This window comes from Vombatus ursinus, unplaced genomic scaffold (genome assembly GCF_900497805.2).
Source record: "Vombatus ursinus unplaced genomic scaffold, bare-nosed wombat genome assembly UNPS02014798.1, whole genome shotgun sequence".
Classification (NCBI taxonomy): Eukaryota; Metazoa; Chordata; class Mammalia; order Diprotodontia; family Vombatidae; genus Vombatus; species Vombatus ursinus.
The window spans coordinates 11,317,677-11,437,238 of record NW_020954576.1 but is presented as its reverse complement, the minus strand read 5'-3'; the positions used below and the strand labels follow the sequence as shown (position 1 = coordinate 11,437,238).

The 119,562-nt window shown below is 38.3% G+C and overlaps 2 protein-coding genes across 4 annotated transcripts in view; both read right to left on the bottom strand.

Moving 5' to 3' along the window:
• The window catches only part of LOC114050166 (galectin-8-like), a 20,634-nt gene extending 16,929 nt beyond the window's left edge, over positions 1–3,705 (bottom strand). The window contains exons 1-2 of one of the 3 annotated variants that reach the window (XM_027871787.1): positions 3,575–3,705; positions 796–897 (exon numbers count right to left, since the gene is read on the bottom strand). In XM_027871787.1, coding sequence (XP_027727588.1) covers positions 796–837 — 42 coding nt within the window. In that variant the 5' untranslated portion in view covers positions 838–897; positions 3,575–3,705. The remainder of the gene's footprint in view (positions 1–795; positions 898–3,574) is intronic. The other 2 variants (XM_027871785.1, XM_027871786.1) reach the window with 2 other exon arrangements.
• A 30,560-nt stretch (positions 3,706–34,265) lies between these two features.
• Positions 34,266–118,685, bottom strand: LOC114049504 (ectodysplasin-A receptor-associated adapter protein-like). The gene is given in 7 exon segments (XM_027870745.1): positions 34,266–34,897; positions 44,528–44,573; positions 82,894–82,952; positions 88,517–88,556; positions 99,682–99,740; positions 118,368–118,484; positions 118,487–118,685. Coding segments are annotated over 7 exon segments (810 nt in total). The 5' UTR covers positions 118,596–118,685; the 3' UTR covers positions 34,266–34,517.
• Positions 118,686–119,562: the final 877 nt, after the last annotated feature.

Genomic DNA, 119,562 nt, shown 5'->3' with positions numbered 1-119,562 from the left:
TCTATCTATCTATCTATCTATCTATCTATCTATCTATCTATCTATCTATCTATCTATCTATCTATGATGCAGCCAATCCCCAATGATTTAGGGGACAATTAAACCTACTGTGGCTTGGGAAGACCCTTTATTTATATCCTCTCGTCCCAAAACCTTCCATTTCATTGTGGTACAGTGATGTGACTGTTGTATTTGGAGGGAGGTCCTGAACTCAAATCTTGACTCAACCATTTATTATATGTGTGACCTTGGGAAAGTCACTTAATTTCTTTCTTTCTTTCTTTCTTTTTTTTAAGGCAAATGGGGTTAAGTGACTTGCCCAGGGTCACAGAGCTAGTAAGTGTCAAGTGTTTGGTCTGAGGCTGGATTTGAACTCAGGTCCCCCTGACTTCAGGGCTGGTGCTCTATCCACTGCACCACCTAGCTGCCCTAAAGTCACTTAGTTTCAATGGGCCTCAGTTCTCTCCTCTGTAAAATGAGGAGATCAGACTAGCCAATTTCTGATGCTCTAGATAGAGCTATAATCCTATGATTAGATCCCTCCCAGCTCTAAGTTTATTAACCATACACTTCCACAGAGGAAGGAGAGAGGAGCTGATACCATTGTTAATTTTGCTCTTTACTAAATGTCTGAGGAAAAACATGAGGGAAGAAGTTATATCTCTTGGATAAAGTGAGATTTTTGGCATTAGATAATTCCTGATTTCATTCACAACCTCATAAATAAATTAAACATAGCCATATCAAGTAGTACTCTCTCCATAAATAAAAACTAATTTCATGGAAGTCAGTTACCGGATTGTGGATGACATTTTGTAGATTATTTGAGAGCATCATGTTGTCTTTCCAAATGATTGTTGATTTGGGTCTCTCTTCTGTCACTGACCTATGGAAAAACTTGGGGAATTCCCCCAGTATAAAATGAAAATTTAAAAAACTCAAATGGAGATGAAAACATTTAATCAAACAATCATTCAACAAATATTTATCAAGCCCTTGATATGCCAAACACTATACTAAGCACTGGAGAGACAAATACTAAGAAAGAAACAATCTCTACTCTCATGGAGCTTACATTCTAATGAATGTAATTCACCACTTTCCTCCATCTATAACTATTTTTCATGCAAGCTTCTTGTTATTAATCATACTTATATAACACAGTGAAATTTAGGTCTCAGAACAATTAAAGAATTGTTCCAAACCTTTATCTGGTTTATTTACAAATGAAATTCCTTTAATTTAAGTGGTAGAAACCAGTACACACCATACAACACAGAGTTTAATAAACTCTCTTGAAAAACATAGAAATGTAATATCAAACAACACTTAAGCCACAGCCCCTAATTACCTGGAACATTTAGCAGAAGCGGTAATTGGGTAGGTGAGAAAAAAAAAAAGCAAGCCAATCAGGTAAAGCTTTGGGTGTTTTGGTTGGTTTGGTTGGTTTTTCTATCTCTTTACCAATAAAAACAAGTTCTTTGGCAAGGGAAGTGCAAGGTCCAGATAAGATGCATGAGACCCAGGCAGGGCTTTCAAGAGAAAACCAGCCACTTGAACTTCACGCACAGCACTGCTTAATTACTGACCACCAGCAGAAAAATAAACTAAAGCTCCCATGAGTCTATTTTCAGAAACTTTGCTTTTTCTTTCTTTTTTTTTTCCTGTATGTCTCCACACACCAACCAAAACCATAGCTTGGTCTCTCTCAGCTAAAAACTGCAAATCTTCCTTTGCTCCACACCTCAACTTAATAGACAAAATCAAAACCAAAACCAAATCAGTTCCCTCCTCCTTCCCCCCATGTCCTTCCAGGAAGAATGCTTTGGATCTCTGCAAAATTCAGAAAGCTTTCAGGAACAGAAGACAATATTCAACAAGAAGTCAGTGAGCTATATGTCCACATTCACAACTGAAAGAAACTGCTAAGAATGCAGTGAGCTACTTAAAGGCACATTCCATTAACATTTCTTTTGGTGAAAAGTTTATTTTAAGTGGATCAGCCAGGGAGGACCCAAGCACAGCCATTACTCCCACTTCATTCCTTCAATAGGATGAGAGCTGTAAGTAGGGTTTCAGACAAGTCAGGAGAGGGAAACTCTGCTTCCCTGTGTATTGTTTCTAATCTTTTATTATTATTATTTTAATTAACCACAAGGTGACTCAGCAGCTGAGGTCAAGTGCTTTTGAAAAGAAAAGCAATTAACAGGAAGCCTGGAAAGTTGCCATGAAACTAGCTGTAAGGGAGTACTGTAACATCCCTGCAAACACTGGCTTTACTACAGAAGTTAGGAACAGTGGGAAAAAACACCAGCACAAGAGTTGGGTTCAAATCTTGCCTCTTGTTTCATTGCTTGTGTGACCTTGAGCAAGTCCCCTAACTTCAGTTTCCTATCTGTATAAAGGGGGTGGGGGGATTGGACTAAATGACTTCTGAGTTCTTTCCAGATCTGTGGCCCCTTCACCACACATGGACTGGGGGCAAGGAACCCTGGTCCCATAGAAGAATGGAGGGAGGAAAGAACCAGATGGTGGGGAATTTGGGGAGTGGTTTTACATGTAATGATATTTCAGTGCAAACCAAGTTGAGAAGGATTAAAAATGAAGAGGTTTGGGGAGAAGTGAGGGGTGCTGGGATCCCAAGAATGCCAAAGCAGAGTCGTCTGGAATGAATCACACACTCAAGCCATCTTTCGATCAAGAGACAGTTTATGGCAGGTGAAGTCCCTTTGGGAAACTTGCACTTCAATCGAAGCGAATTTATATAGAAAAGGGGCACGGGAAAGGAATGCCAGGGATGCCAAATATGTGATCTAAGGGTCCAGGTATCTTTGGGAGTTATGTATGGGAAAGTGGAGGAAGTATACCAGACACTGAAGGAGTTGTCAGAGGCATGGACCTTGGGGATCTGCAGAGAGGAGGAGTCCTTGGGCCAGCCAGGGACAAAAACCCTTGGGCTAGTAGCCTGTCTTTGTCCTGATAAGGGAATTACAGAGTCAGACCTTCAACAAGGGAAAATTTCCTCATGGGGTGGGGGTGGGGGAGCTGGGTTACTTGCAGAGATATGGTCTTAGGGCTTTTTGGGGTCCAGGTCCCCATTACCCCATCAAAAGCAGCCTAAGCAGATCTTTACTCTTCTAGGACAATTCTTTCCCAACATCTCTCCATCCCCACTACTCTCTTTGATAACAGAATTTTTCCTTAAAAGGTAAAACCTCCTTCCTAAACAAACCCACTTCCTGATAGGTAGAGGGAGGTTGTGCAATTGTGCTGGAAAGGTTGCCTCCTAACAGGCGAGAAGAAATTCGCGGAGAACTGCATTCCAAGTTACCCGTTGCAAAGTAATTTGTTACCGGACCGGGCACAGGGAAATCTCTCCAGCAGTGGCAGCCAGACCCAAACAAATAAATCGTGAGTTTAGGTAACAGCCTCTTTCTAACGCTTTTCATAATCCTGCCTTGACAGTGTCAGAGGGCACTGTCCACGGGTCTGGTCCTGTACAAATTCCACCACCTCTCCTATAGCTACAGCACAGTCATCACGGCTGAGGAAGATACATTTCTTTCCTACTTACCCAGGGCCCTCCAGAAGATCCCAGCAGAAGCCTGTTTGTCCAGCAAGTCTCTTGTCTTCTGAAGGTATAACTTAGCTGTGCACGGGTGGCTAAGGAGAGCAAAAATGAGTCGGCTTCCAGTTCCTGGTTCACGCGTCCCTCCTCAGTGACGTCATGGTCTTGAAGCAGAGCCAAGGGAGTCTGGTCTGCTGACTTTCCTACTTTCGCCCACAACCTGGTGAGCCAGGGACCTGTTACTAACCCGAGCTTCCTGGAAGTCTGGCCGGTTGTAGTCTCAAAATGAGCAAAGGTATATCAAAAGAGAAGCAGAAACGTGTTATTAAAAATCATCATCATGATAATAAACAAATCTTACTGTACAAGTCTGTTTTCTAACTAGAGGCAGGCGGGGTGGAAGGGAGATTAGACTAAAAAGAGCGTAAGCAGATCGCGGCTTCTTCCCCAGCATCCTGGCACCAGCTCACCCTCTTCCCCCAGTCCCAGGACAGTACACAGCTCGGTGCCAGCGGCCCCTTGATCAGGGCAGCACCAGCGGCCAACCCTGGTCGTATTCTCTTTGCTTAGCCATCTCAACCTGTCGGGGCCAGTGGTCTGACACCTTAGCAATGAGTGGTCTGTCTGTCCATCTGTCTGTCTTTATAGTTTGGGTTTTTGTTGTTGTTGTTGTTTTTATTGAAGTGACCCTCGGGACTCTTTGTCATTAGAGCAGAAACAAGAAATCATAATTCATAAATTTTAAAGTGTTATATCCCTCCATGATTTGACACTGTGTTAACTGCTCTTACACTCCAGTATTGTAAGATCAGATTTTAAAAAAGCTTCCAAAAGGAAAATATACTTATAATCAGGTAAACAGAGGCTAATTATTTTGCTTAAAAGGAATCTAGCCCAAGATAGTTGCTTTGAGAGGCAGCACTGCATACTGGGAAAAACATTGGATTGAAATTGGAACTCTCAACTCATTTCTTAGTTCCTCACAATCTGGCTGTCTACTGTTCTCTCCAGGTTCATCAATGAACTTTTAATCGCTACTTTTGAAGAATTTCCTAATTCCTATATAACTTTTTTTTGTTGTTGTTTTGCCTTTCTTTGTATCCCAATCGCTTAGCACAGTGCCTGGCACATAGGACCTAAATAAATGTCAGTTCACTGACTGATTGCTACATCCAAATGCAGTCACTGGTCTTGCTATAATCTTCACCAGCCCAGAACTGCATCGGAATCTTAACCATCACTTTTGACCAGGAGGCCAGCACAAAAATACAAGCTAGTAGAAAAAAAGCATGAAAATGAGATACAGTGGATTCCAGGACACCAGTGGAAAGAGACCTCAGAAAAGTGCAAAGTCACTGCTGGGAATGCCACAGCCAGGGGAGGGAGCAGGGAGAGGGGAAGCCAGGCAAAGAGCTCATCTGGCATGGAGGGGGGAGGCTGAAAGAAGAGCACCCTCTGCTATCACAAAGATAGCTATGACAAAGACTATTCTCAAGGAGCTTAAGATGGGGAGGTAGGGTAGTTAAATACACAATGACTGATATTTTGAGAAGGAAAAATTCATGCCTATATCAGATTGTGTGCCATCTTGGGGAGAGTGGTGGGGAGGAAGGGGGAGAAAAATTTTAAACTCAAAAGCATATGGAAGTGATTATTGATAAGTCAAAAAAATTAATTAAAAAAAAGAAAATTTTAAAAAAAGAAAAAAAATTCAGATAAAAGAGCAAAGAGGAACAGATTATTTTCACCTGGGTAGCTGGGGAAGGGAAATCTTTCTGGAGAAGATGGTGGCTTAAAAGGAGAACCTTGAGGGGAGCAGTGTTGTCTAGTGGATAGTGCCAAACTTGGAGTCAGAGAGATCTGGATTCAAATCCAGCCCCAGATATTTACTAGCGGATGTGATGTTGGGCCAGATGTCATTTAATCTCTCTGGGCCTCATTTTCCTCACGTGTGAAATGAAGGGGTTAAGCTTAAAGTCTTTTCCAGTTCAGGATCTATGATTTTAGGACTTCAGAGGAGGGAACACAGGATTGAATCAAGTGATGAGGCAGGCAAGCTAGCCCCTGAATTTGTCCTTCCTGAGAACATGTGCTACAAAATATCCCTCATTAGCACACCTGGCTCCCCGCTGGGCCCTGGCCCTTGCTTTATTCTCTCATTCTCCTTTCAAACTGCAAATATTTATTGATTACCCCTTATGTGCTAGGTGCTCTAAGGCTCCAGGGAGAGGCAAGGCCTATGTTCTAGGGGCACCTAGCCTTTAGATGGGAAACAAGGCACCAACATGTGACTATCAAATGATGATGAAAGATTTGAATAATTCAGACAACAGAAGAGATGTTGTAAGGCTGTATGTGACTAACTGTCAAATGAATTTCACTGAAAATAACTCACAAGAGTTTAGAAGAAGGAAACATTACCACAGGCTAGTATTGCTTTCTTCCTTTTCTTTCTCTCTTTCCTCCTCCTCTCTCTCTTCTCTCTTTCTATCTCTGTCTCTCTGTCTCTTCTTTCCTTGGTCCAGTTTACTTGCTAAACCACAACCTTTAACATTTCTTATCTCTTTGCTCCTTTCTTGGAAATTTCACTGGTCTTACTTGCTTCTCTTGATTAATCCTCTCCAATCTGGCCAGACTCAATCTTTTTCATTCTATCCATCTTTCCTAGGTCAAGTTCAACACACCCTATCTTCTCTACAAGTCTGATGCCACTGGGAAAGAATCCTCAAGAAGAGATTTCTCCAAACTTTCTTGTTCTTCACTCTGTCCCTCTTGGGCTTTGGTGTGCAGAAAACATACCATATATGTTCCCCTTGAGTCCTATAGTGGCATTCAAGATACAAAGTTCTAGAACCTTGGGCTGCATGTCATAAAATCAGAGAATCTCAGGGCTGGATAAGAATCTTGAGAGCTACCTACATTAGACAATGTCAGAGAAATGGAGATATGTCCTTGAGAGCATGATGCAATTAAAAAATGAAAAACAAAAATGTTTGCCTTAGAGTTAGGCCTAGAAGTCAGGCTGACTCTGACCAGCTGTGTATCCCTGGTAGTCACCTCATCTTTCTTGCTGTGCCTCAGTTTCCTCATCTTTAAAATGGGAGCAATAATACTTGTACTACCTACCTCACTGGAAAACACTATTTTATAAATGTCAAAGTATTAAATAAAGCATAGGAACATATATATTTAGATTTGGATCTCAGAAAGAATCTCTAGGTTGGCCTCAGGGTAATGACTTTTTCAGCTACAGCCATTCTTTAAGACTGTCAAAAAAGAAAGTCACAGAATCTCACTTTTAGAAGGGTCCCCAGAGCCATCAAACCCAGACCATATATGAACAGGAATCTCCTCAGTCTATACAGCATACCCAAGGCTTCATTTAAAGACTCCCCCAACTAGCCTAGTCTCATTTTTGGAGAACTCTGCTTGTTAGGCAGTTTTAATTAACACATCCTCCGTCTAACCCTTGCAACTCCCACTGCTAGAAAGGTTGAGGTTTGCATAAGAAGAGGAATACTGATTGATTCATTACTATTTTATTAGAGCACAAGCTTCATGAGGTAGTGGCTACTACTAACTCCACAACAATCCTCTGCCGACACAGCAGACACTTAGTAACTGCTTGATTTAACAAATATTTAAATACCTACCATGTGCAAGACACTGTGGATACAAAGGAAAAACAATAAACTCTTTTCTCTCCAAGAGCTTAAACACTTGTTCTGATGCGGTACCAGATAGGAGATAGCGGCTATAGTTGGTATGTCACTGGTGTGGAGAACTCCATTTACCCATGCAAATAGACACCTTCTCTGAAATTTATAGTCTTAGAGAGCTATCTAGAGCACTTGGACATTAAATGACTTGGTCAGTGTCACACAACTAGTATAGGGTCAGAGGAGAGAGCTGAAGAGTCTTCATGGCTGCCTGGTCAGTCCTCTATCCCGTACACCAGTGGGTCAAACTCAAATAGACACAGATCTCTGTTGGTCACATATTGACTTAGAAAACCTCAAATTAACATTATTTTATGTATATGTAATTATATTAACATTATCTAAGTTACATATATATATTTAACATTATCTTATGTTTGTTTATATAGACATATAAAACATGTTATGCATAAAAATAAATATTATGTTATATTTTTATTTATTTTGATAAACAATTCCCAATTATATTTTTTTGACTAGGTAATCAGGGTTAAGTGACTTTCCCAGGGCCACACAGCTAGCAAGTATCAAGTGTCTGAGGCTGGATTTGAACTCAGGTCCTCCTGACTCTAAGGTCAGTGCTCTGTCCACTGTGCCACATAGCTGCTCCCCCAATTACATTTTAATTTGGTTCAGCTAGGCATGCCATGATTTTCACATCCCTGCCCTATACCACACTTTGAAATTAATACAAGATATATACAAAGAAAACAAAGTAATTTTGAGGAGAGGGAAAAGTTTGAAAAGATGGGGGCATCACTAAAGGTACATGTGAAAGGTAGCATTTGAATTGAGCCTTGAAGGGGGCTAGGGATTCCAAGAAGTGGAGGAAAGCTCATTCAATGGCACAGCAGAGATGAAATGTGTATGGATGGGAAGAAGTCAGTAGGGGAGTTTGGTTGGAATGTATAGTTGGTAAGGGAGAGTAGTAATATGAAATTAATATGGAAAGATAGACTGCAACTAAACTGTAAAGGACTTTAAATGTCAAACACAGGAGTTTGTATTTTAACAACTGACAATGACAATAACGATAACTAGCATTTATAGAGAGCTTTGAGGTTAGCAAGGCACTTTATTTAATGGTGTTTCATTTGATCCTAGAGGCAACTGAAGTTTCTGAGCAGGGAAGTGTTATGGCCATTGATGGGTTGATATGTTCCACTTGGAAGTGCCCAAGTATCACCTGGAAGTCTACCCTCATACGTCTTCCCTCTCCTTCCCGAAGTTACTCATGGGACAAGAAGAAAAGAAAAACGACTATGATTCAGTAGGGTCCACTATTGTTTCCAGGTTTCCTCAACAGTAGAAGATACTTTGCAAATCCTGACTGCAGCCTGTGACCTTAATTCTTGTACTAAATCAGGAAGTGGGGGGGGAGGGAGGGAAGGGGGAAAGGGAGAATAGAAAGAAGGGATGAGTCCAATACTCTCTTCAGCATTCCAGTATCTCCTATCACTGACTGGCTGTCAGTCAGCATCAGGCTAATCTATCAGCTATAGTAATCAATTAAAATCATCTCAGGTCCATCCAATGCTGAACTAATGCAACGACATTAGTGGCAACAAGGAGAGGGAGGGGTCTTCTCTTTGGTAAATTCCATATATTTTGCTTCCATTTTTATGTACTCCATAACCCTTTTTTTCTTTCTTGCTTTCCTTCCTTCCTTCCTTCTTTCTTTCCTTCCTTCCTTCCTTCCTTTTTCTTTCTTCCTTCTTTTTTCTTCCTTCCCTCCTTCCTTTCTTTCTTTCCCTGAAGTCTCAGGTATAAACTTACTACATACAACCCCAACGAAAACCAACAAACTTCAGTAATAAAAGGTACAGTAATCCAGCATATAGAAATGTGATAATATCTGTTTTATAGGGGATGCTAGTAAATACAGGGTGTCCCAAAAGTCTTAGTGTAGTTTTAAGGCTTAATAGTTTAAAACTGTACTAAGACTTATGAACATCCTATAAACATTTGTGTTCATAAAAGGCAGTTATTACAAGTTCCTATAAATGGACTGTGAGTTATGAGCAGAAAAATAGTCATTAATCTTAGAAAGGTATTTTAAAAATCTCTTACTGAGTATAATGTTTGCATGGGTGTGTTTGTAGCACCCCATGCTACTCCCAAATTCAGTGTGGTTGTTTGGGGTAAACAGACTAGTGAACACATGCCAAGCCCCCATGCAATGCAAAGTTTCTCTTTCTTGCTATATCATAGGACAATATTTGCATCCAATTAAGGATAGTGAGTCCACAAGTATTTATTAAGCATTTTGTAGTTGTTGTTTAGTAATTTTTCAGTCATGTCCAATTCTCTGTGACCCCATTTGAGGTTTTCTTGGCAAAGATACTGGAGTGGTTTGCCATTTCTTTCTCCAGCTCATTTTGTAGATGAGGAAACTGAGGCAAACAGGGTTTTATTAGGTCCTTAACTAAGACATGAAAAAGGGCAAACAATGAAGGGAAAATGTTTTCTGCACTATCCTATGTGTCCAGGGGATTTTCAATCTAATTCTTTAATTCCTGATTCCCTAGCATAATGGGAGGACAGTCACTTCATCATCATCATCATCACTAATATTTATTTGGTATTTTAAGGTTTGCAAAGTGCTTTACATTTTTTATCTCATTTGATCTCATAGCTTCAGTGGTAAATGTTCAGAGTATAATGTCATCAGCATGAGGCAGCTAGGTAAATAGGAGGGAGAGTACCTGGAGTTAGGAAGACCTGAATTCACATCCAACCTCAGATACTTACTAGTGGGGCTTAATCTGTTTGCCTCAATTTCCTCAACTGTAAAATGGGGATAATAGCAGCACCCACCTTCCAGCATTGTTGTGAAGATCAAATGAGGTAATATTTGTAAAGCACCTAGCACATACTAGGTGCTATATAAATGCTTATCTCCATCCCCTCCTTTCCAGCCATTTCTTGCAGCAGACTGGAAAATTGGCTGAAAATTTTTGTCTCAGCTCTGGAATATGATGGTCTAGCTATAACTACTATTTCCAGAGCCACGATGGTTATACTGTTTCACAATGGTCTCTGCTGGCTTGTCTCTCCAGGACTATTCCCTCCACCCCTGATCTGGGAGCATACTTCCCAGCTCTCCACCTAGTGATGTCATCACACAGGCACATAAACAGCCCTCTGGGAAATACATTCCAGAGAATCCCAACCAATGATTGATGCTCTTTTAGCTCCAGGTATTGTGGGAAATGAAGTTTCATGGTGACATTTCTGCTATATAGAAAGATTGAACCCTATTGACTATTACCTCTGTGTACAATTTAGCTTAATCTTTTTTATTCTAGGGTTTATTCATTGATTATATCACATGAGATTACAGGGATGAATGTCTCTTTCTAAACATCAGCAGGTAGTAAAGATAATGAATAATTCTCCACCCATATTTGCAAGGGAAAATTTCTTGTTCTCTCTTTGGGGAGCAAATCATTCTCCTGCCCCTGCTCACAGGAATACCGATTCCAGCATTATTAGGCAAGGCTAGAAAAATGATGCACCGGAGAAAAGGAGAGTGGAATGTGACATGCTCTCAGAACCCTAGTTAGTTTCATTCACAAGTCTGGTCTGGTTCTGCCCAGGTTCAAAAAGGCAGCGTTCTGGCTAATGGCTTACCCCAGCAGCGTTCGCTTATGGCCACTCCCACTGGCAATCATTCCAGGGATCTCAGGAAGAGGGTAATATCTGGTTGGGTTGAGTGAAAGGTGTGGCCAGCACCACTTTCTGGCGTTAAGTTCACAAGTTCAGTCAATTAGAGTGTGTGAAGAAATTTCTGAGTTTCTCGGTTTAAAAGGAAGCATAGGAAGAGGCTGGGAGTCAAGAAACTTAGGTTCTAATTAAGACAGATCTTCTAGAGCCAAGAAATAATATACACACTGTATATTGTATCCTGTGTACGACAAAGTAAGTGGAAAGAACGATATTTAAAAAAATCAAAAGTGAATCTTGCAAAATTATAAAGAACAAGCATGACTTAAAAGAAGAAATAGGAGAAGATATTCCCATCACACATACCTCTTTGAGGAGGTAGGAGGTCCATAAGTGTTACACTTCGCACATATTTTCAGATATTTTTCCAATGCTTTGCTCAGTTATGCTGATTTTTGTCCTTTTCCTTTTCTTTTTCTGTCTTTAAAAATACTATTTGTTATATGGAATAGTTCTCAGGGAGGGGAAGAAGGATATTGGGAGAAATTATGGAAATGGAAAAAACCGAAATACATCAATAAAAACTTTTTTTAAAAGAAGTTTTATCTGCTAGATCACTATATAAACTTTGGGAAGTCACTTCATTTTTCTGGCCCTCATTTCCCCATTTTGTAAAATGAATTGGTTGGATTAAGTGATCTCTGAGATTCCCTCAAGGTCTAAATCTATGATCTTATAAACCTGTGTATCTATAGAGAGAATAAAAATGTTACTGATTTAGACTATTTAAAAACAAGGCTTATCTGAAGTAGTGAAATTATGTAATGTTCTTTAAAGAAAGGTAGTCTTTACTTTTCATTACATTTTTAAAATAACAGGCTAGGCTGATGAACTGTGAAGAGGCAGAGTAGAATGATGGAATTCAGATTTGGAGAAATTCAGTTCAAATTCAGCTCTGCCACTTACTGTGTGACCTGGGTGTGTTACCTAACCTCTCTGGGCCTCCAATTCTTCATGGGTAAAAAGGAGCAGGTTGGACTAGATGATCTAGTAATAATTCTATGATTCTATGATTTATTAGCATAACACAGGCTTGACCCTGTCCACAGGAGCATTGACATGAAACTTTGGGGGACTCAGGTGTTCAGTTTGGGCATTCTTCAAGTTGTATCGGCCTTGACCTTGAGTTTGGATGGATTTCTTCTTTTTAACATTTTAATTTAATATCAATTTATTTTTAAACATTCTTTTCTTTTTAAATTTTGAGTTCCAAACACCCTCTCCCTCAATGACTGTTACTGGCCCCATTAATCAAGTCTGCAGTCTGGATGACCCTTTCCTCACTCACAAGCGCCTCTTTGGTTTTAGATTGGGAAAGGTACTGCTTTCATGAAAACAGATATGATTTGCTTAAATGTAGAAAAAAGGAAAATGTTTAAAAAAAACCAGTTAATTCTAACATTGTTTTTATTAACCAGAAAATCTACGAGTTCAAACAATGGTGTTACTGGTTATAACGTGGGTCATAAAACCTTTGCTGGAGTTGAGAAAGGAAAGAGTAGCACAGGGGATAGAATGATGGACTTGACATCAGAAAACACTGAATTTGACTCAGATATTTATTACTGCTGTGATTATGGACAAATCTCTTAATTGCTCTGAGCCTTAACTTCTTCATCTGTAAAATGGGGATAATACCTTTAGCTTTAGAATCTTCCTCAGGGCTGTTGGAGGCTTAAAGGAAATAATGTATGCACAGTACTTTGCAAACTTTCAAGTGCTATATGAATGTCAGCTGTTTTACCATGCATGTTCAAATACAATGGCAAAAGTATAATTTTCTGGGGCAGTCATGTTCTGGAAGGGTAACTAAGGGGCAAAGAAAATAACAATGAATGGGGCAGAGGCCAAGAAGGAATGAATGGTGGAAAAACAACAAGGACAACAACGAAAACTGCCTACCTACCTTCTTATTTCAGCTTATTTCCAGTGGAAAAGCTCTCAAAAGTACAGGATGAGAACAGAAATAAGGGTTGGTTTGACAACTCATTCCCATAACCTCACCATTCCAAACGTGCCTGTAGCTAAACTCAGACTCAGCAATATTGAGGGTTAGGATAAGTTTAAAGGGTACATGATCAATTTCAGCATGGTCTAAGAATGAAGTTCAGCAATGGAGAGCTAGTTATGAAACAGTCAATAATACAGCTGTCTTGGTTAAAGATATATATGAGTTTCCCCTTAGGCCTGTCCCAGAGGCTTCCTTTGAACCTTGTAAGGTTGTAATGATAAATAAATTTAATTGGATATTTTCTTTGGCTCAAGAGAGATGGCTCAATTGAGATTTACTAATGATGAAGTCTTGGCAAAGTCACGACGATCCTAATGCTCAGATCTCCCAGATTTATGATTTTAGCTGATGGATATTTAGGGAATATTGTGTTCAGAAGAATATCACATTGATCCTATCCACTTGAGGAGTTACTATTCAAATTAATGGGTAGTTCATATATACACGTTTATATGTAAGTATATATTTATATGTGTGTATATACATACATATACATACATACATACATACATATGCATATATACACACATACAGATGTAGGGCAGCTAGGTGGTGTAGTGGATTTGCCTGGGCCTGGAGTCAAGAAGACTCACCTTCTTGGGTTGAAATTTGGCCTCAGACATTTACTAGTTGTGTGACCCTGAGCAAGTCACTTAACCCTGGTTGCTTCAGTTTCCTCATCTATAAAATGAGCTGGAGAAGGAAATGGCAAACCATTCCAGTATCTTTGCCCAAGAAAACCTCAAATGGGGTCACAAAGAGTCGGACATGACTGAAAAATGACTGAACAACAGATAATATTTATATATGTAATAAATATATTTATATATACACATACATATCTGTGTATATGTACACATACATATATATACATACAACATACATACCCATAACTAGGTGGCCCAGTAAATAGAGTAGACCCAGAGTCAGGAAGACCTGAGTTCAAATCTAGCCACAGTTAATTACTAGCTATGTGATTCTGAACAAATCACTTAATTCTATTTATAGGTTTCCTCCTTCATAAAATGGGGATAATAACACCTATCTAACAGGTTTGTTTTAAAGACCAGATGAGATAATATATGAAGCACTTTGCAAACCTTAAATCACTAGTATAAATACTATGGGTTTATCTGCCTATAACTGACATTTATATGGTGCTTTAAAGTCTGCCATATGCCATTCCCTTCGAACCTCCCAACGACTCCATTAGGTTGGTGCTAGAGGAGTTATGATCTCTATGTTATGAACCAGGAAACAGGATGAGAAAGATTAAGCAATTTGCTCACAGTCTCAGAGTCTGTAAGTATCTCTGGTCTTCCTGACTCTAGGTCTACACTCTATTTACTATTCAGCATTGTGCTGCCGGCCGCCATATATGCCTGTATACACATATGTAGGCATGTATGCTTATATATACACCTATGTGTATGTGGTACGCAGGGCATTCACTTCTCTCATGTGAGGCCCCTAGAATAGTTACCCCAGATTCAGGATGCTCTGTGTGCCTGAATCCACTAAAATTTAGAGTTCACAAGCCCCAAATAATGTTTTTGTTTATTTTTTAGTCACCCAGATCACAAAATAATTTCAAAGGAAAGCCATTTAATGAAACAGCATAGTAAGAAGAGTCCCAGTAGAACATTTCTCCTATAAACCTACTGCATACGCTCCCATAAATACACATACCATCTGTGGGGAGAGTTGGCATAGAGATCACATAAGGAGCATATACATAAGGAACAAAGCATGTACATAGAGGAACAACTCTTGCCTCTGATGCTATAGGACCACTGATGATATGTTTGGATGAGAACAGCATCAAGATGCTCTCCGTGGGCCTAATCCCACTATTTGCATCTGCACAGGACAGTTGATTCCACTGGTCTCTGACGGTCTCATGGTCATCGCTAGGCAGAGAGTATAAACTGAAAGATGTTCCACTGTCTTCTAGTGGCTACTGAGTATAGTAGGCAATATGGAGGATTGATCTACTGGTCTTGGACAGGTGTTGCTCCCTGTTACCAGCTTCCAGGCTTATCTCTTTCAGACCACTAGCTGGCCAATATAGCTCCAGTCTGCTATACCAGAGGTGTCAAAAACATTGCCAGCACTGCCAACTCTGCCAAGTGCTTCCCAAATCAGATTAAGATATAATTGGAAATATTTTTAAAAATAAATAAAAATATAATATAACATAGATAATGTTAATATTTGGTTTTCTAAGTCAATATGCCATCATCAGGGATCTTTAGGTAAGGGTTTGTTGTTGTTCAGTCGTTTTCAGTTGTATCCAACTCTTCGTGACCCCATTTGGGGTTTTCTTGGCAAAGATACTGGAGCTGTTTGCCATTTTCTTCTCCAGCTCAATTTACAGATGAGAAAGCTGAGACAAACAGGGCTAAGTGACTTGCCCAGGGTCTTCCTGATTCTAGGCCTGACACTTCATCCACCGTTCCACCTGGCTGCCCCTTAGGTAGGGTTTAGTGGTCCCTCTTTCTCTTTGAATTTGAGACCACTGGGCTACAATATGTGAATAGAACCTGTTCTTGATAAATCTAGGCTAACAGTTTTTTTGTCATAGCCAAAATACTTAGCTAACAAAAGTCAGGCAGAATAGCCACAGGCTAAGATGAAATCTTTTCTATCTCTACGTCTAAGAGGAGAGCAAAATCCTTTGTTACAGATAATTCTCTAATTTAGGTTAGACAATCCTGAAATTCTCTCTGGTTTAGCACAGAAATGAATGTGATTTAAAACAAAGGCTGAGGGGCAGTTAAGTGGTGCAGTGAATAGAGCACCGGCCCTGGAGTCAAGAGGACTTAAGTTCAAATCTGGCCTCAGACACATAACACTCACTAGCTGTGTGACTCTGGGCAAGTCACTTAACCCAAATTGCCTCACCAAAAAAAAGTGAACTAAGGAGGTCATAATTTTCTACTCAAGAAGCTCAGATTCCTGACTTTATTATAAATTTTTATCAATAGCAAAATCCTACTATAATAGTGCAGTATTTTGACTAGTGGAAAATCTTGTTTCCTCCCAACATATACATATATGTACACACATATAAATGCATATACATATGTGGAAAATTGATCTTGCCAGGGAAATAGATAGGATTAGGAGAAATATGTTCTCGTATGTATAAGGTAACTCTGAAGATCAATGTTTTTATATGTCTTATGTTATTTTTTTGTAATTCTTCTTATTTTAAACTTAAATACAAAATGAGAAAAGAAAAAAAAACATTGCTATGTACACAGCAGAGCATAAGAGAGGATTTAATGTAAAACAATAAATTCCATTTCAAGAAAACCTATATAATAAATATTATACATTGTTTTCAAAGCTTCCTAGCTTTGCCTTCTTGTTGGTTTTCTTTTGTTGTCAGCTATGCACTTTTTACTTTATTTTTTTTCACTTCCCTCCCCCCACCATACTAAAGAAGGCTACAGTTAAGCATGGAGATATACATGTATGTGTGTATATATACACACATATACATGGATGTCCATAAACATACATACATATATACTCACATATATGTAAGATCATACTATGCTTATTTCCTCATATCATACGTTTCTTTGAATGTGGATAGCATCTTCCTTTATAAATCCAAGTCTTTCCATGTTTTTCTAAATCAATCAGCTCATCATTTCCTCATCAATATTCCAACCCAATCACATCCTTTCTGAGAGATTGTCTATGAAAGTTTTTTCTCCTGATTTTCTGCATTCCTTCTATTCTTGGCTACATAGGCTTTATTTATAAAAGAATAATTTAATTTAAAATAATCAAAATTATCCTTTTTATACTTCAACAATGCTCTCACCTTATAATATAGTTTAAGGTCTGATACTGATGAATCTACTTCCTTTACATCTTTTTTCCCTGGTTTCTTTAAAGTTCCTGACCTTTTGTTATTCCAAATGAACTTTGTTATTATTTTTTCCAACTCTGTAAAATAACTTTTTAGTAATTTAATTGGGATGACATTGAATAAATAGTTAGGTAAAATTGTCATTTTAAAAATTACATTGGCTTTACCTACCCATGAATAATAAATATTACTTCAGTTATTTAGATCTGAGTTCATTTGTATAAAAAGTTGTGTTTATGTTTATATAGTTCCTGTATCTGTTTTGGCAGATATACACTCAGGTATTTTATAAGAACTAAAACAATATTGAATAATATTGTGACATATAGTGTAGTTTCTCTGTTTTTCACTTTTGATGAAATTTATTGTAACTTCAACTTTATCTGAGATCATGGTTACTATTCCTGCTTTTTTTTTACATACTAAATTCTACTCCTGCCCTTTATTTTACCTTTGTATGTATCTCTAATTTATGTCTTGTATTATTGGATAAAAGTGGGTAGACCCTCCTTACAGCTATCAAAGTTACTTTGTTGAATAGCTAGATAAAAAGAGAGGCTGAAATCTTACTCACAGTCAGTCCTGTAGGTTCCAATATTCCAAATGAACAGTGACCTGATCTATATGGGTAATCCTGCCTACAATGCAGATAGCAATCCATTTATGCCTTCTCAACCTGGATGACTCTCATCTATGTCCTTCCACAGGTCTATCACAGGGGGACCAACCAATATACTTGGGGGCCTTTCTAGCAATGGAGCACAAAGGCTATCCATCAGTTATCCTTTGCTATGGATAGATTATGGTCAAGCCAAACAGGAAGATTAGAACACCTGAATCTTGTGGATAGAGCACTGGCCCTGAAGTCAGGAGGACCTGAGTTCCAATCCAGCCTCAGACCAAACCCTTGACATTTACTAGCTGTGTGACCCTGGGCAAGTCACTTAACCCCAATTGCTTAAAAAAAAAAAGAAAGAAAGAAGACCTGAATCTTTTGCATTTGTTTTTCAATTCTTCTGATTTCCAGGAAAGGAAATGTGATTGAGAACATATACATATACAGAAAAATAAATTAACTAGGGCTTGAGATTAAACATTCTACCTCCATTGCTTAGCACTGTGCCAGGCACAGGTGCTTTCTAAATGTTCATTGCCTGACTGACTACTTCATAAGGTTGTTGGGAATAAACTATTTTGTAAAGTTTTAAGTGCTCTATAAATGTGAATTATTATTATTTATTATTGACACCATGTTTGGCCATGTCTCTCATTCACTCATCAATTCATTCATTCATTCATTCATTCAATAAGCCTTATTAAGTACTTTGTATCACATGAACTAGGATAAGCCATAGTGGCCGAGTTCCTTATGTTGGAACAATTTATAGGCTTTCTGAACTATTCCATTTGAGGAGGAAAGGATGGGATTAAAAGAGGCACAGATTAATTGTGGTCTATAGCTGATGAGAGCAAGGATAGGTGAACAATCATAGAACAACCACTTAAGGAGTAGAGCCATTAAATGGAAAAATGCAGGTGGATGTGTTCATCTCTCTTGGGCACTGAAAGGGGCCAGAATATTTCATTTATAAACTTCAGTTTCCACAAAGTGGCCTCCATCTCTTAAAATTGTAATTTGTTTCTCCCGTGACTTATAGTATCTGTCATTGAACTATAAACAGAGAGTACCCAAAGAGACAAATCCCAACCAGTCCATATCTATCATCCCAGAAAAAGAGTTGGAGTTAAAATGGTCTATTTTTCTACTGGAAAATCTGAAATTTTTTCCCCAAGGGAGATACACTCAGAGAAACAGAAAGTACTTGTCAATTGTTCCTTGGAGTTAGGTGAAAGGGTACAAAGGAACCATGACCCATGCGGCTTTACAACTCAAAGCCAGTGCTCACTCAGGTCTCAAATCTACAGTTTTCCCTTGGGGCACAGAAAAGAAATATAACTATTTTCAAGTAAATGAGGCAAGAGAAGAGAAGAGAAGAGAAGAGAAGAGAAAGAAAAAAACAACAACTGGGAATCAAAGGGGTAATTCTCTCTGAACAATATTCCTGAGAGGCAAAAAAAGATAATGGTATGTCTTTGGTAAACATCTTAGTAGCTAATTATAGCTATTCTGAGCAGTGTTGTTAGGATCAAGGCAACTCATTGTCACTAGGCTTCAGATTTTTATTAGTTCTTTTCATAATGAACCATTGTTTTTATAATAATATAAGAATAAAAGCATTTCATTTGTCTAATAATAATAGCTGACATCTATGTACTGTACCATATATAGTTCACAAAGTACTCTTACTTCATTACATTTGATTTCCACAATAAATGTCAGGGAAAGAAAATAGGTATTGTTTCCCTCATTTTATAGATGAGAAAACTGAGGAATAAAGAGATTATGCAATTTGCACCAGGGAGTGAGTGGTAGCTCAAAGCTATGAGCTGAGGCCAGAGAGAGCAGAATTGGAAAGGCATCTGCCAATCCTGGTTTAAGGGTATCTTTTCTTTCTGAAAGAGCACTGAAGAGACAGTTGCAGCTGAGCTTTGTCCTGGGATATGCAAGTCTAATTAAGCCATCCATTCAGCAGAGGCATCATGCCCTCTGAGGAGCTGTATTTCTGAACCATCTATCTAGCTGATATACTCTGCCCTGTGAGGAGCAAGTGCATCGACTCATCCATCATAGAAGTTACGTCTGGTAGTGAATTTTATGAAGACTTTGTGAAGACAGAAAGGACATTGAGGCCTTACAATTCTGAACAATGAACATTAAGAAAACAGAACTCCTCCATCAGCCAGCACCGCACCATCCATATGTGGAACCATTGGTTACAACAAATGGGGAAGTTTTCAATGCTGTGGATAAGTTCACTTACTTTGGCAGTATACTTTCCTGGCATGTCCACATAGATGATGAGGCTGATGCATGCATTGCCAGAGCTCGCTCAGTATTTGGGAGACTCTGAAGAAAAACCTGGACAGTCTACCAGTGCTATGCCAGGAGAATGAATTGCTTCCATTTGAATCTTGAAGATCACCTGACAAGATAAGGGACCAGATACTGAGGTCCTTTCTCTACCTAAACCGCCAATTACTCAAATTCTACTGCTGAGAGCACAACTCTGATGGGCTGACCGTTTGGTTCCAATGCCAAACACACATTCGCCTAAAAGATTATCTTATGGAGAACTCACACAAGGCAAGTGCTCACACAGAGGTCAAAAGTGATACAAGGATACTCTCAAGGTGTCTCTGAAGAACTTTTCTGGTATCAATTGTTAGACATGGTTGATGCTGGCACAGGACTGCCCAGCATGGCATGCCCACATCAAAAAAGGCACTGCACTCTCTGAGCAAAGCAGAATTGCAGCAGCTCAAAAGAAACATGAGATGTACAAATTTAGAGACCTTTAGACATTTAGAGATGTTTAGAGACATCCATGTTCACATGGGCTATTCATGCCTGACCTGTGGTAGAACCTTGTGAACCCCTATTGGTATTATCAGCCACAGCTAGACACACTGTACATTGACCCCAAAATAGTGATGTCATTTTGGTCTTCTTCAAATATGAAGGACAACCACCACCATCACCAACTGCTATAATACATAGACATTGTGGCAAGCAAGATTAAGCTCTGAATATGTACACAGAGTCACTGATTTATTTACACAGTCTCGCATTGGAGTGCTAAGCAAATACAAGTAAAACTGAGGGAGGTACATATGTATTTTTTTATTCTGGTGGGCCCATGCTCAGTGATTTGTGGGGAATAGGGGAAGGCTTATAGCTTTGCAACTGGAAGGATCCTTAGTAGTCATCTAGACCAAGTCAAAAGTAAGAAATGTTGGAAGGAAGAGAGCGTGTCCAAATATTTAAGATCTTTCAGTTCTTTAGTTCTTCATTTCTTGGCATTATTAACTGAGCACCTTGCCAAAGATACATTGAAAGCCGAGCAAAATGATTGGCTTCATTCCAGACATCAATATAGAAGTTTGGTTGGCACTGCCCTCCATACCTCCAAAGGAACCATATTCCCTTTCCTCTTCTTCCAGCTCTTTTGCCTATGCCAACCTTAAAATGCCCTGGTTTCCCATCACTACACTACCTGCTTGGAGTGCCTCAGGATTTTAAGTCTTGCTTTTTGTCTGGATCATGGACCTTCTCTGTTCCCCCTAACCCTTTTCCTGAGTTGTGTTTACTCAACTGGGTTATTTGGCAAAGTTCCACTGATGTAGAGACCAGTATATTCTGTTGCAATTGACCACATCATTGGATACCCAATTTATCATTTTACCTATGTGGAATGGGGGAGCCTTTAGCAATTTCTCACTTTGGATTGTAGCTGGGGCATTTCAAGAAGTCACTTTTTGTATTCACATGGAAAATCCGGTGTCTGATCTGGGTAACCTGGGAAGGTGTTATAAGATCACTGAGAGTTTTTGTTTTTATTATTTTTAAAGTACATCCTGATTGGTGCAGTTGTGCAATAGTACAAATATTTTGGAAAGCAATTTGGAATTATGCCAACTAAGTGACTAAAATATCCATAACCTTTGAACCAGAAACTCCATTTGTGGGCTTATACCCCAAAGAAGCTATCAATAAGAAGAAAGTCCCCATAAACAACAAAATATTTACAGCAGCACTTTTTGTGAGGCTAAAAACTGGAAACAAAGTAGATGCTCATTAATTGGGGAACAACTAAACAAATTGTGGTACATGAATGTAATGAAATGTTATCATGCTGTAAGTAGAATCTGACTGCCACTTAGGCAGAAGGTCAGAAGCATAGCCGGGGGTACATCTACTTGGGCATCTTCACTCACAATGGAACATCTCCAAAGTCCTCCTTTGATGGCTCATCATGGTGTGAAGATGACCCTGAGCACTTAAGAGTGATGCCAGCAAAGCACAAACCTTGGCAGGTTCTGCCATATTGGAAAGGCTTCAAGTAGAAGCCTGCTTGCCTGCATCATGTCTGTCATTTGAGGACCAGTCTAGCTAAGTTCAGAGACTCATTATCAAGTTGGCTGCAGGATAATGAATTTTTCAGCCACAGTAACTCTGCAAAAAGACTATTCACAGGGGCAGCTAGGTGGTGCATTGGATAGAGCACTGGCCCTAGAGTCAGGAGACCTGTTCAGCCTCAGACGCTTGACACTTAGTAGTTATGTGACCCTGGGCAAGTCACTTAACTCCATTGCTTAGCCAAACGAAAAAAAAAAAAAGACTGTCCACTTAAGTAGAGAAATTGCTGCCTGATTCCCTTCGAAATCTCGGATCCTTGTCATATTATATAAGTATTATTATATAATTATGTTATATAATTATATAATAATTTGTTATTATATTATATAATACATGTCATATTATAGTGAAAATAATCAATTAGTCAACAAGTATTTATTAAACCTCTATTCTATGTCAGGCATTGTGATAGCTTCTGGGGATAGAAAAACAAAACTGAAGCAGTTTCTGCCCTCAATGGACTTACATTCTGACAGGGAGAGAACACATACATGTATAGGCAAATAATAGTAATAATATTAATAGCCAACATTTATATAAAATGCTTTGTGATTTACAAAGAACTTATTTTATATTTGATCATATAAAATATTTTCTATTCAGTAAATTTAGTGGTTCTTAAATGTCTCCTAACTGTGACCCTTGCATAACCCCACACATCTTTAGAAAAATGTTTTTATGTTTTCTGAGTTGATGGAGGCAACAACAACAACAAAATCATCACCTGATGGCCAACCTTTTAAAGAACTTCTTTGCACTGATTTGCTGTTGTTGTTGAGTCATTTTTGAGTCGTGTCCAACTCTTTGTGACCTCATCTGGGGTTTTCTTGGCAAAGATAATGTAGTGGTTTGCCATTTCCTTCTCCAGCTCATTTTACAGATGAGAAAACTGAGGCAAATGGGGTAAGTAACTTGCCCAGGGTCATATAGCTAATAAGTATCTGAGGCCAGACTTGCACTCGGGAAGATGAGTCTTCCTGACTCAAGGCCCAACATTCTAACCACCATGCCACCTAATAGTCCTTTGCTCTGAGTTCGCCTGGTTATAAGAGCCACATTGCACATTAAAAAGAAAATAAACTATTGTCACTGACCTCCGCAAAAATCTTGGTAAGAGTCCAGAAGTACCTTATATCAAGGAGCAGAGGACATTGGAATTAGAAGAAAGAAGACATCAAGTTTGGGGCCTTACATTTATTAGCTGAATGATGCTAAGACAAACCATTTAACCTTTCTGAGTCTCAGTTTACTCTTTTTATAAAATAGGAAAAGTATTATTTGAACTATCTGTTTCAAAGGTTTGCTGTGAGTTAGGAGACCTGGGCTCAAATCATAAGATTCTTATTAGTAGTGTGATCATGGGAAGGACATTTAATTCCTCAGACACTCGATTTCCTCATCTTTTCCTCATCTGTAAAAATGGGGCTAATAATGCTTGTACCACCCACCCCACAGGACTGTTATGAGGAAAGTACCCCATAAACCGTAAAGCATTACATACGTCATCCGTGATTAGCCTAGGGTATGAGAGGAAGACTGGAATCAATTTCTATCCCATTCACTCAGGCTAGCAGCAGCTTGTATGGCATTAATAGACGGAGTATGATGGGACTAGAAGACAAAACAAAGAGCTGCTGTGGATGATAAGTTGGCAGCTTGTGGTTGGGGGTAGCTGGTGGAAGGAGAGGAATAAGGGAGTAGTGGGTAAGACTGGTCTCCAAGCCCTTGGCAACTTCCCAGTGAAACCCCAGTTTAGGGAAACAAATAGAATTTCAAATGTTAGCTTGGAGCAAAACACAGCCCCTCTTCTTGGTTACCAACTTGTCTAAAGCTTCCTTTATTGTTCTTGCCAACACCACTAAGCCACTGTCCATTATGTAGTTTTCTGTTGGATATGGTGTAAAAGGATTTTTTGTTTCCATGAAAGGAAGTAAAAATAGATTCTTCAAAGATCTGAACAGATTCTTGCTTCTGGCCACAGGTGTTTTGTTTGACTTGGATGGAGTTTGGGAAATGCAGTTAGGCTCCAGCGACAATTATGGGCTACAATTTATGACTTGAATGAAAACATGAAATGTGCTTCCAAGTCCACTCTCCCCCAACACTCCCCACCACCACCACCATCAATTCTCCTTCAACAAGAGATGCAGCTCAGGTTTTAGCTCACTGATACAGGATGGGTCTAAAATGGCAACCCATATTTAATCCAAGGAAGAAGTACCTTAAAACAGTAGGTAGTACCACCATTCCCTTTAGATATATTAAGACATCTTCTCTTTTCTCTCATTTAAAACATAACCCTAAATTCTTTTTCCTCCTCCAAGAATCTTGCCCTGGGCACGGAGAGTAATAGTTATTATAGCTAGCACTGATGTAGTGCTTAAAGTTTTGCAAAGTGATTTACATAGGTTATCTTATTTGATTTCACAACAATCCCAATAATGGTTCCTTATGTTTTGAGAGGCAGTGTGGAATAATGGCTAGAGAACTAACTTGGGTTTTTATTCCTGTCTCAGATACTTATGAGCTGTGTGACCTAAGGTGAGTCTTAACTGCTCTGAGCCTCAGTTTCTTATCTGTAAAATGGGTGAAGAAGGTGGTGAAGATTAAGCACCTTGAAAACCTTAAAGGGCTCTTTAATAGCTCCTTAGTTGTGAAATGCTGTTATTATTATCTTACAAACCAATCAACCATTAACATCACCACCCACCTATTTGTCAATGAGCCATGCTGGTCAAGAAACCCATCAAAAATATTTATAGGTGGCTTCCTTTTGCTATCTATGACAGTACTGGGTACTTCCCCTCACCATCCTGATGGTGCAAATTCAGAGGATATAAGCAATATCAATATTAGTCTCAACCAGCGGTGTGTTGGAACCAGCTTGTACCAGCTGGAGAAAGCTGATTGTTAAATTTTCAGTGACAGCATTCACACCTTGGAAATCTGCAAACTCTATAAGCCAAGGCTTGATTCATTACTTTTTTGATTGTTTAGATTTAATAAAAATGATGGGGGAAATGTTAGTGATGCAGATTAAACTTTAAAAAGTGCATCACGTGTATATTTTTTCATAAAGCCAGTTGTTAAAAATTTACCTGCACACCCCTAGCCTCCGCACAATATAATTTGAAAGCTGAAATTTCTGCTTTGTATAATTCATCCAATGCATTCCTAAGCCAGTTCTTTTACACTTTGCACTAACTGACTAGGCACATCACTTAACTTACCTGAGCCTCAATTTTCTCATCAGTAAAATGAGATGATATCTGTATGGAAAATCTCACAGTTTTTTGTGGAGCTTAATGAGATAATGTATATGAAAGTTATTTGCAAATGGTAAAGGGCCAGACAAATGTGAGTTACTTTTGTTATTTCCATCTCTTCTTGATCTTTGTGTTCTACTTTATTTGGTAAAACTGGCTTCTATATTGCATTACCCTGTATTACCCTGCTCGATTTCCAGTGTTTTTTCTTATCTAAATTTTCTTCTTCCTAAGGGGTATAATACTCTATCCAATTTCTTTTGGAGTCTGCATTAAAGATAATATATCAGAAAAAAATGACATCATTGGAGAAGCACTCTCTAGTCTTCTTATGTAATAATATTTTAAAAATAGACAATATGGATAATTTCTTTATTATTTGTTTCTTTAGACCTAAGAGCATTTAAGAACAATGCAATCCAGGTGAGGTGAACTGCCTGATGATAACTTCTCAAATCCCAACTTTTTCAATGAAAAACTCCTTATTTATTTGAACACAGTTTATATTTTCCAATCATTTATAACCCCCCTTTTTTTTTGGAGTGGGGGATAAGACTTCCTAGGCCCTTCAGGATTTCCTGCAATTCACAATAGTCCAGTTACCACAACCATTACCCTTGTTCCCTCTCCCCACCCCCATTCTAACTTTCATTTCAGCTCCTTCTCTTTAGCTTGTCCTATTCTTACTTTTCATACAGGAAAGTGAAGAGTTGTGAACCTTGGGCAGCCATAGAAGGCTACAGGAGTCATTGCATAGAAATACTATACAACAGCTAGGAAATAGGGCTGTCTTTAGCTAAGGAAAACATTTTACTTGATGTCAACAGGAGTTGGGAAGAATAGGGCCAAAGAGGGACTCTATGACATTTTAGTCTCTGAACTGCCCCTGTAAAAATGACATGGAAGTCAGATTGTATATTTGGGATAAACTAGTGGCCAAATCTGTCCCAAAGAAGCCCTGCTCATCTCCATTCTTTTCTGAAGGTGGACATCCCCTTTCCAAAGCCTAAGGGTAGCAGAAAATGATGGATTTGGAATCAAATGAGTCCCTTTTCTCTACTACTACCATAGTTCAGCTATAGTTCAATCTCTTGTCAGTTATCAGGATTATTAAAATAGTTACTTGAAAGGAAGGGGTCCCAACCACACTACTCCACTGTTTCCTTGCTATCTTAACTAGGTGAGAACATACCTCAATCAATCAAACATGCATGGGCCTTAAACTAAGGCTTTTGACTTTGCACAAGAATCATGTTTGGATTGTTGGTGTTGAGTCATTTTTCAGCCATGTCTGACTCTTTGTGATGCCATTTGGGGTTTACTTGGCAAAGAAAATAGAATGATTTGCCATTTCCTTTCTCTAGCTCATTTTATGGATGAGGAAACTGAAGCAAACAGGGTTAAGTAACTTGTCCGGGGTCACATAACTAGTGTCTAAGGCTAGATTTGAACTCACGAAGATGAATCTTCCTGATTCCAGGAAAAATTCACTGTGCCACCAATGTTTAGATAGGCTTAGGAAACTTGCCCCAGGGATTATTTATAAATTATCAAGCAAGTTGAGAAGTGATTGAATTCCAGAAATTGGAGCATGCCTGGCATTCTGGCTAAACCTCCTATATCTCCTACGCCCTCCCAGGAACTGGGTGGAGGGGAAGGGTGGGTATAGAGAGCCTTGGCTTCAGTCTTGGCTGTATCTCCTTTTCTCTCTTCCTCTCTGACCAGAGGAGACACTTGAAAGCTTTTGGGCTTCTCATCTTCTCATCGGTGTCCTAGCAATGTTCCTGGATCAGCTGGTGTCTATATCAGGAGCCATGGACAGATGGATGTAGATTCACCATGCTTTATGGAAAACTTACTGCGTACCAGGAGCAAGAGAAAAGAAGCTCTAGCAAGTAGCAGTTACTGCCCCCCCCCCCATCATTTTTGCTTCCCCCAGGTTCTGTATGTTTCTATGGGAGAATGTATCACAGACTTTAGTGGAGATATTTTGTATCCACTGTTTTTATTGTACCACCTTGGTACACATATTTTTCTAAAAGCTACTTTAAGGTTGGCTAATGAAATGATTCTCAACTGACAATTTGGTGGGGGAATCGAGATGATGGCATTAGAGAATCACCCTGACCTCTCAGGGGTACCCCTAAATTCCTGAGGGGGAAGATGTAGCTAGTCAAGCTCTGGGGCCCCGACTTGTCATTGGGAGTAGGAATTGGGATAAGAGGTTTTACATAGGCTACCCACCTGGTTGATCTCCCAACATCCAGTCTTTTACTTCTAACCGTCCTCTGCACAACTATCAAACAGATATTCCTTAAGAACAGATCTTACCATGGCATTCCTCTGCTCAGAAAACTTCAGTTGTTTCCCATTGCCTTCAGCACAAAATACAAAACTTCTGTTTGACATTTACTGCCTAGGATCCAGTCCATCTTTTCAGGTTGACTGCACAGTGACTCCCCCTTATAAACTCTACATTCCAGCAAACTGGCCTACTTGCTTAGTCCGTGGAATTCCATTCCCTACCCTCATGCCTTTACATATGCTGACCCCGATCTTTTGAAGACTTTTCTTCTTCACCTCTCTCTCTTAGAACCCCCAGCTCCCTTCAAGGTTCGTCTCAACTGCCTCCTTCTTTAATAGATCTCTCCTGATTTCCCCTAGTTGTTAGTTCCTCCCTCCTCCCTCCTCATCACTTTGTATTTATTTTGCATATAGACTACATTGTGACCATGAAGTTTACCCCCGGAAGAGGATAAGCTCCTTAAGGGCAAGGACTCTCAGGTTTTCTTTTCTTAAGTAGCCCAGTGCCTGACACAATAAATAGTTGGTTGACTGACTGCTACCTGCGTGACTAATAAATGTTAGTTAATTAACTGCTACCTTGGGCTAGTGCCAATCCCCCTTGGACTCAGTTTCTTATTGTCTAAAATGAGAAATGACTTGGATGCTCTTTGGGCTTCCCACCAGATATAAATCCTGTGATCCTCCAAAGCAGCTCCCTCTGCAGAGGTAGGAGGGCAAATGCAGAGGAAGCAGGAGCTTTGACAAGTGAAGTTCCCTCACTGTTAGTCACATTTCACCCTTCTGTGCCCTGGAAAGTGTAATGGAAAAGTTTCCCTGTATGCAGGTGGGGGGGAAACCACAGTTCTATTGGGTGCTGCTGACCTTTACTTAAGCTATGATAGCATCTATCACCATGTAGATTGATTTTTTAAAAAGTCTTTATTTGCAAGAAAAATACAAAATAACAAAGGAGATCCATGATAAAGCTTCACATACAACACAAATTAAAAAGTACAGTACCAAGACCCGCAATAGGAGAATGCCACAAAGAGTGCTCATGGTTTAGAAGCTGAAATCTTCCTTAATCACTGGAGAAATATCCTCCATGGAGTCTCAGAGGGTACTTGTCAAGTTAAAACAAATAAACCATTTTTCATCAGTTGCAATATTTTTTTTACAAGATGATACAAGAAAGAAAATCTAGCTTAGCTTAGGAAGTTGAGACAGATAGCCCCCTTTCAAATCACTAAAATAGTTGGTAAAAACTCTGGTCTTTGATTGTACGATGTGCATTTCCACATCTAGATTCAATTTTCTTGGATCCAACTAAGGCTGGTAGGGCAGAAATCATGAACAATAGTGAAAGGGTCTATTAGCTTTTGCCATGTGCACACAAGAAAGTAGAAAATATGAATCTGTCCTGCTGGGGCTGATTTCATCACCAGAGCCATTCAGATCCAGCCAGAAACACTCAGAGCAGCCTAAGGACATCCAATACAAAATCTGGCAACATCACTCTAAACATAGGAATATAGCAGGAATGAGAGGTACCCATACCCAGTTTGCCACTGGCGGCATGTGGTTTAAAAGGTGGAGTCACAGACAGAATTAACTAAGCTGGCATCCATGGAATATACTTGAAAGGTGGTTTCTAGGATTTTGATACGTGTGTGTATGTGTGTTCTGATTACAAAAATGGGTAAAAATTTATGATGTTATCAAGCCATATGACCATTTATTAAATATGACCCTTTGTTAAATGAAAAGTTCAACAAATCCTATCTGCATTCATAAGTTCAGCAAATAGACAATAAAACACCACCAAGGAAGGAGGCTGTAGTGCATATATAAAAGATATTGATGCTTAAAACCAGAGAAAAATTTCAAGTGCATATCACCAAGATCAGTGAGAAGAAGAACTAAGGAGAGGGAGAGTGGAGGAAGAAGAAAGTAGCCTTGCAGATGTGAAATATTCTTTTCAACAGAGATGGTAGATTTTAGTCAAAACTGAATAAAAGTATGCCTTACTCCCCTAGAAGGAAGGGTGAGCAGAAGAGTTGGCTATGTGTAAGCTATTAACAGCATATATAAATGTAAAAAAATAAATCACATTTTTGCATTACATCCTAAAGACAAGTCAGAGAGGTTACTGCTACTGATCCACACTTATTACCTTTTAAAATGAAAAGTTACCCTTGGCCTTTGCACCATTTAATTGCGTGGGTTGTATCAAAATAAGTTTCATTTACCCGAAAGAAGAAATGTCAAAGACAGCAAGCCCAGGATCTACACGGGAGAAACTTTAATGAAATAAGCCCCAGAACGAAGGTCCTATTATCAGTGGCCATTGGGTACTTTGACTTCCAGCTCAACCTCTATTAGAGCAGATGAGTGACATGTTGATACTAAGAAAGGCAGGGTGACCTACTGATACTAGACATACTCCTCACATACGGGGGACCAGAACTTAGCCACTGACTCATTACGAGATGCTCAACAAAGCACTTAAACTCTGTATTGCTCCATTTGTAAAATGTGGATATTTGGCTTCTTTTTATCTTATGGGGGCATTACAGAGGTATTCTAGGAGTTCTTTGGGTGGTACCTGTAAGAATTAGAGAAGGCAGTCAAGTACATAAGACAAGGTGGCTGTTGGTGGTAGCCTCATGGATAAGTTACTAAAGCTGTACGGGTAAGTTACCCTTTCTGTAAATTAAGGGAGTTGGGCCACATGATCTCTAAGGCCTCTTCCAGCTCTAAATCTATGATCACTATAGAGCTTAATTAGCAGCATTTCAGAAACAACGCTTCCAATTCCATAGCTTTTAAATTCCAGGAGAGGGCAGTATGACATCAAAATTCATTACTATCTTAACATTAAAAAAGCTTCACCATCAGCTGTTCATTGCTGCCTTCAACTCACCATTTCTATTTGTTCACATGAGATATACCAATCTAATGTTCTTCTGTAAAACAAGTTGGGGGGAGAGGGAGTTTGTATACCATAAAATGTACAGTCTTATAGTGCACTTCACCATAATCTCCCTCCTTTTTTAGGGAGAGAAGGGGAACAATACTAAGGCAATTTAGTTGATAAAATGGTCGTCCTTCATGGACCCTGAGGACAGCATTAGAATGAAGCTATCGGTCTTGTACTAGACTTTTAAAAATGAGAAATAATTTGATTAATTTACTATGAAGTTATTTCCTACCTTCCCATCCTCTTCTTTACTGCACTTTCTCTTTGCCTGAGTTTCTCCTAGTCCATAGAACCTCCCCGAGCATATTTATAATACTGTAGTGATTACCTAACGTAAAGAATTATTATTAAGTAGTTTTGGATTAGCATACATACCTGACTTGCCTACACTTATTTTCAGGCTCAAACTACTTTTTTGATCTCATGGATCTATATATGCAAAACTCACCCTACATTTAATTGCCCTGTGGCAATAAATTTTTAATAAGTGCATGTGTTTAATTTCTGTCTTTAGCTAATACAGTCAACATTGTCTCAAAAGGATCAGACTATGCCAGATTTTAGAATAAATGGGCAGAAAAAAAATTAATATAGTGGTAAATAGATGTCAACTTCTATATTTGCTATGGGCAGGAAAACACCAAGAACTTTAAAATTTTATAACCATGCTGGTAAAATAAGGAAATGGAAGATGTAATAGTGAAAGTTGTTAGTGGCAAGTATCTACCTACTTTGGAAAAAATGATGCAAATGAGTGGGTTGTGTACTGTGGTTCATATCTCACTTAGGTTTCAGTGGGATTCTCTTTAATTCCTAAATGAAAAGATAAAGACAACTTTTGGTCTACATCCTGTTTAACTCAGTTAAGATTTCTGGCCTAACTTAAGAAAGGAAAGGTAATCTAGATCATTTCATGAGGTGTCTATAAAATGACTTAATACAGGCCATACCCAACTAATAAAAGGGCTGTGTATGTTACAAAAATTCATTTGTAAGTGGATTGTTTGGGGCTGAATACATTTTCCCAGGGAATTGATGTCCCATATGGTGGATTCCCATGTTAGTTCACAATTACCTATAATATACCTAAAGAAGAGTATTATACTAATACTACTGTACTATTTGTATCACACCTAACAATGCACTGGCAGTATTTCTATGGAAAAAATGTACCACACAGACTCCCCTTATTTCCACTTAACGCCCTAACAAGACAACAGAGATTCAACCTCTTTACATCTGCTGGATATTAGGGTCTGGGGCTCCCACAGAACCCAGTCTATGATGGTGGCTCCAGCAAGGTTGGATTTAGGGAAGGCTGAGGAATGGAAATATGGGTTTTGGAATGTCAGTGGCTGAGAAGGTAGGATAGGGACCATGATGAATAAATTCATATGCTACAGATCCGGCCACCAGGACAAAGTGAAAACCTGGAAATGGGGTTGACTAAATGTGAGTCTAAGGCAGCACGGAGTCTACAGTAGTGAGGAAAAATGTGAAGGAAATCTCCTGGAATAGTGGAGAGGGAAGGGAAATTCCTGTGCCCATGCAGCAGAGAAGGGCATTTTACAAAGGGGTTGGAAGTATGTTGAAGAGAGTCTATATTCTAAAAACCTAATACCTTAAGAAGGCTAAAGGGACATCAGAGGCAATGAGAATCTAGCTTGTGAGTAAGGTCCATACCTGGATCTATGTTACTCTTTATGCACCATTGACTTTTTAGTTTCATATACTTACAAGGTCTATAATGAATACCAATTACAATTACATTTTCCTTCAATAAACTGTAGGAAGAAGTATGAGAAAATCATATTTAGGTTAAACAGGCACCCAGAGGGGAACCTTCACTTAAATGCTCAGCATAGAGCCTATTCCATTATCACCATTCAATAAAAATTCAACAAATAGTTTATCGGTTCTGTTTAACAACTTATTAAGCATCTATCTTTTAAAATTACATTACATTGTAAATTGTTTCAATCACATCTTATAGTAACTCTAACCAGGGAAAAAAGTGAGTTGGGAATAATAAAGAATGGATCAGAAATTTTAGGGATTGTCTCTTCTATTTTAAAGTTAAAGTTCATCTTGCCATGGTGGAGTTGATTAAATTAGCAATATTAGGCTCTAAATGAAAACTATCATAAGGCATTGTTATAAAGAGTGTTGGTAGCTTAGCAAACTTTATTGATGTTGAAAGGCACTGTACTTCAAAAAAAGAAAAAGAAAAAAGTGTTAGTCTCAGGGCTTTGGGTACCTAATTTTGACTCTTGGCCTTTATTTTTACATATATATATTATATATGTATATTTATAATATACATATATATATAAAATTTGGACTGAGCTGAATATCAGATATCAGATTGAACTGCCCTAATATGTATTAAGCCCAGAACTAAATCTAAATATTTATACTTCAAAAAATGAACTAGTTTTTGTTTTTCCCTAAAAAACACATTACTACTGCCTAATTAATCAGTCCTGCTCAGATGATAATTTGGTATACTGGGAAAAGCACTGGACTGGGAGTCAGAGCATTTAGGGTCTAATACACTCTGTGATCCTGGGCAAATGATCTAATCTTTTGGGGCCTCAATTTCCTAATTTGTAAAATGAAGGGCTAGGAGGCAGCATGGTACAATGGAAAGAGTCAGAGGAAGTGGGTTTGACGTCCTATTGTGCTTGTGTTCCCCATGGGCAACACAGGAACTTAACTAGATCTTTGTCTAAAGTTCTTTGTCTAAAATAAGGGGTTAGAACTAGGCTACCTCTCAGGTTCCTTTTAGCTCTTAAGGCTAGATGACATTCTTGATTCTTTCTAGCTCTATTGTTCTGTGATTCTGTGAGAGGTGATGCCATCTATTCCCTCTAAGGAATAAAGAAAAGATGATAGTTTGAGGAACTGGGCAGCCTTTCCATAGCATCTATATAGACTCAGTGTAGCTTCTATGTTTTTTTCTAAGCCATCAAGCCAGAATACTGAAAAAGTCTCTGAGCTAAGCCATTAATTAACTTGGTTGGATTCCTGGATTCTCTTTCTCACTGGTGGAGGTTTTTACTTCTTAGCTAAGTGCTTTTATAGTGTTGCTAGGGCGTGTCTTAGCTGGTACAAGAGATGCTAGAGATAGCTATGTTTTTATGAGAGGTCAATGGATCCATATTGACCTCTTAATGGAGTCTTAAAACTTTTCACTAGCAAAACACTCCGTCTCAGTCTCATGTGGAAGATGCAAAAATGAGTATTATAATAATTTAAAATAATTCATAGCTAAAATTAGAGCATTTTGAAAGCCACTGATGGAAAACTCTCCTTCTAGAGTGCAAATACCTAGAACTAGGTTCTTGCTCTAGGGCTTTGCTCTGACCTCTACAGTATTTATTTGTATTTTTAAAAAAATTTCTTTCTTTGAAAAGGTGAGCAAATAACATCTATATTTAGATCCCTGAAAGGGCACAATGGTATTAAATGATACTAGATGGGCATATCAACTGAAGGCAACCTCAAGATGATAGTAATATCCCGGTAAATGGACCTTATAGCACCTTACAGTGGATGAGCAACAATGATATGAAAATAAAATGGAGCAATCGTTTAATGGTGTTTGGCCTCCAAGCAATGGAAATCAGGGCTTTTGATGGCAGACACTGTATGTGATTCCTTTGGGGTCATCAACAGCTTTGGGGCCTGGGAATTGTTATTATAGTCTATATCATTAAAGGCAATGGATAATCTGATTTTATGACGAAACAAAAGCATTTTGCTTATAGGGATTGGCTACTACATGAGCTTGCCTACCACTTTATTTTATCCTCCTGAAGTTCTGGATTCAAACATTAAATCAAAATACAGATGTGCAAACACACATACAATAACAACAACAAAAACCAAACCATAAACTGCATAGAGGGAGACAAATGTCATCTTTTTTGAAGTAAACACTTAAAAAAAAGCGAGAATGTCCTGTACTCCCTCCATCCCAAGCTACAGTGGTTTTTTAATGTCCAAAGAACCAATGGAATAATGGAAGAAAGTGTTTAAAAGTGATTATGGTAGGCTCCATGCCCTCTCTTTGGCCATTCCTCTTCCACCCACCTCCGCAAGACTTTTTCCACATCGACTCTATGATAGAGCCTACACAGCTCAATCAGTTGATCCACAGTTTTGTGACTATTCCGGAGCAGGAACTCCAAGGTAGGACTCCGTTGTTTCTGTTCCAGAAAACACAATTCATCATAGTGCATTCCCCATTTGCTTGCAAAATTTCTCCAGTTTTTTACTGTTGGGTGACACGGATCCAGCTTTATTCTGATCACATCTAACAAGTCCTCGTCGTTGAGCAAGTCACTGATGTTGGGGGCCTGGGGTGAGCATAAGGAACATGTGCAATTTTCTTGGCAAGTGCTGTTCTTTATATCTGTAGGGGAGAAATAGTAAGTTCCAGTAAGTCAACAAGAAAACCACACACAGGTGGGTTTTTTGCTTCCTTTTTTGAGACTGGTTTTCCCCATCTCACTCAGGCTGGAATGGCTGCAAGAGCTACTGATGGGCCTACTCCCACGTGGATCAACCAGAGAGCTTTGATCTGCTCCATTTCCAATCTAGAATGGTTTGCCCCTTCTTGGGCAGCCTGGTGGCCCCCCACTCCTGGGAGCTCACCATATTGGCAGTGGACTTAGTATGGATGCTCTACTGGCTTAGCTCGCTGCAGCTAAGAATTTCTGAGCTCAAGAGATCCATTAGCCTTAGTCTCTCTCTGATATCAGAAGTTATAGGTGTGCCTCAACACGCCTGGCTATCTCTTCTAGCTTTAATTCCACTATACTCTGAGTTGTCAGTGGCATTCAAATAAACATGACATGCGATAGTCAAGGAAAATGAATATTTCCAGCATTTTTTTTTACTAGATCTATGATTTCCTCAATGTGGGGGAACTCCAGGGAGGAACTTCCTCTACAGCCAGAACAAACCATCATTCACTTCAGCCCCCTCATTTTATAGAGAAGGAAAGGGAGACCTGGAGAAATTAAAGGTCATATTGTCAGTATGTATCAGAAATGAGACTTGAACCCAGGTCTTCTCTATTCCAAGTCCAGCTCGTTATTTATCACACCATGCTGCCACTGTTTTCTGCACATGTATATAATGGAGATGCATATTATAAATAATGGCTATATAATGGAAATATATATATATACACCTATTTGGCTATTATGGATATATATGCACATATATTATATGTATCCATAATATCCAATACATATGTGTATATGTGTATGTATCTCCTTTTACATACCCAGGAATTTGCATTCCTCTACAATGAGGTTGCCAAACTATAACCACCTGTTTTTGTATTGCATGAGAGCTGAAAACAGTTTTTACTTTAAATAATATTTCATCATATTTAAATATGTAAAAACAATTTTTAGCTCTCAGGCAGTACAAATGCAGGCAAATGGCCCTCTAGCCAGAGGTGACTCCATGAGGATCAGCTGCTGTCCCAATAATGAGGAAGGGTTTGCCCTTAACTAGCCACAATCCCCTTCCTTCTTCCCCCCCACTTTTTTTTGTGTGAGGCAATCGGGGTTAAGTGACTTGCCCAAGGTCACACAGCTAGTATGTGTCAAGTGTTTGGTCTGAGGCTGGATTTGAATTCAGGTCCTCCTGACTTCAGGGCCAGTGCTTTATCCACCGCACCACCTAACTGCCCCTAAACCACTTCCTTCTTAAGAACTTCAAGGATCATACTCCCTTCCTTGACAGAGATGGCCAATCCTCTATGAGTCAACAGATAGATGGTCATTGGGAGTTGCTGTGGCCAAAAACCTTCATCCCTTTGTGGCCGCCCTGGCAATGAGTTTCTTTGAACTTAGCTAGGCTGGTCCTCAGATGACAGAAGTATGGTTGGTTTGCTGCTGGGTCTGTATGTAAAGCCTTTTTTTCCTTGGTAAGATGTGCCTGTCAGATCTTGTATGCTGCTGGCACAGCCTTCCAAGTTCAGGAGTAACTTCCATGGCACAATTAGGCATCAGAGGAGGACTCTGGCAGAAGAACCCCTTTCCTGGTCCTTTTATAACTTTTTCAGAGTAACTAGTAACATGCATTTGTGAGATAGTTGGACTGAGTTAGGAATTCCCAAAAGGGTTTTCTCTGAACTAAGATAAATTGCCCATCTGTATATCAAAGTTACCCTCATTAGCACCATGCTCTACCCCATCTGAACTAACCAGCCCAGGCATGTACATAGCCCCACTCCTCCCTGCCCCATCCCCCTTCCAATTTTAAAGTCAAGCCTGACAGCTTTTAAATGCCAAACACGGTACTTTAGGGTGTAAATGACTGAAAAACCCTTAAACAGTTTTTTAAAAACATACACACAAACTTGAAAATCCACCCTGTACACATATTTGAAAATGAGTGATAATTGACAATGTCAAAATACTGATTTTAAAAAAATTATGGCCAATTTATCATTCTTCTGTTTTTTCTTCACCCATGGGGCTCTCTTTGAAGCCGAGCCAAAACTTTAGCTATGTACATGGGATGAGAATCAGGCTGAAAAAAAAGAGAAAAAAGAAACCCAACAGCTGTAGATTCTTCTCCCATATAAAAACACAATTCTTCTGCAGCTTGAGTTTTCTGATTCAATGCAAGACAGTATTCACATATGGGATGCTTTTTACGTTGAAGGTACATTTAAGTATCTTACTGAGAGGATGAAGGAAAATGGAGCTAGTTGGTGATCGTGGTTGGCAAGCAATTCACACCTGCTAACTTTAGTTATCTCTACATAACCAGGGCAAAGAAGCTAACTCTGCCACAATACTCTGAAACATCTAAAAGATTCCACTTGGGTCAGGTTAAAATTGTGATCGACTATTAAGGCATTAGCTCCTGTCCATGTGAGTAGAGGCCACAAGGACCCTTAGTGAATATCACATCTCGTTCTGGCCTCTCTAACTGGAAGAAATAGGTATCTCAGAGTGACATATTTTATGATTCCTCTCTGAAGCCATGCTAGACCCTTCCAAGTTACTAATGCCTCCCTTCTACTCACAAAAGCACTTTGCCTTCTCATGTAGTGGCAGGGATAAGGCCTGGATCTATGATTCCACTGGAACAGGAAACTCCCTCTACCAATGAAGGTCAGCACCTTCTTTGCCTGGGATGTACTGAAAAGTTTTTGGTTCACAGCCTGTATGCTTTGGTCTTCCTGGTTCTGAGGTCACCCTCCCCACTCTATTCATGATGCCACATTATCTCTCTTATCATTATCATGTGTTACTTTACACTACTGTTACTTGATAATATGTACTTTATATATATTTGTTGTACTTTGATTTGGCTGTAATCTCCCCAGGGACAGAGACCATGTTTAAAATGTGTACCTCCTCCACCATTTTGCAAAGAGGGGCACTTTGCATAATGGTCAATGTTCTGGGAAGACTGGATATCTGTAAAAGTAATTCTAGTTTGAATAGTGCTTGGGCCCCTAGGGAAGAGTTTTGTTAAGAGAGAATTGATAAATGGTGCTGTGGCACTTGATATATGATATATTCATATATATATATATATATATATTTGTTAATCAGAATGGACTAAAAGATTGGAAAATAACAACACTGAGGAACACCAACATCCAAAGATTAAGTAGCTTAAAGAGAGAAATCTTCTTCAAGTAAATGAAATAAATACACAGAAAATCACCCTTATCTTCATGAGTGGCAGAGAAAGGAGACACAGACTTCAGCTGTAATGTAAGAGATTTAGGTTAGATGTAGGACAGAACTTCCCAACAATGAGAGTTACATAAGATCAGAATGAACTAATAAGGGGTATTATCAAATTTATTCTAGAAGCCTTTAAAAGTAGTATTGATGCCCATCACTGCAAGATTATGTATAATGTTGTGTGAATATGGTGTAAAAGTTTTAAATAATCTCTTCTGGCTATGTACTTGTATGATTCTATGCTACCTTTGTTTTTATATTCAAGAAAAAGAAATAAGAAAGGAAAAGAATAATCCAGTTATTAATGTGTTAGTAGAAGTACTTTAAATCTTCATTTTGTAAGATAATTTTATTTCTTTAAGTCACTGGTGAGAGCATGCACTAGTTTCGGTTTAAAAAGGCATGATGAGCCAAAAGAGTGATTGCCTTTGTGGGTTTTGTTTTGTTCTTTGTACTTCAATCACTAAATTGACAAACCAGTTAGTATATTGGAATTCACTTGAGCTGGCAACATCAGTGAATTTAAAGCAGCTCGTAAGAGTCATAGACTATAATTAGCCCCTCTGAGGGGTGTGGGAGGTGGAACATGTTTTATCTACCAGATACATTTTGTCCTGCCATACTTAAAAAACCCATCATGTAAAGTCACACATGAAAGGATAGAGTGGGTAATGCCAAAAGGAAAAAATAATAATGGGGGAGGGGCGATTTGGAAATCACAAAATCCAAGTCAATCGACAATTTTAATGAATGTTAATATGTTGGATAATTGTCTAAAGTCATGCAAAATTTTATTAGCAGGTAGAAAAGGCACTCATTAATTGTTCATTGATTATGATTTCTATTTTCCTCAAGTAATAGGACAAATTCATTATTATTGCTTAAAGAGATGTTAGAACCTAAAGGAAAAATGATGATGAGAGAAAAGGTGTTAGTGCTTAATAATACATAAACAGAGGTATTTTTGGAAAACAGCAGAGAATTCATTGAAGGGGTAGATTTAGATTCAAAGGGGTAGGTGCTCTTTGAATTTTTTTAAAGTTGATATTAAAGGAATGAGGCTACTAATGGTCAAAACTCATCTGGATTCTATAATAACAATCACCTAAACAGGGTCTCCTCCCCATTATCTAGTTTTGCTATGGCCTGGTGCCCCCCCCCATTTTGAACTTTGAAGCTGAAAGCAAGAATAATTCCCACCATTCACATATTAGGCAGAGAATTAATTAACCCTTATTAAGTACAGAAGATACGATGGACATTTCTTATAATAAGCCAAAACTCTGAGAAGATTTGATACCTATGACACTAGTTTGAATACTATTTGGGAATATAAAGAAGGATTAGAAAGAGAATATTGAGAATAGTATTGTGGTAATCTATGATAGGGCAGTTAAGTGACACAAGTGAATGAAGTTCTGAGCCTGGAGTCCAGAAGATTCATCTTGAGTTCAAATATGGCCTTAGACACTTACTAGCTGTGTGACTTTAGGCAAGTCATTTAACCTTGTTTGCCTCAGTTTCCTCATCTGTAAAATGAGCTGGAGAAGGAAATGGCAAATCACTCCAGTATCTTTGCCAAGAAAACCCCAAATGGAATCACAAAGAGTTGGACGTGACCGAAAAGCGACTGAACAAAGAAAACAACAAATCTATCATAAGGAGAGAGATTTACAGAAATTCTCTAACCTATGGTTGAGTGACTTGCCACAGTACAGTTAGGTAGGTAAACCATAAGGGCTATTATATGCTTGTTATTTAGATGAGAGAGAAATGTCTTACATTTTCTACATTTGGAAAGTCTGCCTATGCCATCTGTCTATCTAAATCCAGCTCAAATGGATTTTTATAAGATTTTACATCAAGATCAAATTGTCCCCTATGGATATATACACCCAAGTATGGTAGAAATCTTTATAAAATTAAAAACTGGAAATATCATGCATATCCACTGCGGAGTAGGGTGGAGTAGGGTATTAAGCATCGGACTTAAGAGTCAATTAGAGCTGACTTTGAATCCTATCTCAGATACTTACTAGCTGTATGGTCCTGGGAAAGTTATTGAACTTCTTGGGTCTTATTTTCCTCATATCTGAAATAAGGGCGGAGGTGAACATGATGAACTCAGAGGTCCTCGACAGCACTTACAATTATGATCCTGACTTCCAATCTTTGTCTTTTTTGGAAGCGAGGTAAACTACAGGGTGCTTAAACTAGCTTAAAATGGAACTAAGACTTTTGGGACACCCTGCACTGCATTATAGGGGTAGAAAGAGAATACTGACAAATTCTAAATTTCATTGTAATTGCCAGAGATAAAAGACCTTGTTAAATCTTTTCTCCCTTTGCTACCCATTATATTGTAACCTGCTTCAGGTAAGGAACTATCTTGCTAGTTTTTATTTGTATCATCAACGCTTAGCACAGTACCTGACACATTTCAAACATTTAAGTTTCCCTCTGTCTCTGTCTCTCTCTCTCCTCTCCCTTTTTCTCTCTCTCTCCTCTCCCCCTTTCAATCTTTTGCTCTCTCATTCCATTTTAGAAAACACACGATGAGAATCCATTTTCATGGGGTATAGAGTTTTAAATGAAAGGCACAATGAACATATATAAAGAGAGGAACAGGACCTGTGATTTCACTGGCATAGGGAACTCCCAGGTGAGGAAACTCTCTCTACCAATGCAAGTGGACACCTTCACTTCAGTTGACAGTCTTGGAAAATTACCTAGATTATGGAGAGGTTAAAAAATAACTTGTCCATGGTCACATAGCTAGTATGTGTCAGGGGTGATCCTTGATACCAGGTCATTCTGACTCTGAGGCCAGCTTTCTATCCCTAAATCACACTTCCTGTCAATGTACTATAGCATCACAGAGTATACAGCATGTAAATGTCATTTTTTAAAGGACAGACACAGGAGAAGAACAAAAAGGATGAAATAATAAAGTTGCTGGTCTCTGGTCAATATCGCAAAAAGTTCTCTCCAACAAATCTTGACTAGAAACTCTTGAGCCTATTTATATTACTTCTGTCCTTGCTTAATTCAATTATTCAAGTATTAGGGAACTCTAATTTAACAGGCACTTTCCCAGGTAGAATGGGGCCTGGAAGGCCTTCTAGAGAGCACGCTTCTATCAAAATGGTATGGTTATTTGCTTCAAAAATAATGAGTCATCTTTCATTATTTAGAATATTACTTTAAATGACAGTTTGGAATTATGACTTGAGCATTCATGCCTGTACTATTTTTCAAATGAAAAAAAATCTGAACCAACTATACAAGAGTGGAAGATGTTTCCCAGTGCTCACGTAATTCAGAAAATTGCTGAATGTATTATTTTTTAGGTGCTGCCTTGGTGGAAATTTACACCTTTATGAGGGATTCAGGCACCAAATATGCATGCAGTTAGAAGCAACTAGTAAGATCTAATGTAAAATCAGACTGCATTTAGCTTTTTTTTTTTTTGGCTTGCAGACTGCAAAATACTGGTCAATTAACAGTTAATTGGGCATTTGAACAAGACTCAGAAATCACAAAGGTCATTATTAATTGTGCCTAGAAAATGGTTGCAATCAGGATGTTGGCAGTGGATCACAGATTAAGTTAATAGATCTACTTGCAGGTGAGATGCTCTTTTATCTTGCATGTTCCGGCTGCTAGAGAACTATTACCATGTGGGTGTTTCCCAGAACTTTATAGAGGCACTGAAGCACAATTGTTAGATCTCAAACCACTCCTAGTGATGCTCCCCAGGTTAACTGAGGCTGGAGCTGAGACATCTGACAACTTAAAAAAAAGATGTGGTTAGCATTCAGCATTTTTATATTGGGGTTTTTGGAGACAGAGTCGATGGATGACAAAATGATCCTTTGGCATATATTAAAAAAAAGATGTAGTTAGCATTTTTATATTGGGGACTTTGGAGAAGTCAAAGTCTATGGATGAGAAAATGTTTCTTTATCATATATAAGATACTTTAAATTTTAAAGGACTTGTAAAATGAAATGTATCTGTGTATCAAAGTTGAGTTAACTATTTTTCATTACGGATGTGCAAGCACACAGCTTTTCTCTGTGTGGTTTCCAATGTGGTTGATAGCAAAACTATTTAAATGCCACTTCATGGTTTTGACAAATTAACTGTCTAGTCATGTGTGCACACACAACAGATGCAGTCGCTACGTTGAGAGCTGGAAGGTGATAAAGAATTATTCTTATCATAATCTCAACCCAGCAACAGGAGGCCAGTTTGGTGTGCTTATAGAAGGACATGGGGAAGAGAGACACAGAAGCGGCAAACATGGATAGGCTACAAGTTGCATCACTGGAGGGAGTACCCATATTGATGAGATAAAAAATGATTTTTTTTTTTTTATCCAGAAGAAACTGGCTTACCAGCTCTGGTGGGTTTCTTAATAGCTTAGGGTCGACATTATGAATATTGATTTTTCTAATGGTACTATTTATTTCTACATCATATAACCCAAAGTGACTGACTTTTCGGGGTTTTATGTCAGTATTTTAATTCTCATCTTTCTCCCATCTCATAGTCAATCAGGCTTTCATTTCCAACTAGACTACTGTCTAGCAATCTTCACCCTTCCCCATCTCTCAACTCCAATGAGCTGCTTCTAATCTGTTAAGGATTGTGAAAGATCATTTGCAGATCATCAAAAAATACACTAGGAAAAATCATAAGCTCGAGAGGTGGAAAGGATCTGAGAGACCGTCTATTAACCTATTTTAGGTCCAATTAACCTATTTTTACAATTGAGGAAACCAAGGCTCAGAGAAGTTAATTTATTTACACTCTCTCCCTTCTCAAATTATCCTTACTCATTTATGAATGAGTCATATCCCCCAACAGAATATAAGATGCCTGAAGGCAGTGTTTTCTAGGTGGTCCAGTGGACAGAGCACTGGACCTGGAGTCAGAAAGACCTGAGTTTGAATATTGCCTTAGATCCTTACTGTGTCACCCCAAACAAGTTACTAACCTGTATTTGACTCAATTTCCTCATCTGTAAAATAGAGATGATAATAGCACTTACTTTTCAGGGTTGTTGTGAGGATGAAATGAGATAACACATGTAAAAGACTATTATTGTGTTATTTATTATTCCCAGCACTTCGAAAATGCCTTGCACATAAGCAGGAGCTTAATAAATGTTTGTTGAGTTAAACTGAATTACTCAAAGTCATACAGATAGTAACTGGGGGTAGAGGTGCAATCAGGATTTGAACCCAAGTCTTCTAATTCCAAGATTCAATGCTCTTTCCACTAACAGCACATTGCCTTTTAGTAGTGAATTTAAGATTAAGATTGTCTCTTAAAATTTATATGATACATCCACAAAAGTTTGCTCCACTGTAATCAATTTTTTTCATTGTGATTTATTTAATGACTTAGTTTAAAATAAGTTTGGGCTTGTCTGTAAAAAAAAAAGAAAGAAAGAAGGAAAGAAGAAGGAAAGAAAGAAAGAAAGAAAGAAAGAAAGAAAAAGAAAGAAAGAAAGGACTATGTGGACAAAGATTAAGTCTTGCTTTCATATGTAGACAAACATCAACCAAGCTATTTCAGGGATCTTGGAGGCTACTAACTTATTATAGAAAACCCAAAGGGAGTTAAAAACTGAAATTAACACATAACATAGTGAGTCAAACTGGCACTGCCAAATAATTTTAAGGCTGTTCAATTTTAAAAGTTCACTGTCTCTAAGAGTTTTTATCTTAAATTTTATCTTTTGTAATTTTTATCTTAATGTAAGTTAGCTACAGGCACATGCCGCATGTCTAGGTGGTGTAGTGGATACAGTGCCCAGCTTGGAGTCAGGAAGACATCTTCCTGAGTTCAAATTTGGCCTCAGACACTTAGTAGGCTAAGTGACCCTGGACAAGTCACTTCACTCTATTTGCCTCAGTTTCCTCAGCTATCAGATGAGCTGGAGAAGGAAATGGCAAACCACTCCAGTATCTTTGCCAAAAAAAAACCAAACCTTAAATGGGGTCGGGAAAAGTCAGACATGACTGAAATGATTGAACAATAACAACAATCTCTGATCCTAGATCCAGAGTTCTTTTCTTACACTGTGATGATGCCTCCTTGAGGACAAGACATTTGAAACTTCACATTAGAATAAACCAAGTTTTAGCAAATGGTAGTTTGGCAATTTCTCAAAATATTTCTTTCTGTTTTACAGATTCGTTTTCAGTTGGAAAACATTATTTTGTCAAATCCTTTTTTCTTTTCCTAAAACTGGCACGTTTTAAGCTGTCATTGCAGCTTAGACATCATTAAGGCCAAAAGGTTACCTGAAAGTGGATCCCCAGTACTGTCTGGATAGCCATTTTCTTCTTGCTGCAAACAAAAACAGCAAACTTTATTAAACTTACACGTACTATTGAACAAAGCTAATGATAATTATCCTAGCTAATCAGCAAGATGGCTATAAAATGTAGAATTTTGTTATAGGTTAATATATACTATATAAGGGAGAAAACATAGATAATTAATCTTCAATGATGTAAAATATATTTTAAATTTAAAGGATATATCCTTTTTAAACAAAAATTAAAGCATGAGTCGCTTAATTTTCTTTTTACATTATAGACAAGGGTATGCTTTCCAAAAAAACTCACAGGACATACTTTTAAGTTCAATCTACATTATTAACACTTTTCTTAAGTGACAATCATCTAAACAATAAATCATGCCCTGATTTGTAGAGTTTGCTGATTTCTTTTTTTCTCTTTCTTTCTTTCTTTTTTTTTGGCTAGGCAATGGGGTTAAGTAACTTGCCTTGGGTCACACAGCTAGCAAGTGTTATGTGTCTGAGGCCAGATTTGAACTCAAGAGTTTGCTGATTTCTAAGGTGTAAACACTCACAGTGAAAATCTAACAATCAGCTAACCAGTCAGAGCTGTCTCCAAAATAGAACATTGCTTATTTAATTATTTATACATGTTCTACCATATTGCCTTTCACCATAAATAAAATGTTTCTCATATATACTCACATACACACACACACATATATATACACACACATAAATATACATACACACATATTTAATATATTATAAATATATAAAATATATTTAAATATATAAATATGTAAAATATATAAATATATGTATGTATATATTATGTATGCACGCATGGATATATGAGTTGTACATAATATAACATTTACATGTATTTATATATTTTTACATATTTGTAGATTTGAATATATTTTATATATCATATATGTATGTATATATGTGTGTAAACATATGCATGTATATGTGGAGAGAAAGAGAAAGAATAATCTGGACCATATTATGGGTCCTAACTTAATGTAGTTTATTTTTATTTTAAAAGATTTTTAAAAAAATGTTTTTAATTCTAGTGTATCCCAGTCTCAGCATATTCAAAAGCAACACATTTATGATAAATTCACCTCAGTACAAAGCCCCCTTCTCTGTAGTACCCATTCCTCTTCCACCTGTGGTGAACAGAAGGACCAAAACCAAACAAAACCAAACAAAAAACTACACCTCCAATTGTTAGACAAGAGAATGCATTTTGCCAAAGAATTTGGAGGAAGAAAGGGGCACTAGTCTTTAAGACTATCAAAAACAAAAAAAGATCATACATCTATTCTAAAACTAGAAGGGGCCTTTGAGGTCAAGTCCAGTGCTCTCATTTTGTAGAAAAGGAAAGTGAGACCCAGCAATATCACAGTGACTTTAACCCAAGGTTGGAAGGAAAAGGGACTGAATCAGACTTGGAGCCCAGCTCTTCATTTGCCAAATGCCGTCTTTCCATTAACAAAATTTGAGTGGGGGACGTCTCCAATATAGTTCTTTCCAGAGACAAGGCTTTGTGTTTTATAACCTCTAGGGAACTGGACAACTAGGACAGCTAGTCTTAACGAGCTGTGTGATCTTGAATAGGTTGCTTAGCCTCTCTGAGATGCTGATTCCTAATCTATAAAACAAAGGGGTTGGCCGACATGATCTTAGGTCATTCCTTCCAGCACTAAAAATCTATAATTTGATGCCCTTTGCTATTAGCTCCAACTTGAGAGACTATTTTTAAGACAGGAAGGGGAACAAGAATGTATTAAGTGCCTTACAATTACGATCTCACTTGATCCTTAAATTTGCAGTTGTACTTACATCTGTGTTTCAGCTTCAGTATTAACATCAAGGTTCTTATTTTTATTACTTAGGATTATAGCATCATGGGAAAAGCTGGGGAAGGGAGCTCAAGAAATTATCAAGTCCAATGCCTTGTCTCTAGAAGGAGCTATATCGAAGACATTTCACAAAAGATTTGTTCATGGAAAGACCCCTGCATTTGACATAAGAGAAGCTGGACTCCAAGGCTAGTGCAGTCCCCTTTCCTTCTGACCTTGGGTTAAAATCACTGTAACCTTCCTGGGCCTCATTTTCCTTTCTCTACAAAACGAGAAAATTGGATTTGACCTCTAAGGTCCCTTCTAGCTCTAAATCTACGATTTTTTTTTCCTTAACAGTCTTCAAAGAAGACTCGCCCCCTTTTCTTCCTCTAAACTCTTTGATAAATGCATTCACATGTCTAACAGTTGGAGAGGTGTTTTGTGTGTGTGACTTTTTTTTTAAATGACTCACCTGCTTCAACTAAATCTCCTCCCCTCAAAACTGTCTTTAGTGGACTAAAGAAAAACTCCTCGCTGTCACTCATGCAATATCTTTTCATGAACTTGAAGGCTGTAATTTCCCCTCAGCCCCTCCAGCCTAGTAGCATTTTTTTGTAATGTGTACAGAGACAGTTGCTGAAGAAACAGAATAGATCCTTTTCCATCTGACCTTTTAGCTCTATACAAAGCTAAACATGTACATTCTAAAATTTTAGGGACCTCATTCACCAGGTCATGCAGAGGCCTGCCTTTTCACATCTTGCATGGTTTCAGAAACTGAGGATCATGGTACATTGATTTTTTCCATCTTAGTTATGGTTTCCTTACCACCACTGAATTTAAAACTTGGGCTGAAGGAATGGAAGCAGGAACTTTCTAAGGTAATGTTAAGAGACATGAATGGTTAGCACTTGTTCACATTTCATAGTAGCATTTTTGTAGCTTTTTTTAAAGGTTCACGAAGTACTTTACAAATATCTCATTTGATCTTCTCAATAACCCTAGGAGGTAGTTGCTATGATTACCCACTTTCTTTTTTTTACAGATGAAGAAACTGAGGCAGATGCTACTTAAGTGATTTGCCCATGGTCATACAGTTGGTAAGTGTCTGGGGCCAGATTTGAACTCAGGCCTTTCTGATGCCAGGTCTAATGCCCTATTCATTTCACTACCTAGATACCTCTTGTCAAGAAGGGGTGGTTATAAATATAAATGAAACTACTAATAACTAATATGTTATATGGAACATTTAATTAGAGAAATGTAAAATATTTCAGTAATTTTTACTGGAATTAAAACCACTGGTTTTTTTTTTTAAATCTTTTGAATGTTGTTTAAAAACTGTAGGAAGAGATACTGGCCTTTTGGATGGGTAGTTCTTGAAGTAAACTTGGATTAGATCACTTCTATGGGAGGTTTAGAGGAGGATATAGACAAGAGCTGAACACGATGAGAAAGTGTGGATGATTTGAGAGCTATGATGTTGGAGGGGATGCCCACATTGATGAACACTGATGAGATCACAACTCTACTGGGGTATTACTAACCTTTATCCTGAAAGTACTTTACTGAGCTACATGCCTGGGGCATGTATACATATATATACAGGTGGGGATTATAGCTAAAAGGATCATTAAGTAACTTGCTTAAAATTTCTAAATTTTTTTTTAACTGAACCTACAATTTCATTAGTTTAGGGAACTCTCAGGGAGATAACTCCCTCTTTCAACATAGGTCAGCAACTTTTCTAAAAAATTAGAGTTATTTGAGAGTTGCCTTGGAAAGTGACAGGCTAAGTGACTTGCTTAGGGTGGTACAACCAATGTGTGTTAGAAGGTGATGGGGTGCCCTAAGATCATGTCTCTGGATGCCTTCCAATTTCTCAGCAGGCCCCTGTCCTATGAGAAAATTATCTCTTGTTGCAGAACACATTCTCTTATCACAACAGACAGAGGGGTGCCTGGCTCAAGGATTTTTGTCCCTGGCTGGCCCAAGGATCTCCCTCCCACCAGATCTCCAAGATCCATGTCTCTGACAACTCCCTCAATGTCTGGTATGCTCCCTACACTTTCCCACCCATACCTCCCAGACACCTGGACCCTTAGATTACCTAATTAGCACCCCTGGCTTTCCTTTCCATACAAGCCCTTTTCCCTTTTCCATACAAGCCCCAGCACCATTCTCACTCTTTCTTGGGTTCCCTAAGGACTGTTGCCGGCTTTTGCTAAAGTGTTACAATAAACTTTTTGCCACTTGACTAAGAGAAGATCTGAATGTCTGAATTCCTTCCAGGCAACTGTCTTGGCATTCTTGGGGTCCCAGCACTCCCAAAAACCTCTTCAAAGAGGGTCTTGAACCCAGGGCTTTTTCCCTATGAAGGTGACTGTCCACTACTACACATGACCTCATACTTAAGGTTATTATGGAAGAGTCTGTACTCGTTGTTGAGGCAAACAGGGTGAAGTGACTTGTCCAAGGTCACAAACCTAGGAAGTGTCTGAGGCCAGATTTAAACCCAAGAAGATGAGTCGTTTTGACTCCAGGCCCAGCGCCCTATCCACTGCACCACCTAGCTGCCCTACTAGAATCTAAGAATCTAGAATTATATCTGCTCTGACCATTACCTTAGACAGTTTTCAGTTAACCTCTCAATTATAAAATAAAGTAGTTTTGTTTTTTGTTCTCACTTGGGTCGTAGGAATGCTTGTGGTTCATTAAACTGCTTTAATGATATCACTGATTTTTGAGAAGACAGATCCATTTATCTTAGAAAGGGAGGCGGTGCTCACAATTTATGATTTTAGACTCCAAATTCAAATGTAATCTAGGGCCAAAGGTGGGGAACTGCGGCCTCGAGGCTGATGGCTTTTGAAATGGGACCACAGTATCATGGCTCTACAGCTACGAGGAACCTCAGAAGTCAAAGTCCAACTGCCTAATTTTACAGATTGAAGAAAACTGAGACCTGGGGAAGTTTAAGTGACTTGTTATGGTCACATGGTAGGTGAGGAGGCAGGATCTGAACTAAGGTTCTCTGACTCCGCAGATTGTACTTTTAACTGTGTGAGCCCAGAAAAACTTGGATGATTTTTTTATAAAGTTTTCTAAAAATACTACTGTCACGAAACCACAATTCATTTCCTTTTTAAAAACTCCACTAAATTTTATTTAAATATCTTCTAAATATTTTAGTTTGCAAAACATCCTGGTTCTTAGATAATAGATTTTGGTGTAAGCTTGGATCTCTAACACATAAATAGTTGCTTTATTTTTAAAAAATTTTCCTGATTTTAACACATACTAAAATAATAACTCCACACACAAAGTAGAACAGAGAAAGGGGATTACTGCAAGACTATGAATTACAGATAGCTTGCTTTAAAAAAATAATAATAAACTCGATTCTTTCAAAGCTGTCCTGCTTCTCTGTGTTTCCTTCTGAACTTTTTCTGTTCTCTTCTGCCATTAAAAAAAAAATGCTTCAATGACCCTCCAGTCTTTCTTTCTTGGCAACACTATTGTTAGGTCCCTTTTTCTTCTACTGAAACCCTGCCCTACTCCCCACAAAGGAAGCCTTAGAAGAAGACAATCTCTATCAGAAAGTGGGTTGTAAAAGTGCTACTTGTTAAGGGAAACAACAAAACAAATTTTAGTTCAGGGACAGCCTCGTTAAGATCAAAAAGCGTGAACGAGAGGGGGAACTTGGAGCAATTTCACAAAGCAGCTGTAGAACCCTTCTGTTTGAGAAAAAAGAACCACAGGTATCTTTTTCTCTCTGGCTTCTGCCCCACTGAGGTAGCAGGAACTGAGAGGCTATGGAAACAATGAGAGGTAGGAACTCTTAGAGCAGATGGAACATTAGCAAAAGCAAATGAACACTTCCCTATTATTAATTTACAAGCACGGAGTTGGGGCTCATTCATACTAGGGAAGTTAAGACCACCTGTCACAAAAAAAAGAAATGGAGCTTTGAACTTAATGATTTGACATGTAATGAAGCTGTAGCTATGGACAAACAGCCCAGGAAAAGCTTGTGATGCTGAGATAAACATATTGGGTGACCTGAAGCCTATTTAAGAGGTTTCTAGTATAGGGTAAGATTTAAACTGAGATTTTTTTTTAAATTATGTGCTGAATTTATATTTCCTTTGGAAAAAATTCAAGTCATCTTTTCTTCAAGGTAGTCCTTGTTCAGATAAACTGTAGACCAGAGAGAGGACCACATTCATTTTATACCTACTTTCATCTTTCTCAAGTTCATTTTCCCTACTAGAACTTTATATATACAAACTTACATTCCAAATTTAAGTGAAAGTACTTGGGAAAGTATGAGCTGAACATTAAATCCAACTTAAAAGTCAGATTCACATTCAGATAATCAGCTGGAATTCCCTTTAAAGTATATAAGCCTCGTTAATTGTAACTCCACTAATTAGGAATCTGTGATCATTTAGACAGGACTGGGCTAAGCTGTTTGTTTAACATACTCTTCATGGCGCAAATTACATGGAAATAAGATTATAGGGGAATACTTAAAAAGCTAAGAGAACTGAATGTTTCAAGTGTCCTTGAACATTCTAAGAGAGTTTTTCTTTTTGTTCTTGTTTTGTTTTGTTTTTTAAGTGAGGCAACTGGGGTTAAGTGACTTGCCCAAAATCACATAGCTAGGAAGTATTATGTGTCTGAGGCTGCATTTGAACCCAGGTCCTCCTGACTCCAGGGCCAGTGCTCTATCCACTGCACCACCTAGCTGCCCCAAGAGTTTTTCTATATAAAAAACTTAATAGTCACTTACATTCACCTATTAAATTCTTCATGTAAATTTTAAATAAGTACCTACTATGCACAAATCACTGTGTTAGGTGTTGCAGATACAAGGATCAAATAAGACACAATCCCTTTCCTAATGAAGCTTACGGTTTAGTAGGGGGACACTGTACATATGCAGGTAAGTATATTACAAAATAGAAAATGAGAAAAGAGGGACTGGCTGGGTCGTATATTATCTGAGTTCCCCTGAACTCACAAAGCTTTCTGAGTGTCTGTGCTTCATGCTGAGAAAGTGATCAGGTGAATTCATTACGATCTCATTGATGTGGATGGTCCCTCCAGTGACGCAAATTGCAGCACATACTTGCCTGTCCACCCTATACGACTTTGACCATGACCTTCTATAAGTTCACCACAGGCAGGCCAACTACTGTGTTCCAGGCCTTCTTTGTTGAAACGGTACTAAGGGAAAAAATGCAAATGACTGCAGAGGTCTCAGATCAAGCTATATTTTAATGATAAACTCTACTGGGCATCTCAGCTCACCACATTCCCCAGTTTTTGCCAGGCAGCTGGGCAGGGAAAGAGAGAGACAGAGAGAGACAGAGATAGATAGATAGATAGAGAGAGAGAGAGAGAGAGAGAGGGAGAGTGTGTGTGTGTGTGTGTGTGTGTGTGTATGTGTGTGTGTGTGTGTGTGTGTTGGACGAGCAGTGCAGATGTTTTGTGACTTGAATCTGGGAAACTGCATAATGTTTTTAATGACTGACTCCAAATTGCTTGTTGCCATGAAAGCTTGTCTTTTTACCAGCAGTATTCTCTCAGTGATACTGCATGGCTATGGCTGTGAATCACTGAATGCCATGATCTGAGGAGAGTCAAAATTGCAGATAACCCAAAGGGTAATAGAAAGTTCCACGGTAGACAAAGGTAGGCTGAAGCCCATTATCAGTGATGATTTGCACACATAAAAGGCACTATCAAAGACATGTATGACCAGAAAAGGGAGATGAGTCATGTAGTGAAAGCAAGGTATAACGTACAGACAGCTCAAGCGCTGCATTTATAATTGTATAATATTAAAGGTCAAGAGAGGGCTTCTAGCACACTGGGTAGATAACTCGATGCAGAATTTATGTAAAGACAAAAAAATCACATGGTATGAGAAGGCATGAAGAGCTAGTGGAGAGATTACCCACACCAAGATATATAGGGCATCCAAACTAAATTAATACATGGATATATATATATATGTATATGTATGTATGTATGTATACATATACAATATATATGTTTCATATATATCTTCAATAGATTTATATCATGGTTAAAGAATTTAATAAAGTTTTTCTAGCATTATTCATTTGATAAATGTGGATACAGGATCATAAAATTCTAGCGCTGTAAAGAACTTCAGATCATTTACTCTAATCCCCTTATTTAAGAGATGGCCCAAGAGGTAAAGTGACCTCCCCAAAGTCACACAGGTTGTAAGTGGCAGAACCAAGATTCAAACTCAAGTAGTCTGTCTCCAATGGTAGTGTTCAATCCACAGTCAATCAATCAGTAAATATTTATTAATCACCTACTATGTGCCAGACACTATGCTAGGTAGTACAGACACAAGTACAAAGAATGAAACAATCCCTCCTTGCAATGAGCTTACATTCTAATGAGGGAAACAAGTGTGTGTGTGTGTGTGTGTGTGTGTGTGTGTGTGTGTGTACTCGCATGCATGTAGTGAATAAATATACATACATACATACATATATATATATCTACACACACATACACATACACACACAGTGTATATAGGGTAGTTAGGGAGAGCACTAGCAGTTGGTGGGGATCAGGAAAGGCTTCAGGTAAAAGAAGTTATGTGAGCTGCCTCTTAAAGGGAAAGGTTAACTGAGGCAGGAAGGAGAGGAGGGAGTACCTTCCAGGCATGGGGAATGGCTAAATAGAGCAAGGGCATGCAGATGAGAGGAGTGATGCCAGTGAGGGACAAAGAAAATGCCAATTTGACTGGACTGCTGAGTCTGGGAGGAGGAATGATACTCAATGTGACTGGAAAAATAGATTTGGGCCAGGTTGTGAAGGGCTTTAAAAGCTAGACAGAGGAGTATATAGTTTTCCCCTAGAGGCAATCAGAGAACTTGGTTGAATAGGAGAGTCACATGGTCAGATCTGCATTTAAGAAACATTTCTTTGGCAGCTGTGTGTAGGACGGACTGGAGTCATAAAGACTTTAGGCAAGGAGACCAATTAGGAGGTTGTTGCAATAATCTGCATGAGAAAGTGATATGGGCCTGAACTAAAGTGATTAGCTATATAAGGAGAGAGAAAGGACCAGATGTCAGAGACATTGGGAAGCAAGAATGGGCAATATCTGGCCACTGACTGGATAATGAGTTGAGGATGACGCTGAGATTGCAAACCTCAAACATTAGAAAGATGGTGATGCCTTTGGCAGAAGTCTGGACAAGGAGAGGGTTTAAGGGGGAAAGAGAATGAGTTCAGGTTTAGACATGCAGAATTTAAGATGATTCTGGGTCATACAATTTGAGATGTCCAAAAGGCAATTAGTGATATAGGACTGAAGCTCTGGGGAGGCTGGATATGTACATCTGGGAGTCATCTGCATAGAGATGATAGTTAAACCTATAAGCGCTAATGAGATGACTGAGAGTGAGCACAGAGGGAGAACAGAAGAGGTCACAGGACAGAACCTTGGGGAATACCCATGGTTTGGGGGTATAATATAGATGATGAGCCATCAAAGGATACTGAGGAGCGGTTAGACAGGTAGGAAGTGAACCAGGAGAGTTGTGTCATGAAAACCCAGAGAGGAAGACAGGTCAATGGTGTCAAATGCAGCAAATAGGTCGAGATGTTTAGGAAAGAGAAAAGACGATATGATTTGTCGATGAAAAGATCTCGGATAGCTTTGAAGGCCTAGTCCCATTTCTGCCCTGTATAACTGAGCATGAAGAAAACTCCCATAATCTGTCTTGAGAAGGCAGTCTGATCCTACTTGCAGATAAGGGGTGGGAAGCTGAGTTGAGATTTCTTTTTTCCCAGAGTTCTGAATTAATCACAAATTACATTACCCAGAAAGAGGAGACAAAAGGATGAATTCTCCATGTTTTCTCCCCGCTAAAATTAAAGATTGTTCTGGGGAACTATCCTCTAAAATGACAAATGTGATAGCTTTATCCTTAGGGTCAGAACCCAGCAGACCTTACCATTCTATTAAGTAGATCTTGCTGAAGCTTGAAAAGATTTCAGTGTATGAAAAAGAGCAGGTCAGAACATGCTATGTTGACTCACATGAAGGGATCACCTGTAGCAAATGCCAGCTTATAATAACAGGGAATGTTATTATAATTCTTTTTATTACTTCAGGTTTGCAGATAGTCTGGGCAAATCGTTCTATTGCCAAGACAAAGAGGTTGTTTTGTGGACAGTTTTCCTATTACCTCCTCCCTCTATCATTTAAAAGATAACCTTCATTTACTGATGAGCCCCATGGGATAGTGGGTAGAGCTCAGGGCTTGGAATCATAAGACTTGGGTTTGAATCTTGCCTCGGATACTTACAAGCTGTGCAAACTTGGGCAATCTCTCAGTGCCTCAGACCCTTCATCTGTAAAATGGTAGTAGCAATAATAATAATAATAACAATAATAATACCTGTACTACCTCCCTTACATGATTGTTGTGAGGAAAGCATTTTGTAAACCTTCAAGTGCCATGTAAAAGATGATTTATTATTTATCAGTATCATTGCAAGTATAAATACTTATTGACTGACTGCCAGAACAAAAAAAAATCTATAATTGTAGAGAAGCCTCAAATCACTCTGAATATAAATAAACAGAGTTTGGAAGGGAGATCATCTAATGGAGAGGTATCATATACTTTACTCAAGGGCCAGCAGAACCAGATTATAACGTAACTGGGAAATGTTTAACAAGATAAATAAAAATACAACAGAACATAGATAATATTACATTATTATCTAAGTCAATATGTGGCTAGTAGGGGTCCTTATATACATTAGTGCCCCCTCTTCCTATTTGAATTTAACATCACTCAGGTCCTCCTGACTCCAAGGCCAGAGCTCTATCCACTGCACCACTTACTTCTTTTATCTAGCTGCCCCACCAACTTCTTTTATAAAGAATTTTGTAAGCTGGAAAGTGACTATGTATTTGAATTACTATTTTCATTCCCTAATAATAAAGCTAGCATTTATACACCACTTTAAGGTTTGCAAAGCATTTTACAAATATTAATTTATTTGTTCTTCACAACAACCCTGGGAGGAAGTTATGCCATTATTATCCTCATTTTACAGATGAGGAAACTGAGGTTGTATGTAACTTGCACACAGCTACTGTCTGAAACTGGATTTGAAATCAGGTCTTCCTTACTCTAGGTGAAGTGCTCTTATCCACTGCACCATCTAGCTGCCTATGAAAAATATTGGACTAGTTAATTTCTGAGATCTCATTCAACCATAAAAATGCATAGTGGCCTCTGGGCAAGTCACTTAACCTCAGTTTCCTCATCTGTAAAATGGAGATAATTAATAGAAGCTACCTCCTAGGGTTGTTGTGAGGATCAAATGAGATCATACTTGTAAAGCACTTTGCAAACCTTGAAATGCTATAGAAATGTTAGTATTATTATAATAATGTAACCAAAGACCTCATAATTGCCAAGTTCAACAGTCTTTTTTAGTCCCTGTTTTTCTTTTGAGTTCTCTGCAGCACTGGACACTCTTGACCATGCATGCCCTCCTTTGGGTATTTTCTCCTCCCTGCGTGTCTTTGGCTTTCCTCCTGCCTCGTTAATGCTTTTTTCTATTGAGTTTAGGTGGGTGGTCTCTGAGGTCCTGACTGATCGTCTTCTCTTTTTTTTCTCCCTTGGAAATCTCATTTACTCCCGTGACTTCAAATACTTGGATAGGATTTCAGAGTGCCTCAGACACAAGAACACAAGTGGGTCCCAGGATACATCACTTCCTGCTTTCTGACTATGCTTCCTGACAGAGATGTACTACCTCCTACTTCCTCAGCAAGGTTCCAGCAGCAGGGGCCATAATACTACCAGGACCTGCTCATGCTTGCCTTGAGGAGGCCCTTAGGAGATACCACCTCTGGCTCTTGCCTGTGTGAAGTAACTCCAGATAGAAGGATATCCTTCCTCCTTTCTCCATGAACTCAGTGTACCTGGAGCTCTCTCTCTGTCTCTGTCTTTCATTCTCCCCACCTCCCCAACTCCTGTCCTTATACTAGGGGACTTCAGTATACATGTTGCTCTTCCCTCAAATACCCTAACTTGGCAGTTTCTCAATGTACTCAACTCCCATGACCTATTCTTCAATTTTATCCCAGCTACACAAAGGATAGTCTTATATCCTTGAACCTGCTCTCCACCACAAGTATTCTCCTTTCATGTTCAAGAACTCCATAATTATTTTTCTGATCATCATCTTTTATCATCCCATCTTCTCTATGCCACTGAGGGGTTGGGGGATGGTTTTCTAATGCTATATAGCTCATGAGCCCTCATTGGTGTGTTTTCTGCTATGATTATTAATTGAGAATCATTTAGTCAGCCAGACTTTTGTAGTTTTTAGAAAAAGGTATTTACTAAAGTGGCACAGTGAGAATACCTGGTACAAAACATCCCTCTTTCCCCCAAAAGTCTGTAACATACTTTCCTACAAGTCTATACAAAATCCAGTGGAAAGTGGGATCAAGCTTAGTGAGCACTTATGGTCAAGTGAAAACTCACAACTCCTGGCTGCTCTGAAGACTTTTTCTCCACTCCATGAGGTACTCAAGAAGATTCCCTCCAAGACATGGTATAGATTTTTGCTGGGCTCTTTGTAAGGCTGTGAATCTGAGTTCAATGTGGACTTGATCCCTGATTCAGACATTGCTGCTGTCCACTGTTCTCCTAAAGGATGACGCTAGGATAGCAACTGGAATATGGGAAGTCCAAAATACTCTGGAAATTCAAAGCTCACAAAGTCATCCTCAGGCCAAGAGAGGTGGAGAAGAAATAAAGACTGAAGCCAAAGTGCTCTCCTCTCTTCCAAGGTACTTCTTTCTCAGAGGATTTATCTGGAATGACCTGTTCCCTTCACTGGAATCTCTCTTGCCTTCCAGATGCTCAAACAGCTTGAGGTCAAAACTGATCTTCTGTTTTATAGATGATCCACAGGTTAAAAGAGTTGGCAATTTGGACATAGGAGTCAGGGAACTGGGAAGGTTGATGATAAGGCTGTGAACCTTGGTGGCTGGGAAGGTATTGATACCATCAAAAGAAATTGAGATGTTTAGAGAAGAGATACTCTCATTCAGGTATGGGTAGGATGAGATGGCTTTTGGGATGCCTTCCAACTCAGTTTTTGATTCAAATTCTGAAGAATTGATAACCAATCAGACCTCACTTTTTCCATCTATAAAATAAGCTGTTTGGAACAGGTGCTTTTTCAGGTCCCTTCCAATTCTAAAATTCTCTAAGGATATAAGCCTGTGTAAATACCAAAACTTATTTTCTGTACTGTGGAAAAGAAACACAAAATATCCTGAATTCTCGGGCAAAAAATACAGGAAACATAGGAAACCTGAAAGATCATGAGGGATGTGAAAGGTTTATAATCTTTTAGCCTTCTCTCTCCCCACCCCTAGTGCCCTACTGCAGACAAGGTAGACTACTAGGTATTTCCTGAACATGTCTGATACTTTATTAATTTTATCTTTTTTCATGCTGGAATTCCTTTCCCATCCATATTTTCCACCCATTGATACCTTACCTATGTGTGTGCACCCAGTGATGTGCTAGTAAATGTTTAACAACGAGCTCTCTGAGGGGGAATGCACTCAGGGCACAATTTTAAGTTTAATTCGAATTATTAACATTTTCTTGATCACTTTCTTAAGTCTAGACAATCAATACAACAATAAGTCAAGCCCTGATTTGTGCCAGATTTCCAAGGTATAAATGCTCACACTGAAAATCTAATAATTAAGAGCCATTTCAAGCCAGGTAGAGCTGGTTCCAGCACGACCCTGAGCATATCCTCAGGGTCTGCTCTGGATCCTCTTTTCTTTTCCCTCTACATTCTCTTACTTGGTGACCTACTTCATCAGCTCTAATGGATTCAATTATCATCTCTGAGCAGATGACTGCCGGATCTATATCTTCAACCCTCGTTTCTCTCCTGAACTCCTCTTACAGCACCAACTGCCTATGTCAAACTGGATATTCCCATAGGTATCTCGAACTTAACATTTTCAAAATAGAACTTAATCTCTTCCCCTCTCCTCTTCCCCCCCCAAAACAAAATTACCTCTCTTTCAGATTTCTTTCTTCCTTTCTAAGGTACTACTATACAACCTTGCAGTCACACTTAACCCTTCACTCTCCCTAACCCCACATATCTAATCTTTGGCCAGCTGCTGTTGAATCTATCTCCAAAATATTTCTCACATCCTTCCCATTTTCTCTGCTCACAAGGCCATCACTCTAGTTGGGGACTTCATCACCTCTCTCCTTGACTACTACAGTAAGCACTTAATTGGTCTCTCTGCCTCAACTCTCTGCCCCTTACAAACCAACCTCCAAAGAGTCGCCAAAGTGAGTTTCCTAAAACAATATTGACTATTCCACTTCCTTGTTCTATACACTGCAATGAACCCATAGAATCAGACACTGACACCTCCATTTGACACTTAAAGCCCTCTCTTCCAAACTTATTATATTCACTCCCCTTCAGACACTTTTTAGCTAACCAAATGTGCCTTTTTGCTGTTTCTCACACACACCACCCCATCTCCCATTTGTGTGCCTTTGCACAAGCTGTGCATGCCTAGAATTCATCCCTCCCTCAACTCTTATTACTGATGTGTGTGTACCCAGTGGTGTGCTAGTAAACGTTTAACAACCAGCTCTCGGGGGGGGGTGTTCTATTAGAATCCCTAGTTTCCTTCAAAGCTAACTCAATCAACAAGCTTTTAAAGCCCTTATTATGTGTCACACACATACAAAGAAAGGCAGAAGTATAGAAAATCAGTTCCTACCCTCAGAAAGTTTACCGACAACATGTAAGTAAGGAGATATATACAATATAGATACGGAAGGGAGGTAACTCCCTGGGGGCTGAAGTGACTGGGGGAGACTGGGAAGGAAAACAGTTGAAATGAATCTTGAAAGAAGATAGGGATGTCAGCAGGTGGAGGTGAGGAGGGAGACTTATTCCCTGCACAGGGAGTGCACTGCCAGTACCAAGGAGGAGGATATGGAGCATTGTGCACAAAGAAAAGCAAGCATGCCAATACTGCAAGTTTGTGGAGGAGTTTACTGAGCAGGGGAATGGTGTGGTGAGTCCCAAGCTTTAAGAAAATCACTTTGGCAGATGTGTGAAGAGATTGGAGCAGGGAAAGAACTGAGGCAAAGAGACCAATTAGAAAGCTATTGCAACTGCAATGAGAGCCTAAATTAGAGTGGTGGTTATGTGAGAAGAAGCCCAGTGGTGCAATGGACAGAGTGCTGAGCCTGGAGTCAAGAAGACTCATCTTCCTGAGTTCAAATCTGGCCTCAGACACTTCCTAGCTGTGTGACCATGGGCAAGTTACTTAACTTCTTTACCTCAGTTTCCTTATTGGTAAAATGAGCTGGAGAAGGAAATGGTAAACCACTCCAGTATCTTTGTCAAGAAAATCCCAAATGAGGTCATGAAGAGTTGGACATGACTAAAACAACTGAACATACATGAGTAGAGAGAAGGGGAACTATTCAAGAGATGTTGTGAAGATAGAAATGACAAGATGGAGCAACTAATTGGGTATATGTATTGTATAAGTTTGGAGAGTCAAAGATGACAGGGTGACAAGATTACAAACCTGGGTGACTGGGAGAATGGTGTTGCCCTTAATAATAATAGGGACATATGGAAGAGGGGTATTTTAAGGTAAAGATGAAAAGTTCTGTTTTGGATGTGTTGAGTTTGAGATACCTACGTCACATCTGGTTTAAAATATCCAACATGTAGTTGGAGACACGGGGGTGGAGCTCAGAAAAGAAACTAGGGCTGAATAAAACAGATATGGTAATCATCTGCATAAATTTAATAACTGCCCATGGAAGCTGATGAGATTACCCATGGAGATAGTATAGAGAGAATAGAGAAAAGGGCCCAGGACAGAGACGTATGAGACACTCACAATCAGTGGAGTGACAAGGATAATAAAGATACAGCAGGGGCAGCTAGGTAGTGCAGTGGATAGAGCACTGACCCTGGATTCAGGGGGACCTGAATTCAAATCTGACCTCAGACACACAACACTTACCAGTTGTGTGACCCTGGGCAAGTCACTTAACCCCATTGCCTAGCCAAAAAAAAAAAAAAAAAAAAAAAGATATAGCAAAGGAGACTTAGAAGAAGGAGGGGTTAAGCAGACAGGAAGAGAAGAGATAGTATTATCTTGAAAACTCAGAGAGAAGAGAGTAAACACCACCTTCCTACATGTGGCCTTTGGTGGTTCCCCTAAAAATTACCTTGCATTTGGTTCATACACGTAAGAGAGGGAATTTCCTTCCTCACCACAATTGATGTGGTCAGAAGGGCCCCAACGTAATCACTAAATATTAAGTAGGTGTCAAAGAATTTTCCCACAACCTTAACACAATGTGTGAATGAGTACTTGATCAATTTGAGAGAATTATAGAACCTTGGCAATTGGATTAAGACAACCAGCACCACACAGGAAATATCACATGATTGATTGAGAAAACCAGTTATGTTTTATATGTAGGCCTACATATAAAAGCAACAAGTTATTTGGTGGTGGAAGATTATGCTTCAACCACTGAATATTTTCAATCACTGGAATACTCTCCCCCTCCTCACTTCTACCTCCAGCACCCTCCTGGATGCTTTCAAGATTCAGTTCAAATTTCACTCTTTTGCAGGAGCTATTCTCAGTTTCCCTCCCGTACTCCCAATTCAGTCCTCCTATCAGATTTACTTTCTTTCTACTCTCTGCCTATAATATATGTCCTACTTATTTACATACTGTCTCCCCAACATGTAAACTTGAAAAGTACTTTGTGGAGGTAAACTTCTTCAAATGTACCACACGTAAGTTCCATACGAACCGCAGAGCAGCAAGGAGGGGCAGAGGGGATTCTCTCTACTTTCCTCTCTGACTCCCTCTCCTCAACTGTCCACATCATCAGGGCTACTGATTCAGTAGGAAACAATGTATCCAGTTGGGAGCCAAAACAATTAGGACAACAACAGCAACAACAACAACCAATTACTACTACCACGACCACCACCACCACCACCACCACTACTACTACCACTATTTATATAGTGCCAGGAACTGTACTAAGTGCTTCACAAATATCTCATTTGATGACAACAACCCTGGGACATAGGTGCTGTTATTATTCTCATTTTACAGATGGGGAAACTAAGGCAAACATGAATTGAGGAATTTGCCCAAGGTCACATGGTTAGTGTCTGAGGCCATATTTAAACTCAGGTCAGCCACTCTGCCCATGTACACTGGTTTCAAGGAATGTGACCCTTCTCAATACAGAAGAATACTATCTATGAACTCAAATAAGGAGCAGAGACGACTCACTTAAGAAGAGCTATGTAAGGACTCTGTGGGGGAAAAAGGGCCTCCAGGCCCAAAAGTACCAAGAGTTGTAAATTATCATTGTTACAGATGTGCCTTATTACCACTGTACTTTAAGTATGACCCAACCTTCCCCAGGGATGTGTCTCTATTTGTGTGAATGTACCCCAGATTTTTTGAGCTATGTTTTATTCCAGTTGTTCTTATTATATCATCTTAGTAAATGTCTTTGCTAAAAGCTAATTAATTTACTGGTATGATTATTAATGGGAATCACACCAGTGGGAGCTTGTGGGCTGCAAAAGTAAAACCACTCACCTACAAGGTTACCACAAGAACCCAAGCTGCCCATAGTACCCAACACATAAAATGTAAATGTAAAATGGCCAACTATTCCAGAAATGTTGTGTCATATACATACTGTGTACATGGTACATCCTCCCAGGAAAACGTATCCCCTGTACTAAGTGCAGTGTCTGGCACATAACATATGCTTAATAAATACTTTGTTGGTTGATCGATTGATCTCACTCATCCTTTAAGACCCAGATCAAATGTCATCTTTTCCTCGGAAAACTCCCAACTCCTTCAAAAAGTGATTTCCCCCCCTGCCCCAGAGCCTCACAACATTTAATTTTATTTTTCCTCTTATACAGATCATCATATTTGGGTTTGTAATATATTTACTTGTGTTCACATCTTCAGAGAAGCCTAATATTCTAGATTTAGAATTGAAAGGGACTTTAGAGATCATTGAGTCCCACACTCTTATTTTAGAAGTGAGGAAATGGAAGCCTAGAAAGGCCAAGTTGTTTCTTTCTCTACACCATCTTTTGGTTATGTCCCTTTCTTTCTACTCTCTTGAGACTGTCTCAAGTCCCTTCCCACTTCAATCCATCCTCTATACAGCTGCCAAAGTGATTTTTCTAAAGCACCAGATGAGTTTTCCCCTGTACTATTGTTATTCCCTACTATCTGCACTGCATGTTCAAAATACATGTACTTATGAACTCATTCTATGGGTTTCCCATCCAACTTCATATGATAACGCAGACATTATGTATTTTTATCTACTTTTTCTTTTCTCCCAGCACAGACGACTAAACCAATCTCTTTTGAACCACCACATATTTCAGAGAAGAGACTTTTTAGTGTTTCTGGGCTTGATACAATCAGCACAATGTCATCCCCAAAGTGTTGTTGTTCAGTTGTGTCTTACTCTCAGTGACTCCATTGGGGGTTTTCTTGTCAAAGTTATTGGAATGGTTTGCCATTTCCTTCTCCAGCTCATTTTATAGATGAGGAAACTGAGGCAAACAGGGTTAAGTGACTTACCCAGGGTCACACAGTTTGTAAGTGTCTATGGCCTGATTTCAACTCAGGAAGATGATTCTTTCTGAGTACAGACCTGGAGCTCTATCCACACTGCACCACCTAGCTGCAGTAGTATGTAAAGAACCTCTTAATCAATATGGATTCTGTCTTTATTTGAACTTTGCACTGGTGATCTTCCATGATGCTGGCAAACACCTTCGATATGCTTTTTGGTATATTCTTAATAAGGGTTTCTTGAATGAACAAATGAATGAATGAATGATCAAATGACTGAATGAGTGAAAACTCCTAGAGTTCCTTGCATACTCAAGGTAGCTGCCTACCATCTACTCCATCTCCCAACTAGGCTACCAGGGAATAAAATATAGGCAGTCCCCAATTTACAGGATATATACTAGATACAGACTTAAAGAGCATAACTTATAATGGACCTTAGTTCTTAAAAGCTTAATCAGGGGGGTTCGTAATGCCTTGGTCAGTGCTGCTACAGAAGATGGACAATTGTGACACTAGTATAATAAGGTAGATATATTTCTAGAGTTTTTTAAAAAAGTAAAAATGCATAGATAAAATGTGAATTGACAGCTACTTTCTCTGTCAGGGCCCAAGGGCTTTGGGACCTTTCTTGAAGGACTTCAGCCCTCCTTGTTTCCTGTGTCCTTCCTCATAGTAAGTGATCAGAATAGTAATAGACCCATCTTCTTGACAACAGTTACTTTATAAAGGTAGTTGGGTGGCACAGTGGATAGAATGCTGGGCCTGGAGGCAGGAAGACCCAAGTTTAAATCCAGCCTTAGATACTGTGTGACTCTGGACAAGTCACTTAACTTCTGTATGCCTCAGTTTCCTCAACTATATGATAGGGATAATAATACTAGCATCTACCTACCAGGGTTGCTGTGAGGATGAAGTAAGATGATATTTGTGAAGTGCCTAGCACATAGTGGGCATTTATAAATACTTTTTTTTTTCTTCCTTTCCTTCTTTCCTCCTATAAAAAGTAAGGATAATATAGGTAAGACATTGTGATGCACTGTGTAGGAAGTTAAAAGGGCTGGGTTCTAATCCTGGGTCTTTCGCAGACTAGCTGTATAAACTTGGAAAAATCACTTAATTTTTCTAGGTTATAGTTCCTTTATCTTCAAAATAATGTGGCAAACTTAATTGATTTCTAGGATCCTTTCCAGCTCCAAAAGTCTATGATTCTACAACGGAAAGAGTGCTAGACGTGGAGCCAGAGGGCCTGGGGTCAAATTCCACCTCTGTCACTACCTGGTATACAGATAGAGAGGAAACCAAGTAACTTCTCTTGACTTCAGTTTTCTCATCTCTAAAATGAGAATTTAAAAAGTGGTAAAAAGCTAGATGGGGGAAGGGGAAAGAGAAGGGAATGAGCATTTGTACTGCATCTACATATGTGCCAGGCACTATGCAAAGTGCGAAACAAATATTATTTCATTTGATCCTCCTAACAATCCTGGAAGGTAGGTGGTGTTATTATCTGCATTTTACAGTTTAAGAAACTGAGGCACACAGAGGTTAAGGGACTTGCCCAGGGGTCAATCTATCAATCAGTTAAGTACTTACTAAGTACCTACTACGTGTTAGGCATTGTTGTAAGGGCTAGGTCACACAGTTAGTAAGGGTCTGAGGTCAAATTCGAACTTGCCTTTCTGACTTTAGGTCTCGCACTCCATGCACTGCACCATCTACCAGGCCGATGACCTCCAGCTCCAAATCTGTGGTCCTGATATATTATTTGAATTGAATTATCCTGAATGCATGCATGAGATTGGCATAGTGAATGGAGGACTAGCCTTGGAGGCTGAAAAAGCTGACTTCAAATTCTGCCTCTGACACAATAATCCTGGGTAAAGCACTTATCTATTTGGTGTTCAAGGCCACTCTCTGAAACAACTTTAAAAGACTTAAAAATTCTTAACATCTCAATGACCAACCATGATTCCAAAGGACCGGCGATGAAGCATAGGGCAGGGGACTCAAGGTGCAAAATGAGACATACATTTTTTTGGACATGGCCAATGCAGGAACTGGTTTTGCTTAATTATTCACATTTGTAATTAAAAAAAACTCTGAATATATGTTACAAGGGTTTTCTTTTTTATTTTTTAATGGTGGGTGATGTAGTAGAGAGAGAAAAATTATTTTTGTTAACTGAAAAAAAAAACTACATGTTATACATGAGTCACTGATCTTCATCAATGGAAATTCCACCCAAGATTTTACCACCTATGTGTGAAATTTTACCACCAGACTGAAAAAAACCATCTTAAACACATAAGGATTTCTACCATATCTAAGAATAATATTGACCCAATGTAATCAAAGACAACCAAAATGAGAACCATATGTTCAGTCATAAAAATCCCACAATCTGTGAACTGGATGGTACCTTAAGAGTCATCTAGTTGAGAGGTGTCAAAATCAGTGCTGTAACTGAGAAATATTCGATAAAATACATAAAAACAAATATAACATAGATAATATTAATTTATGGTTTTCAATGTTAATACGCAGCAGCAGGGGTCCATTTCCATTTAGTTTCATACCAATAGTCTAACTTTTTTTGGGGGGAGGGGCAATTGGAGTGAAGTGACTTGCCCAGGGTCATACAGCTGGTGTCTGAGTCCATGTTTGAACTCAGGTCCTCCTGACTCCAGGTCTGGTGCTCTCTCCACTGTGCCATCCATCTGCCCCTCTAGTCCAACTTTCAGCAGAAGCATGAGTCCTCTACAACACTCCTTATCCTTGAAGGCTTTGTACTTGTCTGTAATGCTATCCCTCCTCACCCTTGGCTCTCAGAAGCCTTAGCTTTCTTCAAGGTTTAGTTCAAGTCCCATCTACATTATCCTGATCTCCTCAGTCACTAGACCCCACTCCCCAAACTTAAATTATATTGTATAAATTTTGTATTTATTTACCAGTCAATCAACAAGCATTTATTAAGCACCTACTAGATTTGAGAAACTGTTCTATGTACTGGGTTTACAAAGATAAAAGTGAGATCCAATTCCTGCTGTCAAGGAGTTTATATCCTTTCAAAAAAAAAATTTAGCACTGTCTTCTGTTTTATTGGTATTTAGGTAGTAGAGATGAGGAAGGTGAAAATTCCATGCATGGGTGGAACAGCCAGCAAAAATGCCCAGAGCTGGGAAAGGAATATCTTGTTCAAGGAACAGCAAGGAGCCAGTGTCACTGGATCACAGAGTACATGGGGATGAGAATGAGGTGTAAGAAGATTAGAAAGATAGGAGGAGGGCAGGTTATAAAAGGCTTTGAATACTAACCAGAGGATTTTATATTTGATTCTGCAGGTGATAGGGAGCCACTGGGATTTATTCAGTGGTGTGTGTGTGTGTGTGTGTGTGTGTGTGTGTGTGTGTGTGTGTGTGAGAGAGAGAGAGAGAGAGGAAAATCACTTTGACAGTTGATTGGAGAAGGAACTGGAGTAGGGAAAGACTGGAGGCAGAGAGCCCAACCAGCAGCCTATTGTAATAATACAGGTGTGAGGTGCTGGCAGTGTCTGAGGAGAGAAGGGGTCCTATGGGAGAGATATTATGAAGGTAAAATCAACAGTTGGCAATTGAATGGCTATAGGGGGTGAAAGAGAATGAATTGAGGATGTTATCTAGGTTGCAAACCGGGGTGACTGGATGATTGGTGATGTCCTCACCAGCAACAGGGAAGTTAGGAAGAGAGGAACATTTAGGGAGAAAGATAATGAGTTCAGTTTTGGATATACTGAATTTAAGGTGGTTGTAGGATGTCCAGTGAGAGATGTCTAATAGGCATTTGGACATGGGAGGTCAGCAGAGAGATTAGTGCTGGATAAATAGATTTGAGAATCAACAGTATAGAGAATGATAATTGAATCCCTGGGAACTGATGAGATCACCAAGTGAAATAGCATAGAGGGAGAAGAGAAGAGGGTCTACGATAAACAGGGCATGATGTAGATGAAGATCCAGCAAAGGAGATTGAGAAGGAGTGGTCTGATATGTAGGAGGAGAACCATAAGAGGAAAAAAAGTATTAAGGAGAAGAGGATGATCAACAGTGTCAAAAGCTACAGAAAGGTAAAGAAGGATGAAGACTGAGAAAAAGCGTAGGTTTGGCAATTAAGAGACCATTAGTAACTTTGGGGGCAAATAAGTGGTGCAGTGGATAGAGTGTCTAGTCTGGAGTCAGGAAGACTCATCTTCCTAAGCTCAAATCCAGCCTCAGACACATAACACTTACTAGCTGTGTGGTCCTGGGCAAGTCACTTAACCCTGTTTGCCTCAATTTCCTCACTGATAAAATGAGCTGGAGAAGAAAATGGCAAACCACTTCACTATCTTTGCACAGAAATGACCCCCAAATGGGGTCATGAAGAGTCAGAGACAACTGAAACAACTGAACAAAAAGAATAACTTTGGAGAGAGAAGTTTTGGTTAAATGATAAGGTTGGAAGCCAGATTATAGAGAGTTAAGGAGAGAAAAAGAAGAAAGGAACTTAAAAAATACATTGTATGTATATATAATACACACACACACACACACACACACATTTACACACACACATATATATACATATATACACACGTACATACACATTCATATATGTGTATATGTATATATACTTATTTTTGTATATACTTCTGTTCAATATAAATTCCTTGAAGGCAAGAACTGTTTCTTTTTTATCTTTGTATCTATAGCACCTAGCACAATACCTGACACAGAGTAGATGATTAATAAACTCTTGATTGATTGATTGATTGATTTTTGGATGAAAGCGCTGTTGAATTCTCGGGATGAAAAATTTTTGATGTAGGAGAAAAGCAATGAACTAAGCAATAGACTCATTTCTTTTGGTTGCAATTTTCTTGTCTATTTAAATCACATTTATTAATTGTCTATCCTATGCAGAATAGGATAATTTTAAGTGCTGGAAGTAGCATTTAAGTTGAATTTTTAAGGAAGCTGAGGATTCTAGGAGGAAGTTGAGGGGATGCATTCCAGGCATGTAGGACAGCCTGAACATGGAAGACTGCAGAGACAAAAAAAGGAATGTTATGGAGGAGGATCAGCAAGAAGGCTAATTTAGCTGGAAGTTAAAGTGAGGGAAGAGAAATAACGTATGAGGAAACCTGGAAAGGTAGGAGGCTCAAATCAGATTGTGAAGAGTTTTAAATGTCAAACAGATGTCGGCAGAGGGAGTCACTGGAGATTTTTAAGGAGAGAGGCATGGAATTATCTGTACGGAAACTCCTTCAACCAATTAAAATTGCAACCCATCTATGATTTAGCAGTTGTCTTACAAAGTTTACTTCCCATATTCACATAGCTAATAAACGTCACAGGCAGGATTTGTACCCAAGACTTCCTCACTGCAAAGTCAGTATTATATTCATTATTCCAGGTTGCCTATATGGTGTCCTTGGAAGAATAAACAGTATAAGAGCCTTTTGCAGGAAAAAGAAACTTCAAAGTGTTGCACAATTCTCCAAATGCAATCTGGTTTGCAATCCAACTCAATTCTGAACCTGGTTCAGTATCTGTCTGCAATGTCTGTCCAACACACACACACACACACACACACACACACACACACACACACACACACCCTCAATGGGCTGCTTGTCAAAATACATGGTATAATACTGTCAATACACATTTTTCATTTACTTTGTGTTTCCAGACTGGCCATGGACAAAGAATTCATTACATGTGGCCAAACTGGGGATGAGTCTCTTGTTCTTTTCCAGACTCGTCCTTTGATAGCTAGCTCCATCTATTGCTGAGACTCATGCTCAAAGGAAGGGGGAGCACTAGTCTCCTTCCAAAGCTTTCCTTTATAGAAGGCTGGATCTGGACTCTCATCTTACTTTCCACTATCTACCTACAGCTCTGCTTGGTTTGAACTCTAAGGAATATGATGCCCCCCACATCGGTCTGTCTCTCAACCCCTGGCTTTCCAGCTTCCTTTTGGATGTTGTCTTTCCCTTTTAGATTGTAAGCTCCTTGAGGGCAGGGACTGTCTTTTTCTTAATTGTATCCCCAGTGCTGGGCACAGTACCTGGCACAGAGTAGTTGCTTAATTAATGATTATTTAGTTGAATTATTGACTTCAATGAAGAGATTTGAGAGGACAGCTCCAACCTACCCTTTTGTAGTGGTGAGCAGTCCGCAGGGGTTGCACATTATACATATTTTTGGACTTTTTCAATGTATTAATTGGTTGTGCTTTTTCTTCTTTTTTTCTGTCTTTAAAAAATATGATTTGCTATATGGGATGGCTCTCTGGGAGGGGAGGGAAAGGGATGCTAGGGAAAACTATGATGATGTAAAAAAAAGAAGACAACAATAAAAATTATTTTAAAATAAATTTTAAAAAGAAACAAAATTCTTAGATCTTCAGTGCTGCTTGATGATCCTTTTTTTAGCTCTTTGTGTTGACTCACAATCTCACTCCCTATATACAGCAGTCATTCTCAACCTTCTTCACCCCAATAGCATTCTGAGTTCCACATAAATAGTTCCCTTTCTCATTTTCTCCCCTTGTTTCCAATTGACTTCCTATTTACTTAAGACATGAGGTTATTCTAGTTAGCTTCCCTAACATCTTTCTCCCTTATTAGTTCATCTGATTTTCACCTTAAACTAATGAAATAGCTACTTACATTCCAGTTCCTACAAAAAAATAAGGGAATTTTATTTTCAAAGTAGAACCTTTACCCCTTACTGTGTTTGGTAAATGTATTATTATCTTTCAGAGGAGTCTCTTTCAACCTAATTTATCCTAAACAATGAAAAGCACGTTGGTGAAATGATGAATATTATGTACCTAATCTTAAATCAGTTACAGTGTGGTACAGGCCTCTTAAACAGAGACAGACAACATGGTGTTGTGGGTGGTCCTGTCTCTGACATAAACTAGCTGTTTGAAGCTCAGGAAGTCACTTAATTTCTCAATGGCCCCAGACAATTCTAATTGCAGAGAGGTGGAATTCTTTAGTTTCTCATCAGAAGCTGCCTACATCTATCAAATCACATGTCTATTAAAAAAAATACCTTAAAGAACATTGGAAAATTGCTTACAGGTAGCTAAACAAACAATATAGCTTTTAATTTTTAAGGGAATGTCATTTGCTCCAAGAAATTGGAAGAATTTTTGTTAAAGAGACAAGAGATATTCATATTCTAGGTTTAGTATGCTAGTTCAAACTCAGCCAGGACAGTAGTCAATCAGTAACAGATTGCCACTGGGGGAATAAAAGATAAACATTGGAAGTTGTTATAATGGAAGAAAGTAAACGTTTATCTCTCTTCCTAGACTCAGCCAAGTCTCTGTAATAGGACCTTTTAAAAAGAAACTATTCCCTTCCCCGCCCCTCCTATTGGTTTTTCCATATGACTTGACCCAAGCAAATGAAGTAGATAAGAACACAGCTTGAAGGAATGGTCTTTCCTCTATGGTCAAAATGGTTCTTTCCTATAAGCTAACTAAAATATTGTCAGTCCATGACCATTGGCATCCATCAAACTTCTTCTCATCCTATCTCCTGCCTGATGAAAAGTCCTTACTCTTGCCATCCTACTCTTCTTGTCACATCTTATCCAAATAATAAATGACCAACGACTTCCCCCACCAACTCCTCTGCTGAATTAGCATCACAGATTTCGAGCAAAAAGGACCTTAGAGATTATCTAGCCCAACCTCCTCATTTTATAAATGAGGACCATGAGGATTGGAGAAGTTTAATGAGTAGTCCAAGATTACAAAGGTAATAAAACCAAGACTTTACTTAAGTCTAGTATGTTTTCTATTATACCAGGGATTGAGGACACTATCTAACTGCCACTTGTCTGAGCTATTTGCAGAACTGGAGGAAGAGGGATAGAAGAGTATCTGGGCAGGAAAGAATGAGAGGAGACCAATCATCCTTGTACCTACTGGAGAAATGAGCCAGAAAAACGAGATGTTAATAGAGAGCAAGGGTAATGACTTGTATTTTATTATCTAATTACAACAATTGCTGGATACACCAAAACTGGATCTGCCAAGCAGGCAGACAATTTTAGTTGTCTGATTAGCTTAGATCTTAAAAATCACTTTACTATGGCATAACACAATGAAGTATCTATCTTATAGTTGAATCAGATATTTTATACTAAGTTTACCATAATGGCATTGGGTTATAGGATTTAGGACTAGAAGATACCTTAGAGATCAGTTTACTTCATTTTGCAGATGAAGAAACTGAGGCACCAAGAGCTAAAGTCACATAGTAGTAGTCAGCATTCAAACCCAGGTCCCCTGGTTCCAATTCTAGTGCTTTCTCCACTGTAGTACCTGCTTTCAAGGAGGTTATCTTTTATTGAAAAAAAAAAAAAAGAATAGACTACAGAAAAGGGGTGGTAAAATAGGTCTATAAATTAAGATATAGTCATTTACATCACAAAAGTCCTGCTTTGATGCCTCACTCTGTCTTCTTGAAAGGTAGTATGGTCAAAATGAATAGAATGCTAAACTCAAGAGTCAGGAAGACCCAGAATAAATTCTGCCTCAGACACTGACACTTACTAGCTATGTGATCAGGTGGCTGGGTGGTGCAGTGGGTAGAGTGCCCAGCCTAGAGTCAGGAAGACTCATCTTCCTGAGTTCAAATCTGGTCTCTTACATTTACTAGATGTATGACCCTGGGCAAGGCACTTAATCCTGTTTGCCTTAGTTTCCTCATCTGTAAAATAAGCTGGAGAAGGAAATGGCAAACATAAGAAAATCCCAAATGGGATCACGAAGAGTCAGATATGACTGAAATGATTGAAAAACAACAACAACAACAAAGCTATATGACCATAGGTGAGTCATTTAGCCTCTATGGGTCTCAGTTTCCTCATCTGTAAAACATGGGATAATAATGCCTGTGGTATCTACTTACACACAGTTTTCATGAAGCTCAAATGAGATAACATGTAAAGCACTATATAAATTATTGTTATTATTATTATTATTATTGAAAGTTATACCAGTGAAGTACAATCTCATAGATTCTATCAAGTTAGAAAAGCTTCCTACATGATCCTAGTGACAAGTTATCTACTATCCTAGGACCAGCCTGGATAACTACAGAAAAACTCATCATCAGTAGGTTAACTACTAGGTGATGAATTATTTTGCTATGGCAATCTATGAAACAAAGAAAAATACTAAATATCCTTCAGTTCTCTGTGTCTCCCCTTCCATTTCCATAGTGACTGTGACAGAGAAATGGGATAGAGAAAGCTAAACATTACAAAGTTTTAAGACCATTTATTAATGTTAATTTAACTATTTCTAAATTTAACCAGAATTCTAAATGTGAGATATTTCTCCAAAGAGTAATTACAAAAGAAATGGATTATATAAATATTGAGATTTCTCACTATAAATAAAACCAGAATCACAAAAAAGTAGAGAAAGTCTATGACAAACTTGACCAGACCAGTGCTGCAGTAGAATGAACCACAGATTTGGAATCATGATCTAGGTTTCAAGTTCTTTCTGTGCTAATTGCTAACTGCTTGACTGAATAGTCAAGCTAGGTCTATATTTCCTTGCTAGGTCTAAATTTCCTCAAATATAGAATTAAAGAGTTGGATGACGTGATCTCTGAGGTCCTTTGCTGCTTGAAATACTATGAACCTAAGACTCTATAACCGAAGTCAATCTATACCTTGATACTAGATAACTTGAATATGAAGGAGGGTTTACTGGAGGAGAGGAAAAAAATGTTCAAAAATATAGGTCACACACAGAAATGAAAGAACTTGAAGACTTATAGACTGCTCAAAAGACTCATTTACATATCATTAATACTTTTTTTAAGAAAGTACTCAAAAGGTTCTGGTTATAATAAACATGGAATAATCATTAAAAAATTTACTATATCTTAAAAATAGGAAGCTGTTAATGATGTGGAAATAATTTTTGAATCAGTAGTCTATGTAGTCACATCAATTTTTTAAAAAAGAAAAGGTAAAAATAAACCCTCAAGGGGCAGAAAGGATAATATGGGAATATATTATGTGCAGTTACAACAGTTCCAATATGACCTATTCAAACAAGCAATGACTCTGAAAAATGGGCAACAAATAAAGGTAAAGACATTGACCCTGACCATCACCATGTTATACAAAAGTTTCAACCACTGAAAACAAGTGCTGCATTGGCATGCCAAAGGAACCCAGAAACTGCCCTACCCAGCAAATAGCACCTTTCCTTGACAGGTAGTGAGACTTGCAGCAAAATGATTCACTATTTTAAAGTACAAACTTGTTTGCAAAACATTATAGGAGAATATGTCTAAAGATTGTTTACAATATCATCTCAAAAAATAGCAAATAGCAGTGGAAGGGAAAAGGCATATGCAGAAAGTTTGGGCTAAACCAGATTATCTAAGACCATGGGAAGATGAAACTAAAAGAGGATAACAGACAGACAGCAAATGAAACAGATTTGCCATCATGTTTATGACAATTGATTCTCATCATCCATGACAATGCATTACATGAGGAAGTGAACATAGCATTTTAAGAAGATGTAGTTTATAGCCAGTGTTTCTGATAAAGGCCTCATTTCTCAAATATATAGAGAATTAAGTCAAATTTATAAGAATATGAATCATTCCCCAATTGATAAACGGTCAAAGGATATAAACAGGCAGTTTTCCAATGAAAAAATTAAAGTTGTCTATAGTCATATAAAAAATGCTCTAAATTACTATTGATTAGAGAAATGCAAATTAAAACAACTCTAAGGTATCATCTCACACTTATCAGATTGGCTAATGTGACAGAAAAGGAAAATGATAACTGTTGGAGAAGATGTGAGAAAACTGGAACACTAATGCATTGTCAGTGGAGTTGTGAACTTAATCCAACCACTCTGGAGAGCAATTTGAAACTACGCCAAAAGGGCCATAAAACTGTGCATATCCTTTGACCCAGCAATACTGCTACAAGGTCTATATCCCAAAGAGATCATAAAAAGGGAAAAGGACCCACATGTACCAAAATATTTACAGCAGCTCTTTTTGTGGTGGCCAAGAACTGGAAATTGAAGGGATGCCCATCAACTGTGGAATGACTGAACAAGTTGTGGTACATGAATATAATGGAATACTATTGTTCCATAAGAACTGATGAGCAGGTGTACTTCAGAAAAACCTGGAAAGACTTGCATGAACTGATGCTGAGTGAAGTGAGCAGAACCAGGAGAACACTGTACACAGTAACAGCAACATTGTGCAATGACTGATTTTGTTAGACTTAGCTCTTCTGAGCAATGCAATGATCTAAGACAATTCCAAAAGACTCATGATGGAAAATGCTCTCCACATTCAGAGAAAAACCTATGAAGTCTGAATGCAGATTGAAGCATATTATTTTCTCTTTCGTTGTTTTTTTTTGTTTTTTTTTCTTTCTCATGGTTTTTTCCTTTTGTTCTGATTCTTCTTTTAAAACATGATTAATGCAGAAATATGTTTAACATGATTGTATAAGTATAACCTGTATCAGACTGCTTGCTGCCTTGGGGAAGGGAAAGGAGAGGGAGGGAGGGAGGGAGAAAAATTTGGAATTCAAAATCCTATAAAAATGGATGTTGAAAACTATCTTTATATGTAATTGGAAAAAATGAAATACTATTGAGTGGAGAAAGGAAGATGCAGTTAGGAGGACAGGTTGGACCAGGATAAAAACAGATAGGAGAAATCCATTCTGTAGGCAAAACAATTTTGGGAGAAATGAGAAATCAATTTTCAAGATCTCAAAAAGAGAAAAGAACATACATTACAAACGAATGGGGGGAAATCAGGAATGGTATTATTTTAGAAAAATGTGACTGAGAGGACATCAACAACTAACAACCTCTATGCCTACTTTTTTTTTTAACTTTCTAGTGACTTTTAAATAAATGGGAAATTTGCATTTTAATGTCACATTGATTTTCAATACATTTCAATCCAAGGAAGAAGAAAACTGAGACATAGTCATGAATATAAGGTTATAAATACAGGATATCCCAAAAGTCTGAGTATAGTTTTAAGCTACCAAAGGTAGCTTAAATTACTATTGTATAATAGTTGGTTGTATAATAAAAAGTAAATTGAGGGTAGAATGAATCCATCAAATGATTGTCACTGGAAAGAAGATATTAAATAGAGTCCTGAAGTAAGTATATTTGTTTAATTTCAAAATCTCAAACATTAGATCTTGACCTCATTTAAAAAATGCTTAGTTAAACACTAAGCTAGCTAAATAACTATCTTGAAAGGTTTAAACATAAGTAATATAGAAAGTACTTCCCCTCTAAATTCAATCTTACATACATGGAAGAGGAGAGAGAGAGAAAAAAAGACTTTTTTTGAGCAACATATACAATTAAATTCATCAACCACTGTAAACTAGAAATGGTCATTAAGGATCCTATTAAAAAACCTGATAAAATTAAAAAAACTTGTCCACTCCACAAAAGACATCAATATTGGGTTACTGCAAGTAAAGATAGCTTTCGTACATTTTAATTTTTTCTTAACCTAAAACTTGAGGATTCACCTTTTTTTCAGTTTAAGAAATAAAAGCCTTTCAACTAATGTGATCTGCAACCTTCTTGGAACACAAGGAAGCAACAATGAGAAGCAAAGACCGATTAGCTAAACCTCATGATCCAACCAAACTTTTGTTGTTCCCTTGTTTCAGCTGTGTCCGACTCTTTGTGATCCCATTTGGGATTTTCTTGGCAAAGATAATGGAGTGGTTTGCCATTTCCTTCTCCTGTTCATTTTATAGATGAGGAACTGAGGCAAGCAGGGTTAAGTGACTCGCCCAGGGTCACACAGCTAGAAAGTGTCTGAGGCCAGATTTGAACTCAGGGAGATGCGTCTTCCAGACTCCAGGTCTGGCACTCTATCCACTGCGCTACCTAGTTGCCCATTTTTTATTAATACTGTTCTTTAAATTTTTAAATTTTCCCTGGAGTAAAATGGTCTACATTATACTGTACAAATATATGAGCTACTCCTTCCCTGAAATTATCATTATGAAGCTGTAACCAAATGTTATTGAATACTTTATCAAACGCTCTCAGTTGGGGCACGAATGATGAATTTTGCTGCTACGTGCACCTTCTTATTTGCCAACTTCTCCAGATCGTATATCTTCCCTCTGGTGACTGATGACAGCAGCAGGAACTTGACTTCCTTCTTCCCATATAGTTCCATGAACTTATGACTACTTTTAAATGCATGTTAAAAGCATACTTTAAGGGGCAGCTAGGTGGCGCAGTGGATAGAGCACTGGCCTTAAAGTCAGGAGGACCTGAGTTTAAATGCAACCTCAGATACATAACACTTACTAGCTATGTGACCTTGGGCAAGTCACTTAACCTCAACTGCCTTTAAAAAAAAAAGCATTTGGAATTCAAAATCCTATTATCCAAATTATCTGAATCTATTATCCAAATTATACTTTATAAGCATATGAGAAATGAACAGGAAGGCTCAAGCAAATGATATTGTATAGCAGAGTATATATTCATAGTCACATACTGACTAAAGAAGGTAGAGAGAATCTGATGAACCATATAGCATTTTTAATGATTTATAGTTATTTGAAAATGATTCATCTCTTTAACAGTAATATTTTCTTGGTGATGTTACATGCCTACAAATCACGGAACACCACAATTTCCAAAGAATGAAAATTATGGGTGAGCCAGAGGCTAGTGGAATGAACAAATGGTGAGTAAGTAAGCTGCAGCACATTACCAATGATGACTGGTATACAAGATATATCCCAGGAAATGTATAATCAGAAAAAGAAGTAGGCTTGTCTGGTAGGACCTGTAAAGCTAGGATGAGCAACGAATGCTAAGACAAAAAGGGTTTACTCAGCTAAGACAGGTATTAAAGGTACATCAAAGAAGGTATCAGAACACTACTTAGGGTGGGCAGGACAAATTTAAATAATGATGGAGAAAGGTCAGAACAACTGATTTGCCGTTTACCTTTGTTATTTAAGAATAACAATATTCGCACTGGAAATTTTAGAATAAGAATACTTAATAGAACTGAAACCCAAGATAAGTGAGGAAATGGTTATTTAAGCACCTAGCTGCCCTCAATGAGTTCAAGTTACTAAGCCGGGATGAGTTGCATCCAGTAATGGTGAAAGAACCTATAGACATAGAGTTTTTTTTCAAATCATGGAGAATAACAGCTGACGTTTACAAAGTGTTTTACATGTATTATCTCATATGATCCTCACGATGACTCCTCAATGCAAGTGCTATTATTATCTCCATTTTACAGGTGGGGAAACTGAGGATCAGAGCAATCAACTCCTTTCTCAAGAAGTTCAGTATCAACTCAAAATTGTATAAAAAATGAATGTTAAAAATTATCTTTACATGTAACTGGAAAAAATAAAATATTATTTAAAAGAAAAAAGTTCAGTATCTGGCTCAGAATCTTCCTCTCTACCCCAACTCCTGCTCTCATTTGCAGAACTTGAATATATATGTTGAAATCCCCTAGAATACTCTGTTCTCCATATTCAACTTCTGTAGCCTCTTCAATTCCTATAGTCTGATTCTCCACTCCTCCTTTAGTCATACACAAGGGTGGTCACATTCTTGATTGCACTATCACTCAAAGTGTTCCACTTCAATGATCAAAAACTCCCAAATCCCTTTATCACGTGATAACTTCTTTAATTCTGCCATCCTGCCTTATCCCTACCAAACCTATTCTTCCTAACTGTAACCTCTAATTCTCACACCCATCAGTACCTATCCCAGGCTACCATCCCTGATCTAACTTCATTTTCCTCCATTTCCAAATTCATCTCTACAGTTCAACTCTCTGAGCCCTCTGCTTCTTAGTCTCTTGCTACCCTCCCTCCACTATCATCAATGTTGCCAAATGTTTGACTTGATTTCAGGAAAAACTTTCTATAAGTAGAGCTATCTAAAGGTGGAATAGGTTGCTACAGGAGGTGGTGAATTCCTTTCTCACCAGGGATTTTAAAGCATTGCATTATAATCTCTTTTCAGGATTGTTGTAGTGCAGCTTAATCTGTGTTGTTCTTGTTACTGATTTTTCTGTTATGATAACCACATTTCAATATAATTGGCTTCCTCTGTAATCCTATGTATTTTACATTATGCATCTCACACATTATTCTGAGAAGGGGCCCACAGGCTTGGCAAAAGAAAGTGTTAAGAACCTCTGTCGACAAGGAATTCCTATTTAGACAGAGGCTGAACTAAATGGCTTCTGAAGTCTCTGAGTATCAGTGAATTTTCATTTTTCAACTTAATTATGATATCAACCCTTCCACTAAAGTAATACTCGTATGCCTTTTTGTAGCATAGAAATGACCCTGGATTTTCAAAGGTTATGACAGCAGAACATAAAGCTACAATTCCTGGCAGGTGCCACTAAAAGGGAAAAGTTTCAAGTGTCGGCCCCATGATAAACTATGTGTCTGTCCTCTCTCTCACCCAGCCTAAGTTCAAAGGCCTAAAGGTTGGCCATCAGGTCAAGATTTATTTCAGCCACAGAAACTTATAAATGGTCTTTACTCAAGGTTTGAACATGTTTAGATCTGTACAATGAGGAAACACTTCTTTGAAGAGCTTAAGTTTTCAGTTTTCAGTTCCTAAACAGGCACACTAATTCCAGGCCAAGGTATTCTGATGGAGTAGGACATGAGAGGTAGAACGCTTCATGTAAAGGACAAATATAGATGTTTTTATTCTCTAATATTGTCATTTAGTGATCATTACAGTTTGAAGCAAAAACATTATGAAAAATTACATTTTGGGAGGACAGGATTTGAAGATACCATTAAAAGAGTCTGTACTTTGGAAACTTTTACTTTATTAATAATGGTAATGATGATAGGGGTCATTGTTGTCTAAGACCTTGAATTTTATCCAGGTAGAGAACTCCCAGATTGGAAATTATTTCCACTGATGCAGGTCAGCAACTGACCTGTAACTTAACAACATTAAGAGATTTGCCTGGAGAAGCTAAGAAATAAGTGACTTGATCATGGTCACACAGCTAATATATATCTGAAGAACACAGGTCTTTCTGATTTCAAGGACAGGCCAATATCCAAAAAGTCATATATCTCTCAATAATGATCCACAGGTGATACATTATTTCATTGCATCCCTGTAACAAACTCTGGTGATCTAGGTGCTTCCAGTATTGTTTTCCCTATTTTATAGATGAAGAAACTGAAGCTCACAGAGTTGGCCTCCCTACAGTCATATGGTTGGGAAGTACTGGAGGTGGGAGTGAACTCAATTTCCTTTAATTTGGAACAGAATTCCCCACCTTTTCAGTTTGAAATTTCCCTTCAAAATTAACCTGAATTAATAATATTTATTAAGCAACAATTTAAATCCAACACTCTGTTATCAAGCTAAATTTAAGCAAGGTACGGTACCAATTTTTTTGGATGCTATCTAACATTTAGGAGGCAGCTAGGTGGCTCAGGGGATACAGCACTGGTCCTAGAGTCTAGAAGACCTGAGTTCAAATCCAGCCTCAGATACTTATTAGCTGTAAAACTCTGGGCAAGTCACTTAATCTCTGTTTGCCTTAATCTATTGGAGAAGGAAATGGTAAAATATGCCTGTATCTTTACCAAGAAACAGACAGTATGGTCCACAAGGTCACAAAAAGTCAGACATGACTGAATAACTGAATAACAATAAATCTAAAATTTAAAGATTGCCTATTATCAAACTACCCCTTGGCTTGAGGCCAAACTTGCCCTAATAAGGTGAGCTTCCTTACTAGTCTACATTTTCAAAATAATAACAATAACTCACATTTTTATAGTGTGTTAAGGTTTGCAAAACACTTTATTTTGCAAATAGAATGTCAGCTCCATAAGGACAGGGAATGTTTAATTTTTTTTTTTGTTCCCAGTATCTATCACAATGCCTGGCACTTGGTGATTGAGAGCCTGATTAAAATAAAAGGCAATAAATCTGAGACAACGGCATTAAATGAAGTTTTTAAAAATGATTTACTTTTCCTTTTTATGCCATCTTATGTTGTTCTTTTTATACAGACAGGGAAAGTTTAAGAAAGAAGAGGAGAAAGGGACAGATTCCAGAGGATAGATAGAATTAACTGCAGTAGGTTTTAAGTGTAAGTGGGATACAATGTCCTATTCCACAACTAATATACAGTTTCATTTTATTACCAAGGTACTTTGCCTGCCCGAGAATATCACAATTTAATAATAAAAGATTTATTACAGACTAATTTTTAAAAGCAAGACTAAACAAACCAACAAATTTGTCTTGCAGTTACTTCATGTTTATGGAAGGTGCAGGACAGAACCAGCATACCTTGAGGCTAGACATGCTTTTGGAAATATTTAATACTCTAAATATAGTTTTAGCACATGCTAGTCATTGCACAATTTTGCTAATGAGTTTTAAGTTACTGAAATGGACAACACTAAAAGTGTGATGAGGTGCTGAGAGACCAATGTGAACATCCCTAAACCAATTAATTTCTCCCTATTTCACAAGGTTATAGTATAGAAGAATTATTTCTTTTCATAAAACATCTCCTTTACCAAAATGAAATTCTAGGAGCTCTTAAGAACTTTTGAAAATATAAAGTATTTACTGTCCAATAGAGGGCAGCTAGGTGGTACAATCGATAGAACACCAGGTCTGAGGTCAGAAAGACTCTTCTTTGTGAGTTCAAATCCAGGCTCAGACACTTTCTAGCTGTGTGACCCTGAGCAAGTCACTTAATGTGTGCCTCAGTTTCCTCATCTGTAAAATAAGCTGGAGAAGGAAATGGCAAATTACTCCAGTATCTTTGCCAAGAAAACCCCAAATGTGGTCATAAAGAATCAAACATGACTAAAAAACAACAAAATAATAAAGAGTGGCTTATGGTTAAAAGTTATGTAAGTTGAGTAATGTGCAACCCATGTAAAAAGAACCAAAACCAGCAACAAAAACCAAAACCTCAACCTGAGATTTTACTTCCTTGTTGATAACAAATGTAGATGTTTCTTTGAAAAACAAACTACACTAAAAAGACAGAATCTATTCTTGAGATCTAATTCTGCGTAGGATGATATAACAAGTAAGACAAGAACTTCAAAATCTCACTCTCTGGTTTACGAACTTCTTAGTATCTGATTTTTTCCCCCAAAATAAGCATTTTGAAATGTTTGCCCCAATGGTATTTTGATTCACAAAAGGAATGAATTCTTGCCATCAAATACATCTCACATGAGCTTCCTTTACCTTTACATTAATAGCATATTTTTTTTCTCTGCGACTAGACCCAAGATTTCAACTGTTGGGGGAACTTTTGGTTAAAGAACCAAGTACTAGTTCTAGAACTGATCATTTTAGAGAGATGCCTACAGGCACTGAGAAATGAAATGCTTTGCCCAGGGTCATACAGCCAGTCTGTGTCGGAGGTAAAAGTGGAATTCTGGTTCTTCAGATTCTGAGGCCAGCAAGCTACCCAGTATTCCAAGTAGCCCCACTAATTTAAAAAAAAGACCAACCTTTAAATTATGTTTAATTTTCTCTATTGCTGTCTTTCGCTTTTAATTCTTCATGCATCATCTGTTATTTTATTAATCATAATGAAACTCTGGTTCCTAGAATATAGTACTGTAAATAATCACAACGATTTTTACTAGATCAAAAACAAAAACAAAACATCACCACACTTTCCCTTTCCCATCACACCAAGTGAAAAATGAATGAAAGCAACTATGGTTTCTAACTCACAGAGCATAAATCATTTACCCTCATCGAGTAGACAAACATTTATTTCAAAATCAGGATTATGAACTTAAAAATACCACAATGATTAGAAGAAAGACAAATTGTAGAGATGGCTGGTTTTACTGAGATGCAATATAATAGCTCATTCCAAAATCACAATTCCAATATATTTTACATAATTGCACATATATAATCTACATCAAATCGCTCACCTTTTTAGGGAAGAGGGAAGGAACGGGGAGGGGAGAAAAAGGAGAAAGGAGAAAATCTAGAACTCAATTTTTCAAAAAAATGAATGTTAAAAATTGTTTTTAGGGGCAGCTAGGTGGCGCAGTGGATAGAGCACCGGCCCTGGAGTCAGGAGGACGTGAGTTCAAATGCGGTCTCAGACACTTGACACTTGCTAGCTATGTCACCCTGGGCAAGTCACTTAACCCTGCGGTTAAGTTTTGGTTAGCCAAAAAAAAGAAAAAAAATTGTTTTTACATGTAATTGGAAAAAAAATAAAAAAATAAAAAAAACCATTTAAAAAACCAAAATTACAATTCCACTGATTTTTATTTAGAAAGTCTGTTTTCATTGTCTGTTCATTGCTTCTGATGAAAATTGCCGTAAAAATTTTGGTTAGTTTAAATGTACCTTCTTCTAATATAATTGAGCTTATTTTGCTTCAGGAATATTTACTCTTTACTTCTTTTATTGGTTTTCCAATTGTTCATTTCTATTTTCTCTTATATTTGAACTGATTTACCATTTCTGAATTTAGCTCACAATTATTTTTAAAGGAGGCCAAAGGGGAGAAAAAACAAACAAAAAAAACCCAAACCTCCTCAGTTGAGACAAAAATTTTCAGCATCATAAGTGTATACAATGTTCCAAAAATATAGTTTAAAGTATTTTCCTTACCTGATGTATTATGTCAGAACTTGGTGGAACTTTCAGTGTAATTGAATTATATTCCTCAGCTAAGAAAGATAAGACACAAAACTTGATATAAAGGAATACCAACATAATTGACACACATTCATCCCTCCTACAAATGGTACTCTTGGTGAGCTTGGTCATTTGCTTGCCAAACATCCTGTTCGAACAAGTCATACTAGGTCACTACTCAGTATCTTACTTTTGTGTTACAAACTAGACAGTACATTCAGATTTGTCTTCTTTAGGACTCACCCCTAAAGGATCAAAGCAATATAGTTTCTATTTTGTTGTGGTTTCCTTCTGAACACTTAAAAGATAGAAAAGAATAGGGGAGGGGGATGGGGAGGACGTAGGGAGTCAATTTATAACACCTTTCAAAAATTGCTTCAAGTTGACTTGTTCATTATTGGGTTTCTGCCACCCATAATCTCATTTCACAGCTTCCAACCTGTGATAAAAGGCCCACAGTGTATGTGTTATAATATAAATTAAAAATTAGAATGAGGTTCAGCTAGCTTTTTAGCTTGAATCATGTAACTCAAAGATAATTTTTTTCCTTCTACATCATGCAACTGAGGCTGAGTGTACATCTTCAACTTATTTTTACTTTTTAAAAAAGCTGGGAAGTTCAAAACAGACATACTAATTCTCTACACGTATAATTTTCTAAAAAGAAAAGGTAAAGGCTTTACCTTTCACATTTAAGGTTAGAACCTTGTCAATTGAAAAAAATAAGCTAGGGATAAGAATTGTGATTTTTGTTCTCTTTCCTCCATTACTGTTGACTTTTGAACCATGCCAACAGGAAGCATGAATCTTAGCAACTCCTACACCTTCCTTCAAAAGGTCCTAGATATATGACTTAAGCCCTGATTCTCATAACAGTGGACACTGTAATTTCAACAAATCCACAGCATTTTCTGTTCATTTTCCTGAATTCCTAGGTCAATTTTTATAACAACTTGAGTTTGGGAGGTTTTATTTAAATAAGGCATTTGAAGTACTTCTCATAGGTTCCTAGTTGTTCTTCTCTGCCTTCCCTCCTCCCTCCAAAAACCATTAAAAACAAACAGAGAGGGGTGGCTCAAATGTGATTTTCTACTATATTGTTCTGCTTTTTGTTATTGTTTCTAATCAATCTGTTTTGACCTAAAATTGGTACTAGAGTTAAAGAAGTCAACATTTGTGTGAGAAGCAGTGTTCATGGAAAGAGTATGGGTTAGGGGGTCTATGTAAATGCAAAGAGTGCTCATCCTAAGACTGGACCAGTAGCTATGAAATTGGTGGGCAAGAAGTATTATCAGATCCAAATGTAGACTATAGTGTACATCATATTTGTAATGTAGACTTAACTTGGTGGCAGCTAGGTGTGGCAGTGGATAAAGGAGTGTTTACTATGTTTTTTAGAGGCTGAGGAAAAACTCAAAAGATTAAGATCTATACAGGTGTGATTTTCTAGGTTTTTTTTTAATACTATTACAACAAACATAGTATTGTGGATAATGGAGGAATGGACTTGGAGTCATGAAGTCATGAGTTCAAATCCTGCCTTTGGACACTTTCTAGCTATTCAACCCTAAGTCACCTAAATTTCCTCAGTCTCAGTTTCCTCATCTGTAAAATGGGGATAGTAATAGTGCCTACCTCCCAGGGTTATTGTGAGGTAACTTTAAACACACTATAAATTCATTCAGAGACCTGGCACCAAGACAATTTTTAGTGAATGCTATAAAAATATGGCAAGGGTACAGGCTGGGCAATAATTTGTTAGGGAAAGTGGAGGTCATAAAATATTTAATAATGTAGTTGTGCATAACTGAAGGGCACACATCTATTCATTTTCATAGTGGTGGGGTCGTAGGGCTCAGAAAGGAGGTTTCTCCAACAATGTGGGATCCACTCTCTTAAAAAATGTTTCTATTTATTAAGCCAATAATTGAAGATTTTCCATCAGTTGCCATGGAAACTGGAAGCATGGAAACCAGCCATTCCCATGAGATGCCAGTAAAAGTATCCTATAAATTAATTCTCTGAACTTTTGCTCCAAACTTCAGTATGGTGCCCGTACAAAGTTTTCATGTACTTTATGGAAAAGTTTAGCAGATCAGATAAGGCTGAGTGCTGCCACAGGAGAAATTTCAGCATTTACTCAACAGCAGTGACACAACTGTAAAAAGGGAATGATAAACCCTTTCTTCTCATTGAAGATGTTGATCATTGAAAGTCCATCAGGTCTATTTGTGACATATATAGTAAAATCATATTAACCTGAAGTCCTCTATTTAAGCTGGGCCACAGACCACCTTTGTATTATCTACGGAAACAGGGTTTGTTAGGTAAATTAGCCAAAATTCCACAGGGTATATGTTTAACCTACCTCTCAGAGTAAACTTTTAAATAAGTTTATTTTAACTATATACAAATATGTACAGTTACAAATTACTCATCTATTAATTTAGGCAGGCCCAAAGAAATCTCTATTTTGTTAGAACTTAGTATGTTAGGACTTGCCAGAGCTTGTGACCCACTGACACACTCTTTGAGAACACTGAGTCATCTCACATGTAAGGGTGAATTTAGTGAAGGTGAAAGTAATTAACCTTTTTTTTTTTTAAACACAAACTATAAGGTTTTTTTGTTTTGTTTAGCTTTGTTTTTACTAATTCATTTAGGCCTTTCTTTCTATAAACCAATTATTTTGAACTAGTGAAGTCTGATTTTAAATGTGAAATAAAAATTGACTCCTGTTGGTTTAATTTATATAATAAATACAGGTTAACAATTTAAAACTTTTCACCAGATGCAAAATGGAAACACATTCTATTAACTTACAGAATTTGTTGCTTTTGTAAAGTGATATTTTAAAGGATATAAATCACATATTCTCTTCAAATCAAGTATGTAAAGGCAAGCAAATGCATATCACTCTAATTTTAAATCATTTAAGATTTTACAAAACTCAGGAGATTCTAGAATTTTCATTTAACAGAGTATTTGCATGCTAAACACCAAGCTTTAGCCTTCAAAACAGGAAATCTTTACATTTGATACAATATCTTTAGAAGAGTCAAACTATGATTTTGCATGATAAGGTCTTTGGCTTTTTCTTGGCCAACTCTGTTTTCAACTTGTATCATTGATGGTTGGCTTTTGCATTATTACAATAAAATCTTTGATTATTCTCTATTTTCATGTGCCTTGATCTCTCCCTCAATTTTCTTTTTACAATACTCCTCATTTCCTTAAATCCATTAAACCTCTAGGCTTGTGAGGCTAACTCTGATAAACCCAACTTTGTACTTTTAATTGCTTTACTGAAATAAGTATTTGGCTATTTAGCACATCGAGGTGAGACTATCTCCTTGAAGCTGGCTGAGAAACAACTATTATGGCATGGAATATCAAAAGGGTGGAGATGGGGGGGAAGGGATGCAATAAATCAGGCATGAAAAATGACTTTATTAGTGAAAATTTAAAAACTTCTTTGAAATGAATCACACACACACATATATGATCACATTCTTTCTTGGTGTGTGTATATATACATATATATAAATACATAAAATTCTTTGAAATGAATCACACACATATTTATATACAAAAGAGGGAGAGAGGTATGATCATATATATATATCTATAAAGAGAGAATGGGATCATATATTTGTGATTCATTTCAAAGAAGTTTTAAAATGATATACTATGTATGTGTGTATGTATAGATAGACTATGGAAAGAGAGAGAGAGAGAGACAGAGGTGGGGGAGGCAATCAGGACATTTAACAGCTCTAGGTAAATGGTTGTATGTTTAAATAGCTGCTATTTTTGTCATGGAAATTAAAGCTGAAAAGGACATTAAAGATTATTTGGTTTAACACCCTTATTTTGAGGTGTTTTCAATTTTTCTTGAGTAGTACTACAAAATGGAGTTACTAAAAAAAAAGGCTAGGGGAAATCTCTAAGCAGTTTAGAAAATCTGATACCTCCTGAAAAATCCTTTTAAATACAGTGGGTAGGTAGGGCTTACCCTAGGCATTCCTAGACTTCCCTTTCTGCCACTCTTTGTGTTCTCCCTGCTGCCCCATCTTTTAATTTCCCTCCAATTCAAGTACACAGTGCTTGCTTCTATCCCTCCTCACTAATATAAAAACCTGGCAATGTGTTTCCTTACCTTAAGCAAATAATATCATATGTTACTTTTCCCAGAGTTGTTAGTAGGGTAGGGGGTGAGGAGGGCAGTGGAGGTGAAGAATAAGAATGAATCTCTAATTATGGAAATTCTAACATCAGGCAATAATATGTACAGACATGGTGTCCCCAAAGGTCTTAGTGCTTAAATTGTATTGAGTCTTTGGGGGACACTCTGTATAAGTTTTATGTTTTATTTTTATCAGATCGGAGGGGAAAGCAGTTGATAACTACTTTGCCTGTACTTACTCTTAGCCCAGAAAGTACCTCCCAGTTCTCCAAAGAAGCAGCTTTGAGATCATTTGCCTGTATAAGAAAACTGTTGGGGAAACCCAAGTTGGGTGGGAATTCCCACTGTTTCCATGGTAGTGATAGAGCCTAACAAAATTGCCCACTTGGGTAATGCTGAGAGAGGAGAGAGAGATTTTCTACCTCTGACATTTCTGCAGAAATTACAGGTATCTGCAGCTGTATCTGACTGCAGGGAGTTTACCTGTCCCCTCCTCTCTCCCTTCCCAACCCATTCCTCCCCCCCAAGGGAGACCTCAGATCGAAAGCAAAATTTCTGACTTGGCAATGGTGTCAGGTTCAAATGTTCCACATACATGTTCAGGCCTGTGATCTCACAATCGCCTGGCTTGCTTCAATGACAAAATCTAATTTTGCAAGATGCCCTGCAGTATAAGCAATAGAAGATAGGCCACGTGATTTCAGTGGTCTATGCCGTGTATTGGCACTGGAGGTAGAGAGTGCTCAGGTTCATTAGCTTTAAATGAACAAGTGGAACACTTTATAGTTTGGCACAAGCAGGCCACAGATGGAATGTCATTCAACTAATTAAAACTTTATTTAAGTTTTAATGAAGACAAAATGAGAAATATTTTAGAGATTTTGATGACAAAATCCATTTTAGAGATATTTGTGTAGTAAGTCATATGTCAAATTATTTACATGGAAACATACACGTGTATATAATATATTTATGTATGTGTATGTAGATGTATGGGTATGTATGTTGAATATACACACATACATAACTGGGACCAGATCTTCAACTTTATTGTAACAGGGATTTATTGATGAGAAAAGTTGTTTACCAAAACAGATCAACACCTTCTCTTCAAGAGCTCCCTAAGCCACTGGAAAGATCAAATGACATGCCTAGTATCACACAAGCAGTCATGTATCAGAGGTAAGTTTTGAATCCAGCTCTTCTGGCTCTGAGGCCATCACTCTATCCACTAAACTATGCTGCTGCTTATCAAATGGGAGCTGTAAATTGTCCATGATATATTATCAAATTCAGAAAAAAGGATTGTATTTTGGCTGAACTATGGTTCAAAACAGTTTTATCATTTAACCAAACGTAATTAAATAAAAATAGTTGCATTAAAATTAAAATAACTATTATTGTACATACCTTTAGGGAGACCTGTATCTTGAACAGGATATTTTTCTGACTGTACGACAACAACAAAAAAAGGAAAGAAAAGTTGTATCAATATGAAAATATTTGATAATCAGATCAGATTAAGGTAAATTGGAATTTTCTGCTATGGGAAATAAATATTAAAATTATAATATTTCAAGTATTTTGCTTAAGGATTTATCAGCAGCATTGGTTTAGTTATTGTTATCAATCCCATTTTATAGATGATGAAATGATTCCACATGTATAACCTATATCAAATTGCTTACTGTCTCAGGGAGAGAGAAGGGGAAAGGGAGAGAAAGATAGAATTTGGAACTCAAAACTAAAAAGAAAAGTTAAAAATTGTTTTAACATGTAATTGGGGAAAAAATAAAATATTATTTTAAAAAAAGAAGAAATTAAGGCTCAGATAAACCATGGAATCTGTCTAATGTGACAAGGAGTCAATGTTGGTAAAACAAATGCTCCTAAGTTCTTAGCTTTGGCTCTGACCACTAAACCACACTTCCCCTCTTCTATATAGTATTTTTCTCCATATCTTACTTCCTGTATTTTAAGTATCTACATATCATTTGAGAGGCACTTGTTTTCTTTTTTTTCTTGAGATAACATTTTAATGGAAAATAACTTTATCTTCTGTAACAAATTCATGAGAAGTGATATTATATAAATTTTGACATATACATACATATTTTATACATACATATGTATATTTACATATACATAAAATCTCTTTAATGTTTTGCTTAATAGAAGATAGCTGAGGTCTCGTATCTGCTTCTACATTCAATCTGTTGCCATATGTTGTTTTGGTTGAAACATATGAAGAAAATCCAGTCTCAGATACATAATTGGAAAAGCGAGGACCTATTTAATAGCCACCTTAGTATTATTATAAAAATAGTTTTGACATTGCAGACCCCCTGAAAAGATCTCAGGACCCCCCACATGCTCCTGGACCACATTTTGAGAACTGCCAACATAACATATAGTTTGGTATGAGATTGCAAATATAAACTGGTTTCCTCAAAGAGGAAAGAAAGAAACAAGCATGTATTAAGTGCTTATTATGTGCCAAGCAGTTAGGTGGCACACAGTGGTTAAAGTACTAGGCCTGGAGTCAGGAAGACCTGAACTCATATCAGATCTCAGACCCTCACTAGTTACGTGACCTGTGACTTCACCTCTGTCTGCTTCCCTTTCGAGAGGCACTTGTTTTCAAATTAGATTGTAATTACACATTTCTCCACTATATAAACAGATACAGAAGGCAATATGGTGGAACAGTGGAAAGAGTACACACAGAATGTGGAGTTGGAGGACCTAGATTTGAATCTTGCCTTTAATTCTTATTATCTGTGTGACCTCAGAGAAGTTACTTAAACTCCCTGGACCTCAGTTTCTTCATCTGCAAAATGAGGGAACTGTAGTAGATGACTTCTGAAGTCTCTTCTAGCTCCCTATCTGTAATGTTACAATCCTATTTTGAAGGAGACTCAATTTGGAGTAAAAGAGTTCTGATCTTGGCTCTATTACTTACTATTTGTGTAACCATGGACACACACATTATTCTAGATTAATAAGGAGCCACTGGAATTTACTGTATTGTTGCCATAATCAGACTTGTGCTTTAGGAAAATTATTCTGGAAGTTCTGGGAAGCTTGGATTGGAGGTGGGAGAGAATTGAGGCAGGGTGACTCAGTGCTGGCTATGTGAGTTGATAGGAAAGGACACATGGGAGAGAACTGTGAATCTGGCAAACAAGTTTTGGTAAATGACTGAATATGTGGGGTGAATGAGAGGGAGAAGTCAGGGATGAAATAAAGGATATAAAACTAGGTGACTAGAAGGATCATGGTAACCACAATAGAAGGAACATTCTGTAAGGGATATGTGGAAATGAGTTCTACTTTGGATGTGTTGAGTTTAAAATGTTTACAGGACATCCAGTACAAAATGCCCATCAGGCAAAATGTCCATTGGTGATTCAGGGCTGGAGCTCAGGAGAGATACTAAGACCAGGATATAACCCAGTTTTCATCTGCATAAAGAAAATAATTTAACCGGTTGGAACCGGTGACGATATTAAGTGGGAGAGCGTAAAGAGGAAAGATGAGGGCCTTGGGGAACACCCATAGTCAGAGATCATGGTACAGATGATAAATCAACAAAGGAGTGGTCAGATGGGTGGGAAGACAAAACCAAAAGAGAACAGTGTCATGAAAACTCAGAGTGGGGAAAATACCTAAGAGGAGAGAGTCATCAGTCAGGGTTCAATGCTTCAGGAAGAGTGAAGACAAAGCAAAACAAAACAAAACAAAAAACAAAATCCCAAAACCAGACCATCACACTTGGTCTGTGTGAGACAGTCTGTGAGAGAGCAGCTTCAGCTAAGTGATGAAGTGAGAAGTCAGACTGAAAAGGGTTGAGGAAAGGACAGGTAATAAACATCAAATAATTTAACCTCTCTGGGATGTATCTTTCTCATGAGTAAAATGAAAAGTTTGTACTGAATGGTCTCTAAGGTTCCTCGCAGCTATAAATCTATGATGCTATTCATGTCATGATTTCTGCGCGCAATTTATTCTATATTGGACAAACATTTGAGTGCTTATACATATATTCATATAAGTTTCTATCTAAAAAAATTTAAAAAAAATTAAAAAAGAAGTTTCTATCTAATTAAAGATTTATAATCAGCTCTTATCAATAGCAGTAGAGAGGAATTATAAAAATAATTAATAAAATAACTCATTTCCATAACAAGTCACATTTTTATAGTGTTTTAATAGTTATGAAGTATTTTCCCCACCACCACCCTGTAAGGTAGATAGTGAGAATATTATAATCCTAATTGAGAAAACTGAGATTTAGACTGGTTAGGTGACTTGCTCAAGGTGAGGATTTCTGGGGGAGAGTCTGGGATAGGGAAGCGCAGTAGATATTTAGCCCCTCCCAAGTGTGTCACAATTATTTATTCTGAAGTGTCTTAAATCCCCAGGTTGTTAGACCTGCCTGTATTCCAAATATCCGTCAGTGAGTGTGTGATCTCATCAGTGTGGGCATTTCATCAGTTGGTGTGAATTATGACCTATCCATACTTTCTTATTATGTGTAGTTTTCATCCATGTTCTTCCATAACACCCTCATGGAGGATATATCCAACCTACTTTCCTCTAGTTGAGTTAGGTGACTTGCTACTTAACTTCACTACTTCTACAGAGGGCACCACTGTTTTTACAGCCATTTTTGACTTCCCTCTCTTTCACCCCTTAGTCCAATCACTTGATAAGTTTTATTGATTCTACCTCTACAATAAACCTTGTGTCTTTCCTTTTCTCCCTCACATAGCCGCCATCTTAATTTAGGTCCTCACACCTCTCACGTAGACAAATGCCAACAGGCTCTTAATTAATAGCTTCCTAGTCTTTATCTCTCACATTTCCAATCCATCCTCCATAAAGCTGCCAAATTGATCTTCGAAAACCACAGGTCTGATCATGTCACTCCCATGCTCAAGGTCACATATTAAGTAAATAAAGGAGATGGAAGTCAAACCCAAGTCTTCTGACTCTAGTACCTGTGCTCCTATAATCACTACTTATTTCAAAGAACAAATAATTTAAAATCCCTTATATTTACCTCTGGAATAAAATTTCATGTTTATATTAGAAATTTACTTTTCTTTCATGCACTGACTTACCACGGTCCAAAAATTCATCCCCTAGTGGTTAACCTCCTGGTGATTTGTCTGTCTCAGTTCTTAGCTAGGTCAGTCTTCAGATACTATAACTGAAACCTTTCTGGCATGAGAGAAGCTGCCAAAGTTTAGGCTCTCTAGGCCCTCTCTCCAGGGTCATATTCACAACATCATCAAGCAAAAGACTCAACTAGAGGAAAGTAGGTTGGATATATCCTCCATGAGGGTGTTATGGAAGAACATGGATGAAAACTACACATAATAAGAAAGTATGGATAGGTCATAATTCACACCAACTGATGAAATGCCCACACTGATGAGATCACACACTCACTGACGGATATTTGGAATACAGGCAGGTCTAACAACCTGGGGATTTAAGACACTTCAGAATAAATAATTGTGACACACTTGGGAGGGGCTAAATATCTACTGCGCTTCCCTATCCCAGACTCTCCCCCAGAAATCCTCACCATTGCTTCAATTCCCTGTTCTTTACTTCATGATTGGAATGAAAAGTATTTTTCCTCAGACTATACTTCAGCTTAGGCAAAGCTGCCTTTCTTTCTCCGAGCTCCTCGTGTGTCCAGCTCATACACCTTCCCTTAATACTTGCTGAAACGAAGGCATTATAATACATGTTTTTCTTTAAAAAGGTCCTTCCTCATAGCTAAACCCTGATAGGAGAAAGGAGGTAGTGACCTCACCTCCCACTCCCACCTCCACACTTTTCTTCTAATTCTCGCTGACCTGGAAAGTAACATGAATCAGTTGGTGAAAATGCTAGTAGATTAGGGGAAAATAAGGCAATGGGGGCTTTAAGGGCAAAAATCTGTGAAAGAAATCTACTGGCTTTTTGACTATAATGAAGTAGAATTTTTCCCTCTACTTAACTTCACTACTTCTACAGAGGGCACCACTGTTTTTACAGCCATTTTTGACTTCCCTCTCTTTCACCCCTTAGTCCAATCACTTGATAAGTTTTATTGATTCTACCTCTACAATAAACCTTGTGTCTTTCCTTTTCTCCCTCACATAGCCGCCATCTTAATTTAGGTCCTCACACCTCTCACGTAGACAAATGCCAACAGGCTCTTAATTAATAGCTTCCTAGTCTTTATCTCTCACATTTCCAATCCATCCTCCATAAAGCTGCCAAATTGATCTTCGAAAACCACAGGTCTGATCATGTCACTCCCATGCTCAAGGAACTCCCGTGACTCCCTCTAGCCTTTAGAATAAAATACAAATCCCTCTGTTGGGCTTATAAGATCCTTTCAGAATCTGTAGCTAACTCGCCTTTCCTGGGATACCGCACACTCATGTTTTGGTTTTGTTTTTGTTTTTTTCATGAATGGCACATTCTAACCAAACTGGCCTGCTTACTGCTCCAAGATCAGGTCACAGATCAAGAGCAGGAAGGCCCATCTAGTCCAAGCCCATTATTTCACAGGTAAAGGGACTGAGGCTCTGAGACATACAGGGAAACAGAGGTGCAGAAGGGTTGGGGAGAAGGAAGATGGTATGACACATCTCTGTGTAGAAGTGATGGGCTGGATATGAACCCAGATGTTCTGACTCTAAGGCTTGTGTTCTTTCCATTGTACTATGCTGCCTCTCCATACAACAGAACACTTTCTGCCTCCTTGCCTTTGCAGTCTGTCCCCATGTTGCACGCACCCCCCACTCACCTCAACCTCACAGATTCCCTTGATTTCTTCAAAGCTGTAGGAAACCTATATGGATCCCACTCCTTCAATAATTGCTCCACTAGCAATTCATTTTTATTCATTTTGCCTTTCATCTTCTATAACTGTGTTGTACCCTCTCCTCACCCCCACTACTACCCCCACAGACTGTCCTTTTGGGACAGGAATGTTTCATTTTTGTCTCCTTATCCCAAGTACCCAGCACTGTGCCTGGCACACAGTAGGCACTTAATGTATGCTTGCTGAACTGAACTTAATTTCTCTGAACCTCAGTTTCCCTGTCTGTAAAATGAAGATAAAAATACATGGAGTACCTATCTTACAAGGTTGTTGTGAGGCTCAAATGAGAGAATGATTGAAAAAATAGCTTGTAAATCTTGAAACTCTGTATAAATGTCAGCTCTCATCATTACCATCATCATCATTATGATTTTGTAATGGTTAAAGTTAGTCCACTCTCATGATTTTCTCTGCCAATGCTCCTTATTCCTAGAGTAGGAATGGATTGTTGAAGTTATCCAGGGATGATGATTTGCAGGTTGATGGATGAGGGAAGGTCAAAAAACAAAAAATTCTAAAGAAGTATCTGGTGAATTATCAAAGTAGTTAAAGATGGTCTTCAGGCTAAGTATGGAGGTAAAAGAAGGCAGAATGGGTCAGCTAGATGGAGAGACTAGGGAAGGGCAGAGGGGCATAAAATTGCAATAAAATCAAAGGATAGGTATAGAATGAGTAAGACTGGGAAAGAAGAAAGGTTAGGAGAGGCTCTGTTTGGAAACAGAATTTCAAAGCTGCAGATACCAGTGACGCAATTCCATGAGATGGTAAGGTCTACTATAGAGCAATGCCATGGGAATGTAGTGGGGTACAGATTGTGGTATACAAGGATTTTGTGGCCTTCAACACATAAAAGGTCATTGAAAGACAGTGGGAGAGGAATGGTAGGGAAACAGGAGAGGAGCATAAGATAATGATCACACAACTTCCTGGCCCTTAGGGTCAGGGGGACTAGGAGAATGAATGGCTTTTGATAGAGAAGGTACACAGTATCTAATGTTCTCGGAGGAGAGCCCATTTCAGTTAAAGAAAAGAGGTATAAGGAATGTTGGTTGAAATATCTAAGAATGTAGGAGTGTTTGCAATAGATTAGTGTTAGGGCACAGTGAAGATAAACAAACCGGTTGGTAGCAATCTTTGACAGGGATTGGAGTTCAGGAAAATGCTGTTAATAGAATGTCATTTACTCCTACGGTAGAATGATGGGATAATGGAAAATGAGGAGTCAGTACAACAAGAGGAATATTGATGTAACATGTTCCACAGGCGGGCCTTAATCACAAGGATACATGAAGAGTTAACACGTAGCAGAATTGTAATAAGGTCTTCTAATTTATAAATCTGATTACAACAAATTCCAAGTTACATCACAGATTCTCTTGCTGTACTTGGATTTTTGTTTCAAACGTTGCCATCAACTGGGGCTTAAGATTCTTTTGTTGTAATAAGAATAGGGACCAGACCTATGATTTCATTATTATATAGAACTCTGGATTAGTAAATTCCCTCTACTAATTTAGATTGGAATAGTAATTAGTATTATAGCCGGCAATTATATAGTGCTTTAAGGCTTACAAAGTGCTTTTATATCCATTATATCATTTGATCCTCTCAACAACCCTATGAGGTTGGTGCTATTATTTTGCCCATTTCATGGATGAGAAAACTGAAATTGAGAGAGAGGTTAAGTGACTTGCCCAGGGTCACATGGTTAAATAAGTATCTAAGGTAAGATCTGAACTCAGGTATTCCTGATTCCAAGTCCAGCAGTTTACATCCATTGTGACAACTTTCTTGTTGTTGTTCAGTTGTATGTGACCCTTTGTGATCCCATTTAGGACTTTCTTGGCAAAGATACTGGAGTAGTTTGCCATTTCCTTCTCCAGCTCATTTTACTGATGAGGAAACTGAGACAAATGGGGTTAAGCAATTTTCCCAGGATCATACAACTAGTGTCTGAGGCCAGATTTGAACTCAGGTCTTCCTGACTCCAGGCCTGGTACTCCATTCACTGTGCCACCTAGCTGCCCCATAATGACACCTGTGGTGGTGGTTGAGTCATGTGAGTTGTGTCCGACTCTCTGTGACCCCATTTAGGTCTTGGCAAAGATACTGAAGCAGTTTGCCATTTTCTTCTCCAGCTCATTTTACAGATGAGGAAGCAGAGGCAAACAGGGTTAAGTGATTTGCCCAGGGTCACATAGCTAGTAAGTGTCTGAGGCTAAATTTGAACTCAGGAAGATGAGTCTGTCTTACTCTAGGCCTGGTGCCCTATCTACTGTGTTACCTACCTCCCTTTTGTGACACTTTGCTGCCTCTTATAATCTTAGAGAGTTTTCCAAAGAACTGAGAGGTTAAGTGTTTTGCACAGGGTTATAGCTAGCATGTTTCAGAGGCCTTCCTGGATCTAAGACCTGTTTTCTATCCATGTTTGTTATAATAACATTTTTTAAAGATTAGAAAGTTATATTAATCTTTTGAGTTTTTTTAACAAACCATTTAATTTAAATGGATTTTTCTTGACCTTTAAAAAAGTATAAGAAGCACATGTTTATTTAGAAAATAAGTTGCTAGAAGCTTTAAATAACCAGATTTGGTGAGGCCCAGTCTCAATCAACAAATGAGTAAGCATTTATTTATCACTTACTGTGTGCCTAGCATTTAAGCATAGAAGATAAATGAGATCTAACAATCCATTAATTAACTGCGTGTGAGCGATTTTAATCTAAAGAAAGGGAAGGCTAATTGGACCAGGGTGACTGAGATAGAACGAAAAGTTTTCATGGAAAAGGTGAGATTTGAATACAGCCTGGAATTTTGATAGGCAGAGAGAAGGGAAGAGGGAATACCATAAAATATATGTAAGTAGACAAGTAGAGAGGAATGAGCATTGAGTATATTAAAGATAGGGATGAAAGTGGCCTGATCTGACTAGGACATCAATAGGTTATTTTAGTGCATGCACACATGCGCGTGCGCGCGCTTGTGTGTGTGTGTGTGTGTGTGTGTGTGTGTGTGTGTGTGAGAGAGAGAGAGAGAGAGAGAGAGAGATGGGAAATAAAGTTAGATAGGTAGGCAGAGGAAAAATCATGGATAGCTTTCAAAAGTCAAGTCCTCCATAGGAATTTAACTTTATGTGCCACTGAAGATTTCCATAGGAAGGAATCACAGAATAAAGACAGATTAGTCTGGTAGAAGTGTGCAGGGTATATTGTATAGATGAGAATGATGTGAGGAAGACCAAGTAGGAGATTATCATGGTGGGAGTAGAGCAAAAGGTAGTAGCAATGAGAATGAAGAAGGAAAAGAGGATCTGGGATACATTTTTAAAATATAACAGGACTTTGACAAACTGGATAAAAGTAGGATCACAAATGTCAAACACAAAGACTATGGGCTGCATGAGTCCCACCACACTCATAAGTGCAGTTCAGACCAGATTAAAATGTAACTGGAAAATAATTAATGAAATAAATAAAAATGCAATAAAACATAGGTAATGTTAACATGTGGTTTTCTAAGTCAATATGTAGCCCACAGAGGTCCTTATGTATGATTTAGTGGCCCTAGTTTCCATTTAAGTTTGACACCACGGATAGCATAATAATAATTCACCAGAGATGAATCCAAATTGTCTAGCTTGGCAGACTATAAGAATGGTGATACCACTGACATTTTGTAGTCTCTTTTTCTTTAAAATAAGCATTCATTCTGCAGTCTACTTTTTATAAGAGGCAAGTAACTAACAAGCAAAATGCTATCAGGGTTTATCTTTAAACACCTCCTAAACCCTCAAATAAAATAAAAATATTTCCTTGGATACATCATATGATCAGTCTATATTCAACCTCATCTCCTACCCTTCTATATCTATACTACTAAATAATCTTAATTGAAAAGCCTTAGAAATGGCAAGATTCTTAAAATGCATTCTGAATAATCAAGGAAAGATTAAACTATATTTGGTTTAGTTTAGTGCTAAGGATATTTTATAGTATAAACATTTTCTGAAAATTGGCAATCCATGTGTGGCATATGGTAAACTAGAATTCACCACACAGTTAATTAAACAGAATACCCCATTCTTTAACCAATGCTAATATTTGCTGCATATTATACTCATAGTAAGAAACAAATTAACTTTTTCAAAGGCATTTTGTTATACTTCTTTTCGTGCCCACGTATTAGAGACAGTGTAGTAAAGTCAAAAGAATATCAGATTTGGAGTCAGAAAACATGCAATTTAAGCTCCCCATCAGCCATATATTAGCTGTGTGACCTTGGGGAAGTTGCTTAACTTTTCCAAGCCTTAATTTCTTTCCTCATTTGTAAAATGGAGATAATTATACCAAGACTACTTGCCTCAGAATGTTGTTAGGTCCAAATGAGATAATATGTTAAAAACTAACAAAATGTTTGTTACTCTCAATCAAAAGGCATTGATTAAATGCTTACTATTTGTACTGTACTAAGTATTGGGGGATACAAAGGCAAAACCGAAGCTGCTCCCATTCTCAAAGAGCTTATATTCTAATAAGAGTCAATAAATGTAAGCAATTTTAATGTTTGTTAACATTTCATTTTCCATACCCAAGTAAGAGTAGTATTATTATCCAAATATTAAAACATGGATTTATCAATAAAAAGTTATTTTCTTCTACAGTCCCTAGGGGGAAAAAAAAACAGTTCGGGATTTATAAGGTAGGGGTTGACTGAATAAATCCATCAAATCACACCAATCCATTCAATGTAGTTCCAGATCATGAGCTACAGAAGTCACAAGCAAAATTTAATAAAAAGCCATAACTAGGGCAGGGTGACTGATGATTTTGACAGGAATCAACTTGGGAGAGGTAGATTTCATCCTTGATTTGAAGTGGACTATAGACTTCTGTCAGCATGCCTAGTGTCCCTCCATTGTTTCCTGCCTCTGTGTTGACTGGAGAGGAAGGCAAGCACCAAGAGGGATTGAGGGAAAGAGATCTTGGGCCAGTGAAGTTTGAGAGAAGAGGGAAAGAAAAAGGCTGTCCCTGCTTGTTTCACAGATATATCTATAGTTGGACTCTCCTCAAGCACACTTTCCTTCCCCATCAAAATCCTTGAGTACACAAACCATATTCTCTAGGGTAGGAATTCTTAACCTGAGATCTGTAAAGCTGTTTAAAATTTTTTTAAAATAACCATTTCAATACAATTTGTTTCCTTTATAATCCCATAATTTCTTTTAATCTTATGTATTTAAGAACATTATCCTAAGAGAGGTCATAGGTTTTGCAGGATTTCTAAAGGGGTCCATGACACAAAAAAGGTTAAGAACCCCTTGTCTAGGGATCATTATAGCTATCCTTCCCACCCCCCCCCAAGTGAATTTGTCTTAGGCAATAGGATTTGTAGATACATCTCTGTTTAAAAGTTTATGTGTGTGTGTGTGTGTATATATGTGTATATGTATATATATATATATATATAATTACATACATAATAGTTAATTATTTCCTGCATGTGGGCTCAATTCTGTTTTAAGTCTTGAGGGGTAAAATGTCTACTATATCACAAAGTATATCCTATTTGATGAGATGTTTATCTCAGAAAAATATCACTTTAAGGTTCCTGATACATTTGGTAAATACTGAATAATGAGCCAGTTGAAATCAAATGACATATTTAAATAAAAATGACAACATACCATTTTAAAAGATAAAGTGCTAGGATCAGTATCTTCTACTGGTTCTCTTGTAGCATGATCTGTAAAAAATAAATAAGCATAATGAAATTCACTTTCTGATAATGATTTTCAAGTTGACGCAGGACCTGAGTCACATTTTTTTTTTAACAATTTCTTTTTTTCCTTTTGAGAGCCTGCATGGCATAGTACATAGATAAAGCCTGGAAGACCAGGGTTCTCACAAGTACAGGCTCCGTGACCCAGGACAAGTCATTCAACTTCTAAGGGCTCTAGGCAACTTTCTAAGGCTATATATTGAAGAGATGGTGCTAACCTGCATTGGTAGAGGGAACTTCCTCACCCAGGAATTTATTATACTGATGAAATCACAGGTCCCTCTCCCATCTTTTCTGAGATCAGAAGAAATAGGCTTAAAATTAATTGAAAAACTATTTTATAAGAATTTTAAATTTCCTTTTATTCAGTTTTATTATGCCATTCCTCCTGGAACATTTGGCTAACTGAAGCCTGTTTCCTGTTAATATTAATCTCACTTGGCTAAAATCTGACTCATAGAATTATAGTATTAAGAAAAGACTTTTTACATTCCTGAGGTAAGAGGCTAAAAAAGAGGAAGAAGGAAATATAGCATTTATGAAATTTTTAAGCCTTCCCAAGGAGATTGAGCTCATTTTATTTGTGGAAGAATTTCCCTTACACTGAACTTTTGCTTATCTTCATGACATGTAAATCTCTTCCTCTCAATTAGCCCACTGTGACTTCTTTAAAATGTAGCCTTGTAATTTTGTAAGGATTTCTGCAAACTCACTGTTTAAATCTGTAACTTTAGTCTGTTTACTGATGTGTCTAACTCAGTTTGTTCAACCTTTATTGAAGGAAACATGATATGATGAATCTGTTTGACTAGCCAGGGTAACCTTTATGGATATAAAAACTGTTACATGTTAAAAAATTGTTTCTCAGTCTCTCTGACATAGTTATCACCAAAAAGACTTTGTCAGAAACTCTAATCTTTGTTTAGGGTTATTTTTCTACCTCCTGAACCTGTTTTTAAACATTATAAAACTTAGGTTTTTAATCTCTATAATTTCTGCATTATGATAAGTTTATTTGGCAGCAATACCTATTATACAAACTCAACGGGGAAAAAATATTCCCATAACATTAAGTTAGATAAAATACATCGGTAAAAATTAAATTTTAGGACAGGTTACTGATAAAAACCTACAAGTCTATAGATAATCAAACATAACCATACATTTTTGGGATATATAGATGTATACATATTATAGCGAGAGAGACAGACATGTTGCTGTTTGAAGACAGATTACATGCTGGATATGGATTTAAATCCTGGTAGATGTGAGTTTGGGCAGCTAAGTTGCACAGTGTATAGAGTACTGGGCCTACAGTCAGGGAGACCTGAGTCGAAATCTTGTTAGAACCTCTTGACTATTCTACCTTCTTCTCGTCTCTCAGTCAATAAACATTTATTAATTGCCTACTATATGCCAGTCATGGTGCTAAGTGCTAGGGATCTAAAAAGGGGGCAAAAGATAGTCCCCGACCTCAAGGAGCTCACAGTCAGACAGAGGAGACGACAAGCAAGCAAGTATCTACAAACTAGCTGCCTAAAAGATAAACAGGAAATATTTTTAAACGGGAAGGCACTAGAATTAAGAAGGGTTTGGAAAGGTTTCTGGCAGAACATGAGATTTTATTTGGGACTTCAAGAAAGTCATCCTTTATTCCTTCCTCTCTTGTGCCTTCCACTTCTAATCACTAGTCATCTTATTGACAATAAATATCTCTTAAATTTGTCCTCTTTTCTCTACCCAGTCAGTCACCAGTCTAATTCAGGCCCTCTCCTGTCATGTGGTCTGATACCACCGAAATGCTGCAGGCATCTAGGAACTCTGCTATGTTTAAGTTAAGATGGTTATGTGGAGAGTTAAACAATACTCTCAGAGATTTCAGCAACTCCTGTAGATTCACTATCACCTCTATGTGGATCACTTATAAATCTATACATCTAGCCCTACTTATTTTTAAGTTCTAGTCTTGAATCAGAAACTGAACCTCCTGGTGGCCCAGGAGGCATCTCAATATGTCCAAAATATAACTCATTATCCTCTCCCAAAATCTACCCTTCCTACAAACTTCCCTATTTCTGTTGAGGGCACAACCATCCAATGTGGTTCAGTGGAAAAAGTTCTAACTTTGGGATCTGAGAGCCTTGCTTTAAATTCTAGTTCTGATATTTACTATTTGTCTTGGGCAAGTCATTTTAACCTCTATGGGCCTTAGTTTCCTTATCTAGAGAATAAATAGGGTTTGAACTAGGCAGCATGGTACAGTGGAAAGAGTACTTGCTATGGACTTGGGTTCAAATCCCTCTTCTCACACTTACTACCCATGTGACCTTGGGCAAGTCAATTAACCTTCATGGGTCTCACCTTCTCCTTCTGTAAAATGAAGGGTCTGGAATTGATGGCCTCTTAGGCCTTTCCTACTCTAAATCTATGACCCTTCCAGTCTCCCAGGACTGGGGGGGGGAAGGAGGGGACAGGGCATTCCAGACGGGGGAGACAACCAAAGAAAATGCCCAGAGCCAAAAGATAGAATGTCTTGTTGGTACAACAGCCTGGTGGCAGTGTCACTGAATGGAAGAGTGTGTGGCCAGGTGTAAGGTGTCAGAAGACTGGCCGGCAGCAGGGTAGATTATGAAGGCACCAAACAGAGGATTTTGTATTTGATCCTGGAGGAAATAGGGAGCCCCTGGAGTTTACTGAATGGGGCAGGGAGGTGACATAATTGGACCTGAGCTTTAGGAAAATCACTTTAGTGGCTGAATGAAGGACGGATTAGAGAGGAGAGATTTGAGGCAGGCAGATCCGCCAGCAGGATATTGCAGTAGTCCAGCCTGCCTTAGAGTGGTGGCAGTGTTAGAGGAGAGAAGGGGGTTTGTTTGAGAGATTTTGCAAAAGTGAAGTCTTTCCTCTCCCATCCCATTTCCATACAGGTACCAAAATAATTTTTTCTAAAACACTGGCCTGACTATTACTCTCATGCTCAAAAAACCTTCTATAGCTCCCTAATGCCTATGGGATAAAATGGAAACTCCTAGGCGTGGCATTTAAAGCCTTCTCTCTCTGGCTCCCATGCTTCCAGAGTTATTTCATATTAATCCACTTCGTGAACTCTGTGTTACAGCAAAACCAGCTGTTCTTTGGACTAAATGCTTCATCTCTTTTGTCAGTGCCTTTGCCTAGGATGTCCCTCTTGTCTATGACGACGACGATGACGACAACAGTGATGAAAGTAATGGTGATGATTGTGGTAAGCGTGATGACAGCTCGCATTTCTAGAGATCTTTAAAGCTTGCAAAGCCTTTTGAAGTAATCTTCCTTATCTCCTTCTGGTAAGTGTTATCTTCCTTCAAAACTCAAGTGCTCTGTTTCTCAGAGAAGTCCTCTTAGATCCTCCCAGGTGTCCATGCTCTCTTCCCCTCAATTTCCTTTGATTCCACTTATTGGTGTATATATTGTGTCCCTCCAATGGAAAGTAAACTCCGTGAGGGTTGTTGTGGTTGTGTCATTTTAATTGTGTCCAACTCTTTTTTACCTCATTTAGGGTTTTCTTGGCAGAGATTTTCCATCTCCTTCTCCAGCTTATTTTATAGATGAGGAAACTGAGGCAAGCAGGGTTAAGTGACTTGCCTAGGGTCACACAGCTAGTAAGTGTCTGAGGCCAGATTTGAACTCAAGAAGATGTCTTCCTGATTCCTAGTCCAGTGCTCTATCCACCATGCCACCTAACTGTTCCTGGCATTGAAGGTAGTGTCTGTTATTGTATTTTCACCCTTGAAAACAGTAGGTAACTGCGTTTGTTCAATTTGATAAATTTAGTCACTAAAGGTTTCATAAGGGGCAGATGGAAGAACTTTATGTGACAGTTAGATTTGTGGTCCTAGATTATCTATAAGAGAAGAGACCACATGATCAGATACATATTGAAAGATACAAAGAGATCCGTACTGGGTGATTTTTTTTTCTTTTTTTGGCTTTCCTTTACATTATTTTGTGTTTTCCTCTGATACATGTGTTATGATGATAGAAAGAAAGAAATGATATGGACAAGGCATCAAGACAGACTAACCCAAAGCAAAATTAGGATATAGCCTAAGTTAATGTTTGATCTCGATCCTTCTGTTCCCATTATCGTCCTATAATGCTTTTGTCCTTTCTGGCTAAACTCCTTGAAAATGCCATCTAAGTGCTTCCACTTTCTCTCCTCTCAGTCTTTTCATAATCCCTTACAAAACAATTCTCACTTTACTGTCCCACTGAAACTGCTCTCTCCAAAGTTACAGATGATCTCTTAGTTGCCAAATCCAATGACCTTTTCTCAATCTTCCTTCTCCTTGACCTCTCTGCAGCCTTTGTTGATCTGCTGACCACGCTCTCCTCTTTGATACTCTCATCTCTCTAGGTTTCGGTGATACTTCTTTCTCCTGGTTCTCCTCCTACCTATCTGTCCATTCCTTCTCACTCTCGTTTGCTGGATCCTCATCTAGATCACACCCTCTAACCATCGATGTCCCACAGTCTTCTGTCTTGGGCCCTCTTCCCTTCTCCCTCTATACTGCTTTACTTGGAGATCTCATCAGCTCCAATGGATTTAATTACCATCTTTATGCTCCTCTCAGAGGATTCCAAATCTACCCATGTTGCCCCTATTCTGCTGACATCCAATCTCTCATCTACAACTGCCTTTCAGATATCTAGTACTTGATGTTAGATAGACATCTTAAACTCAACAAGTTCAAATAGAAAAACATTATTTTCCCCCTAAACCCTCGACCCCTTCTACCTTCCCTATACAGGGCGATTCTACCCTCTCAGTCCCTCAGGCTTCAAACCTGGGAGTCATCCTTGACTCCTCACTATTTTTGACACACCCCTTGCCCATATCCAATCTGTCACCAAGGCCTGTTGATTTCACCTTTGCACCATTTTTCAAATGAACCCCCTTTTCTCCTATGACACTGCAATCACTCTAATGCAGGCCCTTATCAAACCTCATCCCTGGACTATTACAACAGCCTGCCCGCAGGTCTGCCTGGCTTGTCTCTCCCCACTCCAGTTGATCTTCCATCAACCACTAGAGTGATTTTCCTAAATCATGAGTCTAAACATGTCACCCTTCTGCTTAATAAACTCTAGTGACTCCCTATCACCTCCAGGATCACATACAAAACCTGTTTGGCGTTCAAAGCCCTTCATTACCTAGCCCCCTCCTACCTTTCCAGTCTTCTTATATGTTACACTTAATAAATGTTTACTGATTGATTGATTTGACTGTGTTTGGGCTTCAAATCTCCCCGTTCTTGACCATTTTCAATGAACACTTGTTTTGTTTTTGTTTCTGTTTTTTAAGTGAGGCATTAGGTTAAGTGATTTGCCCAGAGTCACGCAGCTACTGAGTTTTTTTATGTCTGAGGCCTGATTTGAACTCAGGTCCTCCTGACTCCAGAGCCAGTGCTCTATCCACTGAGCCACCTAGCTGCCCCTCAATGAACACTTATTGTTAAGAACATCCTTCCCTTCCCCAAATCAGTGACAAAATGCTCTCAAAATCAATTCTTTCTCACTCTCCTATCAAAATTCATTGTTGGAAGCTTCATTTGTTTATACTAAAGTAGTATTTCAATATAATTTATTTCCTCTGTAATCCTACATATTTTGTTTTATGCATTTAAAAACATCATGCTAAGAAGAGAGTGCATAGCCTTCATCAGACTGCCAAAAGGGATCCTTAACACAAAAAAATTTAAGAGTTCATGCTCTAAAATATAATTGACTGATGATAAACTACTATCTCTTTCAGAGTTATGTTATTTTAATAGAAAATCAGACTTAACGTTAAAAGAATATAGTTTTAAGAGTAGAGATTCAGGAATTCCTTAAGTTTTAGGAGGAGTTTTGGGAACAGTGAAAGATAAGTACCTTCTCAGTGCATGAAATTATATGGATCAAGCAATTTTCTCTTTTCCCTAAGCATGAAACCAATCCTGCATTCCAAGAGAAAATGAGTATTGGCTGCAGAAGTGTGGGAGGTGAGAAGAACTACAATAGAAGAGCAATGGGAAAGAGAGAAGAGTGAATTTGGGAAGGAAAAAGGAAAACATATAAACAACAGTAGTTAGCATTTTACCTAGGCAGATATTCTAAGAGAATAACAAGTGGGCAGGTCATAGGGAAGACTATAATTCTTTACCTTAAAGAATACTAAATCTCAGCATTAGGACATAAAAATTTTTTTGGCCTCATGATGAAGTTCTTTGGGGCTGGATAATTAACTAAAGGGAATAGAGGCTTTAAGAGATTGACGTACAGGTTGTAACTTTAGTCTTTTGAGATCACTGGCCATTGATGTAGGGGTACTTGAACGGAAGGGCATCCCCAGAAAAATACACTCCTGCTTTCTTATATTTAACTCTATGGCTCATGAAACTGGCTCTCAGTTATCTGAGATCAGGTTTCAGCTCCATTGCCCATATTTCTAAGGGATGTGTGTCTGCTGTTAGTATGGCATGGTATGAAGACCACTGGCTTCTAAGTCAAGGAGAGCTGAAGTCAAGTCCCAACTTGCATGACCTTGAAAAGGTCACTTCTCTGGGTTTCAGTTTGTTTCTCCATAATATGAATCATTTGGACTAAATAATCTCTAAGGTCCTTTTCATCTGGAGTCATATTCAGTCAAAGATGAGGAAAAGCTCTTCCATTTGATGGTTGCTATGACACATTTCTGTCATTCTGTTGCTATGGACCATTTCTGGTCCATAAATAACTATTTGACTTTTTAAAAATATGTCGGCATATCATGAGACACCAATATGTAGTGGAATTAGAGAAATATTAACTAATTTCCACTGCTAGGAATTGAGAGAGATGTAAAGTTTACATAATACACAGCTCCTACCCTCATGAAGCTAATGAGACATATATCTAACAATAATCTTTAAAATTACATAATACCTGCATTTGACAGATACAAAACAAAAACAAAGCTTGAGAGAAGGTAGAGGAACAGGATTTTTTTATTGGCATAAAAGTTAAAAACAAAACAAAACAAAATATTTCCCAATTTCCCAAGGAACAAACACCCTGAAAATTTGAATGGACCAAACAGAAGCCAATGACTCCACGAGGCAACAAGAAATATTAAAACAAAATCAAAAGGCTGAAAAAATAGGAGAAAATATAATTCAAAGCAAAAACAACTGACCTATAAAACAGATTGAGAAGAAAAGTTTAAGAATCACTGGATTATCTGAACACCACGACCAAAAGTAAGAGCCTAGACATCCTATTTCAAGAAAATGATAAAAGGCCCAAATTTCTTAGAACCAGAGAGGAAAGTGGAAATAGAAAGAATCCACCACTGACTTCATGAAAAAACTCCAGGAACATCATAACCAAAATCTAGAGCTTCCCTGTCAAAGGAAAAATAGTGCAAGCAGCCCAAAAGAAAGAACTGAGAAAGTACTGAGCAACCACAGTAAGGCTCACACTCAATTTAGCAACCATCACTATAAAGCATCAGAGAATTTGGAATATAATATCCAGAAGGCAGAAGACATAGGTTTAAAGCCAAGAATAACTTATCCAGCAAAAAAAAAAAAAAAAAAAAAACAACAGAGAAAAAAATGGACCTTTAACAAAACAGAGAAATTCCAAGAATTGCAGATGAAAAAACCAGAGCTGCAAAGAAACTTTGAAATTTAAACACAGGAGTGAAAAGGTAAACATGAATGAACAATGATAAAGGACTAAACAAGGACAAGCTTACATTCAGATATGGGGAGATGATACATGTGTCCCCTCTGAACCCTTATCATCATTAGGGTTCATAATGAGAGTTCAATTAGATGAGACCTGGGAATGGTTCTGTTATGTCTTGGTGATCTTTAGAAAAGAATGGAAAAACAGAAAAAGAGGAATACACCAGTGTTGAGGTGAAGATGGGGAGAAAGGAAAGGGAGGTTAGAGAAAATTATCTCATATGATCAGGACGCACAAGAAGAAAAATTATCTCATATAATCAGCACAAAATACAAACAAGGACAGGGCGGAATGGAATGGCTGACATTGGAATTGAGCAAAAGAAGGAAGAACACACACAAATGTGAGCGCACACACACACTCACATATGCATGCCTACACGCCACAGAGTTGGGTACAAAACTTCATTTCACTCAACAGAAAAATGGAAGGGAAAGGTGAAGGGGGAATTAGAGGAAGGATAGACTAAGGGAGAGATTAGTGCTAAGCAAAACAATCTCAAAGGATGTAAAAAATATTTAACACTCTTTTTGAGATGGCAAAGAATGGGAACCTGAGGGAATACCCATAAATTGGGGAATGGATGAACAAATTACAGTATATAAATGTGATGGAGTATTACTGGGCAGAACTCTTACCAGAGTAATGACCAACTAGGATTCCAGAGGGCTAATGCTGAAACATATTACTCACCTCCTGACAGAGGGGTGAAAGGACTCAGAATACAGAAGGAGACAAAGTTTTTTAGGCATGGCCAGTGTAGAAATTTGTTTTGATTAACTATACATGTTTGTAATGAGTTTGTTTTTCTTGTGTTCTCAATTGTTGGGGGAGGGAGGAGTTGAAGTGGGAGGGTGAGAAGGCAGGTCTTGGCTGACTAAAATAAATACAATATTTAAAAAAATAAAATAAAATTGGAAGGTGGCAGTATTAGACTAGATGAACACTAGGATCCCTTAAAAAAAAAAGATAATTTAGAGTCTAACTTGTTTAAACACCTGCACCCAACAGTCATGAATGTGCTAATGTCAATTTGGAAGGAAGTGTCTAATGGTGTGCTCCCTCCACCTCTGGCCCTGTGCTGTTTAACAAATGACTTGGATGAAAGTATGAAAGGCATATTTAGTAAAAAGTGGCATATTTATGGTGTTTTAAAGTTTGCAAAGCACTTTACATACATCATTTGAGCTTTATAGCAACTCTGTGATTTAGGTTCTACAGGTATTAAATTTTTTTTACAGATGAGAAAACTAAGGATCAGAGAGATTAAGTAACTTCCCTATGGTCACACAGCTGGTAAGCGCTTAAAGGATGCATTCAAATTCAGGTCTTCTTTCCTAAATCCATCCTTCTGTGTCTAAGATGCATTGTCTTTCCTATTCTTCTCACATTTGCAGATGTGATGAGAGACAGTGTGGCAAAGGGAATAAAGAACTGGTCTCAAAGTCAGGAAGACCTGATGTAAGCCCTGCCTCTCCCATATATCAGTGATGTGACACTAGACAAGGTATTTAATTTAACCTCTTATTCTTCTACGCAACTTTTTTTTTGAGGCAATCAGGGTTAAATGACTTACCCCAGGGTCACACAGTTAGTAAGTATCTGAGGCTGGATTTGAACTCAGGTCCTCCTGACTCCAGGGCCAGTGTTCTATCCACTGCGCCACCTAGCTGCCCCAACAGGCAACTCTTTTAAGACTAAAAATTACAGAGAAATTGACAACCGCTTTGATGGAGGGAGTTTCCTCATCCAGAAGTTCCCTAAACAATGAAATCACACATCTAGTCCTTATCTCCATGACGCTGAGAAGTATAGCAAATCTATTGGATGACTGGTCTGGTTCCAGAAAGATCTCATCCAACTGGAGTCAAACCTAATAAGATACAATTTAGTGGGAATAAATGCAAAGGCCTATTCTTGGGTTCAAAAACTCCTAAGTACAAGGGCAACTAGGTGGCGCAGTGGATAAAACACCAGCCCTGGAGTCAGGAGGGCCTGAGTCCAAATCCGGCCTTAGACACATAACACTTACTAGCTATGTGTCCTTGGGCAAGTCACTTAACCCCATTGCCTAGCCAAAAAAACAAAACAAAACAAAAAAAAACCTCATAAGTACAATATGGGGAAAGTGGGGCCAGGCAATAAATGATACTAACAGTTTTAATAGACTATAAATTCAATATAAGTCAACAGTTTCACATAACAGCCAAAAAAGCTAAAGTGAATTTAGGCTTTGAAATTCAAAGGCATAATGTCCACAATGAAGGGATAGTCCTATTGTATTCTTTCCTGGTCGAAATGCATCTTGAAGGATTATGTTCAGTTCTGTGCTCCATATTTCAAGTAGGATATTGACACACTGTAGTGTTCCAGACCATAATAGTGAGGGGACAAGAGACCATGCCACCCAATGACTTGTTGAAGGAACTGGAGTTTTCCCTGATCAGAGAAAATTGGCTTAGGAGAATCATCATAGTTTCATTCTAGCATTTGAAGGGTATGTGGAAGAGAAATTGGGCTTCAGTGGACAGTTAGGATGAATGGGTAGAAGTTGCAGAGAATCTGATTTTGGCTTGATGTAAGGCAAAACTTCCTAAGAAATAAAGGCCCAAAAGAAGAATGAGTTGCCTCAAAAGGTAATCACTGGTGACCTTCAAGCAGAGACTGGATATTCATTCGTTGGATGATGTTGCATAAGAGATTCTCAGTCAGATATTGTTTAGACTGCATGACTTCTGGAATCCCAACGAACCTTGAAATTCTGAGATCTGAATGGTGGTACCGCTGAGAGAAACAGCAAAGTCAGAACCACATTTAGGGGAAAGATAATATGTTTTGGATATGTTGGATTTAAGTTAGATTATCTGGGTGGGCTTATCCTCTAGGCAGTTGGAGATGCAAGCCTGGAGTTTAGGGCTGAAGATACACATTTGGCAGTAATTTATAGAGGTAGTAACTGAAGATATGGGAGTACATGAGAATGTCAAAGGGGATGGGAGAGACAGACAGACAGATAGAGAAGAAAGCTAAGGACAGGTTTTGGGGATTACCAAGTTTGAGGGGGCAACATTAGGTTATCTCTGAAGCCAAGAGAAGAGAAAATATTCAGTAGAAAAAGGCACTCAATTGTGTCAAACATTACAGAGAGATTAAAGAGGATGAAGATGGAAACGGGCCACTGGATGTGGTGATTTAGAAAGTCAGTGGTGGCATTTGAGAGAGCAGTTTCAGTAGAAGGGTAGAGGCAGAAGCCAGATTACAGGGCACGAAGGGGAGTCAGTGATGAGGAAATGGAAGCATTAGAGTAGGAGTTTTTCAAGTGGAGTCATTCGTTCCATATCAAACATTCTGATGCCTTTCTCCATATGAAGCTAGAAAAACCTGAGAGGAGACAGTAGATACATCAAGTCACTATATAAATGTGTGATTCTCACAGCAAATGATAGACTGCAAATTGCTCAAAGTAAGTTCAAAGAAGTACTCTTAGCTCACTTCTTTCTGAGCAAATGCAGATAAGCAGGAGAATGTACCAGATGATTTCAATCTTCACTGTGCCATAAGCCAAAATCACGGCTCTTTGTGCTTTCTAGTGAAGAATTAAAGGTGATTCTTTGAACATGTGATTGTAGAATCTATTTTCTGGACACCATGAATTTTCTTTTGATCTACAGCTGTTTCATTATTGGTTTTAAAGAACTCCTGAAGTCTTGAACTACATCCATGACCACAAAAGTCTCCAAACCAAGGACAGATGGATATGGCCACCGACCCAATCTTTCTTTCAGCTCACTCTTAAGTGCAAGTGTGTTGCAGTCTCTTGAAATAGCCCTGCACCGTCATTCTCAGAACTAGATGCAGGGATAAAAGAAAGAAAGGCATTGCGATAAAGAAATAGGACTCTAACTTTGATTTCTCCGGCACCTACCCAGCCAGTATTTCACAGATTTAAAGGTGTCAGTCAGTAGTATGCTGAATACTCAAGAGGATCAAACTGAGGGGAGAGGAGGAGAAGAAAGAGGGAGGAGACACAAAACAAAGAGACATGAAAGGAAGACCTAGACAAAGGGAACACATTCAAGTGAGGAAAAGAAAACAGAGGCAGAATATGATGAAAAAAAGGTGAAATAAGCATTGTAACAAGGCATAAAATTAACAGTGCTTTCTCTGTCCAGAAGATCCACAATAAGGGTCTGACTGGCTAGGGAAAGGGGCTGGAAAGGAGGGAAGCTTCTGGGAGGGATAAATTTTTTTTCTGCTCTAATGGTTGGTGAAAATAGTGAGTAGTGGAGGCGGAGCCAAGATGGTGGAGAGAGGCCAGGAAGTTGCCTGAGCTCTCCCTGGTTTCCCTCAGAAACAATGTTAAATTAAGCCTCTAAACAGGTTCTAGAGAGACAGAATTCACAAAAAGATGGAGTAAAACAATTTTCCAGCTTAAGATAACTTAGAAGGACTTCAGGAAAGGTCTGTCTCACTTGAGTAAAAGGTGAGCACAGTCCAGTTCTGGCAGTGTCCAGGCAAGCCGGTGGGAGGTTCTTAACCATCACACAGATAGCAACTGAGGCCCCTCAATTCTGGCTCAGCAGGCCAAGTGTGAGGCCTCCAGCCCCAGTGCGGAAGGCAAATTGCCAGCCCCAGAACCCTGGCACAACAGGTGAGACTAGGTAAGGCCACCCCAGCACAGTGGGCAAGCCACCAGCCCCTGAGGCCCCAGCATGGAAAGCCAGGGACCTGACCCTTGGCCCCCAGCACAAGAAGCTTAGGATAGTGCCCCTTGTACCCCAGAAGCAGAGCTCAACTTTTTAAAATGAGCAAAACAAAAAAGAGTCCTAACCATTAAAAGCTATTATGGAAACACTCAGAAGAGGACAATAATGTCAAAATGCCTACATGTGAAGCCTCAAAGGGGAATATGAATTGGTCTCAAGCCCAAAAAGTCCTCTTGGAAGAGCTCAAAAAGGATTTAAAAATCAAATAAGAGAAGTAGAAGAAAAATTGGGAAAAGAAATGAGAGTTATACAAGAGAATTATGAAAAAAGAATCAACACCTTGGAAAAGGAAGCACAAAAAGTGAAACAACTCCTTTAAAAGTAGAATTGGCCAAATCGAAAAGGAGGTAAAAAAGCTAACTGAAAAAAATAATTCCTTAAAAATTAGAATTAGGCAAGTGAAAACTAATGACTCTATGAAACATGAAGAATCAGTCAAACAAAATCAAAAGAATGAAAAAATAGAAGAAAATATAAAATACCTCACTGGAAAAACAACTGACCTGGAAAATAGATCCAGGAGAGATAATAAAAGAATTATTAAACTACCTGAAAGCCATGATGCAAAAGAGAGCCTGAACAACATCTTTCAAGAAATTATGAAAAAAAAGCTGCCCCGATATTCTAGAACCAGAGGGTAAAAGAGTCCTTGAAAGAATCCACTGATCACCTTCTGAAAGAGAGCTCAAAAATGAAAACTCCAAGGAATATGGCAGCCAAATTCCAGAATTATCAGGTCAAGGAGAAAATACTGCAAGCAGCCAGCAAGAAACAATTCAATTCACAGTCAGGATTACATTCTGACTTCTACATTAAAGGACTAGAGGGCTTGGAATATGATATTCTAGAAGGCAAAGGTGTTTAGATTACAATCAAAAATCAGCTACCCAGCAAAACTGAGCATAATTTTTCAGGGGAAAAGATGGGCATTCAATGAAATAGGGGCCTTTCAGTCATTCCTGATGAAAAGACCAGAGTTAAACAGAAAATTTAATCTTCAAATACAAGACTCAAGAGAAGCATAAAAAGGTAAACAGCAAAACAAAAAGAAATGTTATTCAATAAGGTTAAACTGTTTACATCCCCACACGGGAAGATGATACTTGTATCTCAAAAGAAAAAAGAAATTGAGGGAATAAAAATAGGCAATGAGGAAATAGAAATATAACTCTGCAGATGATGATATACTTAGAGAATCCCAGAGAGTCAACTAAAAAACTACTTAAACAATTAACAACTTTAGCAAAGCTGCAAGATATAAAATAAACCCACATAAATCATTAGTATATTACCAACAAAGCCCAGCAGCAAGAGATAGAAAGAGAAATTCCACTTAAAATAACTGTAAACAATATAAAATATTTCAGAGTCTACCTGCCAAGACAAACCCAGGAACACAATCACCAAACACTTTTCACACAAATAAAGTGAGATCTAAACAACTGGAAAAATATCAATTGCTCATGGATAGGCAGAGCTAATATAATAAAAATGACAATTCTACCTAAATTAAGTTACTTATTCAGTGTCATAACCATCGAACTAACAAAAATTATTTTATAGAGCTAGATAAAATAATAAGAAAATTCATCTGGAAGAACAAAATGTCAAGAATATCAAGGGAATTCATAAAAAAAATGCAAAGGAAGGTAGCCTAGCCATACGAGATCTAAAACTATATTATAAAGAGATAATGATCAAAACTATTTGGTACTGGCTAAGAAATAGAATGGTGGAAATGGTTTAGTATACAAGACACAGTAGTAAACAACTATAGTAATCTACTGTTTGATAAACCCCAAAACTCCAGCTTCAGGGATAAGAATTCACCATTTGACGAAAACTGCTGGGAAAACTGGAAAACAGTATGGCAGAAACTAGGCATAGACAGACCAATATCTCATACCTTTTACCAAGAGAAGGATGAAATGGGTACATGATTTAGGCAAAAAGGGTGATGCCATAAGCAAATTAGAAGAGCAAGGAATAGTTTACTTGTCAGATCTATGGAGAAGGGAAGAATTTATGACCAAACAAGAGATAGAGAACATTATAAAATGCAAAATGGATAATTTTTATTATATTAAATTTAAAAGGTTTTGCACAAACAAAACTAATGCAACCAAGATGAGAAAGAAAACAGAAGGCTGGGAAATAATTTTTTATAGCCAGTGTTTCTGATAAAGACCTCATTTCTAAAATATATAGAGAACTGAATCAAATTTATAAGAATACAAGTCATTTCCCAACTAATAAATGGTCAAAGAATATGAACAGGCACTTTTCAAATGAAGAAATAAAAGCTACCTATGTCATATGAAAAAATGCTCTAAATCACTATTGATTAGGGAAATGCAAATTAAAACTCTAAGGTATCACCTCACACCTATCATATTGACTAATATGACAGAAAAGAAAAATGATAAATGTTGGAGAAGAGCTGGGAAAATTGGAACACTAAATGCATTGCTGATGGAGCTGTGAACTAATCCAACCATTCTGGAGAATAATTTGAAACTATGCTCAAAGGGCTATAAAACTGTGCATACCTTTTGATCCAGCAATACCACTACTAAGTCTGTATCCCAAAGAGATCATAAAAAAGGGAAAAGAACCCATGTGCAAAAATATTTATAGCAGTTCTTTTTGTGGTGGCAAAGAAATGGAAATTGAGGGATGCCCATCAATTGGGGAATGGCTGAACAAAGTGTGGTATATGAATGTAATGGATACTATTGTGCTATAAGAAATGATGAGCAGGCAGACTTCAGAGAAACCTGGAAAGACTTGTTTGGACTGATGCTGAGTGAAGTAAGCAGAACCAGGAGTACATTGTACACAGTCACAGCAACATTGTTCGATGATCAACTATGACAGGCTTAGCTCTTCTCGGCAATACAATGATCCAAGACAATTCCAAAAGACTCATTATGGAAAATACTATCCACATCCAAAGGAAAGAACTATGGAGAACTATGCAGATTGAAGCATACTATTTTCACTTTTTTTTTGTGGTTTTTTTTGCATTTTTTTTCTCATGGTTTTTCCCTTTTGTTCTGATTCTTCTTTCACAATATGACTAATGTGAAAATATGTTTAACATGATTGTACATGTATAACCTATATCAGATTGCTTTGCTGTCTTGGGGAGGGAGGAAGGAAGAGAAAGAGGAAGAAAAATTTGGAATTCAAAACCTTATAAAAGTGAATGTTAAAAACTATCTTTACATGTAATTGGAAAAAATGAAATACTATCAAGTGAAAAAAAAAACCCAAACTGTTGAGATAAAGGCTGCTGGCTTTGCCCTTATGTAGCATGCCCTGGTATGATAGACAAAAATAACTAACTGGATGGTGAATACAACAGTACAGGAAACTTTTCCTCATGTTGATGCCAGGTTTGGAGTGGTAGGTACAATAGGTACAGCCAACACTAAAACTGTCAATTTTCTGGGAAAAGATATAGGAAAACTAAAATTTAAATCTTAAATTTTAACACTGAAATGACACAAAGAATATAATTTCTCATAGGAATGAAAATGGATCAGTGAATGTTATCACCATTATATAAATCACAGACCCTTTCTTCACCTTTAGTTTTCAACTGCTAGAGAAAATCAAAATTACATATTCTCCCCCTCCAGAAGAAAAATTCTGATTTAGTCAGTGTTATACTGCATATTACTAACAGAGTTAGTAAGATAGATATAAAAACAAATTAGTTTTCTAATGGTTATATGTGTCCTGAAATTTTTTATTTTGGAAAACCCAAAATTGTCATGGGTTTTCTTAATAGGAAAAAGTTGTATGTTTTTTATTCTACTGCTCATGTATATGTGTATATGTAGATATGTGTCTATATCTGTCATAAAATACATAGACACATATATTTACTTTAAGGGGTGAATCCAGTTAAAATACTGATCCTGTTGAACAAAACAAAAGAGTATGTTTGTTCTGTCAGCTTGGTAGAGCTAGTGTTTAACTTTTCTATCTTTATTCTTCAGATTCAAGTTATAATACCACATTATATGATACTAAAGTAGTATACTGTGATTTCATTGTATAAATGGGGGAATCCTGAAAATCACAAAAGTTTTAATGAAATATCAGAAAAAGTCATCACCATTAACATTTTTTTAGGTAATCAGGATTACGTAATTTGCTCAGGAACACAAAGCTAGTAAGTGCCTGAGGCCAAATTTGAACTCAAGTCTTCCAGATTTCTGGGCCCCTGCACCATCTAGCTGCCCCACCACTAACATTCACACTTTTTGGGGTACCAGGCATAGAAGCTAGATCCATTATCAAGACTAGCCTTAGAATTCACCAGAGGCCAAAAGGATGGAGGCTGGTTGCCAAGAGTTGAATGCTTATATTTCTCTGATGGTAATCCTAATATCAAGCACAAAAAGAGGTGGAAAAAGTATAGAGATAAGAAGGAAGAATTTAGTAAGTAAATATGTTCTCCTAAAGTATCAGTATGAGCAGTAATAGCCTAACAGCAGGTCAGGGAATAATTTGCCAGGCAAAAATCACCCAGCAGGACATGGCACTTGTGCCAGAAGAATACTAAATTCTACATTTGGATATTCAAAAGATCAGGTCTCCACTCCAGGAGTTTCCATAATGCTTTATCTCCATTTCCTGACTCTTTCCAAAGGAAAGAGGTGAATTGGAGGTGGGCATGTCCTTCTTACAGAGATATCTAGGCAAGTTTATCCATTTTCTTCCATTTATCACTTTCCACTTCTTAATAATCAGACATTTTTTGACAGTGGCTGGCAAATGGAAGGCCCTTAAATACTTGTTGACTTGTTTGCTACTCTAGGAAACTCCTCAAGGAACAGCACATTAACAAAAATAAGTCAGTACTCTGATTTAAACTTTTGGTCAACTATCATCTCCATTTCTTAATGTCTTTTACCTTTTTCTTTGTATCCCTAGCATTTAACACAGTCCCTGCTATATAGTAGGTACTTAATAAATGTTTATTGATTTATTGATTGCCTCAAGGTAGCTGTAGTAAGATCTCTTTTATGTCAAAGTTCAAGTAACTAAATATGAAGCATACTTATTTCAAGTAATTACTTTTGGCCCTCCCTAGAGGGGCCAACCCCAGAAACTTCCAGAGAAAAAGTATCGATATAGTCTGGACTCTATATAGGGCTAGAGTACAAGACCAAGAGCATCCCCGTAGCTATGTAGTTGGGAGAGGTGATGAGTTCAGGGTGAGTTCAATTGAAGGTTTTTACTCGATTTCACTCTCAGAGGCAGTATATAGTAGAAAATATCCTGGTTAAACCCACCATGGATGTGAACTCACGGTGCACTGAATTTATTTTGGTTCTGTGCTTTTCATTGTATGCCCAGCCCTTAGCACAGGGACTCGCATATAGTAAGCGCTTAATAAATGATTGTTGACTGACCAGATCCTGACTTTTAAAACTTTCTAGTAACTACAGTTTGGAATGACACATATCGCTTTCTCCGCCCCCCACCCAACCCCCACTGTGGGACTAAGGTAAGAAGGAGATGGGGGGGGGGGAGAGGACCTACACAGTATGCAAGTAGGGAAGGTGGAAATAAGAGAAGGAATCAAACACTTAAACTGCTTTATGCCAGGGAGATGGGTTGGACGTGTTTCAACCTGGCATCTCCCGGTCCAGAACAAAAGCGATTGGGGCCAAGAAATGAAAAGAGGGCAAGAGGCTCAAGAGGAAAGAAGACGGGGATGGGGAAAGGAGACAAGGAGTGTGTGCGGGAGTGAGGGGTTGGGAGGTGGAGGGGAATTGGCAACTGCACCCCCTAAACCTTGTTTTCCGAGAGTTCCCAAACGACCACGGGGCCCCGTCCTGCACCGCAAGGACAGCTCCAAACGCGGCCCCGGGTGGGGAATGTGGGTGGGGGTGCCACGTTGGGTGCCCATCCCGCGCCTCCCCACGTCCGGGCAGCAGCTGAGACTCGGTCCTCCTCCCTCTCCCCGCCCCTCAGCTAGAGCCAGCGGCCAGCCCTCAGGGCACCGCTACCCGCCCGGCAGGTGAGGGTACGCCCCGCCTCGATGTCAACTTACCTGTAAGCAGAGGGTCCTCCGCAGAAGCCATGGAGGCGGGGTGTGGGGCTCACCAGAACCAGCTCGGGGCAAATGGGGAAGCGTGGGGAAAGGGGGGCGAAAGGAAAGTGGAAGGAGAAGGATGGAAACTCCGGCTTTCCCGGGTCGGTCTGATAAAAACACCCCAACTCCTCCTCCTCCTTGTGTCTCCGCTGGCTTCTTCCTTGTACTCACTTCCTGCTTGGGCATGAAGAGGAGCCCCCTCTGTGCGCGTCTCTAGCTCCCTCCCCCCGGCAGGTTCGGGGCTGGCGAGGGGGCTCCTCGCGGCTCTCCCTGCCTGCTGGCGCTCCGGCCCCGGCCCCGGCCCCGCCGGCCGCTACCCCTGCCTCCCCCTTCGCCCGCCGAAGCCCAGCGCGTCGGCTGCCCGCTCCGCACTCCCCTTCTGCCGCAGCCGCTGCCCGGAGCCGCGAGCACTGATCCCTCGATTGCTTCGGCTCAGCTGCTGCTCAGGACCGGGCTTCTCGATTTGTACCGTGAACCAGATGATTAACCTCAGCCAACGGTAGCCGTAGTCCCACTATATTTAGGCAGACGGCAGTGAACTTTACTGGATGCTACCCTAGCTAGGACCCCAGGGCTACCTGTGTGCAGCAGGCACGGTTTGTGATATATACGGTAGTCTGATATTTAAGCAATTTCCTGCTCTTTATGTAGACGGGGTTCTGATGCATGATAGTACATGCTAATAATTTCTATTTTGATTTTTTTTCTTTTTTGCATTAGTCATTACCTGACCTCCCCCGGGGAAGTACTACAACAAAGAGAATGAAAAGATGATTCTCAGTGCAAAACTCATTAGCAGTACCTAGGCCTTTTACTGAAGTAGCTACTGTGAATTAGTGTGGAGATGTTTAATTCTTATAAGAAAGCTTAGGATTTCATTTGTAATGATGAACAGATATAAAGTTGGGAGCAACTTCAGAGGGATCTAGTTCAGAACCTTCATTTTGCAGATGAAGACACTGTGACTCAGGGAGGTTAAAAGACTTACCCAAAGTCTCACTGGTAGAAAGGGTAGCTGAGACTTTAAAGGGATTCCTTAGTAGCTGGGAAAGCCCTCCCTCCTCACCTCACCTCATGGAATTTTTTAGCTTCCTTCCAAGTTCAGTTCAAATGTCACCTCCTACATGAACCCTATCTTAATCTCCTCAATACA